Source organism: Pteropus medius, unplaced genomic scaffold (genome assembly GCF_902729225.1).
Source record: "Pteropus medius unplaced genomic scaffold, Ma_sr-lr_union100, whole genome shotgun sequence".
In the NCBI taxonomy this organism is placed as follows: Eukaryota; Metazoa; Chordata; class Mammalia; order Chiroptera; family Pteropodidae; genus Pteropus; species Pteropus medius.
This window is the reverse complement of record NW_024348304.1, coordinates 9,322,006-9,466,184: the sequence shown is the minus strand read 5'-3', so window position 1 is coordinate 9,466,184 and position 144,179 is coordinate 9,322,006. Positions and strand designations below refer to the sequence as shown.

At 33.5% G+C, this 144,179-nt stretch overlaps 1 long non-coding RNA gene and 2 pseudogenes across 2 annotated transcripts; 2 read left to right on the top strand and 1 right to left on the bottom strand.

Moving 5' to 3' along the window:
- Positions 1-9,532: 9,532 nt before the first annotated feature.
- LOC120616298 (uncharacterized) lies at positions 9,533-9,651 on the bottom strand (annotated as a pseudogene).
- Positions 9,652-73,289: 63,638 nt separating this feature from the next.
- Positions 73,290-133,777, top strand: LOC120616266 (uncharacterized). Of its 2 annotated transcripts, none has more exons than XR_005656561.1 (3): positions 73,290-73,904; positions 129,313-129,411; positions 130,718-133,777. It is a non-coding gene; the product is annotated as an uncharacterized LOC120616266 (long non-coding RNA). The 2 variants fall into 2 exon arrangements; XR_005656560.1 differs by having other exon boundaries at positions 130,715-133,777.
- LOC120616294 (uncharacterized) lies at positions 94,642-94,760 on the top strand (annotated as a pseudogene).
- Positions 133,778-144,179: the final 10,402 nt, after the last annotated feature.

Genomic DNA, 144,179 nt, shown 5'->3' with positions numbered 1-144,179 from the left:
CCACGACTATCCTTCTTGAAGTCTGAATATTGAGCTAAGCTTAATACTTGTAGGATGAAATCTACATAAAATTGAAATAGAATTCCAGGTATGATAAATGTTTGGAAATTAGTTTATAAGTAAAACTATCAAATATGTGCAAATTAGATTTCCTTTTTAAATAATATATACATACATAAATATAGTAATAGCCATTTAATTTTAAGCATATAATACATTTATATGAAAATGATCTAATACATTTAAACATGATAAACCTTTGTTCTTTGTTCTTCCTCGGAAGAGCACCATGTCTGAAATAATATCCATTTGTTTCAAAGTGTCTATTTCCTTATAAAGTGCTATTAATAAGACTTATGTTTTGTATGTGAGTGTGTCTGAAAAACATGCTATAATTCATATAATGTGCACATATGATTAATGCCCTTTATTTTCACCCTTCATTGTATTTATTAATGATAACAACTCTATTATAAACACTTAGTACACACAGTTTTTCTTTAGTTAAGGCATTTCATACATGTGTTGAGGATACAGAGATGAGCAAACATCCTCCATCAAAACACCTCAGAGGCAAGTGTGCCAATGAGGGAAACATGTATGAAATAACACAAACACACAGAGAGGGGCGCTGGTTAGAAATGAACGTGCCTGCGCTGCGCTCACGACAAAGGGGCAGCAGCCCTACGGTCTGTTATTGCTTCTGTCTGGTTCTTAGATCCAGGGAAAAGTTGGACTGGTCCATTCACTCCTCATCACACTTCAGCTGGTCCACTTGTTTCTGTTGACTCACAGCAGTTCCTATTCATACCCTATGCTGATGAATATGGCAGTGACCTTGAACCAGTTTCGTTCACTGCAGAAAATATTTACAAAGCTCTTCAGTTGTCCACAGAACTAGAAACTGCAATTCTAGATATCGATCCAAACATCCAAAGAGCCTTAAAATTTAGAAAAGATTTTTTAAAATGTTGCAGTGAATATAAGAATTTATGAAAACTTAACAAAAGATGGAGTTGGAAAAAGGTCATCTAAAAACGTAAACATAAATAATGAAACTGAAATAATACTTCCAAATATTTCAAGTGATGATGATAATGACTTTGTGCCAATTAAAAAGAGAAAGTGATTGCTTTAGATTATAGTACAACTGCTGACAGCAAAAAAAATTAATTTTGTTTTTTTTTATTGAATTTTCATTAGCATTTTTGGTGAAAATATGTGAAACAAATATTTTTATGACTTATATTGGCCTATTTCTTTAGTGTTTTTTGTTTTGTTTTGTTTTGTTTTGTTTTGTTTTTCCGTGCTGATAGATTCTGTGTGGTTTTTTTCCATGTATGCGTGGAATGGATAATCTGCTTAAATCAAGGGACAGGTGTTTTATAAATATGATGGAGAAAGTGGATTTGTAGGAGATTAATAACAAGGCTTTTAATAATGGACATTTTCCTCTAATTTTTATTGCATAAAGTGACAAGGATGACACCTTAGTCTTCGGCTTATATTAGCTGGATGAGAAGTGCTGCCTTTTACTTAGATGCATAATAACAAAAGAGGAACAAGTATGGTCGCGCAGAGCGTGAAGTGCTTTGCGACTTTCAAGAAAGATGTTAAGCAGGGGGTCGAGGGCAGGTTTCCGAATCTAAAAGGAAACATTTACTGACTCTCCTCGTGATGATGGACCTGGCCTCACCTTGGCACCCGTATACACTTCCCTAAACCGTGCCTAATCCCCAGATAAAGACAATAATAAAGTCATACTTCCACCCAACACAATACCAGTTATCCTGAGTACAACCTAAAATGCACTAACCCTCTCTCTGAAGAAGATGCAAAGTGCTTGGGTAATGTTTAATCTTTTTGATATCCTATAACTTAAAATTTATGATTTGATGTTAACAGTACTATAAAATAAAGTCAATGTATCTTTTGTACCACATGTTACCCAGAATTACGACCTTGTTATTGTCTTTATTTAGGGACCAAGTATAATTTAAGGAGGTGTCTATCAATGCCAAGTTGACAGGTGAACTTAAGATGGTTAATTTTATGTCTCAACTTGGCTAGGCCATGGCACCCAGATATTTGGACAAACATTATTTTAGATGTCCTATGCAGTTATTTTTAGATGAGAGTAACATTTAAATCAGTAGATTTTGAGTAAATTACCTTCTATAATGCGAGTGGGTTTCATCTAATCAGTTAAAGGCCTTAGAAGAAAAAACTGACTTCCTCCAAGGAAGAGGGAATTCTGACAGTAGATTGACTTTGAACTTGAGCTGCATCATAAACTCTTTCCTGGGTCTCCTGCTGACATATCCTGAAAACTATGAACTTGCTAGCTTGTTCAATCATGTGAGCCAATTCCTTAAAATGAGTACCTCCTCTCTGCTCTCTCTTTATATATTAATATGTAATGTTTATATATGTAGTATCTTAATATATGCATATCTCTATATGTACGCATGCACATTTTACATCCTATTGGTTCTTTTTTCTGGAGAACCCTAGTACAGTTCTTTCCCATTGATGTGCATTGCCACTCCCATTATCTGTCGTGTGCCATGTGCTTAGTGGAGTATGAACTTCGAGTTCAAGTTCCATTCCATCTAGCCAGTTTTAACTACTATGGCTTGGTAATAAACCTCTTCTTTTTCAAAAGTGCCCTGGCTATTTTTGACTTTTACGATTCCATTAGGGTTATAGTATCAGCCTGTTAAGTTATGCTAAAATTCTTGCTGAGATTTTCGTTAGAATGCCAAAGACTTTTTACTTGGAGGGAGAACTGTCCTATTTCTTCCATCTGTTAACTTCTCCTCATTGCAGATCTTCTTATATGGTGTGTCAACACTGTGCGCACATCCTCTGGGTGATTTTCATGAGCACCCCATGTGTCTTCAGCTTGGGAAACATCTGTAAAGGAAGGTTTTGTGTTTTTCCTAGGACAGGACCCACGATACTCTCATTTTCCAAAATCATAGGTTTTCATACTAATTCCTTAACTTATTCACAAAATATTAGAGTGGTGTGAATTTCATACCCACATGTGCCAATGTTCCTGAATTCTCAAGGGTGTTTCTTAGCTTAGCCCATGAAGTAGTGAAGGTTCCTTTGTGGTTCCTTTGTAGTTCCCTGAACTGATGACCAGAATTATTTCAGATTCCTTTTTACACATACTCTGACTTCCAATTTTTTTGTAGATAGGTTCTTCAGGTTCTATTTTCCTTGGTTCCTGTTTCCTGGAATCCTTGTTCTATGTGGATATTAAAAACACAGCTTCTTGCCTTTACCTGGATCAAATAGCCCCCAAATATATTTATATGTCAGCTTTTGCAATCTAGACTTCTTAATTTTGGTTTGATTTCATTTATAATTGCTAAAGACATACTTACCTTTTTTTAGTTTTTATTTTCTAAAACAAAATTTTTACATTAATTATTAATACACATGCTTTTTTAAGAAAATTAAGTTTATTAGGGTGACGTTGGTTAATAAAATTGTTTAGGTTTCAAGGGTACAATTCAATAATACATCATCTGTATATTGCATTGTGTGTCCACCACCCAAAGTCAAATCTTTCATCACCATGTATTTGACTCCCTTTACCTTTATCTACCTCCACTCCACCCCACCCCACCCCACCCCCCTTTCCTTTTGGTAACCACTAAACTGTTGTCTGTGTCTTATGAGTTTTTGTTTATTTATTTATCCTGTTTGTTGCTTTTAGTTTTATACCCCACAGATGAATGAAATCATATGGTTCTTAACTTTTTCTGTCTGACATATTCCACTTAGGATGATTATCTCAGAATCTATGTTGTCGCAAATGGAAGTGTTTCATCTTTTCTTATGGCTGAGTAATATTCCATTGTACATATATGTACCACATCTTTATTCAGTTGTCTGTAGAAGGATACTTCAGTTGTTTGCATGTTTCGGCCAGTGTGAATAATCCCAAGTCTTTCGGAAGAGTAACTTGGGATAGAGAATGAGAAGATGGCTGTGAAATAACCATGTAGACTACATAAATAGGTGTGCATTCTAGTAAAAAAAGTCTACATTATCACTTTAACCTCCATTTTTTCTCATTTATAAAATAGAAATAATGAAATAAAAGTTATTAGGGTTGTTTTAGAAACCATTGGTGGCACCTTACAGCTATTTTAGAACATGTTACATACTTAAAAAACAGGAAGTATTAAAGTATTTTACTTAATTCAATGATCTGTTCATGAAAGAGTGGAGAGAGCAAATAAGAGTTTTTTTTAAATACAATATATTACTATTTTTATTTGTGAATTTTTTTCATTGGCTATATCTATTTTTTTCAACAGTATGTCATATATTTATTGCATTGTGATTTCACCACCCATAGTTAGATTTTTTTAGTCACCACAATATTTGACCCCTTTTATCTCTATCTACTTAGGAGTTTTGAAAATATTTAAGAGTTTTAAAAATATAATTTTGCCGATGTTTTAATCATGATGCTCGTTACCAAGAATATGCTTGAGATACATTAGTTTCTTCTGAAAAATTAAATATTGAGAGTCCTCATTACAAATAATTACTGAGATGATTAGATATGTCCAAAATTTGAAATATTTTGGACTATTTATTTTCTTGTTTCTGTTATTAAAATAAATTTTTCTAATCTTTATAAATTACTAAGATGAGGATTCTGTGATTACAAGAATTTCTTCCCTCCCTTCTTCCTTTTTCCTCTCTGTTCCTCTCTCTCTCTTTCTGTATATAAAGTAGTGTCATGTGAATGTATATCCATATATTTACTTACATATTTATCACATTTTATAGGGTTTTTTTACTTTGATTTTCTAACTAGCTAAGATTAAGTCTTATATCTTTTCCTTTAACAAGATAAGCATGTAAAACTGCTGAATACAATTCTGCTGTCTCATATAGCTTGAGAATTTCAACCAGGGGAATCTGTTACTTTTTACAACTTCACCTCGAGTAATAACTGTGTTTTGTGTCTGTGTACCATCTTTTTAAAAGCCAGTTTTTGAAGTGTTCCATGAACTCATAAAATAATAAGATATATTCTCTTTTTGCAGTGTTCAAGTTTCAATACATATTAATGAAATCAATCTATGATATTGTATTATCAACTTTTCTATGTTCCTAAAAATATGTAGATGTAATGTGGTTGTTATAAATTGATGTTACTGGTACTTCTTCTGTTTCCACTAAATCAGAATTCATAGATGTGAGTATCATAAGTCAACATCATTATCCACATTTCTAAGGAATTTTCATAAAAAAACTGAAGTTCGAGAATTGTGGTTTTTCTGTATACCTTTTATATTTGAGAGTCAACCTGTTATATAAACCTAACACTTAGATGAGACCAAGGCAGCAGCAGTAGGCGCAGTAGGTGTAATTTATTTAATTTCCACAATAATTTGATTGTGGTATTGTCATTAACAATTAGAGTGTTTAAGCAATTTACACATGGTCATATCTTTAATAAATTGAAGGTTCGAGTGAATCTTAGGTCATCTGGCTCCAGTGCCCTTGATCTTAACCACTGTACGTATAGCTCCCATTGGAACAGGGTCATCACACCATGCCTCTAGTGAAATCACACAGTGAACTATGTCTCTGTCAAGATTTTCCTGATTTTAAAACAGATAAAGAGGTTCGTGACTACACAATATTTAAGTGTGTACTTAATTAAAATAGTATAATTGTTTTGCTTCATTTTATGCATTTCTCACTTTAGCAGGTATTTATATCACAGTGTCTATTATTTTGCCATTTGCTTTTAACTGAGGTATATTTGCTCAAACTTTATTTGCTCATTTTCATTTCACTCTCTCTCTTGTAAAGGATATATGCCAGATTGTCTTCTCTACCTTCGGTTTGCCAAAAAAAGCATAATGGGGGTATTGAATTGGTGGAGAAAATGAAAGTATGTTAGTTTGTTTTCTATAGAATTTTCCACAGTTTTGCCTGAGAGATTTAGGTATGATTTGAATGCATCCTCTTACGTCCAAGAGATGTTTCATTAACAGTACTCTTGAAATTTTGCCTTTTTTTTTTTTTTTTTTTGGCGGCAGGAGAGGCTTTCATGGGTTATTTTAAGAGGAAAATGAGAGAATAAATCAGAAATCACAAACAGCACCATTTTAAACTATCAGTAAACTATTAATAGAGTTAATTTTATTATCTTTGAGAATAGAAAGCACATCAGAGATTTAGTATTTGGGGAGGGGGAGCATTTTAATAAATACCAAATTTCTATCTCAGAAGACACTTATATTTGAATGTAAGAGAGGAAAGAGTAGCTACTTCCAATTCTTGGATAATATAGAGACAAAATATGAGTGGAAGAGTGAAGCAATCACACACGTAATCTTTGCAGGATTGGGGGAAACACATTTGCAACATTATTTTCACCATCCTGAGAGGTTAACCAGTTGGACTGCTGAGACGCCTACTCCATGTTCATATGCAGAACCTCTTAACTGGTCAAGAAAGATCTAGTGTCTTGTTAAAGCCATTTGAAGTGCAGATGTTTGCATATTGGAGACTTGTTCCTTTTCCGTGAAGACTTAGATAATGAAAATAAGAAAACATATGTCACGGGTTAATTTTTATCTACTCGGCAGAAGCTTATGTATACATTTTCTGTTTCTTAGTGGACATAAATGGCCTAGCTTCATTGTGGATGTGCAGTTTTCAAATTATATAATGCATCAACACACAGCAGGATGTGAAATCTAATACTGGTTTTAAACAGTTGATTCAAATCACTTGCAAACCAAGAAAGAGCCAATTGTTCCACCTGTGTCTGGCTCTTATTAGAATTCTTCCTTTTCAGCATATAAAGTCATATCCTTCAGCCTCATCCACCTGATATCAGGAAGATCAGCTCTATAACTTGGCTTTTAGACAAGTTACAAAAATAATACACCTACTATTTCAGTAGAAATACATTTCTATCATGTTACTTCATTTTATTCAAAAGGTAAGAATACAGTTCCGTCATTCAACGGACACACAAAACATATCATTCCGTAACAACATCTCACTGTTTCTTCAGTTTTATCTTCATTTCTGTGAATTCTCAGATCACTAACTAAGATGAAAAAAAATTGTCCCAACTTTACAGTTGGTGTTATTTATACATAAAAGAACATGTTTTCTTTAGTATAGCCCAAAACAGATATTAACCTGCTGTTTGGAAGCATGGTGAGCTGAATAACAATAAATCTAACAAGTTAGATTGGGTCCTAACCTTTTCATTCTGATGAAGTGAAGATCTATTAAAATAATGATACTATGATAGCACTAATTTGGCTGGTACTGCTGTCCCAAATCAGAGCTGTAGCTGGAGGCAGCTGGAGGTATTTTATTGAAAGCCAAAGTAAATTGGGGCAGTTCCCCTAGCAGTATAAATTAGTCAGAACCTTGGAGACACAGGTATATTTTAGGAGTGAAGTACTGAACTCCTTTTCTAAGAATTATGTCACCTTAATTCAGTAATTTGGTATGCCTCGGGGTTTGCATGTATTTTAGAGATACTGTAATGAAGCGTGTGAGTATTCATTTAAACACAGAAGTCCCCTAAGAATAAAAGGCATGCCTAATTCACTGGAAATGCTATCATTCTCAGAATGTTTCCAGGAGTAATGCACACTCCTACTAGCTAGGTTAGAGAAGTTATTAGGAACATATGGGGATGAAATGGGTAAAATGTGCTACAGAGATCATTGAAAATTAGGTCAGCCTCAAATGAATTCATAAAAACGCATGGAGTTTACAAACTCAAGGAGTACAGTGTTTGCCTCCCTATTCTTTTTCCTTCTGGCCTCTGGCTCGGATGGCCCTACACTTACCATTTCAGTGTCTTCAAACCCTACGTGTTTCTAGTGTTGAAATTAAATGTTATGAATTTAAAATAAGATTTTACACATTGGGATAATTTTCTCTGTCTTATATAGTGGTGTGAGAATTCACAGAAATGTTGTATGTTGTTTAAAGTAAAAATGAAGAAACAGGGATATTGGTATGGAATAAAATCATTTTTTGTGGGTGTGTGACTCCAGTATTGCAGAAAACAAAGCTAAGTAGGTTTCAAAACTCTATAAACTGCTTAAGCTAACTTGGTTCATTATCCGCTTCAATCTAGGAAACGCTTCCTTTTATGCTGCACATAATGTCACACTGCATCAGGTTTTACTGTAATTGCATATAATTTTGCATTTTCTCCTTTCTTGTAACTTTAACAAAAAGAAGTGTGGTAGCATGCTAGAATCAAAGAGTGTAGGTTTCGGAGATCAATGGCTCTCTATTGAAACCTTTGTCTTTTTTTTTTTTTTTTTTCGTATAAACCTGGGTATTTTTCTCACATTTTGTAACCTTATTTAATCCTTTCAGATGTGGACATTATATATCTGCCCTGAGAGACTTATATTTTAATGCTTTTATTATTATTATACAATTTTTTAAATTAAACCTAGAAAGTAAAAATTTCTCTTCTAATTGTGGGTAATAGAGCATATTTAATGAGAAGAAAACATATTTTTGACCTGTTCTCATTATTTATATTTGTATTAAATGCATGTATGTTCTTTACAAACAATGCGTATGTTTCTCTCAATACTCTACCAAATTTGCTTTGATTAGAATTTCAAACTGAATATTATCATATAATTTGTGGTTTTGAATTTGTTCAAGATGAATCACTTTCTATAGTTTTAGAAAATAAAGATGAAAAACATTATTTTTGGAACAAAATCAATGGGCAGTTATGTTACATTTACACAAGATTGTCAATATCAAGAACCTGTATCAATACTACAGTGATCACTGAAAATCTGATATTTATACTCCAATGGAATGTATTATTCCATTGGTAAAAAAACTAGATTATGTCTATATGATATTAACATTTAAGTAGTTGAAATTCTGCAATCCAAGCCTGGTATTCTGATTTCTACTTCAGTAATGAGAGTTGATTAATATATTTTCACTAATGTCATTGCAGTTTATGTAGACACAGATCAGGAAAGAAACCATCGAAGGGTTAAACTGGAAGTTTTTCTGTTCATTTTAATGTTAGTCGTAGAATAATTTTGTTTTCTATGAGAACATATTATCAAACACTACTAGAGATGAATTGGGAAGATGTTTATTTACATTTCTGAGGATTTTCTCCAAAGAATACGGTGGCCATGAATAAATTAATTAAATTAGAAAGATGTTATTATGTTGACCTTAGTTGACAAAATCAAGGTCATGGTTTTATTGTGGAAGGCAAATAATTAATCTGTGTTCTTTGGGATACAATAATCCATCACAATCTTAATAGATAATGCTGAGGTAGAATGTCTCAAATGTTTGAGTACAAGTCTGTTCATCTAAGTTGTTTAATACATATTTCTATAACCTAAAATTGTATTTTATTTATTTATTTGTTTATTTTAGGCAAGACAACCCTTGGCTGACCTCACAGATTACAAGGACCTTGTCAGTTTACAATCCCTTATATTTTTATTTTTTATACCTACAGCACTTGGTCTTCCTAGATGGTCTCCCATCCAAGTACTAACCAGGCCTGACTCTGCTTAGCTTCCAAGATCAGATGGGATCGGGCTTGTTCAGGGTAGCATGGCCATAGTCTAAAATTGTATTTTAGAAGCTAAAGTTTAGCTAGTCATTATTCTTAGAAAATAAATATTATACAATGACACTTATTAGACTATAGACACGTGTATGTCAATATGATAAAATTTTTATTCAGCATCTTTCATTTTATATCACAATTATTATAATTTTTGAATCTACCAGGTTTTTCTCTTGCTTGTGTTAGATAACATTTGTAAATGTTGATGTTACATTCTTCATTTATGAGAACAAAACAATGAAAATCTACCTTCCAAAAGAAAATTGCTTTTGAACTAAATGGTGCAAGATATTCATAAATAATCTTAAAAATCATTCATATTATATAAATCATGTATATATGTATTTAAAGGCAAATAAGTATTAGGCTTATAAATATAACAAGATGTCCCCAAATAGTAAAATAATATTTTGCAATTTTTTTTCTTTTACTTTATGTTTGTATGCATATGAGAGTGAAATCTAACCAATTTATTTAGAGCATGATTTTTGAGCAAATAAATAATAATTTAGTTACTTTTAACTACATATTTAATTACATGAAAACTACATTTCTTTAGAAAAAATTTGGAATATTTTTTGTTATTGTAACTGAATTATTGAGAAATAAATATTACTTAGTGCATATTTCAAAAGTATCACATTAAAATAAATTCACTCTATTTTGACATACTTTTAAATACGAATTTAATTCTGATTGCTTCAAAGGTTTTGAATCATATTCTGCCAGTGTGTGTCAAGAGTAAGTTTGTACAAAAAGTAAAGGAAAATAAAACTTCAGAGATGGTAAAAAGATCGGTGGTCTCCGTGGATTGGTTATGGGGAGAGTTGAATAGATGAAACTCAGAGAATTCGTTTAGGCTGTGAAACATACACAAACGTATTGTGTTCAATACTGCAAAGGTCGGTACATGACACTGAGCATTTGTCAGAACTCAGAGAAAATATAAATCTTAATATTTACAAGTTTAGAAAATATCATTTAGGAGATTGATAGATCTCAGGGTGGCATACTGAATGTGACAACACAATCTAGCCTCATAAAACAACCTCACTGAATGGGGTGGAGGATGAGGAGCTGACCTACCTGACTTTGGAAATGGAGTCTCTATGACCAAAGGCAAAGTATCTGCATATAAGCACTGCACTCTAGCTGATAGAGTTGTTTCCTGTAAGGATATGGATTCACAATTCTGATCTTATTTCACAAGGATAATAGAATGGAACATAAATAAATAGAAGGTGGACTGGATGAGCCAGGATTTTTATTTTTATTTTTCAAGAGTTGACATTCGCTATTATTTTATATTAGTTTCAGGTGTACAGCATAGTGGTTAGACATTTTATAATTTATAAAATGATCCCTGTGACTATTTTGTAACTCCCAATTGGTACTTCTTTATCCCTTCACTTTTTTCACCCAGCTCCCTCTAGCCCCATTGCATCTGACAATCACCAGTTTGTTCTCTCTACCTATGAGTCTGTTTTCACTTTGTTTATCTTGTTCTTTTGATCCCCCATATAAATGGAATCATACGGTGTTTGCCTTTCTCTGTCTGACTTAATTCACTTAGCATACCCTCTAGGTCCATCCACGTTGTTGCAAATGGTGAGATTTTATTTATTTTTTTATGGCTTTGTAATATTCCCTTGTATATGTGTACCACAACCTCTTTATCCACTAGTGTATTAATGGGCACTTAGGTTGCTTCCATATCTTGGCTATTGTAAATAGCACTGCAGTGAACATAGGGGTGCATATACCTTTTCTAATTAGTGTTTTGATTTTCTTCGGGTAAATACTCAGAAGTGCAATTGCTGGATCATAAAGTAGTTTTAGTTTTAATTTTTTGAGGAACCTCCAAACTGTTTTCCACAGTGGCCATACCAATTTGCAATCCTACCAACAATGCACGAAGGTTCCTTTTTCTCCACATCCTCACCAACATTTGTTTTTTGATTTGTTGGTGCTAGCCGTTCTGACAGGTGTGACATGATATCTCATTGTGATTTTAATCTGCATTTGTGTGATGATTAGTGACTTTGAACATCTTTTCATATATCTATTGACCATTCATATATCCTCTTTGATGAACTCCCTATTCAAGTCCTCTGCCCATTTTTTAATTGGATTGTTTGTGTTTTTGGTGTTTGGTGTTGGGATATATGAGTTATTTATACATTTTTTGGGTATTAACTGATTCTCAGATGTATCATAGGCAAATATCTTATTCCATTCAGTAGATCGTCTTTTTGTTTTGCTGATGGTTTCTTTTACTGTGCAAAAACTTATTAGTTTGATATAGTCTCATTTGGTTATTTTTTGTTTCCCTTGCCTGAGAAGATATATCAGGAAAAAAGATTACTAAGCAATGTTAGAGTTTACTGCCCATAACTTCTTCTAGGAGTTTTATGGTTTTAGGTTACATTTAAATCTTTAATGCATTTTGAGTTTATTCTTATACATGATGGAAGAAGTTTGTCCAGTTTCATTTTTTTGTATGTATCTGTCCAGTTTTCCCAGCACCATTTATTGAATAAACTATCTTTATCCCCAGTTTATATTCTTGCCTCCTTTGTTATAGATTAAATGACCATCTAGGCATGGATTAATTTCTGGGCTCTCTATTCTGTTCCATTGATCTGTGTCTGTTTTTATGCCAGTATCATGCTGTTTTGATTACTATAGCGTTATAGCATAGTTTGATATCAGATAGTATGATACCTCCAACTTTGTTTTTCTTTCTCAAGATTTCCATTGCTATCCAGAGTCTTTTATAGTTCCGTATACATGTTTTGGATTATTTGTTCTAGTTCTATGAAAAATGCAATTGGTACTTTGATAGGGATTGCATTCACTCTATAGATTGCTTTAGGTAGTATGGACCTTTAAATGATGTTAATTCTTCCTATCCATGAGCACAGTATATGCTTCCATTTATTTATATCTTCTTCACTTTCTTTCTTCAGTGACATATTTTTCTGAGTATGGGTCTTTTATGTCCTCAGTTAATGTATTCTTAGATATTTTATTGTTTTTGATGTAATCGTAGATAGGATGTTTTTAAATTTCTCTTTCCGATAGTTCATTATTGGTTTATAAGAATGCAACTGATTTCTGAATATTCGTTTTGTATCCTGTTACTTTATTGAGTTCATTTATCCATTCAAACATTTTTTTTTTTTGGTGGAATCTTTAGGGTTCTCTATATATAGTATCATGTCATCTGCAAATAATGACAGTTTTACTTCTTCCTTTCCAATTTGAATGCCTTTTATTTCTTGTCTGATAGCTGTGGATAGGACTTCCAATACTGTGTTGAATTATACTGGTGAAAGTGAGCATCTTTGTCTTGGTCCTAATTGTAATGAAAACGGTTTTAGCTTAGCCCCGTTGAGTATGTTGTTACCTGTGGGTTTGTCATATATAACCTTTATTATATTGAAGTACATTCCCTCTATTCCCACTTTACTGAAAGTTTTTATTATAAACAAATGCTAGATTTTGTCAAACACTTTTCTGCATCTATTGATATGATCATATGATTTTTATCTTTCAGTTTGTTAATGTGATGTATCACATAAATTGGTTTGCAGATATTGCATCTGAGGGATAAATTCCACTTACTCATGGTGTATGAGAGAGCCAGGTTTCTTACCATTGGAGACAATGTTTACAAATAATAAAGGAGAAGATGCTAAAATGATCTATGTGCTAATGGACTAAGATCGAAGATATTGATAAGAACTCTTGATTAGCTTAATATAGATTCAGATTGTTAGATGTATAAATACTTATGTCTATGAGTTAGTGTGTACACATATATTTCCTTATTTGTCAGCTGAGAACTAGAAACAATGATATTCTAGTAGTGACAAACACACATCTTGGTTTCTAGCCATTCTCTAGTATCAGGAAACAATGCTCCTTAGAGAAATAATTGATTCTAGGACTGGGACAGGAAGGAAGAATGATGGCAAGAGGAGACATCTTACAGTACTAAAAAAAAAAGGCATGGGGGAGAAAAGGAAAAGAAAAAGAAAAACACACAAACACAGTAATAGTCAAAGTAACATGAGAGTCAACTGAGAGAGCTCCCTGTAACCAAAGCTGGAAAAAAAATCGAGTAACAAATTAAATAAGGTAGTATTGGATTTTAACCCAAAGTATAAAATAAATATTTATGAGTTATTACTGACAGAATAATTACATGAATAAATAAATGAGGGGGAATAGACAAATCTCTAACAGAATAATTCTAAATCATTTATGTAGATACTTTGACATAAAGAAGATAGAACAGCAAAAGGACATAGATAAAATCTAAAAAAAATCTGAATAACAATGGAATTTAGTTAGCGGTAATGTATTAGTATGTGTTAATATTGGTTCATTAGTTGTAACAAATGTGTCATATAATATAAGATATTAATGGGAAAAACTTCGTTTAGGGTATATGGGGACTCTGTAATACCTTTGAATTTTTTCTGCAAATCCAAAACTGTTCTAAAATTTAAAAAAATATATTTAAAAAATCTAGTCTCTCCTTTTTGCTCAATACATATTAACAAATAAAATAGTCTGAGCAGGTAAATATGTGGATACTTTCCTAAATAATATGATTTAGTTAAAATTGTATGCAACCTTTTCTTCAGTTTCTTTACTTTTTTTATACAGACCTAAAATCTTGCCAATTGACCTAATTACTATTAGAAGTTGAGCCAGCACTTCCTCAGTACTGAGTTCATTTCCCTTCAAGGAATGAAGCTTTTAAGAGACACTCATTAATTAGCATCTTCATATCACCAAGTTTGTAGCCCATATTTCAGTTTCTCTTTCTTGCATATGCAAAGCGATTAGAGAGGTAAAAAAATAAAATATTGAGATGCGGGCTGTGATGTGACAACAGCTCATCTAGCAGAGGAGAGTCAGTAGTTAAAGGACAAACAGATGGTTCTGGAACAATGGAATTGGGTTATTAATCTATTAAGCACGTAAATGACCTCTTCTAGATATTTTGCTTTTTGGAAGAGTAACCCAACTACAAATATGTTTCAAGTATTCCCCATAAGAGAAATATGTATATTATCAATTCATTCAATGCATTAATTGAATGCCTAATGTGTGCTATGCAATTCTAGCATTAAGGATGCATCAATGAGCAGAACAGATGCAAATTACTGCTTCTGTGGCTCATGTTACTGTGTATTCTTCATTATGGGCTATTTTATATATGGCTTTCAGAATTGAGAAATTAGGGAGAACAAAAGCATTTTAACATTTTACATACTTTCACTTCTATGTTTCTTCATGTCCTACCAGTAAGGGAAATAAGTAATCGATACTTCTACAATATAATGTGTTACAAATCTACAAACCAATAAGAGGTTAAAAACAAGAAAAGTAGCAATAGGTTTGTTTTATGGTCTGCAAAGAATCAAAAAATTTGTTTTATAAAAGTGAAGAATATTTTTTGCCTCCCCCCAGCCCTCTCTCTTTTTCTCTCTCTATCTAAATTTTGCAACATTATTTTTTAAGTGCTTTCAACAGTATTTATTGAATATCAGTGTCAAGTCAGTTTTTGGACTGGACACGGAATAAAAAACTAATATAAAGCTGTTCCTTCATCAGAACTTTTATGAACTAAATCATAATACTTTTATTTTATTGTAGATTACAAATGCAATAAACGTTATTAGCTGCAAAGTCTAACCTAAATATTTTGGGGGCCAAGAAAAAGAGGAAAAATGAAGTCTTACATACCACATGTCTAAAACTTGGATGTCACATTTAATTACGTTAACAAATTTGTAAAGTTTTACTGCTTTATCTCAAAAAGTGTAACTTCAAAAGAAGAAACTGCAAAATGTCGTTATGCATTGAATTGTGTTTCTTCCCCCAGTACCTATGAAACTTATTCGGAAATAGAGTCTTTGAAGATTTAGTCAACATACATTGATGTCATAACCCCCTAACCCCTAGTACCTATGAAACTTATTTGGAAAGAGAGTCTTTGAAGATTTAGTCAACATACATTGATGTCATTAGGGCGGTACTTAATCCAAATGACTAGTGTCCTTGTAAGAAGGAGATTTGGATCTCAGTGCACAAGGAGAACAGCATGGGAAGATGTGGAGATACATAGACGTGGGAGGAAGAAACCCTTGTGAAAATGGAGGCCGCGTGAAGATTGGAGTTATGGTGTCCATAAGGCAAAGGGCTCCTGGGGCTCCTTTCAACAAGTATTTATTGAATGCCGATATCAAGTAAGGTTTTGCAGTGGACACTGGGAATAAAACCAGAAGTAAGAAGCCAGAAAGGATCCTTCCCTGAAGGCTTTAAAGGGAGAATGGCACTGTTAACACCTTGATTTTGAACTTTTAGTCTCCAGAACTGCGAGAATAAATTTCTGTTTTAAGTCATCAGGTTTATGGTACTTTGTAAACATCAGCCCTATGAAATTCATGAATATGTATATAATGTCATTTTTGTTAAATGAAAAAAAATTAGCAACATAGCAGAGACAACTGAATATAATTATATAATTGCACAAGGTCAGCTGTTCTGTTGATCGATAGGCAATGTTTGGATGAGAGGAAGAATTAAATATTTTATAATTCAAAAATTAATTTATATTTTTCAAGTTATAGATTATTACAGATTATGTTTTTATCATGCAATTTATTTTTCTTTTATTTTGACAAAAATAATTAATTTTATAATCAATATTTTATTTAATTTATATTCTGTTGGTAATAATTATTGACATATACTTCTAAAATGAAAAGATCTTTAAAATATTTTGAGGTAAAGAATTATAAATAATAAGTAAATATATTTCCAGATAACAAAATTTGAATAATTTCATAAAGCGTATAAATTAAATATAAATACTAAATATATAATTACTAATATTTTTTAAAAACTTAGTTCTTTCAAATATTCAAAAATTGTATATTATAATTTCAAGAAAAAATGATATAATAAATTAATGACTTTCAAAATTTAGATCAAAATTACATACATAAACCTGAAATTTATGTTAAATTTTTGGAAGAAACATTTAAATTTAATGAAATATGTTTATAAAACTTAACAAATTTTTAATTCTAGCTTTTAAGGTGAATCTAGTGTGGGAACTAACATTAAGAATCATTTTCAAGATGGTAGGATTGTTCTGCACGAATCCAAAAACAGGAGGTTCAGAATATCTGAATAGAAATATTTGTCTAGTTTTGGACAGGCAGTTGACTTTTTGTGACACATTTAGATGGCGCCATCCTCAACACATGACTGTGCATCCAGGGAATGGTTGGACTGTGTGTCAGGTGACCTGGCAAGTGGATTTACAGAGGAACTCGAGGACTGCACACTCATTCCTTATCCATCTTATACAATCTTCTAAAGTTGTACAATGCAACATTGTTCTAAATGTCGGTCATACAATAAAAACAAAACAAAACACAATGTATCATTTGGAGAAAAAGGGAATGACTGAGAATAAAACAAAAATGTCGTCTATTCAACTTTAGTCTCTTTTAGAGCAACAAATAATGAGAAATGATCCTAAAACCTTTAACTCAACCATCGTCTCAGTTTACACATTTCAAGATATATACCAAGCTCCTATAATACAGAAGGAATTTCCATTGTTATCCCTCGTGCATTTATGACGAGTTTCCTGAAACTACTTTTTTAATTTCAATTGTCTTTATTTTGCTTTCAGACTCATTCTGTGAGCATCAGGTACAAGAAAACAGCGATGATAACAATAGTCTGAAATATCTTTACCTAACTCTAGATAGATAAATAGATAGACAAATAGGCAGATGACGGATGGATAGATAGATAGATAAAATGTAGATATATCTTTATAGAATAAATATATTTTGGTTTTGGAGTGGTTGTGAATATTTTTCTCAAATATTTTGGCATGTTGTTGATTTTATTTACTAAAACGATTGACACTATTCGTTTTAACTGACACTTTAGAGATTGCCCTGTATAGATAATAGCAATGCATTCTTATCTTAGGAAACTGTACATTTAGACAATGGTAGAAGATAATGGATAAGCCAACCTTTCATGGTATACATTTAAAATTGTGAATAGGCACCTTGAGAATTAATATTGTTTATAATGAGATGAATGCAAGTGTTTCCATTATATTTACTTCAGCTACATATAACACCTACCACACAGTTCTTTAATTCTTATTCTTAAAGATATAATGATTCCAAGAATTGATTTTGTTGAACAGTTTGTTTATGGAAGTGGTAGTGTCTGCCAAATTAAACTATTTCTAAGAAGAGTGCTCATTCATCTTCCTTGGATTTCAACCAAACGCATTTCAGAGATAATGGTATAATGTATCTACAAAAGTTTAACTTGACTGCATAAAGTATAAGTGGAAATATTCAATCTATATCTATATTCATATCCATATCCATATCTGTTAGGCATGCTGCCCAGTTTTAAAGACCCTCATGCCTTAGGGTAGTGGCTCTCAACTTTGTCTGCATATTAGAATCACTTGGGGAGCTAAAAAGATTCTGATATCAGGGGCCATCATCAGAAATTCAGACTTAGTTGGTTGTGGGCATTGGTTCACGGGCATTGAAATTTTTAAAAGCTCTCCAAGTGATTCAATGTCCAGGGAAATAGTAGAACCACTGTCTTGAGATTTGAAGAAGGCTTGAGTGAGAAAAGTAGTATCTTAGCATTTATAAATGTTCATTTGAAATGACTGTGTCTAAACACACAATGCTGCCTTCTTTGGACATGCTTTAAAATAGCAGATTTGATGATACAAATATATTCTAACTTAGTTACTATAAGTCCACAATTAAATAAAATATGATATAAAGCTATTCTTAATATTATTTTGTTTCCTAATCCATAAAGCTGCTCTTTCAAATGTTTTACTTTGTCATAATGTACTCTGTGTAGTATTGATATTAAAGAGATATATTTATTAATGTGGATTGAGATTCAGTGATGCGATGACAAATCTTTAACAACCAGATCTTTGATGACGAAATAGACCAGATTTGTAGAAATTTCTGATTTCCATGATATATTTACTTATACTATGACCACTTTCAAGCTACAATGTGATATCAGGCAGCTGACAAACTTTCTGAAAATTTAATAGCTGTTGCAAGCTTGAAGCTGGCTCCAGCATACCCCTGCAACACACCACATGCATATATACCTGGCATTTTGTAGAACGCTCAGCACTCTTACCTAAATATGTCAATTAATCCTCAAATCCACACCATGATAGAGAAACAGTGCAGTTGGTTGCAAATTCAAAGGAACGAAATAAGAGGCTTCAAGGAGATTTAATTTCTCAAGTCAGACAAGAGTTACCCACATGTAATTTTGAACACCTACTATGAATCAGCTGTTCTTCCAGCTGTAGATTCATGGCAATAGCTCTACCCTCAAAGAGCCTGTATTCTACTGTGAGAAGACAGAAAAAAGCAATAAATTTATATGTTGAGTTTACTGGTTGATGCAAACTATGACGAAGATAAGAGTGATGGCATGCTAGAGTTTGGACCAAGAAGCTATTTTAAGTTGGACTGTAGAAGAGTTTTCCAAGGAAATGTCACTTGAATAAAGTTGTACATGACGTGTAGAAGGTAGTAGAGCTCTTGGGTGCGGGGGTGGGGGGGGAGTCCTAAGGAAAAGGAACAACAGAAAATATGCCAAAATAAGCAAAAATGAGGGATTTCCGAGGTACATATGTGACAGGTGCCTAGTAAATGAGGTAGAGATGAGAAGTTGGGAAGGGCTGTCAGATGACAGGCCATGCGATGATGGGTCTTGTAGCTTGGATTTTATTTTACCTGTAATGGACTTGAAAGTTTTAGGCCTGGAAAAAAGATAAGCATGATTCAAATGATAACCACAGCTGTTTTGCTCAAAGGGATGAATGGAGCTGAGAGAGCAGATAAAACCCCTCTCTGTAATTCAGGCATTGAAAATGGTAGCTTAGACTAGAGCAGAATTTCCCAAGTTATGCACAGGATCAGTCCTCTTGTCCTTAGCCCTCAAGGGTAGATTGGTGAATCTAGGGGTCTCTTGTCCCCGGTGGCTTACCACTTTATTTAAAAGGCCTTGTCCTTTTACCTCAGTGTTGTGAAAAGTAGTATCAGTCCCCTGTGGCATGGCATGAAAGGAGAAGCATTGAAAAGTGGTTAGCAGTAAATACTGCAAGGTACATGTGGATTACAGACATAAATTGAAAGAGATGTCTGCATTTTCTGATCATTTCACTGTGGGACTTAAAGAAAAAGAGAAATCAAGGACTCTGAATGAGTCATACGGGAACCAGATGGAGCACTCAAAACTGTGGATAAAGAAGGAGTTTAATAAATGGACTATTTACGAAGATATGAAAAAATCAAAATGATAGCAAATGTAATGACAGATGATCCCAGGGCTGTCGATAGCAGAAAGCTTTGACCAACTTTAACTCTAAAAAAGTGGCATGGAGTGGCAATTTTCGCTTTCAAATATTGTTTAGGATAGTTAGAGACTGTTCCAAGATATGTAAATATGTAAAACCAAAAATGCTTTGGATTTGACAGAAAGGAAAAAAAAAGTAATATTATCAGTAATATTTTTTTTTTTTCTGTTTTCCTCATTCCCTTTCTAGTGTGGGTGGGATGCATTGGCACAATAATACATTGATGTCTTTGTAAGAAATGTAATCCGTTAGCAAGAAAAAAATTTTTTGTGGATGCTCCATCCTAAGTGTCTTAGACCCAAGTACACTTCTATAGAGTACCATAAGTGCCCTACCCTACCCCTCCCTGATAGAGAATCTTGAGGTTTCATCATCCTGAAAACCCTCAAATTCTTCTTAATGCAGTCTTTGGACTTTGCTTGCTAATAAACCCATGTCAAGGCCTGCCAAATCACGATCCTTTAATCTACATCTTTAGTGTTCTGTTCCTCTCCCTGCTCTTATTAATGTGACTGCTTCCTTCCTAATAGTTCTTTCTCTCTTAAAAAGAGGATGAAGAGGCTGAGCTAATCTGAAATTACAGCCTGGATGGAGATCATCAAATTCCTCTCTATAATGAAAAATGACTTGATGTTTTTCAGTCTGGAGGTTGACAGTACAAAGACTTTTTCAGATTCTCTCATTCTTATGGGTTTGCATGTGTTTCCTATTTTTCAGTTTTTAATTGAACTAACTTGCATTGAACTCAGTTTATCTGTGAGCGTATCAATATAGCATCTCCAGTATCACAAACATAAGGTATTTGAGATCCCCTTGTGGGTTTTTTTGTTTGTTTGTTTCATTGTTGCTTGAGAAGATAGATGGATCAATGTAGACATCAGTATAATAATCCCCCACACACACATTTACAGAACTGCAGTCTGTTCCTGCACAGAGAGGCATGGTTTTTTTCCTACTAAATCCTATTTCCCCCCCGTGCTTGGATGATAATCTGATACATTTTCTTAATGTCAGGCATTAAGAAAAAATCAAATATTGGAATTGTAGATTTATAAACATAAGCATCAAATGAGTCAGATGGGTGGAAGAAAGAGATAGACAGAAATAATGGCTAAGGAGAGGGAGAGAGAGGAAAGAGGGAGGGGCAGAGAGAGAGCAAGGGGAAAAGTCTTCGAATCAGTATTATTATCTTCAGAATGGAAATGGCAATAATAATGTGAATTTGAATGGGTATGCCATATGTAAAGCTTCTGGGTTCATGATATGACTAAAATGCCTAAAACTTTACTTTTTCTGGAGTACTAAGTGTTGTTGACTGTGGAGTCGGGGTTTATGGTAGTTTGATTGTCATGCGTTGTATAGATGGTTCTGAGTTTAGGATATTAACTTTGTCATACCTGAGATTGACATATGTATTTGATAGCCTTAGGCCATTGCTATAAACATATACTCAAAATGAATAGTTGACAGGCTAATTTGAAAATATTCATAGTATTCCCTTTTTCTTTTAAAATGGTAATTTTATAATTGCAGGCTTAATCAATTTAATTCCTTCTTCTTAGGCCCTTTTGTGTTAACTCCGATTATATTCATCTGTTATATCTGCCTTTTTTCATTGTCTGACAAAAATATGACTACAACAGACATAAAAGTTGGACAGTTAGATTGCTTAGAAATTAAAATATTGCTTTTAACATTGATTATTAATTATTTGTAAAGAGAAACCTATTGCAAAAAGCCTCAGGGTACATGCCAATTAAAGAGTTTTAAACCATAAAAATAAAAATAGTTGCAGCATGAGCATTTTAATTATCAACTGATGTTTCTTGGCCTGAAAAGTTAAGTTTTATAATATGCCCTCAAGTTCATAAAACTCGAGCCTCTGGAGAATAGGTAGACAAGTAGTCAACAGTGCTAACTGATTTCTTCTGGGTAGAAGCTAAAGTCATGAACCCGATGAGCTTTTGATTCCTGAAAATGATTTTTAGTTTTAAACCTTATGTGGAATGAATGTTTGAGAATCATAGCTGAGCAATGCCACATGTCGCTGAGAACTGCGGTCTGTTTCTGCAGAGAGGCACAGTTTTTTTCCTACTGAATCCTATTTTCCTCCCTGCTTGGAATGATATATGGTACCACGAAAATCATACATCCCCACAATTCTACCGAATTATTCAGTGAATAGTTGCAAAAAAAAAAAAAAAGACTAGTTGCAAAAATTGCATACCTTTTAACTACAAATGTGGGTCTAATGTTTTCTGTTTTCCATGGATAGACAAGCTAGGTGGGTTTCAGATGGTGTTTGACTCAGATGGAAACGAAAGATCCTGAATCTAAATAATTTAAGTACAAATCAGTTTAAAAAGTGAAATATGTAATTGAAGAGATACCGTTCATGAAATCAAAGGAAAAACCTGAAAACTAGGCTTGAGGTAGGAAAAGACTAAGTGAGTTTATCAGTCTCTTATTCAGGCCATTGACATGGTGATTAGTTAGCCAGGATTACTTGTTCACAACTGTCTTTCCTTGTATTATTCTGGGGAGGAGTTTAATGCTCAGGGATATAGTTTGATAGCGTGGCCGGTGCACAAGCCAAATGTTTAATTGGGGCACCGCATTGGAGCGGGTCTGCTGTTGCTATTCCCACAAGAACTCTGTGCGCCGGCCAGTTTGCAATGCAAACTCCACCAAGTAAGGTCGAAGAGAACCACTGCTACTACAGAATAATAAAATTAAAAAATTAGATACCTCCAAAACATATCATTTTTACCTCAATAGTTTTTTTTTCCACCAAAAGCTAGAGCGACCTATAACATCACTCTCGAGAGAGAAAATGGGCCATATACCATGAGCAGGCTGCCCGTGTGGAGCATTTTGAAGGCAAAATTTATAGGAGTGAAAAAAATGCAAACATCAAACCAATTTCATCATTGCTTCTATACAAGTATGGGTCATCCTTGATGCTAAAACATATTTATATTATTTTAAACTGAAATGTGTCTATTTAATAATTAATTTAACCTCACAAAACAGAGACTTATTTTTTTCCTTATGCTGGGGCTAGATTACATTTCCCAGCCTCCCTGACAGGTAGATGGGCAGTGCGATTGCGTTTCAGTCAATAGAATTTGAGTAGAAGTGATCAGACCTCTTACAGACTGCCTTGTTTAAATCCCCCCACATCTGTTCATCTATGCTCTTCCCTCTTCTGCCTAACAAGAATGAGAACAGCCTGTAGAGCAGTTTTGGAAATCCCATATTGAAGATGACAGAGCTGCCATCTACCAGGATCTCTTATTGACTGTGTTAATTAACAAATAAGCCTCCCATCACCCCTCCTTAGGTTAATAGGTGAACAAGAAACTTCTAATGTTTTTCTGCCTTTATTTGTTTAAAGCTATATTTATTTCAGCAGCAATAGTTAACCTACTTAATATTCTTCATAGGATTTATTTTACACTGTGAATTTAGCTTTTTTTCTAAAGTCTTACTTTACTGTCATTATACACTTCTGAGATTAGAACCTTGATAGTTACGGGCTAAGTCCAATGAAACTAACTAGTGCCCACGCAGTAGTGCCCAGCCAGAGCTTCTTGCAGAAAGCTTCCTGATTGATGCCCATACTGGTAAGGATGATGTGTTACACACGAGTAAAGGGGTCAGTTTTTATGAGCCTCTTTCATCCGACGAGGTCCAGAACCCACCCTATAGTCAGCAGCATCTCTACTAATGCGAGATTTAACTGTGTTTCTTAAGTAGGATTCATTCATAAGACAGAATAAGAGAGGGAGGGGGGAAATTCACACCATACCTTGCAAACGAATAATTGGTTCCCTTACCTTTCTGCCCCTTCCCGCCCTGCATCACTTCCTCTACAGACATAAGAAAATATCCCCTGTGAAGTACTGTGCAGCTACATTGCAATGCGGTATTATAAAGGCTAAATACACTGCTGCTTATATTCCTACTTCCTTCCTGTCCCCACCCCCACCCCAACCGGTATGCATAACAGAATGAACAGGCAACATGTAAAACCTAGAAGGATAATGCCAGAGTTTGCACATGGATTTTTTTTAATAGACTAAAATATTCTTTATTTTAATATCTAAGGATATATAGTATTTATAAATAAACATTTTATTATTTTATGAATAGTAAATTTTACTAGTTGTGAGATTCCAGGCAGAAGAAAACCTGAGCCCTTAAAACTCTGTTCCCTTTCTTTCTTCTATCTATTGTCTCCTTCTCTGGGATGAGACAATAGTATTCTTTTTTTTTCTTAAATTTTATTTTATTAGTTTCAAGTGTACATTGGTTAGACATTTATATAGTTTATAAAACGATCCCTCTAACTGCTCTTTCCTCTGGCTCTCCACTGAGCCATTACGTTAGTGCTAACTGCATTCCCTATGCTGTGCTCCCCATCCCCGTGACCATCTATTAACTACTAATTTGTACTTCTTTAACCATTCACTGCATTCTCCCAGTCCCCCAACCTCCTCCCCTCTGGCTGTCACCAGATTGTCCTCTATGTTTGTAAGTCCGTTTTTGATTAGTTTGTTCTTTTCGTTCCTTGGATTTCACATGTAAGTGAAATTATATGGTATTTATCGTTCTCTATCTGCCTCATTTCACTTAGCATAATCACCTCTAGGTCCATCCATGTCATCGCAAATGGTAGGAATTCATTTTTTTTAATGGCTGAGTAATATTCCATTGTATATGTGTACTATAACTTATTTATCCAGGCATCTGTTGATGGGCATTTATGTTGTTTCCATATCTTGGTTACTGTAAATAGACAATAGTATTCTGATTATAAAAACTAGAGAAGGCATTTGAGGTAGAGGACTTTACTTGGATCCCATGAAGCACAGGACTTCTTACTGCCAGGTTGAGGATGAGCACAGGGTTCCTTGATAAACACCGATGGCTCAGCACCAAGATGCTCAAGGAAGAGCCATTCCTGCCAGCTCACATAGACACTTGAGCGCTACTGCGTGGTCTTTTGGGATCTGTAAAGGAGCTGCCAAGTGAGCCAGTTGGCTTTCAGGCTCTCAGGGTGAGAGAGGTCTGAATAATGCAGCTGCTAAGACATGGGACATGTGGGAGCAAAGAGCGTTTTAATTTTATCTCTGACTTCAGGAGACAGTTGGCTGTTAAGAGATGTCTTCTGCCTGGTCAGAGTTATAGAAAGAACTGTGCTTTTTGGTGACTATTCCTTTGTGCAACCTGGCCTCGTAACTAAATGTGATCACTGAGGGCGTGAAAGGAAAGAAATCATCCCACGCTTAAGAGCACAAGGAACCGCAGGAAGGGAATAACCAGCAGAACCCAGAAATTAAGTTGCTCATATTGAAATGGAGTTGCAGAAGGCAACAGACAACAACCTCAACAACACAGTAATATGAATCCTTGAGGGGCACCAATTAAGTTGTTAAAATCAGGATATAAACATTGCAAGAACTCAGTTAAACATTTGGAAGACAGGGTCATCAGTATTCAGCACCAAGTTAGTGTCTTGGCAAATCATGTGAACTTAATGGCTTAGAACCCACAGAAAAAAAATAGAGATGGCACGTAATGGAAACAATAGAAGTTTTTAGGATAGTTGCCAGAGATACAATATAAAAGTAATATGTGTTTTAGAAAAAGAAATAGACATACAGAAGAAATAATTAAATAAATCAAAGGGGATAATTTATCTGATCCAAAGAAAGATTTAAAAATCTGATCCAGGCAGGATTAATTTTAGAAATGCTTTCACTGTCATAGCTAATGCCTTGAGTTCCAAGGACAAAGACAATAATCCACAGCCTCCATTATTACAACAAATTCCTTACCGAAGAAAAAGAAACATTAGCATTGGCGTCTCAATGTTAGTGCTACTTTATAAAAGTTAATGTGACAGAAAGAAAAATACTCAGTCCAAGAATAATATACTCATACAAGATGTCATTTTTCTTCTAGGGCAAAGAAAAATATTTAAGGAAAGGAAATTATTTTAGAGAGTATGTTAATGGATTCAGCCATCAGAAGAAAATAGTCAAAAAATAATAATTTGACCAACTGGAAACTGAACAAAACCAGACATATCAAGGTAGGGAAAAGAGGAAGAGAAAATATTTATCACTGATACATTTTGACACACATGCTTATCTTAACAGATATTAATGAAATCATGATTAGGCATTTAAATACACAATTGTTAGGAGTGTTTAAGGGAAAACCTGTAGTGGGATTGATAAGCACGATAACATTTAGGAGCTCGGTGGAGGCTGGAGTGGGGAAAGAAAGTCTCACAAAGACCCAAAGGGGGCTGAAGAGTGGGTCAAAGACAACAGGCAAATAACATGTTTAGTGGAGATAATAAATAGAAATAACGGTTGCCGCTTTTTACCATCAAGAGTAGTCAATATTAAGTGGAGAATAACATTTACTGTTAAGGAGCCTAGAAAAAGTGACTCTCATTACTGTTGGAAATATGAATTGTCTCATATTATTGACAAGCGGTCTAGCAATAACGATTACACTTTATTTCAAATGCCTGTATTTGTCGACTCAGGCCTTTAGCGTTTTGGCTATCTCTTCTGTAAAAGTAAAAGCCCAAGAACAGTACAAACGTGAAGGTGCTTTTTTCAGCTGGTTCACAGGAACAAATAAAACCTGGAAATAATCTATATGCCCACGAAGAGGGGAATGGCTAAAATCATTGTGAAATCATCATATTTTGGAATTATATGAAGCTCCTTAAAGGACTTCCTTAAATGATATACATTTTTTATTTACTCGTAAATATTTACCAGATGTACATTTTTGTATAGGTAGATCAAGTGTTAGAGAAAGGCATGCATATGATTTCCTGTTTTTATTATTAAATAGGACTCCAAATGTGTGAAATAAGTTGGCATATACCATTTTGTTGTTTTATTATTTTATGTTTTGTTATAAAGACATCTGAGTTCTGCAAGAAAAGTGATTCTGGAATGGTTTTTCTGTCTTGCATATTTCTGGAGCTTTCTAAAACATCATTCTGGAGCATTCCTACACAAATTTAGCACTGACGATGTGAAATAAGAAAGGATTATCAGATGGTTTTATATTATCAGATTTTCAACTGAATTCTTACAGGTTTGTTATTGGTTTGTTACATGTGTAATTTTTAAAATCACAACTACATCTTACAACTGATTTAAAGTGAGCTAAATTTATCAATAGTCAGCAGAACTGAAGGATATATGTACACAGGTCTACACATACGTATGCATTTATAAAATAACAAAATCAAGTAAATTACCATTGAACTAGTAGTACTACAAGATTGGATTAAACTCGAAATCTCAGATAACCAGTTAAAATGGTCAAAAATTTATGAAATTAGTGGGTAGTTAACTGTTGTGATTTTTCTCCACCCAACACTTTTCACATTTTCCAGCTGCTGAAAATTTCAGATAGGTTCGATTACAATAATATTATTTGAGATTCACCACGTTATCTGGAGCTTTTCATAAGTTTCCAGGTAAATGATTAATTAAAACCTATGTTTCAATTAATGAACTATAATCTATATAATTCTATTTTCTATGTATCAGAGTAGCCCGAGATAACCTTTTCTAACTTTTAGTAACAATGAAACATGGCTCAATATACTCAATCAAATTGGGCATGCAATTCAATTATATGATATAATATGACTCGAATTCAATAGAATCAGGTGTTATAAAGTTTTCCAACAAAAAGTATCAGCTTTCTTAAACTCTTTATTGTCTCAAAAATTAATCAGATTTCCCCACAAATCTTTTACAGCCTCTCTGTCTTTCTTCCTTTCATTCCAGAAGCGTTTCATTAGATTTCACAAATGAGTGAGCCTCTGAACAAGTGAACTGAAATAAATGTGGTTTGATTCAGTACTTCTCTTTCATTAGGCTAACATGCATTAGATTACTTCTGTTAATCCAAGTGTATAGAATTAAAGAAAGAAAAGCCTTCTCTTTAAAAAGCTTGTAAAACTAAATGTAGATTTGAGCCAAATATCCACTATTTAAAACATTGAGGCAAGTGTGAAAGTGATCTTTTCCAAAAATGTTTAGTAACATACATTATGAGATTCATTATTTAAACTCCATTTTTTAATGTGTGCATGCATGTTAATAAAATATATCTAAATCAAATCTCTCTTATTAGTAGAAACAATTTTTGCATGTTAATTGCTGCAGTAAGTGGTTATTTTAAGACAAATGTGAACATACTTAGATATAATTAGGAACAAATAATCCTTTGGAAGGGCAAAAAATGTAATACATTTTACGATTTTTTATAATTAATTTGATAATTATTTATATTCAGAGAAAGAAAAAACTAGTGGTTTTGAAATTAATTGCAGAAATTCGATTCCAATAAATTTATTAATTTTTTTACTTATATGGGATTTCCCTTTAGAGTTCAAGAATCACATCAGAAAGGTAGAAGGTAGGGTTCTAGAACTCTCTAGTTTGAGATGAATTGAGATATTCATTAGATGGTTATTTTACTTTGAAAATCTTTTATTAACATCAATCCATAATTTTGTATAAATGTATAATGACATACATATTTTTAAGTTCTGTATCTTTCTCTTTTACATTATTATATGTCTAGTATTGGCAATCAAATATTTAGAATAATGTGATTTTATTTAAGCTCATATAATTATCTAAAAACATTTATACTGTAATTGGCATTCTATTTTACTATGTTCACTTATTCATCTAAATATAGTGCATAATTTTTTTTTTTTTTTTGCTTTACAAAATGATACCTTACCACATACATCTCAGCTCTTTGTTACTATCTGAGAATTTATCTAAGTAAACCAGTATATCTATTGGTCATTCCTTACAATGCCTACATGGTGTTCCATGGCATGGATATACTTTGACTTGTTCTACCATTTTCCCATGGTTATACATTTCTTTCTTATCTGCTATGAACAATGCTGTTATAAACATCCTTATATATATGTCTTTGTACACTACATTTTTTTTTTCTGAGTGAAAGGCTTTTAATTTCTTAATTATAGGTATTAATTCTTAGTAGTCTTAATTTCATAATGCAGATTGCATTTGAAATGGCTGTTACACATTGCATTTTCTACAGTAATAAGTGAGACTATTCTATTCCTCCTCAATTCCTAACAGCAATAGATGTTATACTTCATTTTAACTTTCGTCTTTCTGATGAATCTTAGTTAAGTGATATGTCATTATCAAGTAGTCATTCTCTTACTACTTGTGAGTTTGACTATTTTATGCATTTATTCACTTTTGGCACTTGCTCTTCTAAATTTTTGTTGATAGACATATTTCTTGTTTTCGAATTGAGTTATTTACCCATTTATTAGTTTGTGATATACATATTCATCCTTTTTTTCTACCATGTACATGGTGGTTACTTGAGTCATTTTTTGATTGTTTGCTTTATTAAGGGAAAAAATTTCCATACAAAAGTCTTTTTAAGATATGTTTTATATAGCCAAATATGTATTTTCTTATATGCATTCTACTCTTTGCTAAAAAAAAAAAAATCTTTAGATTTTGAGTGATATAGTCTCTATAATTCTGATTTAAAACTCTTTTGAATAAAGTACATAATATATTTGTAATACATTTTTTCAGACCATATAAGGAAGTTATCCAATTTAATTTTTTCCAGTTGGATAGGCTTTAATATTTCCAGGCTTGCAAATATGAAAAACACTGGATGTATGTCAATTATTTCTCCATAAAAGCAGGGAAAAAGAAATCCTAACCATACCAAGTGGTGAGATGTGAAGGAACTGCCCCTCTTGTTCTCCAGTGGTAGAAATGTCAATGGTCCGGCCTTTCCCTGTGAATCATTATATTTTGGTAATGAAATTCCATATAAACTGTATTTTTTATTCTGTTGTATATAAATTTGAGTGGATATCTTTTAATGTTCTCTGATATCTTATATTGAAAATTTTCCATCACTTTTCACTTTTAAAATAATTTCTTAGCTCTTCTTGAGTATGTATCATTCCATATGTTAATATTAAGACTATAACATTTTTCCCTCATGTCAAAATCTTTTTTAAGGATTCTAGTAAGAACTATAATACATTAAAAATAATGGGGGATAAACTTTTTTATTTTCTGCTACCCACACAAAATAGTTTCTTTTTCCTTTTCTTATACTTCATTTGATTTTTCTCGTATTTATTTTTAATAAATAGTACATTTGTGTGATTCAAAAACCAAGAACAGTGAAAAAGTGCAGTTTTAAATTCAACTTTCTGCCTAGTTCTCTTTGTTCTTTTATAAAAAGATAAACAATTTTGTCAATTTCTTATATATGCTTATAAAGATTTTTCTGCACATTTTTGAAGTGCAAATGTAATTTAATTTTTTATTCTTTTCCCCCGAGTGACAATATACTCTCAAAATTGTTCAGTACCAAGTTCACTGACCTGGTGATGAAATTCAGGCAAGCTTCCATTTTATATCTGTGACACCCGGAGTACACGTCCTGGTCCCATATATCATTGACCTTCACTGTCATACGGACAAGAGTAAAGGAGGCTGTTTAGCAACTCCTGGACCTCAGGGGGTCCAGGACTATCGGAGAGCATTAACACAATGTCATTGTCAATCACTTTTTTCAGGATACTTGCATCTTCGAGGACCAATCGTTTCCCAGGTTATACAGACGGCAAATAAACCCATGAAAAAAAAAATGCTCATCATAATTGTTCATTAAAAAATGAAAAATAAACCCACAATGACATACCATTGTCTGCCTGTTATAACAGCTAATATTGAAAAAGATTAACCATAACAAATGTTGGTAAGCATGTGAAAGTACTGCAGCTCTTACGCACTTCTGTTAGAAATGTAAAATGGTACAACTATTTTGGAAAACATTTTGGCAGTTTCTTAAAAATTAACCATAAACCTACCAGATGATTCAGCTATTCCTTTCCTAAGTTTTTTCCCAAAAGAAATTAAAACATATGTTCATTCAAAGACTTGCACATGAATGTTTATAGTAGCTTTGTATTTAATGATCCAAAACCTGAAACAATTCCAAAGTCCCCTAACAGGCGGATAGATAAGTGTGACCATATGATAAAATGGTACTCGGAAGTACCAGGAATGAACTATTGACTCACACACTTATTCAATATGGATGAATCCCCAAATCACTATATTGAATGAAAGAAGCCAGACGATAAAAGAGTACATACTAAATGATTCCATTCACATAAAACTCTGGGAAATACAAACAAATTTATAAGAAGTCAAATAAATTCATTATTATTTGAGCTATTCTGGCCTTATAGTTATATTCTCAGGATTAGAATCTCAGGTGCACCCCTTACTAGTAGTAAGAGCTTGATGGAGCCATTTAACTTTTTCTGTGGCTCATTTATAAAATGAGAATAACAATAATATCTCATATAATTGTTGTAAGGATGAAATGAATACATGTATATAAAGATTGTTAGAGTCATTGTAATAAAGAGTAAATAAATGCATAATAATTTTATTATTTTATTGGAACCTTCAGTCAGAGTCTATCTTATTTTTAATTGTTTTGTTCTTTATCTTAGTTGCTTTTACATGATCCTCTAAGTTGGACGGTTAGCTTTTGTCACCTTAGATTTCTTCCTTTTATATACATTGAGAAAAAAATAAAATGAAGATACATGTAATTTAAGGATGCTTTTCTATTTATTGTCTCTTTTGTTATCCCAGCACAGTATGATGCAATATATAGCAAAAGAAGAAAATATAGTTTTAATGTACATAGATGTTCTTAAATACCTTCAAGTCTACTGAAGAACTAAGAAAAGCATAAAATTGAGTACTTAATTAAACTGCATAGCCTATTAAGTGTTACAGTAACAGGTTATTTTTTTCTTACCAAAAAAGCAACTGTGATTCATGAAATGTAATTTTTCTAAATCACAAATGACAGGGAGGCAGAAATAAAGTCAAGGTATAGAATATTTGTAAGATAAAAAGCACTTATATATAGCTAATAGAAAGGATGATGGAGATCATCAAAAGAGAATGAATATATTTTCTTATTCCATACACTGTGTCTGGTGTCACCATGACTTTCTGTTGAAAACATCAGCAAAACCTTCAAAAGAGACAACGTGCACTTATCAAAACATTCTTGAATTTACCAACTTATATTTATAAAAACATTAAATATAATGACATTACTTTTGCCATTTTCAATTTTTCTGTAATATTCAAACCATGCCAAGATTATAAAATTAGTTCTTGGTGAAGTTTGGTAACTTAATTTCATTTGTACTTTGAAGAGCATCGAGGCTACTTTTATTTATGGAAATATTATATTATAATGATACTCTTAACTATAGTCTTACTTGAACAACTACGAAAGTGTCAAGAAAACAATTCCATCAATTAAATTAATTATGAAAAATTTCTTAAAATATTTTAGCTTTTTTCGAGGTTCAAGAACACTTACATAATTTTTTTAATGTATAATATTATTTAAAATTTTTATATTAAATTTTATGGGCTTAGGAAAGTAAATGCATTATAGGATAAATAGCCTGATAAATTTAATATTGTTGGGAGATGAAGAAGCAATGTGTCCAATTTTAAATATCATGGTAATTAAACTTTCCATTTATAGCTTTGGAATTTAAAAATGTTGAGCTTATTATAATTATAATGAAATATTGAACACAATTATATGAACTTTAATAATTGATATCAGTGTATCCACTATGTAACTTTATGGAATGTTGAAAAGAAGTAATTAGAAGAAAGAAAGAGTTCAGATTGGGAGGTTAATGCTTTTAAAACCTATATAGATGACATAAAATTTCAGGACAGTTGTTATTTGACCTTGAACGGTAACAACGAGAACCTTATTTTATGCTGATTTTAGTTACTTTGGGGAAAAAATGCAACTTTTTGGAAGTTTATATAGTTCATTTTAGTAGTCTTTAGTGACAGGGTTAGACTTTGAATCTTCCAAGATATCAACCTCAAATTTTAAGTGTTACTTCACTGATCCAACCTTCAGAATAAGAGCATTTGGTAACAAGAGGTATTTCAAAGGAATTTTGACTGTTTATTCATATTTATATATAATATATAGATACAGTATTTTCTGTGACACAAAAGAAGACATCAACAGCATGATGACATAGAGTCCAGGTGAAGAGAATCAGGAAGTAATAGCCATTGTGGCAAACTTTCTGAAGATATATTACTGTTCTTTTTTTCCCCCGATTCTGGTCAAACAAAACATTCTTTTTGCTTGGGTAAGATTGAAGAAATTATAATCATTTATGTGTATGAGAAATGTCCCAATGGCCAGTGTAGGATATTTTAAATTTTATAATGAAGATATGACATCACTCTATAGATGGCATCACTGTATAGATGAATACAATAAATAGTAAATAGGTATGATTAGAATTATTTTATTATATGTGTGTCTAGTAAGATTATGTGAATGGACCAATGTCCTTCCTTTACATATCTTAAATATATTGTTTAGCAATATGATATTTTTAACACCTTTTCTATATCCATATTTTTCCCTTTAGGTATACTTCATTCTTTTTAATATATATGTAATATTTTATTCCATTGATATAGTGTAATGATTTGACTGTTTCTTTTTTTTGTTTGTTTTGGTTTTGCTATTGCAAACAAGGTTGTGACAAATTGCTTTATATGCAAATCTGTGAACATCTACACCAATATTTGAGTAGGACAAAATAATAGTTTAAATATTGATGGCAGTGTATTGCATTTACTAGCACTGAGTAACAAGTATCCTTTTCTTTATAAACAAATCATTCTATAAGGGCAGAATAAAAATTGGAATTAAAAATATTCTTTAGTTAAAGATGAAACAAAAATAACTCCTAAGTTAAAAAAGCTGGTTTTAATCAGTTTTGGATGAGATATCATGAACTAATGACAAGAGGTTACTAGTGACTGGTAAGAACGTAAAGGGAAGGTATAACCTACAAATTGGGAAAAATGGATAGAGAGTATATTTAGATAATATTTTAAGTGCTATAGAATTTTACATTTAAACAGGCATATGATCAAAAGTTGTATTGACAAGGAAAATTGGATGGTTCTCAAGAAAATTATAAAAGTTGATATTATTATGATATACTTACCAAGATTCAAGGGAACTTTATATGCCTGAAAACTTTGTTTTGTGTGCACATAGGAGAGTGAGTTCTTTCTTGGGGCAGGGGCATTTTAACTATATCCTTTAATTAATCTGATCATCATTCCAATTCACTATCATACCTTGATAAATAAAATTGTAAATGGACCAGAACACTAATAGTCACATGACTGATGTGTTCTCTCTCTCTCTTTCTCTTTCTCTCTCTCTCTTTCTCTCTCTCTCTCTCTCTTTCTGTCAGCAGATCTACATGAGAATTATTTTAAAATTGGGAGATTACTTTCTGATCATTGAATCAGATAAGAGGAGCTAGATGGGTCACTATTTGAAAGAAGAATTGAGATACTCATATTCTGTTCATTTATGCTGCACTTATCCTGGACAATATTTGTGTGGATAGTAACAACTTTTATTTCAGTAATTCTCTCTACATTTATGTCTGCAAAGTTGACCAATATTTTTGCTTGCGTAAAATGTCTGGGTATCCAACGAAAATGAGAAATAACAGAGAAACCACATATTAATGATTTTTATTCATGGTTTGTATTATTTTAGAATTTAAACAATGGCTTGGCCATGACTTTGGGAGTAATGTGATTAGTATATCCGGTTATTAAAATGTGGACACTTACTCTGTTGATTGTTTTGATTATTAAGATATATGATATGCATGTTAATGGAAGTTTACTACTGTGGGAGGTATGAAGCACTGCAGATTGACTCCTTCACTGGGAGTCTCAGGCATTGTGGAAACAAATAAGTGTGCTCAGCATAACCTTTGGATTTTAGTGGATCACAATGTAAATAGAATTTGCTCAAAATACAGATGTTACGATGTGGTTAAATGATATACTTGACAGCAGAATCACGGGTTACACAGAAAAGGTCTGCATTTTCTGTTAGACTAGTGGTGACCACCAATGCCCACTTGGACCTCTGCTCCCACTGCCATTTCATCTGTAAGCTTTAGCTATACTGAACAGTTTTCTGTTTCTCGACATCATATGATTATATTTCAGACATTTTCCCTAAGTCTTCATTCTTACAGTGTTTCTCGAAACCTCCTCTACTATTCTTTCTTCAAGCTCAAGTTTTCTTTTCTCTGGACTCTACCCTGACTTCATGGTGGAAATGCTTGCCCATGCCAGATGCTGCCCCATCCCACCCTGTGCCTGCTCTGCCAGTCAGTCTGACTGTCTCTGTCTGTCATCTGTCATATCTCTACCTATGTATCATGTATTTTTTTACTCATCCATAGATGAGTAATTTTTCTTCTCTAGTCTTTAGATTTCTCACATGTAAATATGAGAGATTGAATTTATAATTTGAGATTCCATATCAGTTTTAAATGTTCTACTATTTAGACAGTTTTCCACAGCTTGTGTTTGCAATATGTAAAGCAAATAATTTTTAGAAATCATAGCATTTTTTTAAAAATTGGCCTTAAATACTTTGACACTACCATCGTTGAAAGGTGGCGTCTCTGTCTCCTGCCCTTGTGTGTGAATGGACTGAAAACTCTCTCAAGGAATAAGGTATGACAGAAGCTAACACTGTGACTTCCAAGGCTAAGTCAAAGGACATGCAACTCTCACCTTATTTGTAGTAATGCTCATTCTGTGGCTCTGTGGCCCTCAGCTGCCATGTAAGGCGTTCGACTCCCCTGAGGCTGACACGCTGTGAGGCACCCAAGCCACATGGCAAAGCCTTATGTTCTTTGAAAAGATGCTCTTTAAAATTTTTGGCTGAGTTAAATCTTTGAATTATTCTAGGCTGAGCACTAAACATGTGAATGAAGCGGTCTCCAGGTGATTTCAGATTTCAGATGAGGTTCCAGATGTAGGAGAGAGGAAATAGGAATTTTTAGTTCCCTGTTAAAATTTGTGAAAATAAAATGTTTTATGCCAGAAATTTTGGAATATTTTGTTATTTAGTGATAGTAATCAGAACAGCTATAAAAACATTCATATTAACACTTTACTAAATTGATACAACATTTATAGAGTTAAATTTTAAAGTTTAACATTTCTCCTTTCCACTGAAACTTACACATTTTATATTCAATTAAGATAACCTCACTGATAGTCCTTAATTGCTAATTTAAATGTTTATTTATAAAGTTATGCTAAAAACTACAACAGCATAATGAAAGAGAAACAGCTTACATCCTGTGCAAACATTTTTTATGTTATAAATTTGCAAGACATGATATGACTATTAAATATAATATGATGAGCAAGAAAGCACACAATATAGTGCAGCTGTCATGAAAGTTTGAATGGGTTTCAGCTGGAAACTCATTAGAAAAAATAGAGCGAAATAATATATTATTACATATGTTATTAGGACCTGATAAACAACTGGAGCTTCATTGGAAAAAAAAACAAAAAACAAAAAAAAAAAAACATGTTGTGTAAAGTAATGACTACATCCAGGCAATGAGAAAAATGGTGCATAGTTAGTATAGAAGAGCCAATGGAAGAGAGATTGATTACATGTCAGAATTTTTTTATTCAACTCTTAGGATGTGTGTGTGTGTGCATGTGTGTGTGTATATACATGTGTATACCTGTGTGTGTATTTGAAATTTGAAAAATATTTCTCTAGTGACTTCACATGGAAATTTAAATTGAGTTGAATCAATGAGTTTATTTTGTGTATATGACTCACAAAACTTTTAAGTAAATTTAGAGTCACCTGGAAACTCAATGTAACAATATATAAGAGCTGAAAAATAAATGTCAATCTTTTACAAAATTGTGCTTATTGCTAAATGCCATCGACTTTTGCCAAATTATGTATGTCAGGTTTTCAAATTATCAATGCCAGGGAACATTTTTTTTTGAAGCCCTGAGGAGACAGCTTATTTGTACACTTTTTCTCCTTGGCAAACTTTTTTTTTTTTTTTAATTTATTGGATTTATTTCTTACAGGATCTGAGATGTTAACTAGCTAATTTTGTTTCTAGTACTTCACCTCGCTACAATATGTTAAGTAGTAGTGATACAGTTTCTATCTATACTACATATACTTAAATAATATACTTAAATCTAAAGGACTTCATTAAAGGCACAGCTTGTCTCATGCATCTTTTAAATTCCAGAGTGGTGGGGGCAGGGAGAATCTTCTGCACTGAGGCACTGAAAAGTATGTATTTGAATGGAGAAGGAATACGTAAATTTAAAATGTATTGTTTTTGTTTTGTTTATTCTCACCGTCTGCTTTGGTATTTGACTATTTCTTTGACACATGTAAATGTTTCCTAAGATAATACTAAATGTGAATCTGTGAAACCTAGCTCTATAATATCTGGATTAGAAATTGGAGAAATGAGGTATATCTGGAAGGAAATATGCTGATCAAGAGTAAACACAAATCAAACATAAAATCTGAGAAGCCAGGAGAATTTTTTTTTTTTTTTGCATGCATGAGAATACATGCTGCTCAGCATTCTTCTCAAAAGAGAGGTTAAACTTATGTTAAATTACATGCACCCATTCTTTTGACTTAATTTAAAATAGAGAAGAAAGTTATCTAACTATGAACCTGGGAAAACATGATTTATGAATATTAACATTTCTCTGTTTTCCTATTGCCAGGGAATGATTTATTTTATGACTATTTAGTAAATTTTTCCTTCGGATACTATATTTTCATTTCTATAGTTTCAACATTTTTATTTCCTGTTTCTCTGAGATAGAGCATATTTTTCACTCATTTATCTTTTTAAATATTCTTTAACATATTTATTATAACTGTTTATAAATCCTTGTCTCTGAATCAAAAAACTTTGATCTTCTTGGGCTTGATTTGTATTGAATAGCCCCCTCTGCTTCATTTCTGCTTCTTCACATGTCTAGTAATTTTTATTTTATGTTGGACATTCTGATCGATATCTTGTATGGAACCATGATTATATCACCTTCTTTGAATGATGTTGAATGTTGTTCCAGCAGACTGTTAAATTACTGGTTAGGCTTGGTTTTATTCTTTCATGAAAGAGATCTGTTTTCACTTTGTGTCAATCTTTCGGTAAGGTCTTTAATATTAATATATGGCTTTTCTTCTGGTGTCTAAATTAAATTTTTGAAGAGTATTACAGTGCCTCTCTATTCTAGCTGGGCTTCAAATTCAATGTCTACCTACCTATCTTGTGTGATCTCTGTTACATTTGTGCAGCATTCCACCCCAAAGTGTATATGCTCTCCTAGGACTTACAGAATCTCACCCTGCACACGACCAGCCCAGACTTTACCCAAGAACCTAGTGTAAATCCCCATTCAGACTCTGATGGGTTTTCTCTGTACACGTTCCTGTTTGAGGACCTGGCTTTACAAATTCTAGCCTCTTCAAAAGCTCTGATCACTTTCATTTCTGCCACAGTTAGATATTCTCCCCTAATCAGAGAGTTGGATAAATCATGGGGCTTTTCTTATGGATTTTTCATTTTCCAAGAGCCACAGTCATGTTCTGCCTGTTTTTTTTTTTTAATGTCCTAAAATGTTATCTCATATTTTTTTCCATTTTCATAATTGTTTATGGTAAGGAAGCCAGTCTGGTAACATACTCTGTCTTGATCAAAAGTGGAAGTGTAAAAGCTTTATGAAAACTTAATGTCCTAAAATGTTATCTCATATTTTTTTCCATTTTCATAATTGTTTATGGTAAGGAAGCCAGTCTGGTAACATACTCTGTCTTGATCAAAAGTGGAAGTGTAAAAGCTTTATGAAAACTTGATTTACCTAAATAAATTTCTCTAGCCATGATCCTCTTTTAGGGCATATTTTTTTTTTTCCTTACTTATCGTTTATATCATAGTCTGTTAATTATCTAGATGAAAGCTAAAATTATCTTTCTCTTTATATCTTAAACTTCTATTTCCAACTAATTTTAGAAAAGTTGCAAAAATAGTACACAAAAGTTTCTTATTTTCTTCATTCTGTTTCCTCTAATGTTGACACCTTATGTAACCACAGTATAATTATCAAGAATAGGAAATCAATATTGGTACGGTAGGGTAGCAGAATATATCACTCTAAAATATGCCTTTTGAGCATAAGGATTATTCTGAGCTGATTATTTTTAAGGAGCAAACACAGGAGAATTTTTGGAAATAGTAGAAGTTGTCCTTTTGTGAGGGGAATTGATATTTATAATGGAAGTCTCCATTTTTAAGGGTGTCTCCCTTTCTGAACCAGAAAGAGAAGGATGACTAAATCTCCAGAAACTCATCAGTGAATAAGGACCAACTGAAATAATGCGTACCACGAATGCCCTTGTTAACCATGCTCTTCCTGGTGACCTCCCATGACTGGCCTCCCCGCACCCCAACCTAATTTTTTTGTCTTTAGCTAAAATTGTGTTTAAGATGGTGGCTTTTGCCATTGATAGGATATCACCAATGTATACTTGAGGTATACATATTATTAGACTTCTGTTTGTTTCTCTCTTGTTAATCTGTCTTTTTTAATAGAAGGGAGCCTTGGCCATAGAACCTACAGAGGAGGTGAAAAATTATTTTTCCTCTCCTAAAGTACAATATTTTTAATTACAGACTTTGTAAATTATTTATATAGTAAACTATTCCAACTCTATATGTGAAAATACTACAGTCTTAGATATTGTGACTTAAGTTGGTATTTTCTGTTAAAAGCCTCTGTAGGTGGTCAGAACAGCAGAGGAAATTCACTTGGAAATGAAGAATTCAAATCAAGTTTTGCTATTGTTAGGCTTTGGTCTGCTGCGGAGGCAATTTGGCAACAAAAATGGTAACAGAGATGTTTTACAAATATCTTAGTTAACACACTTAAATATACCTTATACATAAAGCAAATTGTCTTAATACTTTAAAAGACATACCATTTTTATAAAAGATGATAGTCTAGTTTTCAGGAGGAAAAGCCAGTTTTGGAAAATGCCATTTCGTGGAAGCATACTGTTTGAACTGGTCTGTTTGGTTGGAGCAAGAGAAAGTCTCCAACTGATCCCTTTCATTTCCCTAGCTGGTTTGTTTGATTACCCTCATATGGATCATGTAAAAACCATATGGGGGAAATTTACTTCTTTCATATTTGCAACTAAAACCTGCTGGGATACTTAGATCTTACAGCTTATAAGCAAACAAGGAGAAAGGACACATCATTTTTATTTCAGGGCAAAAAAAAATCAACTTCGGAAATCTCAAAATGAAAAGAACAGCTTTTAGGACACACGTAATGTAATTTTACTCAAAGATATTTGGCTCCCCTAGTTTGATTTTTGTGTTAGTTTTGATTCTTTGTTAGTTGGTTTGCAAAATATCTCATTTCTCATTTTTCATTTGTTAATATTTAACTAGACTAATGCAACTTTGCAAAACATATTCTTGTTTTTTGATATATCCATTATATCCCATGTGACCAATGATAAAAGAAATATATTCATTCCCCCAAAACAGTCATGCATTCATTCATTAATATGCAAATTTTATTGCATGTCTAATATATACAAAGTAGTGTTTCAGTTTCAGGGATTCTGTGATGACCAAGACAAAAATATCAGTGGTCATTGTGGGTCCGTGGGAGACAAAGTACTTTTACCTAAAATTTGACACCAGGACCCGCCAACCTCAAGATGATGATCTCCAGCTCAGTGCACAACTTCTGTAGGTATTAGCTTGGCTCCGAGACACGCGAAGGCTTAGCTAAAAAAGAATGGGATCTTTAAGTTCCCAAGAAACAGTCATGTCATCTTCTGGAATAGCTGCTTATTTTCAGTCCCAGAAGCCATAGGTATGTACCAAAATGAAAAATCTTACTAAAAGCCACCTAAATTTACAATGGCCATTATAGGGAATATTTCAATTAGGCAAGATTGCTTTTTTAAGAACTGGAAGTAAAAGTTCCCCAGTCAAACAAACAGAGTGGGACACTTATTTTCATTGGTATACACCCACTTCCAAGACTTTAAGATTCCAAAATGGCTTCATGGAAATATTTGTTAAAAAGGCTAATGAAAAATTAAAGACACAAGAAACGCCTAATATAAAGACAATAGGACCGGTGTGACTCCTACTGCTCCCCTCTCTTCTTCTTTACCTGAGTATTTATGCCTTATTCTTTGTCTGAACCACCTTTTCACGCTGAAGAGACAAGCATTATTTGGGCCTGTGCCCCCAGTCTGCTAGATCTTTATCAGCTTGTGGCACATGTTAGTAGGACCTAGTGATGCTCAAAAACAAACACAGGCAGCGAAATGGCAAACCCCTAGGGTGCTTTTGAGATTCTCAGTTTTCAACATGGACTAGAGAACACTCTCAATATAACAACTGATCTTTTAAAAGCCATTTTTAGCGTCTTCCCTGCCCATGTTGATTGTTCTGTTATTCAAATATGCAAACGAAAGAAAGATAAATCTGTGGCAGACATTAGAGCCGGTTTGGAAGCTCTCTTCTTATGGCATTTCAAGTTCCACACCATAAATAAGGTCACCTAACCTGCTCTAGCTGTTCAATTTGTAAAAGATTTATCTCCTGCGATTAATAGATTGATAAAAATGCATAAAATAAGGTGGGAAGCTACTAGTTGGACTGCACTTGTGACTACAGCTGAATAGTTTGAAAGGATTTTGGAGCAAGACCATAAACAGAGTCCACAGGGCTCTTGGCCTTAAAGCTCCAACAGCTTCAGAGCCAGAAACAAAATAATATCTAGGCCTCCTGCATTACGCCCTCCTAGGGGTCAAAAGGCTGGCCCAGAAATCAGTCTCTCAATTGTAATCACTTAGGACCCTGGAAAAGAGATTGTCCTCCAAGGCCCTATACGAATTCTTCAACATCAGCTAGGATGCCATCACACCTGCCCACGAAGGATGCCTCCAGGCCCACAGTTAACAAGACTCCAAGGGCCCCGCCAGGAACCTGCTGACAGCAGTTCCCCTAAACGGCCAACAAGACAGTAAAATAAAACTTAATGGGAAATCTTGCCAAATTCTGATAGATACCAGAGCTACACTTTCTACCTTAAGTCCCACTGTCCTGGAACCTTGCCTGATACACTTCTTTCTTTTGTTTATGACTTCCTTGTCCCACCACTTTTCTGCCCTTAAAAGCCTTTCCATTTCTTCAGCTCTTTGGAGCTCATTTCTGTTTGCTAGAAGGGATGCTGCCCGATCCCAGATTGGTTGAACAAAGCCAAATTTGATCTTTAAATTTATTCAATTGAATTTTTTAACACTCTAAATCAGGAATTTTTATTACCTCCTCCTTAAATTCAATCATTTGCTAGAACAACTCACAGAAGTCAGGAAAACACTTCCCTTAAGTTTGCTTATCTTAAAGGATAGAACTCTGAGCAGCCAAATGGAATAGATGTCTAGGGTGAGCTAAGTGTGGCGAGTGGGTTGCCCAGAGCGTCTGTGCTCCTTCCAGGTGTACCCCCTCCCAGCACGTTCAATGGGTTCACCGATACAGAAACCCTGTGAACCCTGATATTTTGGAGTTTTTATGGAGGTGCCATTATGTAGGCGTGCTTGATTCAGTCACTGGCCATTGGTGATTGACCACAATCTCTACTCCCTCTCTCGTCCCGGGGAGTTGGGGTTAAAGGTGAAAGTTCCAACCCTGGAATCATGGCTTAGCCTTTCTGGACCAGCCCCTCCCTGGCTTGAAGGAAACCATTCAACTCTCAGGAGTTTCCATGGGCTTTAGGAGTTCTGCGCCAGAAGCTGGGGATGAAGATCAATTTTTTTTTTTTTTTTTTTTTTTTTTTTTTTATCATAGCACAGTGAGCTCAGAGATGCACTTTCCCACAGGGGGGTTAGGAAAGGCCTTTCGTTCCCATGATCACGTTTCGTAGATACGGGAATAAAGTGAAGAATGAAGGTATTTGAAAATCTTAACGAAGTGCTGTTGAATACATGACATACAAGGGCAGCGGAGACATGTCTGGAGTAAACACTAAGTTTACTGAGGAGTGATCTGAGTTGAGTTCACAGAGCCATTAAGAACACAACACACGTCCAGCTTGATGGATCGTGATAGCCCGTGCCTACAGACTGGAAGCCAAAGAATGGCTTTGTTTTGAATGATGTTTTGAGAAGATCACTGGCCGCTCTGTGGAAATGGATCATGGGGGCACGAGGAGAGGCGGTGAAACCTTTCTATCTATTTATTTATTTATTTATTATTTATTTATTTATTTATTTAGGTCAAACTTATGGACGTATAGATTGGGCTTTGGGGAAGATCTGAATAATGGAAAGAAAAATCGTAGCTGAAATGATCGTCCCTCTGAGAAGTCTTCTTTGAATTATTATGCAGAGTTAAGTGCTTTCTTCTCGGGGCCCAGAGAACATTATTTTCAAATGTCTTCTAAAAATAGAACCTGCTGCCTTTTTTATGGTTATTTGATTATATGTCTACAACACCATTAGTAGATTATAAGCCCCCGGAGAATGGAATCTGCGTCTGTACATCTTTTTGCCTGGTGGTTACGGTACTGTAGGTAATCAATACATTTCACTGAATGTGTGAATGGACTTGAGCTCTTAAAATATGTTTCTTTTGAGACTTAAATACCCAGTTTGCCATACTGCTTGTTTTATTATGATTTTTTTTTCTTTTGCATAAGGAAGGCGTCTTTTTAAATCTATTTCATTTAGTGCACATATTGAAATGTATATCATTATATTCATGAGATGACTTAGTAACAACTTCCTTTCACTGTGGTACATTCCAACAATTTTATGACCTTTATAGCTAAGTTTCCTTTCCTTCTGGTTTTAATACAACATATTGTAGCATGCTGAAATGAAACCTTTATTGTACACCATATGGTAGTCTTCCAGTAGCAGTCAACAAGGAGTAAAAATTTGAGGAGGAAAGAAAGTAACATATTCCATTCAACATAGTATTATCCTGTTAGCACTTGCTGAGAAATAAACAAACAAATGAGAGGTTGCATAGTCAATAGAGAACGCAGAAAACAAGCATTTTATAATTTTTATAATTATTATAATATGTTATAATTCTATAAAACTACAGGTTTTTTTTAACACTAAAACATTCACTCCTATTTAGCCTTCTAGAAAAGTAGTTAAAAAACAACAAAAATGTGTTGCTATGTGATAACATGAAATAAGTGATAATTTGCAACAGTCATGTTCCAATTGCCTGTCAATATTTCTTTATTTACATATCCAATTGTAATTCATTTCAGTCTCTCCATTTATACTTCTTATTTATCTCTAAATAATTAAAATAAGATGAAAAAGCCACCTACACATTACTTTTTCATTATTCATTTAAATGTTTTCCTAAAGTACATACATATAATACTTAAGAATATGATTTTATACCTTAAGTATTAATTAGAAGTAATTTTTATTTTAAGACACTATTACTTTGTAAAATGTAAAATAAAAAAAAGATTCTTACAAAATTAAATTTTACTTTTAAAGACAAAACTGATACAACAATCTCAGTGTCTCTAACATTTGTAATTCTATTTTTATTTTATTTTTTCAAAATTAACTATAGTGTATAATTAGCATTACTGGTGAATTTTTAATAAACTGAATTTAAAAAATGTAATATATTTTTAGGACCATTTAAAATATTATTGAATCAAGGTGATTATACAAAAGAACATTCTTGAATTAGATCAGTTTTGACTCATTATAGTTAAATATCAGGTATAGTTTCTGCTAGTTTATGTAATTTCTGAAACATCTTGAGTTTAGAACAAAGCAACATTTAAGTAACTATATTAAGTAATAAAGATCTAGGTCAGAATGGAAACTATCACTAATAGAGGGAATGTCGACCAACAAAGCTATTTACATCAGGGCTTCTTAGTTTTAATTCATTGCTTGGCAGTAAGTTAAGTGTAGGAATACAATCGAGAAACAAATTTTACATTTTCCTATAGCTTCGGGAAATAAATACCGTGTGCTTTCAAAACACGTAATCACTACTGGTCAGTTATCACATTCATTTGATGTTATTTTAAATTAAAAAGAAAACATTAGATCTATTCTAGTTGATTATTTTTAGCAGAGAAACCTTTAGGCAGTGTTATAAATTAAACTATTGCTCTCTTTAGAAGGACATCTATTTCTTGAGGCTCATTGACGTTGGTCTAATTTAGTTTTAATGCAGTGAGGTCACTCAAGTTGAAATCACATGACTTGTTTTTGCATCCTGTTCTGCAGGGGTTTGCCTCAAGAGATCAAGAGATCAATGCTTATACTTACTATTCAGCTTATTCTCTCCCCTGAGTCCCTGAGACTTTATTCATTTCTACTTAGTGAAGCCAGCTGAGAGGGCCAGCGTAGTCACTTTTACTTCACAGTAATTCTAAGTACCCATCAAAGCAGTTTTTTCCCTGGGGCACAATTAGGATGACTCTGACCCTCTTCGCAGAACTGCTTTTAATCACTTTGAAGTGGCTGTAATTCTTTCTGACCACCGTTAGGCTTGGGTGCACGAAGGTTACCAGGAGTACCTCAGTATTCTCTGTTCAAACCTAAGTTAAAAGTCAAGTGAGAGGCCCACAGCATCATGCTCTCTGTTCCTATGGGGGCAACAGGAAGCGAGGAAGATAAACATGGCCTCCTGGGCAACAAGAGTTCAAGGCTGAACACTCAGAATTTATCTTTCCCTTTCTTAATCTCATGTGAGGATCAGCAAACATCACTAAAAAACATCTGCCTAAGTAATCTGCCGTTTGTTCTCACTTTCAAAAAAATTAGAGCCTATTAGTAAACACCAATGAGTCTAGAAAACTATTTTTAATACAAAGAAGTTTTATCTTTAATGTAAATAATCGGTCAAAATAAGTAAAGAATGTTTTATGCCCTTAAAAATACTCTGTTAAAAAATTCCTTTCACATTTTTCTTTGGAATCTATTTACATTCTGGTGTACAATCACACATGAAACTGTCATTTGGTTTTGTGAGAAAGGAGTGTGTACAGTGTTAGTCACATATATAATGGTTAACACAGCAAAATAAGGCTTGGATTTTATCGTTTTCCTTTTTGTGTATATAAAGAGTAGAAATCTATCTCTATCAGTAATTTAAAGGTTTAATTAATGGTTCTGTTTATTCTAATATCTTCTAATAAGGTTATACAATTGCTTATTCCAAAACACATTCATATTCAGCTGAAAGGAGACTATCTAGAATTTTGAAATTTTACAATTTATAATTCATGTGTAGTCTTCAGTGTCTTTCATAAAATTCTCCTTGTTCTCATTCTGTCAACATGGTTAAGGAAGCGTCTTTGAAATGAGGCTGTCGGCATCCTCTGCGTTACTAAACCCAACGCCCAGCTCGCAGCCCTCATCCGACTTGTTCTGGCGGCATAGTACTGGACCGAGCCAATAACTCTCTTTCTTTTGAAATACTTTTTCCAGGTTAAGAATACCATGAAAACCTTTTTTTTTCCCCAGTTCTACTGGCTGCTCTCTCTTATTTTTGTTTGTTTGTTTTCTTTTCATCTCCCTTGACAAGGGGAGTTCCCTCAGGAGACCTTCATTCATTTTTATAATGATCTGGAATGATAAGCGACCCCAAAATTCAGTGGCTTAAAAGAGTAAGTATTTATTATTGCTCAGGAACCCATATGTCCTCTGAGTGGTTCTCCGGATCTGGAACTGTCTCTGTCAAAGTTACTCTTTGCTCACATGTACATGTTCAGCTGGAGTGTCGTCCGTTGGGTGGTTGGTGAGAACAGCCCCACTCACATTTCTGGAGGATGGAAAGCTAGTTAAGCTAGATGATAGAGGTGACTGCATCTCACGATTCTTGGCATCTAGCAGACTAGCCTGGTTTCTTGTTTGTGTGACAGTGGCAAGCTTGCAAAAGAGAAATCAGAAACCCAGAACGTGTCTAGAGGTCTGACTTGACAGTTCTATTGCAATCTCTTGGCCAAAAGCACATCACAAGGTTAGCCTACAGTCAGAGGAGTTTGAGGAGATGCCACCTCTTGATAGAAGGAACTGTGGAGTCACATTAGAAAAGGCATAGGTTGAAGGAGAGGAAAGAATTGGGGACACATTTGCAAATAATATTCGCAGCCTTTTTGTTTCCTTAGTGATCTTATCCAGTTGCAGAAATGGTTTTAAATACCATCCACACGCTGATAACTTCCAAATGTAGGTCCGTAACTGGTATGTCTCCCTGAAACCTCAGAGTTGTATAACTAATTTCTTGTTTTTAATTGGATGCCAGATAATCTTGTCACCCACCTACCAAGCTTCTGCAACATTTCCCTACAATCCCAGGTGTTGATATCTGTGCCTTTCAGTTTATGAGGCCAACAAACTTAAAGTAATGCTAAAACCCTCTTTTTCTTCCATACTCCATATCCAATCTAACACTAAATTGCCTCTCTATGTGGGGGGAAACTAATGGTGGATTATGCCTAGTTAGCAAAGTCTGTTATGATTCCTCTGGTGCCATGTGCCATCTCTGGGCTAAAAAGGGTCTAAAGTTGTCTTTGGTGATTAGCTTTGTCCTTCCTGGTAGGAAAGGGAGGAGGGTTACTTTTATAAATTTATGTTTTGCTGTTAGGCAGATAAGGGGAGGGCAGAAAGCTATTCTTCTGCTTCTCAGTTGCCTTCAGCTAAAATCTCCTTATATGAAAGGGGCATATTTGGGGTGACAAATCTTCTATGCTTCAAAAGCATATTCTGCATCTGACCACTCCTCACCAGCTCCAGTACCTCTACGTCCAAACCACTATTATTTCACAACTGTATTATTGAAACATCTTTTGTTTTCCTCCTTACCAGCTCACCTAAAATCTGTTCTTCCTCAGCAGTCGGAATAATTCTAGTAAAACTTAAATCAAATTTGTATCAGTATTTTACTCAGAACTTTTCTATAGTTCTCTGACTATCTTAGTCTAAAAGCCAGTATCCTTCCAACGAGCCCTTCACCACGTTTTGTTCACTCCTTCACATTACTTGGGCACAGCGATGACCTCGCTCTGTGTCAGAGGAGCCTGGCAAACTGGTGCCTCGGGACCTTTGCACGGGTTGTAATTCTGCCCATAATTCTCTTCCACTCCCATCAGATACAGATACAGGACTCCTTTCGTCACCTCTTTTGGGCTTTGCTCAGATTTCACATTTTCTAAATGATACCTGCCCTGTTCATCATACTCAAAATTAATACTATTTCTGCTGCCGTCCTCCTTCCAGCACTCTCTATCCCTCTTCCTGCTTTACTGGCTTTATTTTTCATTTAGCAATTGAAGCCAATTGACTTCCTCCTCTCTCTCTCTCTCTCTCTTCTCTCTCTCTCTCTCTCTCTCTCACACACACACACACACACACACACACACACACACACAATTTTTAGTCTGTCTCACTCTCCAACTTATAAAAACTATTTGAAGGGAAGGATCTTGATCTTTTACTGACTAATGTTTCCTGCATAACTATAAGATATCCTGGGTTATAACAGGCACTCCGTATATTTGTTGATGAAAAAGCAAGGGTGAAGAAAGCAAAATATTCCCGGTGGTTTTTATGATTAAGCAAGTTGAAAGCACAGGGATCGAAAAGAGGTATAATAAAAATGGGTAAATAACTGGACAATATGTATAGAAGGCTATTTATTGAGAAATAAAGGTTTTTTTGACACATAATTATATTAGTGATGGGGATAATTTCTAGAAACGTATATACCAAATTGTTAGAAACTATAATTCTCTCCCCGTCTGGGATGGGTGAGAGTATGATAAGATTATCAGGATTTGGAAGGGGTGGGTGAAAAGAGGAAATCTCTTGTTTGACTCAAATTATTTAGATATTTTAAAGTTTCTCAAGATATATAAAGTTATCAATTTTTATTAAGATCTGTAAACATTTAAAGTTTTAATGTAATTATTAATAATTATATACTATAGAATGCACTAATCTCATTGCTATGAATGTAAGAATATAACACTGACCCCTATAGCCAGTTAATTCAGGTCCCTCACTGATAGGTGCCCATGCTGAGAACTGGAATTACAGTCCCCGGCATTTGCTTGAGTGTACTAGATGCTTACGATGTTGCTGACAAATTTCTGGCTGTCATATACTAAGAAATATGCTAGTTTTAATTTATAATATTATTGTGGTTACTTTCAATAATTAATTTATCAAGTTCCCACTAAGTAGCCTTTAGTCTAAAAATAAGATTGTGAAATGGCCTGTCATTTATTTATAAAACCTAAAGAAATGACTGGCGTTTTCCATCACGTTTATTTGTGTCCTGTCAATAGAAAAGAAGGATATGAGCGAAGCTTAGAGAATTGCTGGTCTCGAGAGAGGATTCTGCTTCTTTGTAACTATAGTCTCTTTTCTTTTTGAAAGCACCCAATCAGCTTTAATTAAGATAAATTTAGAAGTGTCTTGCTTCTGTGGATTAAAATGGTAAAAGCAAACATACATTAATTAGAGCTAAATATAATAATTTCAATAACCATTGTTAATTCAAATGGTGTTAGTTATTTTTTTTTCTTAAGTTTCACACAGGGTTGGTTTTGAGTGTTGGTATTTTTATATATTTGTTCACACTTTGATATTTATCACTTATTGAAGTGCTCTTTGAATGAATACTACAGTTCACATCCTCTTTTAATGAATACTATAACAATACCATTTTTTTCTATTAATAGTCAATTTTAATTCAGAGAATGAATCAGAGCCTGAATGTTGAATTATAGCTGATTCTAGTAATCAAACCTAACCTGGTAAGTTCATACTTGATCCACAGTCTATCTGAATTTCAAGGAAACACTATATTTTTTAACAGATTTATTATTGTTAGTTTACAGTTTGGGGAAGTAAATTCATATCATTCAGATCCTCAAATGAACTTCATTATTGTTTGTACACAATTTCCAGAGTTTAGTCAAACTAATCAGACATAGAAAACAAAACTTGCCAAAAGTAAAAGACAAAACAATAAAAAAGAAACAAACTCACAGGGGGATCCAGATAAGAGAGTTATCAGCAGTGTATATTAAAATAACAATGCTTAACAATCAATCAAATTAAACATAATATTGGGAAATTTTCCAGACTACTCAAAACTATAAAAAGAACTACATGGAAAGTCTAGTATTGAAAAATATAGTAGATAAAATATAGAGCTCAGTAGCTATTGTTGACAATAAAAAATGTGAAAATATTTAGTAGACTGAGAGGTATGTCAGAAGAAAATACACAGATTGATGTAGTGAGAGACTGAAAGGTGTAATACAATAAAATATATTAGAAGACATATGGGTTATAGTTAAAAAGTTATATATGAATTGCCAGAGCAAAGGAGAAAAGTGATATCTAAAGAGATGATAGTTGATATTTTGTCTAAAACTAATGAAAGGCATCAAGTCACAGATTCAAGAAATTGATAAATACCAAACAAGAAAAAGGAAAGAAAACTACATCTAGGCACATGACAGTATCAGCTGTTGAAAATCAATAACAAAATGTTATAAGCCATCTGGAAAAAAAATATTACCTTTAAATGAGCAACAAGTCCCACTGAGAGTTGATACCAGCAGCAACAATGAGCGATGAAGAACAGAAGAGAAGGAAATGATATTTTCAAAGTTCTGAAAATTGCCCAATAAGGATAACTTTCAAAAATAACAGTGAAATAAAAGCTGTATTGTTAACCACATACCAGTACTAAGGGAAATGTAAAGTGTTCTTTAAGCAAAAGGAACAATAAGAGGGTGGTTATAAACTTTAATCTACTAGGAACATTTTTTAAACTGCTACAAGAAAAAAAATCTAAACAGTTATACAGTCATATGTAAATACATATATACATGTGTTTGCAAACACACATGGTATTAAAAGAAATGAAGCCTACAGAACAATGTGACTCATGATTGAAAAACAGATGCAGAAATTCTACTTAAAACATTTGCAAACACATTGAAGCAAAATATAATATTACAAACTATTTGGGTTTATTTCAGGAATATGAGATTAGTGTTACAATGTGATTCACCACTTTAAAAAATGAAGGAATAAAAAAGCATTTGTTCATCTCTCTATATAAAGAAGTGAATACAATTCAATGTCAATTCATGTTGGAAGAACCTCATACTTCTTATGAAATTGGAAATCAAGTAGAAATTTCCTTTATTTTTTCTATAAAGTAATTATAGACCATATTAAGATGCCATATTTGATAGTAAAATATTGAAATAGTTTCTTCTGAAAGAGTATCTGCCATCACCACTTCTATGCTGCTTTTTATAGAGACCTAGCCCATTGCAATACAGTAAAATAATATTAACAATGATAACTTTAAAATATATCATACCACATCATGGTATACTTAAAAAACAAAACCTCTACAGATAAACTACTAAAATGAATAAGCAAATGTTTTAACAATTTCACAACACACAAGAACACTATATAAATATATAATTTATACATTGGTATAATGTATAATTATATTTTAAATGTTATTTAATGTATATATTTATTAATATAAAATATATGCAAATATAACATATATATTTTATATACCATATATAATTTACAATATGTAATTTACATAGCTTCAGAATATTAGGTCATGTTATCTTGCTATATCATTGAGAAGGGTTTTTTTTTGTTTGTTTTCTGAGTATGTCAACACTAAAATCATATACAGTTCTAGAAAGTACTGACTATGTCGGCTCTTTCTTTTTACCGACTGCTATGCTGCATCGATCCAGGGATTATGCAGATGCTTTTTCCAATAATGCATTTTTCTTTTTCTTTATGAGTGATACCGGTGGTGTACGTTGTACTGCTGATAAAGAAAATAGGTGAGAAAAACAAATAGTCTGGTAAGAGGTACTGTATATCAAGTAAAGACATGTGATTTGCCTTTGTTTTTTCTGTTTCAAGAGCAAATTCACTGAACTCTTCAGGTTATTGTCGCTTTTTCTGTCAAGTCTCGTGTTCCTTCCAGCCACACACTTAGCCTGGCTTCTTCATGTCCCAACTCTATAGTTGACAAAAATTACACTAGTTGAAAAAACTAACTTATATATTACTATGTTTTAGGAGGTTCACATACAAATTATAGAATTGATAAGAGTATTTTCGATGGACATTCAATAATAAAGACCTATAGAGTTTGTTGTAAATATTACATTATTTTATTTCTTTGAAGAGTTATTTCTTGAGTGACTATGCTATCTCTAACAGATACATATAGTAACTGAACTATGCTAAAGGAATGCACACACAATAAATACAATGAAATGTGTTTTATAATCAAGTGCCAAGAATGCCTTGGCACTTGATTATAAAGTGCCAAGGAAGATAAAATTGTTTTTTTTGTAATTTCAAAGGAAGGTATGAGATCTTATCTATAGATGTTAGTTTTGGGTGACGCATCTATACTATGTATTAATAATTAAGATAAGATTATTTTATGCAGCCTTCTTATTTTATGTATTTCTTCTTCAGGCAGAGTTGTGATAACCTTTACCAATAGAGTATTATTTCACACTACTTAGAGTCATAAAACATTTATGAGAAGATAAATTATTTCACACAACTATTTACATAATCATGCCTATTTTACCACTAATTGTCATAAGGATAATTTTAAAAATTGAGGAGACAAAGGACATCAAGAAATTTTCTGTTTATTTCCTAGTTTCTTATTAGTATTATATCTAAATCATTGATGGAGAAAGGATTTCAGTCTTTACTTCCATAACCTCAAGTAGCCATCTATTTTAACACTTACTACCATTACTGCCAAATGACTTCATTTCAGTTTTAGTTATTCTCAATTCCTTTTCCTGCAGTTTAATGGTGTGACTTTTATTTTATAAACTCTGGACAGGGAAAGGCGAGTGGGAGACTCACACTCAGTGCCATGGCTGAGAGAGAAAGACTGTGTGTATGTGGTGGGGGCCACAGTGTGGGGGCAGGAAAGCTTTTTCTTCTGTCCTTTTTTTGTTTTTACTGTATTTCTTCATTGTTTATTTATCAAGATAAACTATTCCTTAGTCCAAATATTCATATTTCAATGACAAAATTCCATGAAAGTCAACTCGATAAAACTCTTTGCATTCCAAAATCACTTTGCATTCCGAAAGATAAAGCATCGTCACTTACCTTCTTTTCGGCTCTTCTTTTAATCTACTGAGATTTCATTTAGTTAGTTAAACATTCTCTTCTACCCTTACCTACCTGATTCCAGTACACATGGAACAAAGATTTTTTTTTTTCTTTACAATAGAAACAAACTCATTACTACTGAAAATTGGATGCAGATTTGTTATTACAAACTGGTAGGTTGTATCTTCATTTTCAGTTTTTAAGTGTGTGCATAAAGATATTACCTTTATGTACTGAATATGAAAGCAAACTTTGTTATCCTCACTTTTCCCAGAGTTGCCAGCATGAGGAATATAGAAGCTATTTACCTTTATATTTCTGAATGTAGTGTTGTCAATATATGGGTGATTTTCTGTTACTAGATAGCGCAGCCGACTCTGTACTGGGTGGGTGTTATCTATTAGACACATAAACAACTTTCTGGAGCATTTTAGAACTGGACCATATTAACACATGTATCTTGTCGAACTGTTCGGGCCCTATCGCTTTAACTGTCCTCTGTACTTGAAACACAGTGTCCTATCTCTTTGATTCCCCCATATGTTACATTTAACTAGGAGACTTTCATAACAAGCTCTGTCTTCAACTGTCGCAGCACGGTTCGGCAGATTGGGACTCAGTAGGACATTTCTCTAAAACATTTTTTTTTTATGGAATGCAAAGTTTTATGGTCAAATACTCCAATTCTTAAATGTTGTTGGATGGATAGAATCTACATTAAGTACATGTCTTCATTCATACTCAGGGTTATAGAAGTTATCCCTCCTAAACAGAGACAAAATTGATTTCAATTTAATATTTACATGTTTGCTCATTTAATAACTTCAGAAGTGTTAAGGCAACACCAGTGAAAGCTATGGGAATTCTATATATTTTTACAATTTAACAGACCTACTGAAGACAACTTCTTTATAAAATGAAGCTAGTTTTAATCTACTCTAGGATGTAGTTGTGCATTGTCATATGCTTCTCTGCTTTACGTGTAGTATTTTGGTCTCCGTGGTTACATAGTAATGGCAATGACAATGAGAGCATTTTATAAGCTTAAGTTGTCTTCAGTTTCCAAAACTGTACTTGTTCATATTTCACATTAAAAATTTAAGAAATACTGATTCACTTATTGCATTATATGCTTTACCTGTCTTGGAAAATGGTGGAGGAGTTCTGTTTTTCTTGCTTTTTGTTTTGTTTTAAACACAAGTTTACTATTGCCAACAAGTCACATGATTAAGTCATCCTCTATCCCACATATGCACTGAGCTACCCTTATCTAAGATAGTATTAGGTATATTGTAATCTTAACATATGTTTTTCAGTTAAATTTGAATTGGATATAAATTAAGCAAATTTGAAATGTATGAATCAACACCTGCAAATGCTTATTCACTGCAGAAAATGTCATTCATAGTAAGACAGATGGAAAATATTTGAGTATGACCTTGGATAACTAACAAACTTCACATTCAAAATATCAGAAACTTATAACAGTCATACTTGCACACACGTGCATTTTTTTCCGTTTGGAAAAAAATGAAGTTAACAAATTTTATGTTAAACAATTCTGAGTAGAAAACTTTAAATTTACCATTATTCAGCTCACTAAAATCATATTTTCTTAAATGCCTCATAATGTCATAAGATATCAGATAGTTTTTAAAAAATAGTGATTATGGACAAAAGTGATTGAGTTTCCATTAAGACTGTCCTATCTGTCAAGATACTAAGATATCTCAATCTATGAGACAGATGGTATTTTAGTTTGAATGTAAGCCAACTTTGAATAGTGGATCAAAGGGAAAAGAACAATTACAAAGTTTTTAACTTTTTAAAAACTGAATTTTTTAAGGCATATAATGGCTTGCTGAATAGCTATTAAAATAAAAGAACTATTTCTTAACTAGTCACAATACTTCTGACTCTAAATGTGTGGATTTCCCTTTCATTTTAGGTAATTCTGACACTACTACTCAGTTAGTGGAGGTTAAGGGCTCAATCCCATAAGACTGCCCCTACTTCAGATTCCAGTCACAATTAGCATGTGGCCAGTTTATTCACACTTTCGTGTAACTTGGCTGCAAATTGAGAGTTCCCAAGACCCCCTCCTCAAGTTATAAATTTGTTATAATGTCTCACAGAACTCTAGTAAACACTTTTACTATAACCAGTTTATATGTGTGTGTGTGCATTTGTGTGTATACATATATGCGCGCGCGCGCGCACACACACACACACACACACACACACACACCCCTCAGGAACAGCCACATGGAAGAGATAAATAGACACCTGGGTGGGGTGCAGAGCTTCCACGCCCTCTCTGGGTGCATCACCTTCCCAGGGCCTTGCTGTGTTGACCAACTTAGAAGCTCTCTAAACCCTGTCATTTAAGAGTTTCATGGAGGTTTCCTTAGATAGGCAAGATTGACTAAATCTCTGGCCATTAGTGGTGAAGTCAACCTTCAGTTCTTTCTCTTCTATACATGGTTGGGGGTGGGCCTAAAAGGTCCATTCCTCTAATCATACCTTGGTCTTTCTGATACCCAGCCCCCATCCTCCAAGGGTCACCATATCAGCATAAACTCAGATAAGGCTGAAAGGGACTTATGAATAACAAAAGACTTTCCATTCCCTCTGTCACTGAGGAAAGTCCAAAAGTTTTAGGAGCTCTGTGCCAGGAACCAGAGAAAATGTATTAAAAAAAAAATACTCAAGTATATTTCTTATTATTATGTCATGGTATTACTTACATAAAAGAATTTTTATTCTTGATTTTTATAATATATATTTTAATGTAATAAAATGTTTCATAATATATAAATATTTTATATCTAATAATTATAGTAATTACATGCACAAATTAAATAATAGCTTGTAATTAGATATTCAAATAATCATATAGATAAAATTTTGGTTTTATGTTCAGACTTTCCATCATACTGGGCATTTTTACCATGAAATATTCTTTGCAATCACGTCCAATAGCTGACGTGCTAATAAGCTTTTGAGAACTCTCCAAAGTTAACCAGTAAGAGTTGGAAATTACACAAGTGATATTTATATTTTTAAACAAAGAATTTAATCTCTTGATTGGCCTAGAATGGAAGCTCAATGTTCCAGCATTTTCTGTACCTTGATAATCGAATGAAATGGCTTTTATTTGTTTTGCACAAATGATAATACTCACTTATTTTTGAGACTTCAGATAAGTCTTTTTAAAATTGAACTTCATTGTAGCACATTATTTTGTAAAATAATTTGGTGATGTGGAAGGCAAACACATTTACATTGTTATAATCATTACAATAATAAACCACTGCCTTGTTCCTTTATTAAATATTTTTCTTATGAAAATGATGTGAATTCCTTCCAATTCAATAATGTACTAAAGTGTACCATTTATGTGTTTATATAGCTTTAATAATGGTGAGACAAAACTCATAGATCATGTATCTTAAATGACATATTAAAAATGTTAACTGAGATCTAGGTCATCCAGGACACTGATTTAATTCCAATGTCATTGATTATTTTACTAACAATATCTGGAGATTGCTATTGAAATTATATGCTTTCAAATTAGTGATAGGATATGATTTTCTATATGTATAAATTATACTCATGGATCAAATTTATGAACTGATGATTCATAACATGAGTTTATGTTACTTTTAATCTTAATAGATTGAGCAATATTTGTATACAATTGTTTATATGATTGCTAAGACTGGTTATCTATGTCCATTGATGTTCTTAAAGAGGCTTCTGTCTGTAAGATTTGATTGACATGCCCACCTGGACAGCTCTAGGCAATTAGTAGCTTGTGATTCTTTATCAAATAACTGCTATAGACACTTGGCTGCTTATCAAACCACCCATAAACGTTGCTGTTAGTTGTGCTGCTGTGCATGAAAAATATTCATCTTCAGTACCCTTGCGTTTTAATATAGCAATTAATGGTTTCTCAAGTTTGTAAATACTATCGTTGGTTTTTCAGGTGGGGGTTGAGATAGCATGACAGAAAAATGGCTAACAAATTTCAAAAGAACAAACTTAGTTTCTAGAATTTTATTGGTAAGTCAAGGTTTGTTCTTAACAATTCTGGGTATTAGGTTGGACAAAACATCAGCTGGGACTTAGAGGTTGCCACGGATTGAATTGTGTCCTTGAACATTATATGTTGAAGTCCTAACCACCGGTACCTGCGAATGTGACTATATTGAGAAATATTGTCTTTGCAGATATATCGAGTTAAGATGAGGTCATTAGGATGGGCAAAACCCATATGAGTGGTTTTCTTATGAGAAGAGAAGACAGGCATATCAGGAGAACACAGTGTGGTGAGAAGCAAATATTGGAGAGATGCAGCTGGAAGCCAAGGATTGCCAAGGATTTTGGCTAAGGCCAGAAGCTAGGGAGAGGAAAGGAAGGATTCTACTCAGAGTCTTAGGAAGCAGAGCTCTGCCGACATCTTGATTTTAGACTTCTAGCCTCCAGAACTGTGAGACAATTCATTTTGATATTTTAAGCCACCCAGTTGTTGTCGCCTTGTACAAGCAGACCTCAGAAATTAATACAGGAGGGAAATACAGTGACATCATTATTCATGGCATGAATAATTCATGGCATGATGAACTTAAACTACCTGGAGATGGTAAAGTCCGAGGCATGTTTCTCAAATTATGTACCAAATTAAGTTTCAGTAATAAACTGAGGTTAACACACATTTACCATATATTTACTGTGTGTATAGGTTTATTCTTATGGCTGAGAGACAGAAGGAGAGGCAAAGATGAGAGCAAGAGGAGTATAAAGAAAATGATTTAGTAATTTTCATAATGAACTATGAGCTTAGAAAGGATATTAGACATCTAAATTGATAAATATTATACAGTTCAGTATTATGTAATTGCTAAATAACTCAATTCAATTGAATTTAAAATAAGTGTTGGAGTGTAAGAAATTTCAAAGGGTAAAAAATGGGGATAAAGTTGTACAAATTGGTGGAAGACATGAACACAAGTGAAAGGGACATTTATATGGCATTTTTAGGAAATGGTGAAAGTACTAGTGTATTTCATATATACAAATGTGCATATATGTGTGTGCGTGATTTATTTCTAAAGAATTAGACCTCTAATGACATATATGTCATAAATTACACACATGTCTACCAAATCCGTTAATACAGACGCATAAGAAAGGGGACTGAGAGACACAAACGCCATTGGTACGTGTCTGTATGCATTGGTCTGGGTGAGGACATCTTAGTCAGTGTAGTCCAAGCGTATTGGTCAGGCTGCTGAAGTATTGAGACAGGTGCAAGGGCATGTGCTCAGAAACCTGCCTGCTGTAGATGGAGTCTTTAGCATAGCTTTAATCTGATTCTGTTTAATATTGTATCGATTAACTCATGCCTCAATCGTACGACTCAGTGGCATACAGCAATAAGAGTTTATGGCTCTTGTGTCTGAAGTCAGTTAGATATTGACTAGGCTCTGATGATCTTGGCAGGATGTGCTCACAGTCTTGAGATAACTGATCTGTTGGCTAATCTAGGCTGGCCTCAGATTCTGCTCTACATGTCACTCATCTTCTAGCTGGCTAGCTCCACCCTATCATAATGGTGAAGCTGGAGGTACAGGGCACTGATGGAAACCACACAATGCTTCTCGAAGCCTGGGTTTGGAACTGACATGCCGTCATTTTTGCCTCAACTGTCTATCTAAACAAATTGAAAGGACCTCACAAACACAAGGCTTAGGGAAAGAAACTATTTCTTTATTGTGAGAAACTGCAAAGTAACATGACAACGGGCATGGCTAAAGGTTAGGGTAAAGAAATGAGATCATCACTGTAATCTACCACAAATATTAAATTAACTTCTACCATTGCTCCCTGGAGTTCCTATAGCAACCTTATTTTGTTTCCATATAATTTATATATGATTTTAGTAGTCTAAAGTCAGTAATTCCTAGATATAAGTAAGTAAATTGTCAGTGAAGTTGTATAAATCAGTTTTATGAGCTTAGTTGATATAAATCTTCTCCAGAGAGACACATTCCACATTTGAATGTTGAAAAAAATTAGTCCTCTATACCTGAAAGGCTGAGAGAAGAAACTATTTTATTGTAAACTCAGGATGATCAATGTGGTTCTCGGGACAGGCTAGCTGGTCTCGCAGGCAAGCAAAGCTCACTCTACTCGGGCTTTTGAATGAATGGAAAAGAAATTTACCTTGATATTTAAATTTTTGCAGCATATTGAAATTATAAGATTATTTTGACTGCAAGATATTTTTTTATGAAAAACTCAGCTCTATTATATGTTAGTCTTGGCAATAAAATGACAAAGCTGAAAAATAAAGAGAATCAACTGTGGCCATCTGACATTTTTAGTGATTCTACTTTTACTCTTGATCTGATTTAATTTATTACTTTTCTCTGATACCATTATCAATGTGCCTTTTCTTTAACGCATGCTTATATTTCGAGTGGATCATTAGACAGATATTTCTAAATGTACAGTGACATTTTGCTAAATAACATCTGTTTAATACAAATTCTATCAATTGAACTTTAATTACTGGAGGTATTCTTGAGTCCATTTCTTTAGAAAAAGAAATTTCATATTACATACCACTCTACATCAAATTTGACAATTTGGGATTTGTATTTCTGATTGTAATGTATTCTGATAGTTATAGACCCAGTAATTGAGAATCAAAAATGGACATTCAGAAGTAAATATCACTTTCTCCCAAATCAAGAAAATGCAAAATGAAGATTAAAAAATATTTTTTAACAAAAATCTCTTCCACTTTCAGCTCCTTTAAAATAATTCTTTATAGCACCATTCACTTGCTTATTAAATAACATTTTCAAGGTTTTACTATTTGCCATGTGTTTCATAGATGGTCAGTGATTGTAGGCAAAAGCAGCTATTTTTTTGCTCTGCCTACAGGTGGTTTTCGAAATGACTGACCCAGTTTCGAACTTGCTGCTTATGATCTTTGAATTACTGGTTTCCCATTTTCAAAGCTTTCTGCCCTTTTTGTGTAAAATGCATCAAAATATGTCATTGTTCTTTCTCATTATCTCATCAGTTCATAGTGCGGTGCTTAGAACACAGTTGATCTCCCAAAAAAAGGAAATAAATGAGCACTCGAACAATGTTTATAAGTAATTGTTCATATGTCGGTCTTTGCTATTACTAGAGCTGAAATCAGGAGCTTTGCCTTTTTCATTTTTGTGCAAAGTTGTCAGCTCTTAGCTCAATATCTCACAGTCATTTAATAAATGCTTGTTTAATTAATCAATCAATCAATTAATTAATTTCACGGGAGCAGAAAAAAACAAAGTCTATTAATTTAGTTCTGTGAAGTTTCTGACTTCAAAGGAGAAAAATAAAAATGGAAAAAGAAAATAACTTCGCTCTGTCGAAATCCACAACACATTGTGGTTAAGATCACAGATTTTGGAATCAAACTGCATACATTTTTAGGCGTGTTTTCTCACTTCATTCATTTGCCTCATTAAAAAACTTACTGAGTTCTGTACATGCTTTTAGGTTCTAGGATACACCAATGGAAAAAAAAATATGAGAAGAAAATACGTGTTCGTTCACTCAAAGATTCTCTTAAGGTAAAAAACAATAATATCTATCTCATGGGTTTTTCTCTAGTAGTAATTTTAATAATGTGTATAAAACATATATGTGTGTAAGATACATATAAGATTTTTATACATAAAGGATTTAGTCATTATTACATGGAAATTGTTTAGTATTTTTCTAACATATTGGTAAATTTCACAACACTCCTGAAAGTTAAGTATAATTTTAACATTTTATTAATTAGGCATTAAGTTTAAAGAAATGAAAACTTTCTTCTGAGGTAACAGGATATACGACAGATCTGGAATTTAAAGCCCGACTTTGTCATCCCAAAACTTCCGTATGTAATGTTCCTCGTCGGTCGCTCCACACTTTACCTCTTGCTGTGTTCTCTTCCGTTCTCAAATTCATTTATATGAAGCTCTGAGAAGTTCTGAATTTAAAAAAAAGGCTTGCTTTTAAAGAATTCAGAGATTCATAAATCTGCCTAAACCTTTATCCATTGATAACTCCTCAGGTAATTCGGAACAGTTATTTCAGGGTATCTGTCTACACAAAGGTTCTCATGACGGGGTACTGATAGATTCCATCCAAGAATTCAAAATGCTGTCTCCTGCATTCTCTTGAGCATTACCTTATTGGTACTGTTCATGCTAAGAAATGGAAACAATCTTTAAAAAACAATTTGTTGCATTTTCCCTAAATGATATTTTATTTGTCTAGATAAATATATGTAAGAAAAGAGAAAACAGAACATCCTATCACCAAAAGAACATGGAGATGTAATAATGAAACTGAATCCATGTTTTGATGTTCACTGTTTCTTTTTCTCTCCTTTTCTTTCCCTCCCTCCCCCCCAACCCCTTCCCCGCCCCTGGTTTTGCTTGTTTTTTTTTTTTTTTTTTTTTTTTTTTTTTTTTTTTTTTTTTTTTTTTTTTTTTTTTTTCTGTGGATACCAACTGTAACTGGTTTGTAACAATGAAGTTAAGAGCTATTACATGAGTAGATGGCATAGTAACAGCTTCCTTACTAACAGATGTACACTAAGTGATTCCCTGGAAGGGTGTAAAATAATATATAATATTTAGAAATAAGTTTTAGATATACCTCCCTCTCGACATTCTTTTGTGTTTGCCTGGCATTCTCTTTCATCTCTATGAGCCATTTTTATTTTATGTCAGAAAGTCAGGATTAGGAAAGTACAAAAGCCTTACATATTCCCACTGATTCTAACATATAAATATCAAAAATTGATTTCTGATTATAAGCAAAAGAATGAAGAGAATTAGACTTCTATGTGAAAATATCAAATATGGAAATTTTATCTTAGATTATAGTTTAATAGAATTACTAGATGACAACAAATAAAATAATTACACATATGGATTGACATGTTCTATAATCTCCTTTTATATCTGTAAGTCAATTAAGTAACAGAAACCTGTCACATATTGTCCCATTATTAAGATAAATTTACACGATAAGAGGATGCCAGCCATTATCAATCAAGTCATTTTGTACTAAGAAAACTGTGAACAGTTACTGTCGCAGCAAGGACTGTAGGCAATGCATATTATTGCCTATGAAAGTTTGTTGTTTCTGATAGCAAGTTAGGAGAGTTGGAGATCCACAAGCAGTTACACCGTTAGGCAAAAATCAGAACCAGAACCTATTGTAGAAATTAGCTGAGATTATTGATAGATTAACTGGAATAGTTGGAATATAAATTCAGTCCTCAACTTTGGTGGTCATCTCAAATGGTCAAGTGGAGTAAAAACATATTACTTTAGCACTTGATGACAATCTCCATTGGGTTGTACAGAGTCCAAAATACAGGGAGTGGCTCCAAGGCGTGGCGAGATAGTTTGCCATGGATATACCCAGTTGTACATTTCTCTCTAATTTTTGAAGGATAGTTATTTAGGTCACTCAATGCTGTGTTACTTGTGTTTAGCCCTATAATTTGCACCATTAATTTAGGTTGTTATCAATATCTTGAAGGTTTTCCTTTCATAGGATCTGTTCTTATGTTTGCTTGCTTTGCAATGAAAGGTCAATAGTGCATTATGTTAACTAATTTATCTCAACAAAATTCCATTTGAATTAATATACAAATTCTTTTATTATATTTATTCTAAGTGGAAATACGGTAGAAGCTTATAATTTTACACAATCTACAAAACTATTATGCAATTAAAGATGATATGGATCAATTATGTGGTCACAGGAGGAATAGACGAGAGCATTATAATTTTCTTTTATATAAACATATGCTTCTCTTGTGATTGAACCTTATGTGAAGTTAAATGAAAAGTATTCACAGTAGATATCTGGAACAATTTTAAATTAAAATTAAATATCAGATGGTGGTTATCTGTTAGAGAGCTACTCTGTAAGGAACTATATTGTAATAGTTAGAAATATTCTCTTTAACTAATTCACATATTAAATGATAAAAGGATGATCAGTACAAGCGAAATTCTGCATCCTTACTAATTTTGTGGAACCAGGGATGTGGTGACTTTCCCTGACATAGTTAAAATATCTGAAGATAATAAATTTCTACTCTCAGCTTTAGTCCTTTAGTTCCTTCAATGCACTTCTTAAGGCCTCTTCTGAGGAAAATTGACTGTGCCTATGGCTTTATATACTATAAAGTTTGTTATGATTTATTCACTTTTAATGTTCTGACAGTTTAATAACTAGGTGGCATTTCTTTTTGGTTATATAATATTGAACAATAACTATCAGGGAATGTTTGCATTTGAGGTATCGTATTAAAAGGAAAGATATGTATGCCTCAGGGCAATTTGTAATAATGCCAGAGTCAAACACGGAAATCAGAGAGGAAGAATCGATCTGACACCTTTTCATTTCAGGTGAAAAACTAAATATATTCACGTTCCTTCTGTGATAAGGTAGATTGAATTTGGGATCAAACTATAGAGCGCGTATAATGTGGATTTTTAGTAATTGGAGTGCTTGTGGTGAAAACGGGGAGAAATACTTTGTGGAAGCATAAGAAAGGCCCCTAGAGATGGTGTTATTTTTAGAAAGAAAAACACCTCCAATTGCTGTGGAGATTTATTGCACATGTTGTGTCTGTTAGATTTCATGAAACTGACTAAAGTCTAAAAGTGAACTGGCTAGAAGTGATATTTTACCAAATTGGTATTTGTTTGTTTGTTTTGCAGAAAATAATAAAATGCTCGTTTCTTCCCCTTTCTTCCTTTCCGTATTGTGTTGATATATGAAAATATCGGCATAGAGCCCTGGTGGTTATAAGTAAAAGTTACAAAAGAGCGTGCTAGAATGAAAGACAGGGTAAAATGCATGAAAAAATTGCTACCTTTTGGTGGGTTTAGTGTTTCCATTCCTCCTGTATTACTTTTAGGGCTTGACTTTTCCCCCAGAATAGGCAAATCCACATAGCGATTTAGCATGAATTATGTAGTCTAAGGGAAGCACCACAGAACAAGAGTTTCCTTATCAACATATCCAATGGGTATATTAAATCCTTTTTATCCCCTGTTCTACATTTAAGATAATTTATATGTAAATGTTAGATGTGTGTTTTCAACTAGCATTTTCCTTACATGCTGCCTATAAGACGTCTTCTCTGTCCTGGAAAAGGTATAATATTGTGATTCCCCATGATTAATTTAATCATATAGTTCTCTAACATGCCAACTAATAAGAATAAAAACTAGAGCCTTAAAAATTCCTAACTTTCATTCTTTAATGTAAAATTCTAGAATTCAAAAATTACCTGTAGCTTTAAAACTGCCAGACTCTCTCTGCATTCAACTGTCTCTTTTTTAGGTGATTTGGTTAGAAAAAGCGTATCTGTATAGTAAGCTGCATTTCATGTGACGAAAGAAGAGATATAAGAAAATATTGATTATTCTATGTTATAATATAATAGTTATACTATAAGGGAATATATTAAAAGGAATAGATATAAGGAAATATTGAATAATATAATATTGAATATACTATATTCAATATTACAATATTCAATACTAATATTGAATATACTAAAAGAAAAAATAATTGTCTGATAGTTTTGTACTCTAGTAAATTTGTTTTTCAGAGTTTTAGGATAGCAATTCTGACATAGTTCTATTAGCATTTTAGGACTGGGCAAATCAGTAAATATATAGTAGATAATGAAATCCAGTTTCTCATTGTCAGAGAAACTGTCAGAAAAGGAAGTTACAAATAAAGACTGGAGGATGGCTTGAGCGAGCTCTGTGGTGTTAGAGATATCAGTATGAATTCACGGGTTTTGATGAATATACAGATTGATATTAATACAGATATGGGGGCACATGTGTTTGTGCCTACATACACTTCATATGTTTCCTGGCTTTATACACTGAGAAGCACTAGGTGCAAGGACACCAGTAGCAATAACCAGATCATACCTTTGCTTGGTTTCTATACCTATCGCGTAGTACAAGTATCCAAGGCTCTTGAGGGAAGTAACTGACTGCATGGTTATTATTGCACTTGGCCAACTGATTCTAATATGTATATGGAAGCTAAAAGAACCACAGAGAGCCACAGAATTTCTGCAAAATGAGAAAAATTTAGATATCAAGACATTATAAGTTGTAGCAATTAATAGAGTCTGTGTTTATATTAAAGACAAACAGACGAATGGAATAAAAGGTAGAGTCAAGAAAGAGACCATATACATACACGTGTAGATATATGCAGGCATGTACATTTGCATGTATATACACACGTGCGTGCATGTGTGCATGTTTCTGTATGATGGATGTATACATACATAGATCTGCTATAGATCTGGTATTGCATACTACTAGGGAAGAGCTATTCTAATCTAATCCACATAATCTTTATGTATGAGCACATACCAGGTTACTCATTTCAAAATTAAATGGATTTATATCACCAAATATTTATTGAAAAAAATGTATACACACACACATACTATAGGTACTGTAATTAAAATATAGAAAATTAAAGCTTGTTTTTATTGAGGGCCAACTGTGGGATAAATACCCATCAAGGACTTTTTACAGTATGACATACTATCAGAAGGTGCATGTGTGGTTTGAGGGCAGATTTAATGAAGTGTATGAAAGAAAAATATATTATTGGGTTCATAATGTCAAGTCAAAATAATTGTTCACCTAATTTAGTGAACAATCTAAATTTGTGGGAAATGAAACAAAAAGCAATTGCATTTTTTAAAGTACCTTCTTTCAACGCTCCTGCCCTGGTGATATATTAAACAAATTTCATAGCATTCGTACTTTCTTTCACATCTCATTAGATAGTCTAAATTTTCCAGGCTTAAAAATAAACAAAAACAAAGGAGAATGTTGTCAAATATAAACAAACTTTTGTTGTCTGATGTAAACTAGAACTTCTGCCTTATTTCCTTAATCTCAAAAGTCTGCAATGAGCAAGATAGGGGAGTGATAAATGTGGTCAAGAGTGTTTTGTTGGTTCATTGACTTTGGTGTTGGTTTCACTCTTCCTCCTTGAACTTGCCTTCTTTCCTTCTGTCCCCCTCCCCATTTTATATACTTGTTGGTCCTTCATGGTTTTGAAAATGGGAGAAGAGATGGGTGACATAACAAAGTTAGACAGATCTTGCATAGTTGGTGATGTCAAGGTACTTCATTTACGGTTAGTTCGTTTCTGAGTGGTCCATAAGGACATCGTCCATCTTCTCCCTTCAGCTTCCAGGACATGCCTCCACTAACTGGCGTTACAGTGCCTCTTGGCAGCCCCTAACTTTCAGTAGTCTCCCCTATGCTGAATCTTTCTCTCTGAGTAACTTAACCCTCCAACCTGGCCTCTTGACCACAGTTCTTTCTGAAAGGACTAGGTCCTAGTTTCTTTCTTCTAGGCTCACATGAGGCCAACAGGACCAAACACCTCCCCCACCCCACCCCCGACCCTTCCATCTGTATGAATGTAGCCTGTTCATCTGTGGCTGTCTCTTCATTCAGTTGTCAGAGGCAGCTAAAATCATGGTCATGCTTTTGGATTTTTCACAGAGACTCTTTCATGAGTTTTTAAGGTTAAACAGAATGGTGACATAACCAGAGGTGTACTTTTAAAAACAACATTAAGCATCTGTATCGTTTCTAGTTAAACTTTTCTAAACCAATAAATTCAACCTGTTTTTGGTTGAAGAGTATCAGTTTGCTGTTTTCAGTTGGTTGTTGGGCTATGTGGAACATGTTTGTGTGTAGAATAACAGAAGCAGTGCAACATAGTGAAGAATTCTGAGACTGATCATCACGTTTTCCAAAGACCAAAATATTTTATATTCTCATGAATACTTTAATTTCTGGTTCAATACATCTACACTTATATAATAACGTGACTTGCTCCATAATCTCCTTTTATAGGTCCACTGGCTTTTGCAAATGTTGATTTATTAGAGGTTAGCTTTTTAACATTTTAATTATATTGGCTAAAATATTCCAATTTATATGAACCTTATCAAATTGTCTAGTTTTCTGAGATAATTAGCTTTGTCTGCAGTCCTGCCGTAAAGACTTTCGATTTTAATCTCCAGAAGGTTTGAAAAAATAGTAAAAGCAAGAACCCTTATGGCTTGGGTTTAAAAACTTTTTATTATAATTGAATTAGTTCTCCTCTCTTGCTCCAGACAGGTCTTTGTAATTTTCTGCTAAGCTTTCAAAAGTGGCTAGTATTATATAATCGGAAAGAGAAGAAATAAAATAGACCTTTACTTAACAATATTATTTTCATAAAGCGGTGCTGACTTAGTCTATAATATACTGTTGACAAAATAAATTAATAACAATGAAAAATTCTTATTTGCAAGCCGAGCTTTCACTTAAATTTAAATTTAGACCAAAATAGCTAAAGTATTCTTATTGCTTAAAATTACTTTGTTCAGATCTTTCCCATTAGAAAGAACGATATTTGCAAATCAAACATGAGTTTGTAGCTCACATAGCTGAGTACTCTTCCTCAAGAATTTCTCATTATTATAACAAGATGATACTCTATTTCAACATAGCAGTGGAATTCCACTTATCATTCTGTGCTGTACTTGATGAAAGAGATTTCACTGCTGTATGCATCTCCAGACTTCAAAAACTGGTAGGAAAATTTAATCAGCCTGAGGAAAATCACTTTAAAAGTGTCATTTTGGGGTTTTATCTGTGCCCACCAGCAAACTCTATGTTAAGTTGGACTTCCACCGGACATTGTCATTCACACTGAGTTTCTTCTAACTCCGTGTCCCAGTGAGCCACGTAGTTAGAACACTGAGCCGCGCCTCGGAGGAATTTCAACTTGCAAGATTCAGAAAGGTGCACAAATGTTAATATTGTTTGACCCGGTTGAACAGTTAATATTTGGAGGATACGATGGAGGATACATACAGCGATCATTAGTTTTCATAGATCTCTTACTGGAAAAAAAATATATCACCACTTTTCATACACATTTGATAAGAAAAAAAAATGCTTTGGCAAAGTTCCTTTATTTAAGTTAATGCCATTTGCCTGCAGTCTTGTCTGGGACATACCCATATGTTTATTTTAAAACTCCAAAGATGATTAAGTATTATTACATGTTCTCTAAGTATCAAAATGGGTTGACATAGCCGGATAGACTTATTACAATAAAATAGAATTGAGCCAGGTTTTGAAGAAGAGAAAGAGGGAAGAGAGGAATCGAGGGAGCCTGGAAAGAGTGCAGCTTGCTCCTCTGTGGCTCACTCTCCTCATTCAGCATCACCGGCAGCTAACACCTCTAGGGGTTTGTGCAAGTGCACGTACGTGGAAATTGGAGGGAGTGTTAAGAGAGCAATGAAGAAATTACCTTCTAGGGAAAAGCATCCGCACTAGAGAAGTGTAGAGAAGGTGGTTAAATAGGTCAAGTGGAGGGAGACCTCAGAGGGCTCGAGAATTAAGCATCATACAGTGATAAGGATCCTGGTACCAGTCTCAAGTATCGCCACCTGTTGAGCATCTACAGTGGGTGAAACACTATACTAAGAACCAAATGTGGTAAAATTTAAATATCTTATTTAAAAATTTAAATATCTTACGTTTAAATTTGGTAAAATTTAAATATCTTATTTAAATTTTATACCTACCTAACGTAATAAGTATTATTATTATCTCATTTTATTAGTGAAGACATTCTTAGGTATCATTAAATATTTTCCAAAGATATGATGTTACGAGGTCAACTATGAGCTCAAACTGCTGTCTAACCCACCACTTAAGTTTCTTTGGACAGTCTTTAGCCTATAGTAGACATTTAATATACAGGTTTATTGTTATAATTGATGTTATTATTACTATGACCCCATTGCTAATTAATGATACTTAGTAGCAAAACCAGAAATAGAATTTTCTGTCTGATGTACTCTTCAATGAATGAACTTCTGTCTAACAATGAAGACAGCTTGTTACAATAAAGGCATCTTCTATAATACAAACTATATTAATTTTCATGTCTTGTTCACCTACTATAGGTAATATAAATTACATAGAGGCTATTATATAAAATTTAATTATAGCAATTATGTTACGGTATTACCTGCATTAGAAAAAAAACAACAAGGAAAACGTTAAGCTTTACTGAGTACTTATCAAGTATAAGACACTATGATAAGCACTTCATATGCATTGTTTTATCCTCCAAATAACATCCTATTCTTATCATGACAATGACTAAGAAGGTTTTAAATCCTGCCTAAGGTTAAACGCTAATAAAAGTAAATTGAGGCTTAACAAAATTAAATACATGGCATAAAGTAACATAGCTACGAAGTGAATTAGGATACTGATGTACAGAGATAGAATAACTTCCTAAGATGGATAGAACAAGCAGAAAATAGAGCTAAGATTTAAATCTCCAATTACATAAGGCTAGAGCTGGGAAATTTAATTGTGAGAATAATACCAAAAATGATCAAATGAATGGCCTGTATTCATAAAACTTACAGGTGAGTTACAGGGACAGCTCTGAATCCAGTAATCATCCTTGTAGCTATAAAGTCGTCATCTCAGTCATCGAAAGCAGAGACCCCCGGTCCTGTGACATATTACCGTGGAAGTGCATACCTAACCATGGAGATCAGGGAGGGGACACGTCCCTGGTGAAGGGCTGATTGGGTTTTGAGGGAAACACTAAAGCAGGCAGGGGATGAGGGAAGTATTTGATGTTTAAAGTTCGGTGTGTAAGGAGAAAGAATTTGAAGAGCTGGGAGAATGCATCACTGTTTGTTTTTTCTTCGCTGTAACACTCTGCTATTATTTGAGTTAAAAAGAAAAAGAACTCCTGTTGTTCTAGAAATGGGAACACTGGGTGGAAGTCAAAACCAGGGGAGCATTTTTTCTTTCATGATGATCTAACATGTTTTTTTTTTGTCCCAGGCGAGTTCTCGCACGATAGAAAACACATACCAGATTCTGAGTCTGTACAAGTTTTTCCGAAATGTATATTTAAAAATGCCATGTCCAGAAAGGCTTTCTCTCCCTTCAGGGTTGGATGTGGAGGCTTCTTCAAACTGGATTTTTAGGGGACGTTTAACAAAGGATCAGTCAGGAATTGATCCCACTCTTGACATTTCATGCACAGACACTTTATACAATGGGTTGGGTGACAAAGTTGTCAGAAAAAGATAGAGGGGTTTAAAAAGGGACCTGGGGTGGCCTTATCCAAAGACCAGAAAATACAGGAAAGAGGCCGCATACTGCTATTCCAGGCTCCATGGCCCTCTGCATCTAAGATGCTCTTGCCTGCTGCAGAAGGTCATGGTTTCTCTTGCTGTCACTGTAGGGGTGAGCCCAGCAGTGCTCAGTGCAGGATTTAGAAGCAGAACGTGGTCGACCTTGCTCCAGCCGTCAGGCACTGCTTTGGTGGCTCCCAATGGCAGTGCCATCAAGGAGGCTCTTGCCAAAAGATTGTGCTCTTTCCCATACCCCTGGTATTTAAGTTAGCAATAGTACCGATCACCAAAAATTTCCACTAAAAACACCAGTAGTCTAAAAGCAGAACTGTTCTTTAGGAACAGAACTTGCCATTCCTAATAAAAACTAAAGTTTCATACAATCCAAAATTCTTTTTATGGTTAGCAACAAGGAAGATTTTATGTGACATGATAATGTTTAAAACAAGATTTCTATGCATTTAGCTGCTCATGATACTCCAGGTTCATCTGGCTCACAGCTGCAGTCATCTGATGAATTGATCTTGTTGCATGATCTAAGGTAGCCCATTCACATGTCCGTCAGTTAATTGGGTCAGTTGGCTGGGACATTTAAGTTCCCCGTGTCATTTACACAGCAGGCTAGACCTGGACCGTACTACACGGCAGGTGGGAGTATAAAATGATGTAGCCACTTTGGAAAAGAGGTTCTTCAAAAGATATACATACATTTACCATCCAGCCAAGCAATTCCATCTTTAGGATCCATCTAAAAGAAATGAAAACATATGTTCACACAGATGTTTTGGGGAATGCTTTTAGCAGCATTATTTATAAAAACCAAAAAGACCTAGAAATAACTCAGATTTCTAGCTACTGAATGGGTAAACAAATGTAGTATATCCAGAAAATGAAACACTATTCAAAGCAATATCGAAAAACAAAGTACATTCTACAATGTGGACAAAATTTAAAAACATGTTTATGAAAGAAACCTGACAAAAAACATTAGGTATTGTATAATTTCATTTCTATGAAACAGCAAATCTCTCCATTTGTAAAATAGGTTATCCTGTAGCTGAGGTGGGGACAAAAACAAAAGTGTAAACAGAAGCAAAGGGTCTTTCTCGGTGATGAAAATATTTAAAATTGGATTGTTATACTGGTCACAAAACAGTAAATTTACTAACAGTCATTGACTTATACACATACGACAAGCGAATTTTATTGTATGTACATTGCACATTAATAAAACTGATTAAATATAACTTTTTAAAAATTAAAAAATGGTTTGAAAAATCAAAATTTATGATTAGTTAATTTAACTAAATTAATTAATTAAGCATTTCCTAGGATTCAGTTATTTTCTTCCATCTGTCTTACCTAAGGCTAATCTCTTTTGAAATTAACAATAAAATACTTATAATCCAGAAGCTACATTTTTTTTATTTGAGATAACTTGGGTTATAATTTCTAATATTTATTATATAATAAGCAGATAAAATTAGAGATGTAATACTGTTTTATTGAGATTTGAACTATGTATTTAATCAGTGAGCCACTACTTTTATATTGTGATTAAAATAATTTTGAAATTCATTTTTTTAATTCATCTTGGTGCCATTGGTTAATGAAATCTGATAAGTTTCAACTGTACAATTCAGCATTAAGTCACATATATGTTGTATTGTGCATTCGCCACCTGAAATTCATTTTTATCTCAATTATTTTATCTGCATAAAAGTATAGTACGTTCAATAGTAGGTTAAATAATATTTTATCAAAACCTTTAATTCGAAATAAAATTATATCATTTTAAAATTGAGGATTAATAATATTTTTTTCTCCTATTTTTATACATGTAAGTGAAATAACTGTTATTGTATTTTCATTTTTAAATGGAATACTATTGCTATCAATTAAGGACCTTTTAGACACTGTAAAAACTAAAAATGATTAGCTTTAATTTTCCTACTACTGTACACATAAGGGGATATGTAAAGCTTTGTGATGATAATGTACATTTTGGCCCAATCTTGTATCATGAGGCAGCACTACTGCAGGGGTCCACTTATTGACATTTCATAGGAAATGTCAAGGTTCCTGTGGTATCTAAATAGTTGGAAAGCCCCTTCTCTACTCGGATTTAAAGTGGTTCTTTCCACCACAGTATAATCAATCTTGGCATTGTGGGAGAAAGCCATCCAGGGATTAATTTGTCTATTTTTTTTAGTCAAAAATAGAGCAGCTATTATGATCGAAGCCCAAGAATGATGTGTGGGATAAAAGTACGATGGGCTTCAGAAAGGAAGATTCAGGCTGGCCTGGAACAATTCTCTTAAGATATATGGAGTAAGGGCTGGAATAAACAAACGCACACACACTCACGCACGCACACACGCACGCACACACGCACACACGCACACACGAATACACATACACACTCATGAAAACAATTCATATCAGTTTGGAAGAAAATTCTTTAAACATTTTTATAAAGCATGAATTTAAAGAAATCCTCTAAAAATATTCTTGCATACTTTTCTGGACCAGGTAAACTGATTGTAGTTTCAAGGCTTCTCTGCCTAAGGCAAGAAAATCGAAGAAAGCAGTACCATTATCTCGTTCTGTCTTGTAGAGTCACATTTATCAGAAGACGTGTTAAGTTACTGTAATAGAGAGCTAAGTATACAGAGGATACAATAAGTGTCATGCTTTAAGTTGGTGCCTATGCCATGCAAAATATCAGGGGGATAGAGACAGTATACCCAATGCTTTTCTTCTTTTATTACCTAGATATTTATGGCAGAACATGTCTATTTCTTTACAGGCAGCCCTCGTTTTATTGCTCTGCACTTCCTTGTGCTTCTCAGGCTCTGTGTTTTTTGCAAATTGAAGGTTAAGACTCTCTATCAGCAAAAAGATTATGACCTGCTGAAGGCTTAGATCGTGCTTTTTTTTTTTAAATAATAAAGTATTTTTAATTAAGGTATGTACAGTTTTTAGATATAATTTTATTACACACTTAATAGACAACAGTGTAGTGTAAAAATAACTTTTATATGCACTGGAAAACCAAAAATTCTATGTGGCTTGCTTTATCGTGATGCCTCATTACAGTGATCTGGACCCCAGCCTGCAGTATCTCTGAGGTACGCCTGTATTTTTCATCTGAACTAAATAATTGTATAGATTAACTATATTTTTCTGTAGTTTCCAAATGATTTGTTTTGAAGTTGTTTAGTTGGTACCTTTTTGGTAAATTATAGAGAGAAATCAGACGACTTTGAAAATTCAGGATAAATTCATTTAACATTTCAATTTAAAGTCAATTCTAATAATGTGTGCTTTGTGCAAGTAATGTTATATCAGAGAGTCCGGTCTTCAAATACAAATGCAGATTTTCTAGAATAGTTAAATGTATGAGAGAGTGGAAGGAGCATAATAATTTTTTGTCACTCAATTCATTTGAGGTTGAAATTTGGAAGTTTAAGTTTAGAAAAAATTGAACTGGTGATGATTCAATAATGACAGTGAAAAAGGTAAGTAGAGATAAATAGTTATGAAATATTTATATTAAGACACTTAAAAGTAGTGGAATAAAAGGAAATTGGCAATGTGAGAGACACTGATTTAGAAGTTGTGAGAGGAAAAGAAAATTAGTTGCTCGTTTGGATGTGTTTTCTGTTTGGATGATTCTAGCTTCTATTCTGGTGCAAATGATGAAGGCAGAAGAAAATCCACCCTGAAATTTGAAGGAGATCTGATTTAAATGTGTAAGTTATTCTTAAAGACAAACAAGAAAGTCAGCAGTGTACAGAGCACAGAAATAGACGCCGAGGATGATGTACCTCTCATAATTAGGAATCGGGAGGAATAAGAGAAGTCTTTGAATAAAATGGACAAACAGTCTTAGAGGTAATGGAAAACCAGGATAGTGTGTTGCTAGGAAAATCAGGGAAGAAAGGCTTTGAGGAATGGCATGGCAAGGAGTTTCAGATGCACCAAGTGCAAAAGGAGAGACTGTCAGAAAAATGTCAGTTTCTGAGAATATTAATTTCCAAAGTAACTATTATTTATATGTGTTGCTATCTTTCTCTCATTTTTAAGAAAAGCAAAATCGATTTTGAATAAATTCAGCCTGACTTGTTACTTTTAATATTTTATTCCAAATAAATATAAAATTGTAAATAGGATAGTCCATTACTCATTTACAGCATGATCTATGATAGACTATGATTACTTCTTTATAAACACGTTTCTAAGAAGTTACAAGCTTAATTAACAAAACATTTTCAAGAAAGAAAAACATCCAGGTAAGGTAAAAAGGGAGAGAACAAGTAACTTTACAACTTTTATGCTTTTATTTTCTCTTTTCTGGAATACTGGTAACTATATTAACTATATTTTTGCAAATTAAATATATTATCAAGATTTGTGCAATCTCTGCTATTACATATGAGTAGCTAATAGTTTTTACATTGTATAGAAAATGATTAAATTTGAATAAATAAAAAAATCGAGTCAATTTTGCACAGAGTTTTTAATCTAATTAGAGAAGTTGCTATTCGAATTTAGAAAAACTCCCTGCGTTTAACAGCTGGGAAAATCAAACCTCAGCAGAGGCGTGAACTTTAATTGCCAAGGATGAAATATCCATTTTAATTTTATCTATTAATTATTACTAAAAGCACAATATAATACTAAACGGATTCCCACCCTCCCCTTGGTTTAGATATAGATATGAATGTGAATTCCCCATAAACTAGAGTGAAGTCAAAGGCAAAATTTCTATTTTAGTAGTTGTACGTTTCTTCCTAAATAATATCCCCATCTATTACAGAATTACCAGTTAATATGCACACAGCTGTATAATTATGTTCACGACTTCAATCTAATTGCCATAGTGACAGCCATAACTAGCAAAAAAATTCACTGAATAGTTTATTTCCAAAAGAAGTCCGGTTATGTTAATTCTCTGTCATTCTTTCAATGACAGTGTCAAATGTAAAAGTCAAGGAACGATTACTTTTGAAAGTTAAAAATATTTTATGGAAATGTCGTCTGAAGAAATCATTCATTCAGTAAATATGTATTAAGAGTCTGCTATGCTTCATAAACTGTTGTAATTTTTAAAGATAAGCAGTGTGTGGCGGAAACATTCAGAATCTCTATTTTTCAAGGAGCCTGATATTTAGTGTATCCTCTCCTTGCAGCTTATCCTCAAACACTGAAAAGGCCACTTGAGTTTGTAGTGGAGGCAAAATTTTACCTTCACCCTCTTAGAGTTTGTTTTTGTTTTTGTTTTGTTTTGTTTCATTTTCCAACTGGGCCTACACATGAAATTGACATTAAGACAGGTCAACAGGAAAAAAAAATAATAATTTCTATAGTGGAAGTTTTGCGTGATGCACGAGTGAAAACCAAAAGAAATGGCAAAACTTGTTTGCTTCTGTATGAGGTCGAACAAAGACAGGCGATTGTGGAAAAGTAAAATATGTGGGGAGACTAAAAGAAGATAAGAATTATTTTAACAAGGTCTGTTTGCATAGAGTTCTCTTGGTCTCAACATCTTGTCCTTGATAGAATGTCCCCTCTGGTCTAGGGAAGCCATCTTCCATAGTGGGTGTTATTTCTTGCTTTCAGGAAACAGAAGTGGAGAATCAGAGTGTTCTTCTTGCACCTGTTTTTGTTTTGTTTTGTTTTTGTTTTGTTTTTAAGCGTCTTTAGCTCACAGAAATTTTTATGTCAAAGAGACATATTTTGAGGTGATCTATTCTGATTTGCTTCTAGTTCTAGCCATCATATCTTTGTTTCATCTAGCACAAAGTAGAACGGAAAAATAAAGAATCGTGTCCTCTTTTTAAAGGAATCTTTAAAAACTTATAGTGACATATCGCCTTATAATCATTTGGACAATACTTAGTTACAAAGCTTGAAACATTACATGGACTTAGGAAATTGAGCTATTATTCTGGGCAACCCACGCCACTGTAAAGTCCTGGGTTACTGTGCTAAAGAAGAAAGATACAGCAGGTACCTTGTTATTTAAAATAAAATGCTTTTGAGGACTGTGTGGCCCTAGATAAAATAGCTTAGCAGAGGAAAAGAATAAGGAAGAGAAGAACCACTGTTTTATAAGCAACTCTCAGTCTCTTCGATATTTGACTTGATGTCCAGGCTGATGTTTAGTGTCATTAGGAGACATAGACGTTACTTTTTTTTTTTTTTTTTCCTGAGAATTCATTCAACTGAGTACCAGGCTGACAGTACCCAGATGAGTCTCTCTATAAGTTTGCAAATCTCTGGAGGTATAAGAATCATTTGAGGCACCTGATAAAAAATTCACATGCCTGTCCTCACCTGTGCAACTACTGAATCAGAATCTTTCCAGGCAGGGGAAGCCCTCAGAGTGACCCTTACCTATAATTACTTAAAGGACAAGAGAACTAAGGAATCTCTGGGCAAGCTGGCATGAAAAATCTGGATTCCAGAATTTTGCTAATTATATTCCAAACATGAATCGCTAAATTTTCTTCACTCTTTTATAATCTAGGTTTATACATCAGTTACATCCAGAAAATAAGGATGCCAGGACTCGTTGGTACATGTCTGTATCAATCAATCTATCTGCCTTGTTCTACGGTAAACCCATTGAATAATTTCAGTTTTATGAAATACTAAAAGATATTTACCTTTTAAAATAAAGGTATGTTGAGAATAACTCGCTTAGGTGGCATGGACACGGCTCAGTGTGCTATACAGAACTTAGATTCCCATTTTCTCTATTCTTTCACTAAAATCTAAGTTCTGAGCAATTCTGAACCTGTATCTCACTCTCACTGCGAGTTTATAATAGAAATTGAGCAATGTAAAGGTTATATCTAATGGGTTCCTACTATACTAGATAATTGGATTGTTAGTTATTAAGCCCTTCACTTCCATGTTTGTGCAGTTTAGAAAGGTGCCATTTCACAGAAACGTAGGTGAGACCATGTCTTGAAATGCTGCTCTGCTGGAGCTTGACTGCCTCTAAAGACCAAACTGGACGCCTCAGAGCCCCTGGTGCTAGCAACGCGGACATTCTAATTGAGTGTCTATTCCTTTGTTCCATTGATATGGGAGAGATTTTATTTATTTACACGTGCACACAAAGCCATTTAGGCTCATGTATGGCCATTGCTAGAGGCGAGTCTTTATGAAATACTGTCGATAAAATTTAAATGTGATTTGTCTCTTGCCACAGATGACCACCATCCTGCTGAAATCCTTTTATTCTTTACATCATGATTTAGCTTTTTATTCATTTTTATTCCTCTAGATTTTTTGACAGTCATTTCAAATTCCATTTAGGGGCTAGCACAAAGGGACATAACCAAGATGAATAAGACTTTCCATCTGTACTCTGACGTGACTTTAAGAGAAAGAACATATTTCCAGAATGTTAATAAGTCATGGGGTTCATCTATAATGGAACTACACTATAAAGTTCTTGAAAAAAGTAGAACAAAGTATTTTAAAATTTTAAAACAATTATTATATTGAACATGATTTTTTTTTTTCCTTCAAAGGAATATGGCCCCCTTTGCATAGGGAATGAAAACCTTGCCTTTTCTCCCCATAGATTTATTCCCTTGCCTTGTATCTTGATGATGACAATAAGTGAGAATTCTATAGAAAATATATTTCTAACAGCACGAGCATACTAGCTAAGTCTTATTTTTTGTGCTAGGGCAGAGTCGGAAACCAACAGTATCATCAGGTGAAACACTGAATAAACAACTTTAGCTTCACTATGTGTGTTTCCATTGGTGTGTTATCCACAAGCTTTAATGTCTAAAAGGGAGTCTCCTCCCCGAACCGAGTGTGTTCTCAGAATACTGGTTAGTTCTCATTTTCTTTTTCAATTACAGATATGCTCATAAAGAAATATGTGAGGATATTCAGAAGATACTCAGAAAAAGAGGAAATATGGACTACATTTTGTAGAAAAAATTAATATCTAATAACACTTTTAATAGAAATGTGCTTAATTTACATTCCTTGATACATTTTCTGAATTCAACTTCCTATATATCACATTGAAAGTATTTTTATTTTTAATGCAGATATGATATATACTGATGTTTAAACAAGGTCAGAAATAAATTAAATTTTCAGTAGGTAAACTATAGCATTTCCCAAAGTACTAATAATTTTAAACGAGAATACTCAATATAGTTCAGATAGTCAATCATTTTTGGCCAACAAGAGTGATATTTAGTATGGTCTAATATGAGTCATATATCTTTATAAAAATAGAATTTTGTATGAGGACAAAACACATTTGTAGACACAATGATTTAATATTTTATAAAAGAAGAACCTTTTAATATGGAACCATACATAAAGGATTTTCTCTCTACTTGTAATTAGTGAATAGTTCTCTAAATATATTCAACATAGATTGTATCATTAGAAGATATTCAAAAATTTAAATTTTTCAAAAGAGGAAAGTCAGGATATAATGGAATGGCATTTGCAATGTGCTGGAAGAAAAGAATTTTATGCATGATGAGAAAACATTCCAAAATCAAATTGAAATATGGACTTTTCAGATAAATAAAACCAGAAGAATTTGTTAGCAGGCAGCAGAAAAGCCAATATGAGTTTGCCAGGCAAAAGTAAAATAGATAAGATCTGTAACACAGAAATAAAGGAAGGAGTAGCAAATATTAGAAGTGATAAACATTTATGTAAATATGAAAAAATTGACTATAAAAATAATATTTACAAACTTTAAAACATGTAGATGTAAAAAAATAAAACATAGAAGAGGGAAATAATTAGTTTATATGTTCTAATATTTTAGCAATATCAGAGAATTGATGAGTAATCATTTATTCTAGACTATAATAAATCAAGGATTCTCCAAGGTATCCACTATAAAAAAAAACGTACAAGTTAATAGGAAAAAAAAAGTATACTAATTAAAAAAATGATTAGACCAGAACAAAGCATGAAAGGAGTAAAAGTGAAATTTAAAACATAGTCAAGTAGAAAAGATGGTCAAATAGAAAAAAAGATAGTCAAATTGAAAATTGATAGTAAAAGTGAAATTAACTAGCAAAATGCATGAAAATTAAGCTATATTACTTAAGAGAAATATAACACAAAAAGATGTTTATAGTTGATTAAAATATGTATTACTCAAACACGGACTAAAATATGTTCCAATAAATTTGACAGTTTAAATAATTGCAAATGACTGCAATTTGCAATAAGTTTTTAGAAGAAAAATTGCCCATGTGCATGCTAGAAAAGAACACAAAAGAAAAAGGAAACATTTAAATATCTTTTGAAGAAATTTAAGATGCAGAGAAATTGCCAGGTTCAGTGACATCAGTGATTTTTTTCCCCAAAATATTAAAGGAAGAAATCACACAAAACTTCATTGAACTCTTCTACAGAATAAGGAAGGAAAAAAAGTTTTGGGGGGACCAATAATAACCTGAATTCTAAATATGACATGGACATTACAAGAAAGAAAAAATTATAAATTAATTTCTCTCATAGATTTATGTACAACAATCCTAATATAAATATGAGCACATAATATCCATCAGTATATCTAAAGATATTGAATTTCAAAGATGAATATCTTGAAAAACAAAGAGTATTACAGATGAGTAGTGGAGTAATTGAATTGAAAGTATTTTTGATTGTTTGGGTATGTCAGGTTCAGAGTTGAGATAGTGAATAAAAATAGTGATTCAAATGTGTATAATAAATATATATGGTAAACATAAATTAATTCCAATAAAGTAAAACATTTACAAATGGGCACATGGGGAAAAATTTAAAAACTAATATAAAATGGCAGGATATGAGAGAATATATTTGCAAAGCATAAACCACTGTAGTGAAACAATTTCAAACATATCAGCAATTTAGCTGTATGCAAATAACACATATAGCAGTAAAACCATATTTGGTGTAGTTATGACAAGTATTAGTATTGATGAACCTCAAAAACAAAGTTGAGTGAAAAGGTAATATCCAGCAAGACATATATGATTTTACACAATTTCTACAAGTTTAAATGCATGATAACAAGAGGTCATATTTTAGAAATATCAAAATAAAAAATGCTAATGGAATTCAAAATTCAGTACCTTTGTTGAAAGGAAAAGAAGTATACAAGAAGCTTCAGGTATGTTAAAAATGTTATATTTTATATGATAGATTTGGGAAACCTGGGTATTTATTAAACAAGTTTTAAATTTCAAGTATTGCAATCTTAAATACTGTATAACATAAATACTGCAAAGCTAATTTTTAAAATTACTATATTGGAAGAAGATATTTACAAAAATATACATCCCCAAAATGTGAATATGTATAATATAAAAATAACTCCTCCTAATCAATACAAGTAACAGACAACTCACTAGAGTGTTGGTAGCTCATAGAAACAGGTGATTCACAGATACAGGTAGGAGTATAGTAAACAGGAAAATTTTCCCAAATTCACTAGTAGTTTTGGAAAGCCATTAAAAAAAAAAAAGATATAGTTTCTTAATTAGCTCAGAAACTCTAAAGTGAAATATCAAGTGTTAACAAATGTGTAATTTAAAAAAGTTTCCTAAACATTTAGAAAGTGAAATACTAGTTAATTTGGAAAATGAGTTATTTTTGCTTAGGGGGAAAAAGTTCCACTTTTAACATATGAAGGAAAAAAACTTACAATTTAATAAAAACCAGTAATTCCAGTTTATTATTTGTTAGAAATTTCTCATATACAAATACCAAAAATATTATACAATTTCTATTAAAATCTATTGAAAACCATGTATACATATTCTAGTATTAAATTGATATGATGAAATACTATACTGTAGTTAAAAGAAAGGAATTAGCCCTATATATCAAAGGGGATGAGTTTCCAGCAATGTTATGTTCTGTGTTAAACAAAAAGACAAAGATATACATATATGTATGAAATATAATTTATACAATTTTTAAATGCAGACAAATCCCATATATTATACAATAATCATTAAGTACTATTAGCTAATACCTACTGAATGCTGAGTGCTGTTATAAGTATTTTACATATATTATCTCACTGAGTCCTCATAACAGCACTGTGTTTAAGATAATTTTATTTTCTCTTTTATGGATAAAGATACTAAGACACAGAAATAAAATAACTGAGCCTAAGTCACACAATAAGTATTAGAATTGATATATGAACCCAAGAAACTGTTTCTGGACTGTGTTCTTAATCATTGTGCTATACTGTGTGTGTGTGTGGGGCGGGGGGAGGGGAGAGAGGGAGATTCTACATATTTAATCAGAGGAAAGCATACCATGACACCTGTCAGTAATTGTCTTACATTGGAGGGGAGGCTGATGGGACTAGAGATGTCAGTAAAACAGTTCACCAGCTTTATAATTCTGATACCAATTCCAGCGTGTAGAGTTTTTCTCCACACCACCAAGCAGTTTTCAGAAACCAGCTGAGTGTCCTGTAATTCAATTCAATTCTGACACTCTCGACTTGGAGACAGCATCAGATCCCACAGGTTAGGGGCTCAGTCCTGTAAGACTGCTCCCCCACGTCCAATCACAGGTCCAGGTTGTCATTTGTGCCCCTAGTGAAACTGTTACAAGATGTTCTCACGATCTCCTCCAGAGATTCAATTAATTTGCTGGAGCAGCTCATAGAACTCAGAGAAACATCTTACTTACTGGATTTCCAGTTTATTATAAAAGGATATAAAAGCCAAGTGGAAGAGATGCATAGGGCAAGGTATGTGGAAAAGGGTTCAGAGCTTCTCAGACCTCTCTGGACTCACCACTTACCTAGGTGCTTTCTGAATCACCCCACTAACAACAAAAGACACCTTGATAGCTGTCATAACTTAGGAAATGGCAATGGTTTTAAGAAGCTCCATACCAGGAACAGGGACCAAATATATACTCTTATTATAAATCACAATCTTCATGTGCCATTTTCATGTAAAATACTGTGAGTTTCTGACAATCTCTTTATTTCCCTCATAAATCAAACTTCTAATTGCTAGGAGTGAGGTAGGGCAAGGAGGAGGGGGTTTCAACTGGAAGACAACTTAGAAACCAATCGCATACAATCAATCCTTAGAGCCCTCAGATGTATCTCATTTGGCCCTCGCACCCACCCAGGCGGGCAAACAGAAAGTCTTTTCTTCCAATAGGTAAAATAGCCCCTTAATATTCAGATGTGTTGGAGTGGGTTGCCCACACTCATAAATACTAGGAAAAGTCAGAGCCAGAATCATGAAAAAATGAAACCCACAACAGTGGTTCCAAAGTGATGGGGTAAGGTGCTTTTTTAAGGAGGAAGAGATGGGCAGGACATTTATTTCTTATATGTGCTTCTCACTCTTTTCTCTCTCCTCCATTTTTACAATGTGAGCTGGTACATGGAATTTCCTGTGCAGAATTCTCCTTGACCTTCGGTGGCACAGAAACACTGAGTAGAGTCCAATTAAAGGCTCATGGAATCAACCGATTGGAACTCTTTCCTAGTTATTAAAGAGAGGTCAACCATTCCTTAGAACAGTAACAACCAGCAAGCTAAGAAGCACAGGGCCAGGATCTGTGGAAGTAGACTGGGGAGGAGTCCCTGTACTCAAAAAGCAAGGCGGTTCATACATACAGATGTTTGCCAATCCAATGATCAAATAGAGGATGTATTCTTACCTCATAACAAAAGGATGCCTGCACAAGGAGCAATAATAGGTAAACAGGTGATTTGGAGAAGAGGGATCCAACCATCTCTTGAAAACTACCAATGACTAATATAAAATGTCAGGTGATCGTTGTAGAGATAGGGTTCAGCTCTCTCAATATCTAAACAACCCATGCATGCTACTGGGACGAGAGGAAATCCACAAAATTCTACAGTGAACATTCTTAAATGGTACGTTGTTCATACAGCATACATAAAAAACTGTATCTCATATACTCTGTACAGAAGTATTTCTTCAAAGTGCCAATATTTGTGGCATTTTTCATGATTATTATTGTTGCGTATGTGTCTATCCCTTCTAAATAGACTAAAATTTTCTTGAGACTAAAGATGCAATTTGATTAACCTTTCCAATCCTCAACTATTCTGATTACATACTGAATATAGTAAAAGCTTAAAACATTTTTTGAATGAAATTCATTAGGATAATCCAGACCCTGAAGTAATGGAAATATTGTTCAGAAGCTTAGCTTTTTATATGTAAATAACTTTCAAACTTCTTGACACACTATTCATTCATAGACTTAATTATTTATGTTTTGAGTAATTGGGATTAACCTTTTATGACACGTATAATCAGCAAAAGTAAGTTATAGAACACTATATAATTATTTCATGAACTTTTTCAAATTAATTACAAACTAAATCTGTTCACGGTATACAAATGTGTCTAGATGCATGTTTTTAAACCCAAATCCCAGATTTTTAAAGGGGATGTAATAAAGAAAATAATGTAAATTTTCTACAGGGATGATATATTTTTGGTTGAGTGTGTATCTATAATAATAATAATTTTACCATTAAAATAAATCAGCTGCTATGTGTCAGACACGCTTCTAAGCCCTTTATAGATATAATTAACATTAGGTCATAGGCATCTCTCTGACCTACCCTCTTCAGACTATCTTTCAAACTAGAAAGGAATAGATGTGAGTTTACAAATTTTAGAACAGAATTATCTACTCTGTCACCTGAACATCTGATATCTAAACCATATGAATTATTTTAAATAAACAAAAACATTTATATTTTTGACATCCATCAATGGATTTAACTATGATTTATAATTAAAACTTTCATAAGCCTCGCTTAAGTATAGAAAGAATCTGCAATTATTTACTTGGCTACTTATTCTTAATATTTTCCAATCTATATACTTAGAACAAGTTAACATCCCTTACAGGCTCAGCTATACCCCAGATCCTGAAACAAATCCCTTTGCTAATCTTTTGAGATTTAATTTGTTCTACTTCAGATGACTGACATTTTAGCATTTGGAACCGGTGTTCTAATTTCTGTTACTATATTAAGTTTTATAAGAACAACAACAAAAATCATTTTAGTTCTCTGTAGAAATACTTTCACTCAGGTGAATTCATCTTACATTCTCAATATCTACAAACTTCCATTAAAGAAATATCTAATCGTTTTGTAAAACATAATGAAAACTTTGCCTATTATACCCCCTGCGCCCTTTATGTAAATATGCCCTGTGTGTCCCTTATATAAGAATCACATAGTACATTTTGCTAGTATTCCGAGCTGAATTGTGTGCTACTCAATATTATTGAATGATACAAGCTGCGTATAATAAGGTATTAGGTATCAGCATAACAAAGCATTTATCTTTATTCATTCATTGACTCTACAAATAGTAGTTACTACATAGTAGTTCCCACTGTGTACCAGGAACTGTGCTAGTCAGTGGGGGTAAAACAGTCAGAAAATAACAGAAATTGACCATTCTCTTATAAATATGCTATAGTGTAGTACCTAAAAATAAACTGCAAGTTATGTGAATAAAAACTCATAAGCTCATAGATCCTAGAAATTCATCGTAATCTTGCTAGTTAGGAAAGGGCTAGTTAGGTATGGGCTCTTGATTCATTAATATAGAGCAGATATCTAAAGAAGGAAAGTTAAGTAGGGAAATGATTGAGTGGGTAGGGAATACAATAGAAGGGGATATCTTTTAAGCCAAAGAAACAGTATATTAAAAAGGAACATAGAGCTTCTGGAAGAATTTATGAGATATTATTGTCCTTTGTGCTGTGGTATGTAGGTTAGTTAGAAGCTAAGTCGATGGTAAGACTAGGAATAGGGTGTGATGGTGACTTGAACCAGTGGAATGATAGTGGAAAGGGAAAAAAAAGTGATTTTAATGCCATGTGGCTATGACTTAGTGATAAATAAGATATAATATGTGAGGGCAGGTAACCGTGACTTCTCATTAGCTGTCATATTAATAAAGGTGAAAAGTATCAATCACAGATAGCAAACACTGGAGGACACAGTCAGTTTTCTGTGGTGGGGAGGATATGCAGAAGAGATTCTGGATTTATTTGGAATTTGTTAAGTCTGAGGTAACTCTGACCATTTTGTATTTAACATAAATTTAATATTCTACCTAGAGCCAAGAAACATTTTAGAGTCTTTAGCTATTAAGTGGACAGTTGCAGATATGAGTCTAGAGCTCAATGAAGAAACTTAAATATAAATTTGGAAATCATTAGAATATAGGTGATGTATAGTTTACCATGGAATTATTAACATAGATGAGATGAGATTGAGAAGTGAAAATATATAGCACTGAGTCTTGAGGAGCTTCAGTGCTGAGAGAGATAGAGGTGATGATGTAGAAGAGGAGACCAAGGAGCTGAATCCAGATAACAACAGAATGAGATAAATAGAAGTCGGTGTCAAAACCTGAGGAAAATGTGTTTAAAAAAATAATCCACAGGACAATTAAGAAACCTAAAAATATGCTTTCAAATTAACCTCCAGAAGATCCTGAGTAATTAGAGTAAGTACTATTTTGATAGACTAATTGAGGCACAAAACACGTGGAATTGGGCTGAGGAATGAAAAATGAAGCAAGGAAGTAGAGAAAGTGGATGCCGACCACTCTAAAGAAATTAAATCATGAGGAAGGAAAGAATGCCATGATAGTTCGTGGAGATTGTGTGTGGTACAGTAGATTGTTTAAAGATGATGTGACTTGAACGTGCTTCATTGCCAGTTGAAAGGTTTTATTATAACATATGTAGTTGAAGAAATAGATGACGTAGGATTCCTGCTAAGGAGGGTAGAGATGACCATTGTCGAGCTTACTCGACAGTATGCATAGTGCTAATGATCAATTTTTTGAGTGCTTTTTCTCAAGTAGTAGAGAAGACCTCGTTTGGAAATGGAGAAAGCAGATGGACAAGCTTTAGATTTGTCTCATGGGTGCAATGAGAGTAAAAAAAGCAAATGAAGTTTAGGGTATTGGTATGAGAATTATTAAAATAATGAACCATGGAACATAAGATGTATATGAAGGGGAAAAAGATGAGGACAATGAATGAAAATATGGAAAAGCAGACAAGTGAAGGTTCACATGAGATCAAAGAAGGGTCAAATGGAAGTAATTCACAAGTGAGCTGAGAAGGTTGGTACAGAAAGCATTATTATTAGAAGCAAAAGTGGGTGGTGGGCACACTGTTGGGTGGAACAGGATCTAGCTTGTAATGTCAGTGTATGTGGCTGAGGAAGGAGAGGAAAGAATCATTGGCTATGGGGAGATTAAAGAACAAAGAAGCTGAACATTGGAATGGCCATCTAAATGGAAACGGGGCTCACCTAGAATGTTGGCAATAATTGGGTTGGAGAGGACACTGAAGTTAGATGTGGACATGTTACAGAAAGGAGTGCGCAGAGGAATGTTGGCTAGACATAAGGACAGATGTCTCAAATGCAGAGTTTCTACAAGATCAGTGAGTATAGATCTGGATATTATAGCAAGGAGCAAACAGAACACCAAGCACAGCAAACGAAGTTGAGTGTGTGGCACAGGGGCGAGAGAATAGTCACTACTGGATAAGGCGGCTGGTAAAGTAATTCTCGGCGGGGGGGTGGAGTTGGGGGTAGGGGGAGTGCTTAAGTTAAAGCGTGAAACACGAATAAAATATCGATACCGCTTAGGACGTGCAGTTTCAGAGGTCAGAGCGGAAAGTATTCTAAAGTTTAGATGAAAAGCAAATTAAACTTATCGAAATGAAGTGTTAGTAGATGATAGAGTGTAGAGGTAGGATATGGGATAAGTAAGGGATTTTGAGTGAGGAAAAGGCACTAAATGATTTTTAGTGCAGACTTTTTTTTTGTACTTTGCATAGTGCATAGGTTTTAAGTAGAGGTTGCCATCCATTTTCCATTCCATTATATTCTGTGGCTCAAAATCTTGAGCATACAGTAAGCTCACATCTCCTACTTTGACAAAATATCAGCTATGGTGATCAGGTTTTGGTTTCTGTTTGTTCTTATTTGTTTTTCTTCCTTAAGCTAACAGAAGTTAAGATAATTGATCAAAATTGTACCTATCCTTACCCACTGCTTACAAATACACTTCCCCCTCGACTATTTCAAATATTCTTGATTATTTTATGAACACATCAGAGACGATGATAAGGGTACCCTTAAGATGAGCAAGTTAAAACGCAGATGGATTCGTTTGTGCATATTCATGATCATTTCTCATTACTGGAGGCTGCCCATCACTATATTTTCAAACACATCAACTCAAAACATTTGATATTTGCATAGAGTGTTAATCATGAAAGCATTAACATTGTGTTAGAAGGTAAAATAAGTACAGTAAGTTCATTGTTTTAACATTATCATCCGTCAACTTATGTTAATTTTAAAAGACTTAAACCAGCATCTTATGTATCTGAAAAATCTGTATAAAGTTGTAATTTTAATTTATCAGTGAGTGTTTCTACATTAATTAAATATGCACAGGTTTTTAAAATAGATTAAAATATGAAAGAGATCAAGCTATTTACAATCTAATTAGCTCAAAAATTGGATGGGTAATATAAATGCATAATTAATCTGGTTTGACTATGACAAACTTGAAAGGGAGATTATGAAATTAGTAACAGAAAAAAAATCATTAAAAAAAAGAAACACTTTATAATCAAAGCCAAAGTGAGAGAAATTCCATCAGACATCTTTAATTTTTTCACCCTATCTTGTGGAAAATTTCATGCCATATAGATTCATAAATAAATAAAAGGCAAAGCATGAAAATATTTTATTTCCAATAGAATTCCAAAAAAATTATTGTTGTCAAATACTTATAAAGTAGATAAATTATAAAACATTTACTTTTTTTATTTGTAAATAATTTCAAATATAAAAATTGTAAGTATATTATAAAGAATACTCATCAACCATTTATCTATGTTGAACTGTTGTTAACATTTTTACTTCATTTGACTTATCTTTTGCTCTTTTTCTTTCTCTTTTTCTCTTTTTCTTTCTCCAAACAATCTATAAGTTGTGTATATCGTTAACCTTTATCCCTTTTACTTCAAAATGAATTTTGTAAGAATAAGAATATTCTTTTATATAACTACAGTGCATTATGAGCATCAGTATATTTAATATTGATATAATAATTTAATTCAAATTGCTCTCTGTAGTCTAGCTTGCTGATTGATTTAATGATGTCCTGTGTAGCGAATTTTTTGTTCACTAAATGCTCCAGTCTAAGATCAAGTATTATATTGAGTTATCATTTCTCTTTATTCTACTTCAATGAAAAAACATTGTCAGCTTTTCTTTAAACTTTATGAATTGATATTATTGGAAATTAACTCCCTATGTTTTTGTTGTTTTGTTTTAACTTTGATTTTAAAGCATGTCTTTCGAGTTTCTCTGATGTTTTTCCTCATTTTTAGGTTCAGGTTTTATATTCCTAGCCACAATACTTTATAAGTAATATAGTGTCCATCCAATGACACACCATGTCCATCTGCCCCTCATTAATAATGTGAATTTATATCACACTGCCAAGGTGTTGTCTGACATATTCATTATAAACATGGTTCTCAAACTATGTGGTAATGCACTCTGGGGTCCCAAAATGAACACATGGGGTGCCTTAAGATACTTTTAATTTTCTAGAGAAATACAATGGTACTTGACATCTACCAGAAACCGTACTCACTGTTAGCTTGAAGAGACCTCACAGTTACATTAGATCATACTATGTTCTTTCAAAGATGCTATAGCTTTACAGAACTAGGTGGTTAATGTTCATTGTGATGAAAACAAGTTTACACAAAAGCAATGTAGAGAGTCACGGCATCCATTGTGATTCAAACCCAGTGAGAATTTGTTTCGGTGCTCCAAAAGTGTGCATCAAGTATTAAGTTATTTAATAATGAAAAAGAATAATTCTTTGTTTCTTTAAAAATATGTATATTTTTACAGCTGGTTACTAAGTCTTTGGCTTATAATTATTAAGTTGTTTGAATCTGATCTTCTAATAGAACTGGTTTCCATATCTTTTGGCCCATTAGAATTACTAAAAATTATACAGATATGGTACTGAACTTAGGAAACTTTTCACTATATGGTGACTACTTTTTGCCATTGTAATTAATATACAGTTTATGCTGAGACGTTTTAAGACACTCAATTTAATCTTTGATCTTTAATATTTAATCTATGCTAAGACACTTTTAGATCCTCACCAACACCCATCACTCCCAAATTAATCATTTAGTGAAGAGTATTGTCTGGTTCAGTCTTTAATAAGATGATTTTGAAATGATTATTTCAATTTCCATCATTTCCTTCAAATTCAGCAGTCCACATATGGCCATTTTACTGAAAGCAAGAGCCCACTGTTTTTTTTTCCTATCCGTCTATCTATCCACCTATCCATCCAACCATCTGTACAACATTTATTATAGGTATAGGCTCATGAATTTAAATTTTATTTCAATATTTATAATTCATTACACTTCTTGATTATTTTGTCGATCAAATGGCCCCAGATTTGGCCACTCGAAGCCTATATTCAAGATGGTACCTGTGTCCTTGTGACATACACCCATTTTTTTTTGCTCTTGCTTACTTTCTGTCCTGGCAAGCTTACTTTCTGTTCTGGTCTCACCTTGTACTTCTCTGATCCAGCCCTAGAATTAATTATTTCTCCAAGGAATCTAATGCTTGTATTTGCATATTTACACATTTATATATTTTAGAAAGCACTGGTCCATATAAATGCCTCCAGTTTCAACCAGGCCAACAATTTTCTTCCTTTGTCTCTTTCAATATTTGAAATTCTTTCTTCTATTGTGAGGTCCCTGGCTCCTACTGTATCAAAATATTTACTCATTTTCTAAACAAACAAAAATGCTACATTCATAAGATGTTTCAATTAATTATTTATTTCCAGTTGAGTATCTTATTTATTTGAAATACAGTTGGGTTCATTTGCAACAGATGATGAGTCTTATTAGACTAGCACATAAGCAAACACTTGATACATAATAGTCTGAAAGGGGATCAAGTATAAACATTTGTAAAAAAAGTATCTCATCACAAAAATAATACTTATTTAAATTAACATTATATAAATCAAATAGATTTTTTTAGCCATACAGTTGCTCTCATTAACAAAATGATTCATCTATATGTATCTTTGTTGTTATCATCCTAATAAATACATTAGATCAATGTTTTATCTTTTGGTATCTATACTACAGCTACATGAGCTCATGAGTGGTTTCCATATAGGAATTTTTATTATAAGTAAAATATATTTCTTCAATATATTTCTCATACTTTATTTAAAAAAACATATAGTTAAGATCAAAATAATTATCTTTGGTAGTTTAACTTCCCTGAGGAGCTTAATGAGGTAAACCTGTATAATTCACTCATGCCAAAACATATGGGACTTGATGGTGAAGTTTATTATGAGCAAACAGGTCAAGTATTGCGGTTCATAACATTTCTTTTAATCACTCAAAACTGAGCAAGCAATCCAAGACAGTTGGCAGGAATAGCACTTAATTTTCTTTGCAAGGGTTATTTTTCCCTTCTCTGTTCTTTGTACTATGACAAAAACAAAACAAAACAAAAGATTTGAATTAACTTTCTCTTTTGTGTCTTCATACCTCTTACAAAGAAACACACACACACACACACACACACACACACACACACACTCACACTTCTCCCCCTCCGCTTCTTCTCCCTCCCCCTCAGTAAGTGGTCATCTGTTTCTACATAACGTCTGTGTCTTCTTTTTCTTCTCCTTCTCTAATTCCTATTTGGAATGATATATTCTAGGCTTCGAATTCATTACAAGTACATCCTCTCTTTCTCTCTCGCTCTCTCTCTCTCCCTCTTTTTCTTTCTTGGCCCTATCCAAGTAGGAAAAGCTGCAATAACTAGCGACAGTTAGTCTTCTACATTGGCAACTCCATCATTATAGAGCAGTGACTATGGTTCTTCTGGTCTGTGAGCTGATCCAAATGGTGCCCTTCAACTCCATCGTGTATGCAAAAGCTCTGCAGTCTACAGTAGCCAGTTCTCAATGGGCAGAAATATTCTTTCCTGGAATAATTATGTCGCTTTCCCCTGATTTAAGTGTTTCTGTGTATGACAATCTAAAACTATTTTTTTTGCTATTTTTAGAACAGGGTAATTCAAGATTTAAAGGAAGAAATGGTATTCGTTATTATTTGAAACTTTTTAAATATTCGATATGTGGGGCCATTATAATCTCTGCATCACAACCTCTCCTCACCCTCGGCAATGCCAGAAACACTACTGCTTTTCCTCATCTGTATGGCTATAAAGTATTAATTAATGTATTTACTGAAAGCTACTCTGTGCCACTTTCTATTCTATTCTGGGATTTCAGCATTAAACAAAATAAAGCTCTGTTTTAAAGGAACTTATGTCCTGATGGAGTTGAAAAAGATTAACCATGTTAAATAAATAATGAGTGAGATTTTAGTAACAAGCCCTATAAAGAGAATAAATAGAACTTATTTAAAGAAATTGAATACAAGAATGAGGATTATTCTATAGGATCTTCAGGAAAACTTTCTGTGAAGATGATGTGTCATACAGCCAAAGAAAGAGCTTAATATTTTCAATTTGAAGAAAAAACATTTTAAAAAAGATGTGAATCCCTTAACATACAGAGGTGCTCAGCTGGTTTAAAGGAAAAGACTAGTCTGGTTAAGGCACAAGACTGAACAAGTAATAGATAATAGGATAAATAATAGATAATATATAAATAATACATATTAATATAAATAAGTATAAATAGTATAGATAGTATAAATAAGCTTAGGACAGTCAAGGGTCAGATGCCATAGGCCTTGCAGGTGACTGCAAATGGTGCCCTTTGGTATATCAGTGATTGTTGTGGTAGCTACAGAGTTTGTGAAGCAGCGTTAGCAATAGTAACCAAATGTTGTTAGCTACAATGAAACAAAAATAGAAAAAATGTTCTCTACCAAATAAAATCTAGAAGACATCTATGCATATTCAAATATACCATCAGCTGGCCATATTATTATCCGCTGGAATAGTTGGGAACCTTAACATCGTGAAAACCTCACTGTATCGGGTAGGCACTCAGGAAAATTAATTATATATCTATACACACCAAAAGTACATACGTGAAATGAAAATATCGGTAACCTCAGTTTTCTAATTTCTAAGAAATTATATGCATATTAATATATAAATATATAACCTTAGTGTATAATACTTAGTATTATGTAATATACATTAATTAGGTCAAATAGTTTTATGTCCAGAGGCAGCTTTAGAACCCATTTGATTTGTGCTTATGTTAAACCTTTAGGATTTCTAAAGACAGAATTTCAGAGAGCAGTTTGTATAGATTTATCACACTTATGCAATAAACAAGATCAAGTTTAAAATTAGGTGGAAATATCTTTTAAGCAGTGATGAAGGTATTGATAAAAACAGGCTTTATTTTAATAATATAGGTATGTCTTACTATAAAGCTATTTCAATAAGTAACAAGCTTTAGTTGTAGCTCTGTAAATACTTCAAAGGAAAACTTATGAAGTTCCGACGATTCATTAAAACTCTGAAGAAAAGGCAAGCAGGGTTCAGAAATAATAAACTCAGAAGCAAACAATCCAATCCAAGAAAAAGAACATCGATATCTCCATAATGAAAAATGGGGAATTATATTTATTTAGAGGCAAAGTAAAACACGAAAATATTTACTGCACTTGGAGGACAGGTTACATGTTACTAACATTTTCAGATGAAGTATGATCGGATATTCCATCGAGAGTTCCTCTGGGATGCTGATTAATCAGAAAGGCTCTGTGAAATGTGTGGTCATTGAGCCACTCTTCAAAATTAGGTAAGATTTAGACGCACAAAGATTTGGAAAAGGACACATCTGTAGAAGGTATATAGTATGAGCAAAGTCATGGAAACAAAATAGAATATACAGAGAAAAATCAAGCATTTCAGTTCATTGGTTTATGACATGCTTTACAGAAGTGCGGGCAGTACGTGCATTAGAAGAAAGTATGTGAGAATCACATACTGAAGACCTGAAAAATAAAATTAACCCTCATTTCCTCATTCACTCCTTATCTCCTGTCTCTATTCATTTTCCTTCTCTCCGTTCTCTATTATTTTCCCACGTATCTGATTATTTAAGACTATCATATTATTCAATTATAAATGTAATGTTTATCAACATTATTTCCCTATAATTAGAGTTCTTTCTTAATTGAGTTACAAGCATTTCCTTGTAGTTCCTTATAAATCCATTTGCCAAGGTAAACAAATAAGTTCATTGGTTTATTTTATTCTCCTAGGGACTGAGCATGGGCTTAAGTCAAATTAAGGATGATCTGTATTGCTAGGCACCCATGCCCCAAATTGAAATTAATCAGAGGTTCATTGTATCAGGGGAATCTAAGGCACAGGGGTTATATTTATGCTAATTTTTGTTAATATGACTGGAAGGCATCAGAGTACAGTGGAACACAGAGCAGCCTTGGAGTTTAAGAATAGAATTCATTTCTCAGCTTCACCAAAGGAACCATTCATATTATATAATACTAAATTTTTTCTTTTGTCACTTAACAATAGATTGTGAACATCTCTGCAGGTTGGCAATTATATTTAATTTGTTCATTTCAACCGATGCTTTGGATTTCATTGTGTATTGGCATGGGGCATACAAAACATATTATCTGTTGTCTACCTGTGTATACCTAAGTTGATTTTAATGTTTTATACTATTAAAAATTATCACGTGATTCTATGGCCATGCTACCCTGAACAAACTCGATCCCATCTGATCTTGGAAGCTAAGCAGGGTCGGGCCTGGTTAGTACTTGGATTGGAGACCACCTAGGAAGACCAGGTGCTGTAGGCATAAAAAATAAAAAAAATAAGGGATTGTATACTGACAAGGTCCTTGTAATCTGTGAGGTCAACCAAGGGTTGCCTCATCTAAAAAATTAAAAAAAAAAAAATTGAAAAAAAATCATCACGTGATAAGCATCTGTTGATGTGCTTCCTTAAACACGTATCTAATTATATATGTGTGCAAATATAAATTTGTTGACAAATTATACTGAAATAAGTTGTGTCAATTTACTACCCTAACATTTGAAGTTAAGGTATGGAAATTTGTACAATATTAATTTTACTTATATTTCTATTGCTTTTCCATGGTCCACTGTCAAATATCTACCTTAGATCATATTATTGGAGAGAGGTGGCTAGAGCGATGCCACCTGTAATATAATAAACACGTACACTAATATCTACAAAACAAATGTGTACCTTTTTTTTGATGTAGGTGCATATATATTACAATTCCAGCAGTAAGTGTTTGTGTATAGTCATATGAATTTGCCATAATTTGTTAAAATATCCTACTATATTTGGGCATTGGATTTACATTCAATTTAAGGTATATTGAAATTATTAGTAGAGCATTTTATTCCAAATACATTTTTCTTATGTGTCTATTCCCTGGTGTATATACTTTCAGAATATCATCAATACAAAATTTAAGAATATTATTTAGCCATAAAAGAAAAGAATGAAATGCCATTTATGACAACATGGACCTTGAGGGCAATATCTAAGTGAAATAAGTCAGAAAAAGAAAGACAAATATTGTCTTTGATCTCCCTTATATTGATCTTACTTGTAGTTGAAATCTAAAAAAAAAAAACAACAGCAACAACAACATCAAAACAAACCAGATACAGACAACACATTGGTGGTTGCCAGAGGCAGGAGGTGGGGGTTGCAAAATGGTTGCAGGAAGTCAAAAGGTACAAACTTCTGGTCATAAAATAAATGTCATGGCGTTATCATGTCCAGCATGGCGACTATAGTTAGCAATACTGTATTGCATATTTGAAAATAGCTAAGAGAATAAATCTTAAAAGTTTTTATCATGGGCAAAAAAAATGTTCTGAAACTAGATATGGTGATGGAGGTTAACTAGATTTATCGTGGTCATTTCACAATATATACAAATGTGGAATCGTTATTTTCTACACCTGAAACTGATATAATGTTCCACGTCTGTCATACCTCAATAAGATGAAAAAACTCAAAAGAGCATTATTATTTTAAATATGCATTTTTCACACAAAATCAAAACTATTTAAATAATACTAATCTACATTTTTAGGCAATGGACAACAAAGATGTATTTTATTTGATCCTCATAATAAGCTTATAAGAAGTTAACACAGAAAACTGCTTTGCGAAGGAAATAAGCACGTGTTATAATTCACTACAAAAGTACATCCCAGTCACAAAGACCAGCATTATCATTACCCACTCACTTAAATCACAAACGTAGATTACACGCTTTCTGCCTCTCCTGTTTACCCAGAGCAGATAACGAGCCAGGACACAACTAGCTTAAAGCTGCTACTGTCTGTTCTGATTAATCTGACATTCAATGTGATTGATTGGTACTTATGCTGTTTTGGGTTTTTAATAGTATGAATATTATACCTGATTACACTTCACTCCATATCTAATCACTCTCCAAGAACTCTAATTTCTATTTCATAAGCCTCCCTGAAATATGTCTCTTTATCTTTATCTTTACATAAATATTCACATAAATATTCTAAAGTAGGACAATATTCTTTCTCTTTTTGAATTCTAAAATAAACGCCACACTCCTAAATCAAAGCTGTTGCAAATATTTGAAGGCTTCAACAGTTCTTAAGGCAAAGTCCAAGTTGATTTACATTTCACAGTGTTTTTTTTCTTTTTTACTTTATTACTTTTCAACGTACCTAGGTTGAAATCTTGGCCCTAAGATTTTTAAATTTGGGGTTTAGAGAAAACAGTTTAATGGCTCTTTACGTTTTCATCCATGAAATGGGTATTGCAGTGACACTATTTCATAGATTGGAACAATTCTGGCACATATTTTAGTAAATGTTAGTAAATGTTAGCCTTTCTCCATAATCTTTGTCACCATCAATCATCATCATCATCATCATCAGTAAACAAACATGTCCTCAGTTTACAGAAAGGTCCCTGCCCAATGGTACTCTCATCTGGTGCTAATCTACAAATCGAAACAGATATCAATATTAACTTATAAGCACCCAGGTAATCTCATTCTGGTTTTAAGTGTTCAACTGTCATAACTTTTACTTTACCATAAGAGCGCACTTGAGGTGGAAAATTCAGCTTAACTTGCAACTCTGCCACTCTCCTGACAAATTTTCCTGCCTGATTTTCAATGTAGTCCGCTGTAAAGTTGTAGGAGAGGAGCGTGTCTTTACCTTGCAGCTGCCATACAAGCCCTTCAGCTTTCAAAACGTGCTGTACAGAATAGTTGGCCAACTTGAGCATGTAATTCTATGTTCGAGACTTCTAATTTAGTCAGATCCCTCAGATCTACACAATCCTTAAACATTGCCCTCATATGATTCAAGTTCTAGAGCTTCTGCCTAAGCTACAGCTTCCCCTTCAACCTGCGACTGTTTCCAGTCCAGTCCAGGTGATGCTACAACACTCCAGGAGTTTTCACTATTTCACTGATGATCATTCTGATTTATAAATGTTTCAGTTCGAGAGAAACATTCTTTGATTCTTTTTTCTGTGGTCATTTATTTTTTAATAAAAATTTTATTTTTATTTTATGGATGAAGAACACCGAGCACTGAAATGGCACCGTCTGGTTAGTTTATAGAGTGGCAGAGCCTGGAATAAGACACAGTAGCCCTGGCACTCGTCCTGGTTTTTAGTGACCACATCTTGGAAACTGGAGTTTGTAACCCCAGAGAACAGGAATAGCAAATTGACATCCAGACGCAGGTGTGAGACGTGCTTACATGCTCTTCATTATATATACCTTCATTTGGAGGATTTACAAGAGAGGAAATAAAGAATGTTGAGATGGGATCATATTTGGAACATAATGTGGGGAGAAAATTAAAAAGTGGCAGCTTCAATAAGATTTGGATTAACATGAGTACCTCAGGAGTTTGGGAAGGATAGAACTGATTTAAAAAAATACAGTGAAAATACTGTTAAGAGGGCAGAGGTCCATATTTTTGGGTGAATGACATCTGTGAGCATCACACTGGCTGTGTATTGTGTCTGAAAGTGAAACAGAAGGTGAAATTTGACTTTGTACTTACAAAATTCTTATTATACACGTTCTGTGTATCTTTCCTGTAAGGTTACAGAGAACACAAATATTAGTGATGAGTCCCTAAAGTTATAAGAAGAAATAAGGGGAAAAGTAAAAGAATATAGCCACTTATTATTCAGACAACATACTGTCTTTATACAGATTTATGTTTTTTCCCTCCAAGATTGTTTTTAGAGCAGTTTTAAGTTTCCAAAAAAATTAAGAGGAAGGTACAGAAATTTTCCATATATGTGCTGCCCTTACATATGGATACTGGTTTGTTGATAGTTTTGGCAGTGGGAGGACAGATGATAGATGATTATTGAATGTTTGTTTATATTTTCTCAATTACGAGGCAAAAGCATCTGGTAAGCGTAAGAGGAGTTTAAGATGTGTTGGAGTATTGAAGGTAGAGAAGAAATGTGAAACAGTCCTTTGTAACAGTGGTGATGTGAAGGTACCAGGAAGTAAAGTAGTCTTGCCGGGAATATTAAGATTATGGAATATGAGACACCTATTCACTGATTTACAATGAGATCTGTTATGTCGTTACCTCCAGAAATAAGCCAGAGTTTCTGCACGTGCATCAAAAATATTTTTAAGTAATTCATGAAATCATAAAAAATTATAAAAATATGGGGGTGGAGAAAGAGGGAGGGGGAGAGAGAGATAGAGAAAGAGAGATGAGAATCATGACCATATATTTTGAAATATAAGTTATCTCTGAGTGCTAGAATAAGGGATGAGCATTATTTTCTCCTTTATCTACTTTTTGGATTCCTTCAATATTTGAAAAAGAAAAATACTGTCTAATAAATTGGGATAGAGGGAGGGAGAGAGAGCAATTGAGAGAGAAAGAGATTTCTCAGTTTTTCTGTGTGTTCTTTTGTAGCAGGTTAATATTGTACCCATCTCTTTTCTTGATATACTAATTGTGCTGTCAAACTATTTATTTGAAGATTTCAACTGTCATGGTATGAAGTTAAATCTACTACAGTAAAAAAATCCCAGTCACTTGTTAATCTGGGCTGAAATATTTTGTTTTGTTATATTTTGTAACTGGTTTTAGTTTAAGATGTTTTTGGTGACTATCTCAAAGCCACATAGTGTATACATATTTTTTTAAAAAATTTATTTGAATTTTGCAAGACCTGTGGAAGTTTCTTTAAAGATAGTTTTCTAATATTCCATACTTCCACACATAGAGGATTTGGGGTACTTTGTTTGTTTGTTTTAAATTTGTTTTATCACCATCGTATTTATATGAAAATTATTTCATGTTCTTTTATATTAATGAAAGTTTTATAGTTTGTATAAAGTTGTTACTTTGATGAATAGGATCTTTGAAATAGCCAGTAGAGTTTTTTTTTTTAGTAAGTGAACCTTGAGTTATATGAAAGAGCCTGGAATATTTCAAATCTCAGATAAATGCTAAAATTTAAACTATTTTATAAAATACTGTCAGTAACTAATATATATAAATTCTTTTCCACACTCCTTACTATTCTATCTCCATAAAGAATAAGCTCACCAAATTGATTTTTAAAAATATTTGTTTTCTATATTAAAAATGGTTCCTAACTTTTTAAAATACAAATATCTCTTTTAAGAGATTTATTTGAATAAAGCTAATTGAGTAAGAATGTGAACAGGGGAATATAAGAAAATGTGGTATGTTTTAGTAGCCAGAAGTGTAATTTCCCATTGTCTTCAATTCCCGCCCCTCGCCCCAGCTTTATGAGCCACTCCAGTTAAAAGATATCCTGAACTAACTTAGGGAGCATAATCTTATGGTCTCGATGTTAAATATACAACAAGCATATTTGCATTGCCGTAATTATAACGATCTAGAAAAAATTTAATATCTTCACTTAATTGCGTTAGTAGGTAACCAGTTCAAACCAGCAAAGAATTAATGAGGAAGATTCTTTGAAGGGAGATATTTAAATAAGGTGATAAAGGACATAAAACATTGTTAGTTGATGCTCTCAGGTCATTAAAATATACTAAAGTTGAAAGTTGTTTTTAAAAACAATATTTTAACAAGCCAAAACTCTTTCTCTTTATAAACTTGCACAGTGATCTTTGTCTGTATGTCAGTATAAATGACAAAATCAAGTGACTAATATAAGAAAAAGTCTATCGATTGGTATCCAGGGCAGTGAGACTATTATTGGAATCTGTATAAATTATCTCCTCCTAAACTAATGTATGTCTGAACAATAGTTAACTTGATAAAAGCTAATTTGGAGAAAAAGCATTTTCTGTGTGTCCTTGATGGTATAACTCTTTGTCTATTTATCACAAAATGATAATGACAATGTTTTGAAGATGTAAAAATCCATGAATAATGAATTTTGGTCTTACCTTTTGATAGTATCTTAAAAATAGGAACATGTATTTTTTCCAATCTAATTTGAAGACTCTTCCTTACGGAGTTCATGGTCTGTCTAATTCATATATTACATATTTTGAAACATATTTTGTACCTTTTTCATAATTTAATGATGAGAGTTAATTGTTGAGCAAAATTATTCTTTCATAAAGATTTCCATTCTTCAATACGCACTATAAAATTAACCACTACACAGGTATAAACTTTACACTCAATGAAAAGTTTAAAATACATACTCATTGTTTGGTAAAGTGGTCATATACATATAGCATAGTTATTGTCAACGAGTCTCAAGAAGTAGTCTCATGAGACAAAAGGTAGTTTCTAGTGCATATTTAGTTTCTTGGTAACAGAGACAGATGCATAAAAATATTCCAGATTCCAAGTCTTTTCACCTATTCTTCCTGCTAATTTTCTGAAGCTGTGTTGCTTATCCTTGAGTTGGGAAAACCAAAAAGTAAAATAAAAGCAACATATACAGTAGAGTGAAATAATTAAGAAGACTAGGTTCTTAATAACATTGTGGCATTTTGTCAAATATGACATTTCCTACTGCTGATCTGTAATATTTTCAAATGACTAAATACCTTTAATAATTGCAATGGGAAGTAGTCTGTTAATATGTAAATCAAATCAATCCTAATTGCTATATTTCAATCTCAACACAATAGATAAGAATTTTCTCCATAATCTAAACCGGCCATTCTGCAGGATTGGCAAAGAAGGAGACTTGGAGGATGCAGAATGCTTGCGTAAGAGAACAAATTATGATTTTTGAGCAAATTATCACGTTACCGTGAGCTCCATACTTTTTCATAAGTGAGGGTATATGAATTTCTTCTACTAATTAGCTGTGTGCTTCATGACTAAGAGATAGCCTCTAGTTACCTCACATCAGGTTCAAGGTCACCTGACAGGATGAGGAGAACTCCGGGCATAAAAGATGGAAGGGCAGTACTGCATACCTAAAGAAACATTTTGACCTAAGCAGATGAAAAGCATTCACTCATATGAATGGAACAGTGAGCGAGCTCTTCTGGGATGGAGGGATTATTTTCTCATGAATCCATGAAATAAAACCCAACAGCATTCCAATGCCAAGTCAGCTTGACAGTAGTCATCAAACAGGATCTTTTCTTGAACTTTATTTTTGCTTTCTTGTCCACTTTAGCTTTAGATGATCAGAAGTAGTCTATTAAATGAAGGGGTATGGTAGTTTTATAATGGTGCTGTAGCAAATTACTGCAACCTTAGCAGCTTAAAATGACACAATTTATTATCTTAAAATGTCACAATTTATTATTTTTATTGTCTATATTGTTTACAGATCAGGTGTCTAACTTGCATCTCAGTGAGCTAAAATAAAAGTGTTGTTAAGACTGTGTTTCTTTCTGGAAGCTATAGGAGTGAATTTGTTTCTTTGCATTTTCCAGCCTCTAGAGTTGTGCATTTCTTGGCTCATGACCCTCTTCTTCCATCTTCAAAGTCAGCTCCATTGGGTCTTTTTGCCTCTTTGACTGTTCCTCCATACCTCTCTTCTTCCCTGCCCTCCTCCCCCACTCCAATCAGGAAAGCTTCTTCACTTTTAAGATTATTTTAATACAATCGCAATTGAACTTTATAAAATATATGCTAGGACAGAAACTTTAAACTTAATAAAATGCTAAGGCAAAGATGCCTCCCAAACACATAATTGCCTATATGATTAGATCATTTTTGGATAAATATATTTAACTCAATCATTAGTAAATGTTTATTAAGTTTATGATTATTTAGTTATTTGTCACAGTCTCAATTTTGTATATGTTAGTACAAATATTATATTTATATAACGACAAAAAATAGCTTACATGTTCTGTCACAGGAACCTATATTAGAATCTAGTTTTGTGGTATAATATATGTCATTTTTTCTAAAGCTTTATACATACATAAGGTGTTAAAATAAGACAAACTGGGTTTGAGATACATCAGGTATTTTCAAAACGTTTCTAAAGTCTAAAACTATACTAAAACCAAAAGCTTATTAAAATTAAAAAAAAAAGAAAAAGCAAGTTAAATTAATGATGTAAGTATTTAAGTATATAGAAACAGGTTTAATAAAATATTAAGGAAAATTTACAAGAAATAACTTCTGATTTGGTATTCAAGCACATATCAAAATGTTTCTTAAATGTTATTTCTGTAATCAATTAAAAAATTGACAACTCATCTTTTGAAATAAATTAAATTTGCTTAGGTTATTTTAATGCCTTGTTAAAATAGTCCATTGGCCTCTAGAGCATTTGGTATTTGAACTTTAGTCTAATGCACAAAGTTCAATGAGCTGAAAAATGGAAATATCTAGAGACCGAATAGTTATGACTTTTTTCCTATTTGCAACTGATGGTTCTATCAGTCACTAAATCAGTGATTGAAAATAAACATGTAATGATTCAGAAAATGATATGATTTTTATAAGTACACTATTCCAAATTTGTTTTTTGTTTTGTTTTTTTTTTTTACTAAATGTCTTTGATCTTTACAGTGACTGAGTTTATTATGTATACTGGCTCAGACTTTTTTCATGGAAAATTAATTAAAATATTATGTAATTTCACTATATAATTAACCAATGATTGTCAGTTAACTATTGGCTAATAAGTGGTGCTAAGTACTGCACCAGTTATTTTAAGGAATTACATTGTATAATGAAAAGGTACCCATTATTCGCTCTCCGGGAGCCTCTTGCTCTGCATGTGGAGACCAGGTTAACACCTCAGGAGTGGAGAACAAGATACCAAATTAGAGCACTCATTAGAAACTATGTACTACGGAACAATAATGCGTCACTCTAGCTAAGGGAACAGAGAAGAATATGGAATGAAATGATTGGAGGAAAATTCACGAAATAGTTAATAGCTTAGATAAATCGTGAAAGAAGATATTAGGAAAAATAAAGAGGAAAAGAATAATAAGTGAGGGAGAGAACAGATAACTTGTGATAAAGGCACAAAATAGCAGTGATAAGGATGTATTTAGATTTCAGTGAAAAAAATGTTCTGTGTAAAATTGTGAATATGCAGAGAGGAATTGTGAGGAATAATTGTGAGGAATAATTAGGTAATGTGGAGCCGTGTCATAGTCTCGAATTGATACGATGAATAAATAGTTAAGAGCGATAGGCTTAATCAAAATGTTGCATCAAAAATGTTGTAGATTCTTTATATCAAATGTATAAAATATTAGTCTCTATCGTAAAGACTTGGTCATTTGATAACACATAATAAGAGAAATCCAATATTTCAACTAAGCTATGCCGTTTTAAAGGCAAAGTCACATAAAAATATTATGAAGTAAAAATGACAGTGTCAGCAGTTAAGATTTTCTCTTTTCTTTCCTCAAGTTAATAGAACTTGGTATTTGTGATTCTTCTGATTTGTGTTATCTTCCCTTGCAAAACAACATGTATAGAAAAGTTAGTAATATCATATAATTCTTTTTTGTATATATAAAAAAATCCTTATTGTATGTAAAGCCAGTGTTCAAATTGTTTTAAAATTGGTATGGGGCTATTTAGTACTTCATTGACTTACAGACACAGAGTGACTTTAATAGGAATTTCAGAGGAAATCCTAACTTAATTCAAAGGGCTTTCAAGCTGGGCAAAGGATGGAGGTGGAGGAAGAAAATCAAGTGATCAAAATACGTAGACAATTTTTGTCTAAGATGTAGAAAATTGGAAAGAAGATCATTCCCCACTTTAAAAGAAAAAAGATCAGAACAACATCTAAAGTTAGTACTTTCCTTGAGACTATCAAAAAACTGAGATCCCAAGAAAGCCAGTTGCCTAAATTCCAGGAAGAAACAAAAGTTTTCAAGCAGAGACTCATCTACCTATACAAAGCATGGTAGAAAATGATGTAAGCCACCATGTAGGTAGGGAAGAAGAAATTAGCCGAAGTTTAAACAAAATGCTAAAAGCCAAATGTGGGACAGTGCAATATTATGAGACCCCTGAGAGCACCACACAAAAGGACTATTTGTAGATTCTTTTTCATGAACACCCATCTGGTGTTCATGAGAAAGTCAAGGCAAAGTAGGATATCACAGAGTCTGTGTCAGCTGCGTAGCTGTGCAGGTACGATTGGCTATATTTGCGGGAAAGGCACATGGCCTCAGCCCAGCCTGGATACATCTCTCATAGAACATGAGGAGAAACAAACAAAACAAACCACTCCGCCTTTGGAGCAGGGGCAAGAAAGTCCTTAGCATTGGATCCTACCACGATAACATTGCAAGTACACTGTAGGTGACCAAAGTGACAACAAAACACAAACCCAGCTCGTCGCCTGCCCAAAGTGACTCAGCGCCCTCCTTATCCCAGTTAATGATCCGACAGAAGTCAAAATCAAGGTGCTGCGTATAGGCTCTGTTTAGTGAGGAAGAACTGAAAATTGATAATTAAAAATACTGTACATAATCAGAAATTCATTGTAATTATTTATATTTCAATTTTAAAAGTAATTTAGACAGCCAGATATCTGTTGGTGTCTAATTATGGTATCTTCATAGTTATGATAGAGCCTGGACTTGATATGCTCACCAAAATCTTTTATCATCTTCATTTTTAGAATGTTTTTAAAGACTCACTTCAGGGATTGCTATATATAGATTTCTGCTCTAAATCATATTGACCCAGTCTGGCTAGTAGATTCTAGATAGACTGAGAATCTGGTAATTTACTATTTAGACATTTTTTCTAAATGTAGTCCTATCTTCCTATATAGACCTCAGATTTAATTTTTCTGCCAAATGTGTTTGGGGAGGAGATGGGGGTGGATTGAAAGGGGTTAGAAAGACTGCTGTCAAGATATTTCAAAAAATCTAAATTTACTAATTTGCTCCGAAAGTAAATACAGCCATTCTTATCTTGGTTTTTAAAAGTATAAAAGTACACTACAGTCATGCACCGCATAACAATGTTTCAGTTGGTGATGGACCGCATATGCAGCGGTGGTCCTGTAAGATTATTATGGAGCAGGAAAATTCCTGTCACCTAGCACCTGCCCTAATGTCATATGCACAGTGCATTACTCGTGTGTTTGCAGTGATACTGGTGGCAGCAAACTTGATGTGCTACTGGTTATGTAAAAGTATAGCACTTATGTATAGTACATAAAATTTGATAATAATAAATTATTATGTTACAGGTTTATGTATTTACTATACTTTACATTATTATCTTAGAGTTTACTCTTCCTACATATAAAAAAAGTTTTTGTGAAACAGTATGCTGTGTAACACTGGCAGCAGCGCTATACATCGTGACCATTGATTGCATCATTTCCTCTTGTGCTTCATTTAATCTTGTGTTGTTTTATAAATTTAGTGTCACCTAAGTGTAGAGTGTTTATAAAGTCTTCAGTAGTGCACACTATGTCCTAAGCCTTCGCGTTCACTCACTACTCACTCACTGACTCACCCAGAGCAACTTCCAGTCCTGTGAGCTCCATTCATTGTGAGTGCCCTGTACAGGTGTACCATTTTTTAAAATCTTTTATACCATATTTTTACTACCTTTTCTGTGTTTAGGTATGTTTGGATACACGAACACTATTACAATTGCCTACGATATTTAGTACAGTAACATGCTGTACAGGCTTGTAGCCTACGAGTGATGGGCTGCAGCATACGGCACAGTGTGTAGTGGGCTACTCCATCTAGGTTTGCGTGTGTGTTCACAAAACACTGAAATCACCTAAAGATGCATTTTTTCAGAACATACCCCCATTATTAAGAGGCACATGATTTTATTAACAAATAAAAGTTGTGTTTTTATGAGTTTAAAGCAGCCACATGAATAAAACTATGCCTCATGCATTTGCAAAACCAATTCTGTAGCAAACTTTCACTTATATTCTATTGCGTATCTATCTTCTTACATATGGTGGGACTCCATTCAACATACACAACAACTAAGATTTTTGGCACATTACTCCCTCAGATGTTTACTAAAAGAAGTGTGACATTTACAGACGAAGTTGCTATATTAAAGATATACAAATTCCTTATATTTTCTAAGATGAGGATAAGCACCGTAGAGGCCTTAGGCAAGTGTGATAGGTATCCGCTCTAATTACAATCAGTAGTTATTGGTTCTCATTTCAGAACAGGTACAATGTCTAATTTATTGGCAAGAGTGTAGGTGCTAATTTTGCTTGTAAATGAAAAGAACAAGTGTTTGCCAATTAAATCAAGCAGCTGCTTCACAGTCAGTAGTACTAATAGCTACCAACAGATCTCCAAGCCATTAATCTAAATTGTTTAATGAAGTGCTTTTAATATGTAGTAAACTATAACCCTTATTCCTTAAAAATGGTGGGCCAAGGCTTAGTTATTCGAGCTTTAATTGACCTCACAGTGGCTCTTCCACATTATTGTAGTAGGGTGGAGCCAAACTTTGAAACTGAGATGAAGAGAGAGAGCTATATAACATATATATATATATATATATATATATATATATATATTTATATTTATATTTATATTTATATTTATTTTATATATATTTATATATATATATTTAAATACATTCATATTAGCTTATCTGTGATTGACATTCACATTTCTGATCTTTTATGTGTTCAGGCAGTTTCCGCTATTCTGTTTAAGGTGTGTTTTAGTTGTATAAAGGACCTTTTATTCATAAAGGACACTAGTACCCTACTCGTTTTTTCTGCTTGTTGTTATTCAAACAATATCTTTAGTTAATAAAAATGATAGTCAAAGACAGAAGACTGTAAATGTCACAATTTTCATAGATAACTGTACACTTCACTCCTTGGAAACTGCACAAAACTTTTTTTTTTTTTTTTCCCAATTGTAATTTGCCTGGGACTGTGCTGGTTTAGAACTGCAAGTTCCATGTACTGGAAAACACCTCAGTCTCAGGCAAGCCAGGAACGTCAGTCATCCGATTGTATATTTACCCATGTTCTGTGTGTCTTTGGAGTTCATTCTCTTTACTTCTGAGTAGTATTTTATTGCATCTATTTTCCTGATAATTGGCATCTGCCCTCATTTTTTCCTTTTGGCAACTGTGAATTAAGCTGATATAGACATTCTTGTATGAGTGTTTTTGTGGACATATATATTTTCATTTGGAAAAACACAATGAAGTGAAATTTCTGGGTCAAGGGTAGTCTTTAATTTTACTAAAGAAATTACCAATTTTTTTTTCAAAATGTTCGTACCATTTGACAGTCTACCAACAATATATGAATGTCCCAGGTGTGCCACATCATTGCCAACATTTGGTATTGTCAGACTTAAAGAAATTAGTAACTCTAGTGGTGCGTAGTGGTATCTCAGTGCGATTTCAGTTTGCATTTCCCTGATGACCCACTGTGTAGAACATCTTTTCATATCGCTATTGGCCATTCACGGATCCTCTTTGAGAAGTATCTGTCTTTTCCCACTTTTCAAAATAATTGAAATGTTTTTCTTTTATTATTGAGTTACAGAATTTTTAAAATGTATTCTGAATTTTTAAAATGCTTTTCTTTTATTATCGAGTTACAGAATTTTTAAAATGTAATATGTCACCAAATATATGTTTTTCAGGTATTTTCCCTTGACTGTGATTTGCCTAGTAACTTTCTTAACAGTATGTTTTGAGGAACAAAAGTTATTTTTTATTTTGATTTTGACGAAGTGTATTTTTTTATGCTTTAATTGTATGGTTATTTTTTTCTGTGCCCAGTCTAAGAAATCTTTGCCTATAATATCTGCATCCTCTATCATCTTTCCAATATTAGATAATGCCCTTCTCCTATTTATTTTTTAATGCTATGCCCATCTCTCCTGTGGTGCTCTGACCCCTGATACGATTTCTATCAAGAACATTCAGCTTTCCAAAGTTCCTACCAAACGATTATCTTTAGGCAGCCTTGATCTTAGATATGCCAAAATAACTGAGGAATAGTGTTATTATAAGTCATGCTAAAACTTCTTGGAAAAAGGAAGAGGGAAGAGAATCTCCAGGAGAAAAGTAACACATTAGTATCAGCAAATTTCCTGAGCTGTTATTTCCCTTAAGCATATTTACATGCAGGAAGAAGAATGTCTCTCCCTCATTCCATCCTGGTGGTCATCTTCTCCCAGTGTGCCACCATTGATGTGAAGATGTTTTGCCTATGTGTCTCGGACCTCTGATGTTGGTCAGGCTCTCTATAATTAGGTGACCACATGTTCTGCTTTGCCTAGAACGATCCTCGTTTATACCTTTTATTTTATCAAGCTGTGTGGATTCGCTTTTGTTATTTGTCAAAATATTTAATTATTAGTCTTAGTCATGACGAAGTTTGGTAGAATTGCCTTTGTACATTCAAGTTCTCCCATGGTTTCAGCTGGTGGCATGTGAAATGGCTGTGGACTGTGCCAGTTCTCATTTTAATAGATAGTCAAATATGAATAACTACCCATAATCTGTCGTGTCTTTTCTCAACTTGTTGCAAAATTATTCAGCACTTCTCTTTTAAGGACGGCATGGAAAGCACTAGCTGATAAAATTATTTGCACAGATTAATGAATAGTGTGAACTCACTCTTTCCGGTTATGGCAGGAGTATTATTAGATACTACTGTTACATCTAGCAATTTGATAAAATATGAGGTCTGTAACATGCAAGACACAGATTGGCTACTAATCAGCAGTGTCTTTGGGAACCATAGCAAAATAATGACATCATTTGTAGATTACATGTAGGAAATCGAGGCTGAACAGAGTATCAAGCATTTAGAGAACAGTTTGAGTGCTCTTGCTACAGAGTTTTAAATTTTGGGTATAAGATCTCAACTTTTTGTACTTTTTTTTGCCTTGTAACACTTTTAAATATTTTTTCAATGTACTACTCCTTTTTAAAATACTAGTCTTAAAAGAAATAAACATTTAATGAATATTTACTTAATATTCCTGAGTTTCCATTTCTCAGTATTATTAATGGTTAATGATGTATGCGTAATGGGAGCCTCATTGTTGAAGAAATCAATGTTTCTGTAGTTGCAGAGTCATGAGAAGACTCAACATCTTGCTTTTCAAAAGTCTGCAAGTGGCCATCTGGGGTGTTCAGTTTACTAGAACACAGCTTTTCATTCTTGCCACCATGGCCTGCCCTGCTGTGTGAAATATACTTTTTTTTTTTGTCCAATTGTCCTCATTGTATGGAGGAAGCAACCACTTTCTTCCACGCCTCTCTTACTTTTATGTTAAAATTTTACAGATTTAGCAATTAGGATAATTCCAGAAAGAAAATACAGGCAGTCATTTTGAACATACATATTGGAATATATCAATTCCAACATATTTTAGTGTGGAAAAATTATAATTTATGCATTGGAAATTCCTCAGTCTAATGTTACAGTATCAAAATGCATTAATAATTCAAATGCCCAAACTGTCTAACCAGTCTTACTCTATACTAATTCTGGTTGTTGCATCACTTAGAATACTTCTAGATACAAGTAAGAGTAAGTCCAAATAAAAATTTTCTGAAATCTTAAAGACTTTATTTTATTACATAAAAAAGGTAGTTCAAGTATTGGACAGTGTAGCAGACAAACTCCAGAGTGGCCTCCATGATCCCCACCACCGATGATTATATGCTGTATGAACCCCTACCTTGAGTAGGGACAGAAAGAGTGACTTACATTTAATTAGAAAGAGGTGATGGATAAAGGTGATTGTGTGTACACGATTATATAAGACTGTAAATCATCTAGAAGCTAAAAGATTATTTCTTCGCTAGCTTCAAGGAAGCAAGCGGTCATGGTGGCTGATCTGGAAAGAAAATGAGGGTGGCTTCCAGCTAATAGACAGCAGGAAACTGAGGCCCGTAGTCTGGCAACCAAAAGCCTTGTCTACTAATTGTGTGATATGCTCGGACCTATAACAAGCACTAATAACATTTGGCTTAGATAAACTAATATGCACATATCATATGTGAATATCATTTAATTTTTATAAAAACCGAGTTAGTTACTGTTATCTTACTAATGTTATAATTTTGCTCCTTTTAAGTATGCAAGTCTGATAACTGCTGTGTTAGCCAACTTCTGACCTTACAGGTAGTCACTGACTTAAGTGATGAGAATGCAATAATGAAACATATATTACTCTCATATAACTACATCCTTGTGACAGGATACAAACTATCAACATATAAGTAAATAAATTATTAAATGTTAGATACTGTGGAGAAAAACAGGGACTGTATGTTATTGATGCTTGCCAGAGCCAAAGGCAAAACAGTTACAAATAAATTAATTCTAAAGTATCAAATTATTTTCAGGATACTTCATTAGTAGTAGATATAGCATAATAAGTAGTATAGTCTCCTAAAAAATGATATACATTTTAAAAAGTGAATATTTCACATTATTGAATTATGATTCAGAAATGTTTAACAAAACAACCATTATGACAGGGACAAGAAATATGATTTGAAGATAAACTATACACCAGTCTATTTCTAAGTAAAGCAGTAAATGATTATGTGCTGGTGATCACATTTTTCAAAATCGTATGCAAAAATTATGTATTTTGCAATACACAAAATAAGTATCAGGGAAAGAACGCTATTTTCAGTATGAAATGCTAAAATAGTAGAACTAATATTTATTTTTTACTGTTAAATATGGAAACCAGGGTGCTTTTTATGGAAGAATCTCAGCATTTTAAATTGGAGTGATGCAAGACCTTTATTATTATCAATCTTCTCCAGGCGTAAGAACTTCAGTTTCATAATGACATGTCCCACAATCTGCCTCTGAGCAGCGCACTGTATTCATGACATGGCATTTGACGAGGGTTGATGTAAGGACATAAGACAGGCGTGAAAAGCAATTGTTCATGCTGCTCCCCCATCAGATTCATGGAAAACAATAGACTACGTCAAACAAATATCTTCGTTTTCACTTTTGCCATGATATGTAGGGTTCTCTTCCCCCTCCCCCAGCCACCTCTTTTGATTATTGCTTTCTGGATTTTCATAATGGGAAAACCAGCATATGTAAGTATTAAGATAAAATGTATCTCACTTTTATTTCCCTCTCAAATACATGTCTTTCCTCTTTGCAGATATACCTACGTTAGTCAATGTAACTTAAAATGTTGACAGAATACTGTGCACGTGACACACAAGGTTGTCTTTTATGTAGACAAAACTAAATAGCCTTTGAAAGTGATACCACTTTCTCTTTTCTTTACCATACCTCAGATTTAGGTGAGATTCGTATTTATAATTTCTGGAGGTTTCACTCAAGAAAAGCACATATATTGAAAGAAAAAGAACCCTGAGACAAATAAAGATTATTATGACTTTGAATCTTCACAGCATCCAAATGCAAAACTGATCTTTGCAAAGAGTTTATAAATTCACTTATATTAAGGTATGAATGACTAATCAGGCCAAATTTTGCTATCACCCAAAGTAACCGCATTAAATGAGCCCAGAACTCTATCCAAAACTTTTTCGTAGAACATGAGACATTGATGAATAAGATGAATAGATTTATGGTGCTTTTTTTGTGTGTGTGGATTGTAAATAGGAGTCTTTTGGGGGGCCTTCGAAATCACATTATGTACACACTTACCTATTTGTAATACTGACAGTGTCTAGAAATGGAATAACTGCTTTCTGAGTGGAGTTGACAAAGAGAAATACATTTAATGTTAATATTTGTCTTTTATGTCAGTATATAATATTTTCCAGGTAACCACATTTGGAATTTGTGTATCTCCTTTCCTGCAAAGTGAATTTTTTTATGGTACTACTTTGAAATATGTAATAGTCAAAGGAGACATAAATCCTTAAATGTTAATCAATTTTACGCTGTCTGCAGATTTTGATATTTGTAGCATCCAGTTGCCTAACTGGTTTAACAAAGTTAAGCATAGAGAAATCACACAAAAATTATCCCAGCATTAATATTGACTTTTACCGTAAGTGATGAATTTGTGTACTTTATCGAAATTGAGAAAATATTCCTATTTCTTTTTCACTTTTTTAAAATCTTCAGTTAATAGGAATACTTACTAAAATAAAAACTTAATTTATGTTACAACTTTCTAGTTTTTAACTTATATACAATGTGAAGTAGAAATTTGAAGTTATTTCAGTCCAATTACTTGATTCCTCTATTATTTTGGGAAATTTGATTATTTCTCTCTCCCTTGGGAATTTAAATGTAATATTTCATTCAAAGATATAAAGCCTTTAAAAAATGTAATTGTAGAGCAATCTGTCATGCCCTTTTTCTCTAACATATTATGAATTCTCACATCTCAGATGTGCCTATAAATCTGAAGTTTCCAACTGTCAAACCCAAATCTCAAAAGAGGCTGCCATGTTTTAACACAGGGAGTTCTGCTGCCTCAGAATAGGAAGACTTACCACTACGGGCTGTTGGGAGGTTTTGTCAAGAGAATGGAAGGCGGGAGCATCACACTTAATTGTGATTTTCAAATTAGAAGAAAGAGGGTTGTGTGTTTCTTAACGCAAGGTAAGAAAGACTGTGTTCTAATAGTAGGGTGATAAGATCTGAGATCCAGTGAGTGACACAGACGCTTCCTTGAGAGTTGACTGACTATAAAGTCAAACCTAGAGAGGAAGTAGAAAACAAGCTTCCTTACTTTCCTAAGGATTTGTGTGCTTTCCCTTCCTTCCTTCCTTCCTTCCTTCCTTCCTTCCTTCCCTTCCTTCCTTCCTTCCTTCCTTCCTTCCTTCCTTTTACAAATAGTGAGGGAGGGAGGGTGGAAGGAAGGAAGGAAACTGCTTTATATTTTTTCCCTGACACTGATTCCATTCTAACTCATCAACTTGTTCCAGATCTAGTCAGCAAATTTATATTTATCTTTCTTCAGTATAATTCTTATTTACTAATTATTTACTTTACGAAACATCATTACTCTGATCTGATGAACATGGCATTATTGCACAGTTTTAATAAAAGGATCATCCTATGGGACTTCTCCATAAATCATTTAATAATGTATGCTATTTTCTAGTTGCACTCCTCACTGAAGAATTAATTCATTCCTTTTAAATTCTGATGGCAAAATTCCTTTGCTTTTTGGCAGGCGAGCAGCAAAAATAATGCGAATCAACATTGTATGTGAAGTCTATGGTTCATTAGAATTTAGCATTGTGAGTAGAATGACTCTGAGTGCTCTATGTTGCTGTTTTACCACAGCTGATTAGATCTAAGGGTTTTACAAATTCGTTTTCAATGTTATATCGAGGAACAAGTGTAAAGTGTGTCAATATTGCGCATAGAGTTACAAAAACAAAACGAAACAAAACAAAAACAAGCAACAGGACTTGTGTTTTAAACTAAGGCAGTTAACTAGAGAGTTTGCTTTATAATCCAGTTAACTAGATTGTGTTTTTTAAACTAAGGCAGTTAACTAGAGGGTTTGCTTTAGATGATATAATTAAACTACTGTATGAATTTGCAAAAACAAAAATATAATGCCTTGTTTTCTAATTTAGAGAAATGTTACAATGTTCAACTCAATGTTTTCTTAGTTTTCAGTAAAACTCATACAATTAAAACAAGTTCTGTATTTTTCCATCATCGTTCAACTTAAAATATTTTAGCATTATATCCTTGTCTAATCAGTTGTAAGTAGTTATGTGGCTAATGGGTATAAAAGATACAGATACACTCATAAAATATAGGTTGAAGCTCATACGGGAAAATCAGGTATGAATAATACAATATATATTATACAGGCTAACCTGGGTTATCAGGTCATATTCTACATCGATTTCAAAGCATTTGTGTAATGTATGTTTTGCAACAGTGATTCTCACAGTGTTTTCTGAGGCACCATAAGGGCCTATTCACAAACTTCAAATAATACTGTATGACTTTAAATGCAGAATGAAACTTGACTAAATCTTATGATTATGTTACAAGTTGAAAATTTTTAATGGGAAATATTTACTACTGATTATTTATATATAGCAGAAATACTTGATACTCACACATGCACTATATATGGCATGTTACCAGGATCTTGAATTTTCTTAATTTGGGACTTATTAAAAGTAAATGAAAATCATTAAATAAGCAGATTATTCTTCTGACAGCCTCCTATGGAATTTCATTTTTTACTGGCCCTTTCAAATCAGAATAGTAAGTAATTTAAGAGTAATTGGCTGTAAGAGATATGATCTAAATACTTTTGCTTTATGCATTAATAATTTCAATTAAATAGAGTTTATAGTCTTTAAAAATGTTTAACATTAAAAAATCGTAGTAAAATGAAATGACAGCTGAGCACATGATTAAATAACAAGAACAATAAGTGTAGGGGACATCTGGAGATGGTAAGTGGTGCATGAATTCTTTTTTTGTAACATCTTCCGTTGCCAGTCTGAGAATTCAAGAACGTGTTGACTGTGATGAAGAAAAAAACTATGAAAATCACATATGGCATGACTAGTTCGAATAGCTCACAATTTGATTTTGAATCCTATAATGTAGAAATATTGCTTAAGGTAAAGAATGCTGTTTTATAAAAATGAAATATAAATTATCATGTTGTAAATATGTATTGATTAGCTAAATATTAGAGTAGTATTTTTTAAGATCAAGCATATACATGTACCTACTAACATATAGATGCATCACATTAAAAATGAATTACAGTGAAGTTATTTTTAAAGAAGTTATTTAGTTTTCCCCATTTAAGTATAATAAATGCTTAAGTGTGATAAAAATAATATAAACTTTCTTATGTGACATTTTCACATTTCTTTATAACAATCATGTCTTGTATTTGAAAAGTAAATATCTAGTAAGATTTCTTGTAATACATTTTTGTTTTTCTTATTCTAGCCACAATAGCTATTTATATATATCACATAAGTAGAGGAATAAACAGAAAGAAATTATAAAATACAGTCGTTTTTATCATCTGTCTTGTATTCTGCTTGGTAATTCTCTTTTAAGTAAATCAGATTACAGAAATTACATTTACATGTGGATCAGAAAAGAAACAAAAACTTCTGACTTTACAGATGGCTGTTTTTCTTAATTATATGGGTAATAGTTTAGAAATAACTAATTGGTCATGCTTGACAAGTAATAGCAGTTTTTCCAAAATAAACAAATGTTCACATTTTTCATACTTAATCAGAGACTTTATGTGCAAAAATGACCAAATGTATCATCTATTCTAAGCCTCCTGTGTTGTTTTATAATAAACGACCATCTGTACTTTGATTTGAATGAGTTTGTCTGTGATGACCAGAGAATCTGATTACATGGCAGATGGTTTTGGGAGAAGAACTTGTCTTTTTAGAAGTAAGCAGACTAGCACTTTTCAGCATTTTGTTCATTCTGTCCCAACTCACATCTGCTACTTTTGATGCAAAGGTAAAATGTAAGCTATCACTTCCTCAATGTCATTCTCTTCGCTTTTCTAAATCATACAAAATGTGAGAGAGAGCTTGTAAGCAACATACTCCTTGTCACAGGGCTGTTCATGTCAGAATGTGAGGCTTATTAATAAGGGAAGCGAAAGCATGTTTCCATGTTCAAGTGCTTGGTGTCGTTAATGTGGGAACTTACATTTGAATCTCTGCCTCTCAGTCTCCACACGACAGTTTGCATTCTCTTAGGTATCTACACTGCTGATGCTGCTTGCCCTCTGAGTTGTCACTCTCCGATGCAAGACTAAATCAAACTCAAATTATTCAGTCAAGCAAAATTATATTCACTTAATGAAATGATATACACGTTTGTACAATATCTTGACATATTTAAAACTGATTTTATAATTCTTTCCTTGGATCTTCCTAATTATCCTGTACAGGAAGTGTAGGCTGACTCTACATTTTACAAGAAGCTGAGGCTTTGAGAGATTGAGTTACTTATCAAAGGTCATGATTAACCAGCAGGGCTATAACTAGAAATCAGGGTAGAAGGAACTATTGTTTATTTTTATAAGCCCCCGTCCCACTAAATGGTCAGCCGCTTGATGAAAAAAAATTGATGTGTGCTTCTTTTTAATTCCTAGCAGATGCTTTACAAAAGTAAAATTAAAAAAACAGAGTATTTTTTGTTTGGTTTTTAATTTTCAAAAGCAATATGTTTATGTCTTAAAGCAGAATTTTAGACTTCTGAAAAAATTTGTGGAGAATATCCTCCTGGAAATTTTGCTTTTTTTAGGAGAATATCTCCTCCCTGTGACTTGTGTCCCAAATCTTGAGAGAACAATGTTGATTATCTAACTTAACTGATAAACATATTTCCCCAATCAGTAATCAGGTTAGAGGAATAGAACTTTGTACCAATCGGATTCAGTGCCAAGTATTAATAAATAAGACAGATTGAACAAAATCCAGGCTGCTCAGGCATTAGAGTATTAGGGAACTCACACATACTTCAGATAATGGCTAAAACATCCAGTTAGTTTAGAGTGTTAATTAAGACACAGCCTAGATAGTTTAAGAAAGTGAGATGTCTCTGAATGTACAGCTCTTTAAGGTACATTAAAATTTTATTAAAGATAAAATATTAAGACTTCCTTGTCAAGAGATGAGTTTTGAATGCATATTCTCACCCCCCCCACAATATAATCTATGATATAATTGAAGAGATGTAAATGAATCCATAGCATCACTAGAAAGAAGGAATTGTGTCAAAGATGATAACAAAATTTAAGCAAGTTTTCAAGTTTTAAAGCAGCTGAAACGAGATTGAGCAAAAATATAGAGAGGTGAGGTGTTGGAGGTGGTTGTTGATTAATTTTCCATGAAGAACATCAAAAATAAAAGAAAAATACACCCCAAACAACGTAAACTATTAGGAAGTTACAGAGGGTTTACTGGAATGATTATAGTAGAAAAAGAACTGGCCATGGCTTAAGTGATGTGCTCAGAGGCCGTGGCTATTGCTTCCACTCCCAACCATGAGGCCTAGTGCTCTCTGTGCATTGGTGCCCAGCTTGTAAGTGCCAGCCTGGGTATTTTGGTGACAGCAAAGCTGGGCAAGACCTCAGCCAATCATATCTCACCACAGTAGCCAGGGGGAAAAGATAGATTCCAGATGCCAGGTAGAGTAGAAAATTCCTAAATTCTTTTACCACGATGACATAATTTCTTACTTAATTAAAAGCTATTCTCACTCTGCCATTCTACACCTTACACAGTCAGTTTGAGAAAAAGAACACATTCAGGCAAATCACGTAGACAGAGATATGCTGGTAATCTCTCCTAGGCTCTTGTTGCTCTCCCTTAGTTCTGTTGAACAAACATATAAAAATGTAAATCATAAGATAAAATTGAGAAAAAAAACTTCATAGAAATTTTATAAAAATACAACATCGGAACAAGAGCGAAGGGGGCTATCATAGAAACAAAGCAATTTCCCTGAGCTGAACAAAATCTCAAGTATTTGTATCAAAATGCTCCACTGAGTGTCAAGCCAGAATATTAAGAAAAAAGGAACCCTAGATACATAAAGATACAGTCACTTGAATATGCTCTTTTGGTAAAGTGACCATAACAAGAATTACAAAGGAGAGAACTATATTAATGAAACTATTATGTTCTATATCTATAGCACTTACATTAACAAAAGAACTGACAGGCTGTAATATGCATGCTTATGAATGCTAATATATTAATGCCCATTAATCTGACTCAGTTTGAAGGATATTATGCTCAATTACATACTTATTAATTTTGAAATCTCGACGAAATGGAGTTTTGAAGGAATAAGTGAATTATGCAAATATGTGTAAAATTGTCTTAGGCTAAATTGACCTATACATGTGTAATAGCAAAAAAAAAAAAAAAAAAAAACTAAAGAAATGAAAAAACTAAAATGTCTAAGCCATCCCAGTCTTTTAACTCACAAAGTCATCCGCATGAAGATTTTCTGTAAAAATTGAAGTAAAATTCAGGACAAAATGCTTTCTTTGACAGTAATAATTTACAGTGCAGAGTCAAAAGTTACAAAATGTCCCAGTCCATTATATCTTAGTATTATATAGACAGATAGTTTATATATAATGGCAGATTATATATGTACCAATCTTGTTTATCAGAATGGAAACAACAATTCTAAATAAAGTAATTGTGAATCATTGCTGTGTGGTATTACAATAATTAACATAATATGATCTTAGATTTAGTTAACTTATTCTACAACGTGTTTTCTCTTTTCTAACCACTTGGATCAATTCTTCACTATTCTATTCTTTCTCCCTCTTTCTAAGTGTGGTATACATCAATATTCATTTATTAAAGTTTTCTTTTTTTTTTCGATTGATCTATACTTGCTCCAGGGTGTTAAAATCTAATGTCTTGACTTCCTATATTTATCTCAAGAGTTGCTATTCCTGTTAAAATTCATTCTCCAGTATCTAATTGGTTCCCAGCCTCTTACCCCATGCAAAATCTATTTTACATATTGCAAGCAGGGCCTAGTTCATAGTTGGTTCCCTCTGCAATCTTTCCAAGTTACCAACTTCTTTATGATGTTCTTATTTCTTTCACGATTAATATGCAAATGTTGATAACTTCTGGATAATAAAATATGCCTAATAAGTAGTTGTTGAATGCCTGCATGCAAGATTTTGATGTTATAAAATTAACATCCATTCATAAAATGAAATAAAAGGAGAGGAAAGTCAAAATCAAAGAAAGTGTATAGAGAGGTTTTGGTTGTCATGGAAATATATACTAAAGAAACAGTGGCCTAGGAAATACTTATTAGATCAAAGAGTGGAGGAAAAATAAATAAATAAGGTAAAATGAGCATAAAATAATTAAAAACAACAGCAGAATCTATCTGAATGAAACTTTTATAATGCATGTGACTGCCATTTAGATCTTATAAAGTAGTGTTTAATATAGCATTCTGTCAATAGTATGGTAATAATTCTCAGATATCCAAATATACATCAAGGGAGGGGGAGGTAGACAGGGGAAAAATTTAAGTCATTTCTTCAATTAAAAAATCAATCAATTAATTTAAAAAAACAAATATACATTAATCACCTTTATTTTATTCCTTTAAATAAATTGTCTCAGCAGTATTGACATTTTGGGGTGGATAACTCTTTAGGGGAAATTCTTGTGCACTGCGGAATGGTATGCTCCCTATGTGGCTTCCAGTCGCTAGATGCCCATAGTATCATTCCCCCATTGCCACCACGGTGTGACAACCAAACATGTTCCCTGGTGGGAGAGGAGGCGGGAAACAAAGCTAACCCTGTTTGAAAACCATTGTTTTAAAGGTTCTTTAGGAGTAAGATACATGAAGATTTCTTTCTAAAATTCCTTTGCTTCATTTGCCTAGTGAATAGCTGCTATAGTAATAAAATAGTACAATAAATTCTTCAGTGGTTTTTATCATTTCAAAGAAGAATAACTAAATTTCAACTATCGAAAATTAAATAGCAATTGTATATCAGAGTTTAAATCCTGTAATAGGTAACATAATTACTACAGAAATTGGTAAAAATCTTTTTCTACATTTTTTTAAGTCATACAGTTGCTTTGATATTAGATATCAATGACATATTTTTAACTTTTCCACTTCTCTGGTATATAAATTTTTGGTGTATGATTTAAACTGAAAACTAAATTTATATTTCTGAAGATCAGTTTCTATAACAAAATGAACGTAGGGAATTATATTGTGTATCATGTCATACAGGGGGGAAATTATTATGAAAGTTAGGAATAGCTTTTGCATTAGCTGGGCTGAACAGAGAATATCTCCCTTTGACACTAAACCCAGAGGAAACTCTTTATTCTTATTTTCCAAGTCTAAACAGCTATTTTAAGAGACATCAAAAAGATTTACTGTTGGCTAGTTGGGATGTTCAGGCCTTTGGGGGTAATTTGCATTAGATTAAGGTACACAGACTTCAACTGAGAATCCCATTTCTTCCTGTTTCCAAAAAAAAAAAAAATGTTAAGAAGAAATCTTTTATAGTCATACTACAGGCAATTAAAAAACTTAATTTGAAGAAAAGTCTCTGTTTTAAGACTCAGACACAGACACAGCTTACCTGAAGGTTGACAGCAATGCCCTACACTTCTATGAGATTTCAAGTTCAATTATGTGCCAAAGATCCAGTGATTATAATATAAGTCCCCATCTCTGTAAGAGACCTGTATGCTTATAAAGAAGGATACTTCAAAACCAAAATTGTGAAGAAGGTAAAACATGCCTTTTCTTTCCTTTTACAATTTTCTTTTATTTTTTACTATAATTTTTACTGGAATTTTATTTTTTTTCTCTAACTTCCATCAACCCAGTTTTCAGTATGTTTTTCTACCCCTAAACTGTCTAGATTTCTATGACATGCCTGACCCTATCTTGTAATAATACTCCTTGTTGTGTGAAAATAAGCATTTTCTAAATAATAAACTATACAGACGGTAAATTAAGATGGAAGTTAAATTTAGCCTGAAATAATGGTGATGAAAAGTTAGGATAAATTGGGCTTATAAACATTGCTTTAGTAGTATAGAAATAGTTTATAAAAATAGTTTATGATGACACTTGCTCTTTTGCTTAATATCTAACCTAATGGTGGAATATCATGTGGAAGTTCTGAAGTGATATGGATGTAGGAAAGTTGAGGGATCATATATGCATTGCCTTATTTTACAAATTAGGAAAAATCTCCAGAGATGCATAAATTATAGTGCAAAGGTTACACTGAATATCGGTTGTGTGTATTGGTTTGGATCATCTAAAGTCCCCTGTTTTTCAATGAAACACTAAATCTACGTGTTGTGTTGATGTTTTGTAAATGTCATTGAAGTTCATAATCAGCTGATTTTAAGTAAAGGAAAGTGTCCCAGGTAACCTGAGTGGTACTTATATAACCAGTTGAAAGACCATGTGAACTGAATAGTAGCTTCATCTCATGTTGAAAGTTTTATCTTTCCTTTCCTGACGGCCTGCCTGTGGATTCTGGGCTTGTTTCTGCAGTCATATAAGCCAGTTCCCTCTAATGAATTATTTGCATGTAACAGGTGGAAAATAAACCCAAGGACCTTTCATCTTAGTGAAATTTCTAGGGATTCAGTAGTATGGAACATGTTGTAATATTCTTTCTAAGGTAAGGGATCAGCTGCTTCCCCTGGCCCAACCGAAAAAGAGACACAGTACTTATTTTGCATTTTGGAGGCAACATATTTTTCTCATTTAAGTATGCTCTCTGGCCCAACACCAAGTGGCCTGAAGAGCTACTACTTTAGAGTCCAGAAGAAAAGTCTCCATGACAGTTGCAAACTTCCACGCAGGCTAATCTGCCACACCGGCTCTATGATTGAGCAGATGCACTGGTGGTTTCAGTGTCAGTGGTAGATAAAAATGCTGTCTCTAGCCTTTGATGGGTACTTACAGACGAATCACAAAGAAGATCTTTAGGATTTGGGAGCAAAGCATTGCCATGCTCCATGGATAATTCCTCTCCTTTTGAGAAACAGCTCATGACTTGCTATCGGGTCTTAGTAGACCTAAAGCTTAACCTCCAGCCACCAGGTTGCAGTGCAAGCTGAGCTGCCCATCGGGAACTGGATATTTTCTGACTCACCAAGCCATAAAGCTGGACATGCTCAGCAGCACTCTATTTTCAAATAGAAGTGGTTATGTTACTGGACTAGATAGAGCAATCCCTGAAGACACAAGGAAGCGCATGAGGAAGTGGCTCAAGTGCACATAACCCCACTCCTGCTTCATTTCCTTCTCTTTCTCAGTGTGCTCCTGTGGCTTCCTAGGTAGTTTTCTATGATCAGTTGACTGGGCAAGAGAAAACTCAGGCCTCGTTTGTAGAGGGTCCTTTATAATGTACAGGCACCATCTGATAGGGCAACCGTGGCACTCCAGGTCCTCCTCAAGACAGCTGCGAAGGACAGTGGTGAAGGGAAATCCTTTCAGTTGGCAGAACTTCAAGTGAAGCACTCGGCTGTGCCATTTCCTTGGAAGGAACAATAGCCAGAGGTATGAGTATGTATCGATTCGTAGGCTGAGGCCAATAGGACTTTGAAGGAACATCATAGGAAAATTGGTGACAGGGAGGTCTTGGGAAGAGATATGTAGATGGACTCATGAATGGGCAAAGGCTGTGAACACATTTGTGTCCCATGGAAATCAAAAGGTGGCCTTAGCAGAGCATGATCTAGTGGCTAGGATTCTGTACTAGTGGATTCGAGTCAGCCTGTTTTCTCACCCACTCCTGCCATTGCTCACCGGGTTCACGAACAAAGTGGAAGGTGATTACTGGGCTCAGCAACATGGACACAAACTCACCAAGTAGTTCTGGCTACAGGCGCTGCCGAATGCCCAACCTGCCAGCGGCAGAGACCAACAGTGTGTCCTTAATATGGCACCACTCCCCAGAGTGATCCTCAGCAACCTTTTGACAGACTGATTACATTGAACCAAGTCTGTCACGGCAGAGGCAGCACCGTGTCCATGGAGCACTTATTCTGGATATGGATTTCTCTGTCTCACACACATGCTTCTGTCAAGATCACCATTGCAGATACACAAAAATGACTGTCCATCATCTTTGCATTTCAGGTAGCATTGTTTCCAATCAAGAAAGCAATAATCATTCCTTAAACAGCAAAGGAAGTTTAGTAATGGCACCATGCTCATTGAATTTACCTGTTATACTATGCTTTCCACCATCCGATATCAGCTGATTAGACAGAACCGTTCTGTGGTCTTTTGAAGACTCAGTTACAATGTCAGCTAGGTGGCATACCTTGTGGAGCTGGGGCAGTCTCCTCCATGAGACTCATGTGGTCTACATTAGTGACCATTAGAGAGCACTGTTTTTCCCACAATCAGTATTTATGATCTAGGAATCAAGGGATGGAAATGGAGTGGCACCACTCACTGCTGTGACTAGCAATTTTTTGTTTTTGTTTTTTTACATTCTGTCCCTGTGATTTTATGCTCTCCTGGTTTGGATGTCTAAGTCCAAAGGGAGGAATGCTTCTACCAGGGGGCATGACAATGATCCTATTGAACTAAAAGTTGAGTTTGTCACTGGCTATTTTGGTCTCTTCATATCTGAATCAACAGGCAAATAGGGAAGTTCCTATATTGATTGGGGCGACCAATGCTCACCGCCAAGGGAAGATTGGTTCGCATGGTTCCCTCTCCACAATGGAGGTGAGGAGAATATGGCTGGAACACAGGAGATTCCGGAACTCATTTCCCAGTATTGCCATATCTTGTGGTCAAAATAATGGAAAAGAACCCAACTCGGGATGGCTAATGTCCTGAACCCTTCAGAAACTAAGATTTAGGTCACCTCATCAGGCAAAAACCATGACCAGCTGAGGTGCTGGAATGATAGTAAAAATATAGTTGTAAATATTAGCTCTGACCTCATGACTAGTTGCAGAAATGAAGACTCTAATGTTTCTGAGCCTTCATTGCTTATTTTGTTATGGATATGTTTGTAGATTAGATAGATAGATGATAGATAGATAGATAGATAGATAATAGATATTTTTTCAATTTTTTCCCCATTCACACATCTTTCCCATTTATTCCTTTATCATCAAACATAAGATATATTAATAATAGTTAACTTCACATCACAGTATTTAAGTAACAGGATATCAGATAGGAAAGTAAACATTATACAACAAACATGCATCCCCCTTCAGGAAAATAGTGCATTTTTGGTTGTGAACAGGATAGTCATATGTTAGATGGAAAGTATGACTTTGTTATTGTTTTTATTTGGAGAGGAAACATAGTTTAAGGAGATGTATATGGGTGCCATGTTGACATGTGTTGGACTTTACTGGTCAGTCATACGCATCAGTTTGGCTCGGCTGCAGTACCCAGTTAGTTAATCAAACCCTGATCTAGATGATGTGAAGATATTTGCAGATGTGATTAATGTTCATGATCAGTTGACTTTAAGCAAAGGAGAACCCCCCAAATAATCTGGCTGGGCCTGATTCTATCAGTTGAAAGTCCTTAAAGCAGATCCAAGGTTTCCTGGAAGCAGAAGTTCTTTGTGCTGCATCTTCAACTCACGCCTGAGAGTTCCACTCTCCCCCTGTTGAGAGCCTGCCCTACAGACATTGTACTGGCTTAGGCAGCCCTCTCAATCATGTAAGCTAATTCCTTACAATAAAACCCCTTAGTATATATCTATTATTAGTTCTGTTTCTCTGGTTGAACCCCCACTGAAAAAGTTTCTTAAATATCTGGTGGCACATCAGGACTAAACTAATAATACTGAGATATCATAAAATTAACCAAAAGAATATTTCATCTACTAAATATTAAACTGAGTTATAAAGGTAGATATTCTGTGAGTCTGCTCATTTAAGCTCATTTTATAATTATTTTTTACCAGGAAAAAAAAAACAACAATGCTAATTTATAGATCAAAACAAAATGAAATAAATCTGACATAGTTAATTTGCCTTAAAAAGACATTTCTAGAATGATATCTCATTGAACCAAATTATGGCAACTGGAGAATATTTGAAAAAGGTTCATGCAAGTTAAGTGACAATCAGTCTTAATCTTTAAGCATTATAAAAAAATAACCACTCAAATGTGGCACACACAATACTAAGAACGACAACGATATGATTCCATTTCTGAGAAAAAAAATATATAGCAGGAGAATAAAAATTGGAACTGAAAAGAAGAATAATGCAAACAGCATTGAAAATATGACACTTAAATTAACAAAAGAATTGATGGGCTAAAATATGCATGCTCATGAGCTCTGATCTATTGATGCCCATTAATCTCACTCAAGTCTGAGGGATATCAAACCAAGAACATCTCAAGAAAGAAATGCTAATCTCCTGACAGTCAGTCTCTGCATTTTCTGAAATTTATATATGAATCAACAAAGAATTTTGTAAAATGCAATTTTATTCGCTCTTCTGATCACAATTCAATTTGGAAATAAAAGAGAAAAAGAAAAGAAGATAAGGATATTGAACTGGAATAATAAATAGAAAAAAAGCAGGTATCATCACCAGAAACAATAAATACATCTTGAAAAGCAACATGCTGATTCTTTGTAGTCTATGTACCTTTTTTTCCTTAAAAACTGTGAAAGCAAAACCAAGTGATTTGCTTTGTGCACCTGGCACCAGACACAATTAGTCATTTTCGAGTATCCTTAGGAAAGCACAGCTTTTCTCATGGATGTAAATGCTTCCAGCTCATTTCAATAAAAGACACTTCTGTCCCACGGCATCCCTTTTTGAGACAGTGGATTTGGAGCACTTAGATAAAACCAAACTCTCTATGCTCAGAATGCGATGACGGCCACTGTGTGGGCAGCGAGCAGAGAGCCCAGGGGCCCCAGACATCACAATAGCCTTGTGCTATGCTTTGAATTGAAACCTAGATGATGCTTCCGGATTTCACAGGCCAGTTAGTAGAGATGGGAGATGGGAATCACTCAACAAAGTGAGGCTGCCCTCATTCTCAGAGTCACGTCCAGTGATGGCCTTAGGCTGTAGACCCAGGTACACTGAATTGGTATTTCAGTTATTAACATATGGAACTTGCAGCAACCTCAGCAGCACAGACTAATATAGGAGAAAAAATACTATGACAGCACAGGGGTGTTTTTCTTTTGCTCTCTCTAGAAATGATGAGATTAGAATTATTATTTTTTTGTTTGTCTCTGCCTGCCTCTAAATTCTGAAAATAGGGTTCTCGATCTCAGACATTCTCTCTTCAGCTACTGTGAGCAATGCAGTGGATTTTACTCAAGTTCCTCATCTTCAGCAACAACTTGAAGCGACTTGAAAATTTGGCCGTTTTGCTTTTGTTTTATTTGTGTTTACTTAAAATGTAACATTCTTCAGAGGAAAGCATTCTTTGAAATCCAAGATCATATTCAAATAGACAAGCTGTTTCTACTCCTTCCATAGTTAAGTATAATATTACAATCAATAAAACAACAGGTGGTTCGTGCTTGATTACCACAGGATAAGTGATATGTTAGCTGTGTGTATCACACAAAATAAATCTCACAACACTCACTTCATTAATCTAAGGCAAAACAGAGGATGGTGGAAGGCATTATGCAAAGCAGTCATGGAGTAGAAGTAAAATGAAAAGGAAGTGTGGTTAAAATATTCAAAGTTCAGAAGTACTAGGTTAGATACCCTCCCTAACTGAATTCTCTAAATTACACTAGAATTCATACTTTTATTTTTCTTAGCCTTCTCCAAAAAGACCTGTAGACATTCACCAGGGTGACTGTGCATTGGGGAAAAGAAAATAATCAGATTCTTGGAGATCACCACTTCCACCAAAAAAAAAAAAAAAATCTCAAACAACATTCAACAAAATCACCTCTTGGAGATTCAGAATGCCCAGTGACTTGTTAAAGGCTCTGACAAGTCCTGCATTTTAAAAAATATAAAATAAAACAAAATAAACCATCAACCAAACTCTGTTTTAGTTAAGTCAGTGGACCTCAAACTTATGTGACCGTTGATCTTTCTTCTTATGGAACACCTATTTTCATTGCATTGAACAGAAATATTTTTTGAGCATTCGTTTGGGGGAAAGCTGCACTAGACTATTTACTTCACACTCCAGATTTATTTTTTAAACAACAGTTTTTTTTTTTTAATAGGTTTTTGTTTTATTTTGTTTTCTTTTTTATCTTTATCATGTTTGTTTGGAGGCCCCATCTAGTCCAATACAATTTTCAATATCATTCCTTTGCATATTTTACTCCCTAGTTACACACATTAGTTTCTACAGAAACTCACATTTTCATGGTCACATTGATCATCATTCTTCAAAAGAATATTTTATACCTTTTTCTTTTGTCTCACAGCTCTCTTCTCAATGGTGAATTTGATTCTTGTTTTACCAAGAAAATAGAAGAAATTATAATAGACCTGACCATCTTTCCAGTAATGAATCTATCAATCTATCTTCACTCAAATATTCTGCTCTTCCACATGTCACAAACACATCTGCAGAAATATTTCCAATTTAAAAACAAACAAACAGAAATCTCTTTGATTCCCCATGCCTTCACATCACTGGTTGTTCCCATATTCATATTTGCCTGTTCTTTTTTAACACAGTCAAATACTAATTTTGACCGATCAGTTTAACTATCAAGAAATTGACAATTCTAGTGTTTCCAAAACCTTCACTGGTCAACCCCCATGATGGATTTTAACCAGTGTCATACTTTACGCTAAGAACCATTTTCTACAATACACCATTCCTTTCAGGAAAACTTTTGTGGATTTCCAAACAAAAACTTCTCCTAGGTTTGATTTTTGTTTTTTTTTTCCTTCGGTCTAATTTACTGACTCCTTCTCCAGTTCTCAATCTAAGTCCTCACTTCTGAGATCTTTTCTTCTCTCCTTTCCGTTCACTACACATGTCCCCATGGATTTTAATCCATTTTATACGTTGACAACCCTCAAATACATCTCCTGAGTTCATCTCCTGATATTTCCACTTCTCAATATCTTTGTTTAAACATGAATTTTGTGTATAAAACTTAACATATTTGAAATTAATTTTCTGGTTTAAAACTTGCTCCTCCAAAATTCTCTGCATCAGCGAGTGATAGCAAAACCCCAGGGTTTATTCTTGCTTCCTCTCATTCCCCGAAATCATACATTCAGTCTATTAGCCAACTGTCAGGTTGCTCAGCCATCTGCAAGCCGGCTGCTTACTGTTTGTAAGCTTTACCATAAGCTTTCAAATACTTCTGATTACTTCTACTGCTACTAGTCCAAACCATCATCATCTCTTTTCCAAATAACTTTAATAACTTAATTAGCAAACTGGTCACTGATTTCACCTGATTTATTAGCTATATTCTACAGACAATCCAAAGGAATCTTCTGGAAATATAGATCAAATCATATCCCCCTCTTACTCAAAACCCTACAGTGGCTTTCTATCACAGAGTAAAACCCAAACTCTCGAGTTTCCGAGGCTCTACTTAATATGACCCCTGCCTAAATCAGACCCTATCTTCTACCTTTTGTTTTCCTATTTATTCTGAGTCACTCTCTCTGAGTTTGCTGTCCTTGAACCCACTACAGTCATTTCTGTCTACAGGTCTTTATGATCATTATTGTTTTCCTATCAGAAATATCTTTCTCAAATTTCTATTTGGCTGGTTTCTATTATTCTTGTCTCCTCTACTACGTCATCGTCTTGCAAAGGTGACATCCCCCCACCGTCAGCTTCCTAATTTTATCCTTCTTCTCACTTTTCATTCCTACATCCTGCTTTCATTTTGTGCACACCATTTATCATTAACCTGAAAGCGTTACTTAGACATGGGTATGTGTTTATTTTCTATATCTTCCACTAGAAATGTGAACTATACACAGCAGGATACTAATCTGCCAGTTTCTTTCTCTCTTTCCCTACCTTTGAACAATACCTGTCAGAAAACAGGTTCTTGAGAATTTTTTTGTTGAATAAAATAATCAGATGCTCCCTGTTCACATGCCCTGTGCTATATGCTCACATTATAAGTGAATGAAATAGCTCATGACCTGGCAGCGTACCCTAGTGTGAAAACAATTAAATTCTGATCTTAAGTATTTGTCCATAGCACAATCTTTCTGCAAATGCACCGGACCCTTCCAATGATAGTAATTCATTCCAAAGCCTCATTTTTGATGCATTGCTGTCTCCATGAATAATAACTACTTCTTGCTTATTGAGACCAGAGAAGTACCTCCACTCTGTTTCTAAAGAATCTAGAATCTGCTATTAAACAGTTTTGTTTCTTTGCTATCATCTCGCTTGAAGTATTTCTAGGTTCCTGGCCAACTCTTCACCGTGTCCCCAAAGTGTTTTTTTTTGTTGTTGTTCTTCAGTTGAGACTTTACCAGATTTAATACATGAAAAAACCAAACCAACAAACAAGGAGCTTGGAAGAGGTGACTGAACTAGAGATCCCTACCCCCTCCTGCAAGGTGAGAATACAATGAGAAGTTTTTGACCGTGAGGAGGACTAAGACATATCACACTTTGTGTGCCGCCCACCACAGTTAAAATGCTCGTAACGTCACTGGGGTATTATAGATGAATGAAAACTCAAAATACGTTAATGGTTTTCTTCAATAGTAAGAAGAAATAATTATCCCAAGGGCATACTCTAGTTACGGGATATTCTTTCTGAGCTAGTTAGGTTCCTGACTCTGACACCACCACAATGTTAATGAGTCATAACACATTTGAAAACATTATTTTTGAAGATTTCAACAACATTCCAAGTTAAAATACAATTCACTTAGAATGTCCTGACCCTTGATACGAGAACTTGTTTTAGAATTGTTGCATAGAAATGAAAAATTAAGCCAATTTAAGTCATCAAAAATGGGAGTCATACTCAAGCAAAAAAAAGAAGTAAAATATCTGTATATTCTAGTCCATTGTAAATCAATTCGAGATTAGAATTCACAGGATATGGATCAGAGTTCCCATCTAATGCTAAATCATAATATATATTGGAAATGAATTGCTTATAATGTAAAATTCTCAAGAATTTTCTCTGAAATGAATTTAAATCATCAGATAATTGAAGAATCCAAATACAATTATAATTTTAAAATATAAATTGATGTTTTGCTCTGCCTCCAATTTTTTTACTGTTTTTATCAGTTTGAAATTTTTAGTAACAATTAAGTGTCTTGATAATACTATTTTGGACTAATGATAAGACTCAATATTTTCTTGTGATTTCTGTGATTTTCCATAAAAGAGTCAAAATTGGCTATTGTATTTTTAGTATAAATATTTACTCCCTCAATAACATAATTTTTTTAAATTTCTGAAATAAATGCCATGAAGTTGCTTTTTATTCAGTCATTATTCCGAACAGATTGTATTGACACTGAAAGCTCATATTTATAACACCAACCATCAATTGAGATTTAAAACCAAGAACAAAGATACTGGTTTTAATAAAATCTTAGAATAAGGTTTAAAAAAAATATGTCGCATTTATTTCTTTTATCTCCTGAAGATGTGAGCAAACAGACTGCAATACAGTTAAAGGAATTGGAAAATCTCCCAGAATATTCAAAATGAACATTTTTTTTTCCAGTTCAGGTTTGTAATTAGCTAACACACTAAAGAATTCCTTTTAAAAGCATCTTGCATAACTTAAGAGATTTTCTTTTAAAGCATATTTATGCCTGCAGGTAGAGATTTACCTATAGGTGTTTATCTGCCTGTCTTCAGTAAAAATGAAAGAAAATTAAGGCTTTTTTCCAGCAGCATGTATTAACCTTCTGTCGCCTGAAAGAAAGAAGTCTGAAAGCATATGTAGCTGCAGATGGGAATGCATTGGCAGGGTTTTTCTGCTGAAGGCCAGTATCAGTAAAATGCACTAGGCTGTTTGTGCTTAAGTTGGAATAATCAGTGGGAGAAAGACAAATAACGATACCAAGTACAAATTAATAACACTGGCACTTAACACAAAGAGAGTGGTATTTTTGCTTGCTTGTCTGAATTCCATACTTTGTAAAATCAAACAGATAGTTGGGTATTGCTGTTTTTTGGTTTACCTTAGCACAAAGCACTTTCCTGAGCTTGTCCTTGAAATGAAGCATGAGCACCCCAACACAACCATCAGTGCTACTCATCAATCCCACTGTAATCATCACCCCACAAAGGTGGGATCAATTCCCCACCCCAGCCCCCAACCCCAGGCACCAAGAGGGTTTAATTGGTTTATTACTCACATGATGATGCTTTCTAGGAGAGATCAGAGAAAACCTCCAAAGATGGTCCAAAAATTCGTCAAGCCTGGGAAAGGAAACTGGTTTGAAGTTTTTATGGTTAAAAGGTGGGTCCAGGGTGATGATTTGGCATGTACTCTGGATGGCACTTACATGGCTAAACTTTCTCATAAGATCAAGCTTCCTTATTAGCTTGGCGGATACGAGGTAGAAGGGAAAGAAGGAGGGGCATGACTTAAAAGCTGTCAATAGTCTAACATCACTAATGGGTCAGATTCTTCATTACATCTGCTATTGTTGTGTGTTACAATCTGCTTGATTTTTATTCCCCGTGATGGTCAGAACGTTTTCATTCTTTACTTTTTTTTTTTTTAATCTAAACTTGCAACTTACTAATTGAAGGAAAATTGAAGTTACAACATGAAAACATTTTAAAGTTCTTGCTCTTTCTACCTCCAGAAATGCATCTACTTGCATTCATAGCCAGTTTTCCTTTTTGGTTTCTCCATCCTTGCTCTAATTACATCTCCTTTCACATTCTCAGAGACCTAGCTTTATTGTCTCCTTCAATTAAATTTTCTTTTAATTGAAGTATAAGAAAAATAGAAAAGTCTATAATAGATTTTTGTAAACCATTGGGAATATCACAAAGATAACACTTCTAAAGCCATTAGGTGTTGGGGTAGAATACTGCTAGTATGCCAGACCCCCCAATTGCTTCTCACTCCTTCTCCAATGATAACTGCTATCCTAAATCCTATCATTCTTCTGCAATTTTACCTATTGTTCAATTTTAAATAAACGAAACATACAAAAGGTATTCTTTTATCACAATGATTTTTCTTTACATTTTATGCCGTTAGGGTCGTCTAAGATTTCTCCCCCACCCAAAGGTGAGGGAGATATTCTTCTATATTATCCTCATTTAATTCTGTTGTTCACCTGATATTCCTTTTTGATGTGTGGTGTGAGATAAGGGGCCAATTTTACATACAGAACTCTAAGTTGTTAGAAAATATATAAACACAGATTGGAAAAAGGAAATGGATATTATAAAAAGGAATAAACAGGTACAATGAGAAGTTAATTTGGATCATGAGTCTTAGGAGATAGATGGCAACAGATAATAAGGAAGGACCCAGGGACTAGCAATAGTGAGAATAATTTCCCCTACTCTATATGCTACCAGAGTGGGTGGCATTACTAGAAACTGGCAGAATCTATATTTGTGTGTGAAGGGCCTTCTGACTGGAGTGAGGCCTGTGACTAAAAGAACACAGCCAGTGTCCACTCTACAGCATGGCCGGACATTGGGGGATGAAAATCCTGACCTCTTTCATGTTAGGATTTATGATTAGCTGATTTCCTGCCGGGGCTTCTTTTTACTGGAGATCAGATTGGTCCATTTGAAGCCACTGTAGAGATTAATGGCACAGAGTACTGCAGAGTTGGTCATAGAATGAATCCAACAGGCAAAATAATCAGCATAGATTGTAAATGAAATAGTAGGCAGAAGTACAAAAACTGGGAGAGATTTGCACATAACACAATTGAATGAACGAGATTTCTTGAAGAATAGCAAATGCAGTGGATTTCATGAAATGACTCGTCTATTTTAACAAAACCAAGATACGAATGTGGAAAAAAATATATGAGGGGTGCCAGGTGATAAAAGAGAACTGCAGAAGAGCTGAACCGTATGAAATCCAAATTATATGTTTCATGTGTTACAAAATATAACGTTTAGTGATATTTATGTAAATCATATTTGAGAAATTCCAATTGGTATGGTCTATACTAGAAACAAGAACAGCAGAAACACTTCAAAACACTCTAATGTGATTGTCCAGGCATGAGAAGATTGCTGTCTGCCAACGATCATGGCTACAGCAGCGGAAACTATAAATCGAAAAGAAATTGTGGAGGACAAAAGTACTTGGCATATTTAAGATGTTAATATGGTAGGCAAGAAAAAAGAAAGAGACATATTTTGGAGTGAAAATAATGAGTTTACTTTTTGGTTAAGTCTCAGATGGAACTGCATGTAAAATTGTGACAGGAAGCTATCTGGGCTAGAGGCATGTTTTGGAATTGTCTCTTGATACGTGTGAAGTTGGAGTGCACAGACTCTCTCAGGGACTTATTATAAAGAAATGTCAATGGAGGGCCAAAGACTGAAACACCTCAGGTGTTCGCAAAGCATGGAGTCAGGAAAATCTAGTGAGACGGTAGTCACCATTATCAGATGTGTAGGAAAGATAAATACAAATAAAGTAAAAGTGGGAAATTGTATAATTTTAAAAGTGCATTAATTGATGACCTACTCATTAATACATTCATAAATTAAAATAATTTCATTAATTTCCTTTTAGTTGAAAAACATTGTACTGATTTAGCCATTGCTTTCATGGGGTACATATATAATTGTGAAAAGAATATATAAACAAATATTGTGAAATATTAGAGCACTTATGCTTAGTATTGAAATTAATACATAGGTTGCTGATCTACTTTTTTTTTTTTTTGCTTTAAAGGAATCTATATAATTTCGGTTTCTTTGTTTGCAGTTTTATTAGTTCCAGTGATCATTCTCATGTTTATTGTAGCTCTTTGTGATAAGAGGATAGATTCAGGTGTAAATTGAAAATTCCTTGCCACCTTTTGTAGGAATACTTCTCCATTTATGAGGATTCTTAACAGGATTTTTAATGTCATCTTAATACTTAGCAGATAGAAATTAAATCACAGAAATTAAATCTTATAGTTTCAAAAATTAAAAAAAAAAGGATATTGACAATTTAAACATTAAAAGAGCATATGCTTTTTTAAAAAAAAAAAGAATTGAAATTATTGTGTTGTTGGCCATTACAGTTATCTATGACATAGGCATTGCATGGCACCAATAGATAGCAATTGTTTAACCCAATGCATTTTGCAAATTATAAATCTAAATCTTTTTAAAACTACTATTTTCGTTCATTGCACGTTATTCAATTTTAAGCATAGTAAGAGACACTTTTTCTTTTGAAGGTAAAAAGCAAGTTTTTTGTATGCTTGTTTTAAAGAATCTGATAGTTTACACATATTTATGGCAGTGTGGATTTTAATTTGGAATATCTTAACAGGAAATAATGATACATATTTTCACAGAGAGATGATAAATAAAGATATCATGTTACAAATTGTGGAAGCAATAAATTAAGAAGGAAAATACATAAATATTTTCTTGCAAATTCAAACACTAGATGTGGTATATTTTTCCATAATTTTCTCTTTTTTAAATATCTCTTGCTATTAAGCCACATGCTTAGGACAATTACTTGTTAGATCATAACACTGTATATTAAAAAGATTTTTTAATTGAATTTTCTTATCTCCTTTCCAATTTACTATCTACAGACCTCAAAATTATTAGTATAGAGAACTGCATCTTAGTTATCTCCAATAATTTTGAAGAATATCTCTTAGAAATTACAAATAATGAAGCTCTTTTAAATCTTTTCAAAATACAAATATAGATACACAAATAGACAGTATACAGTTATTATTTCACTTAACACAGATTAAAATTGATGAAGTCATGCTTATTTTACTTTCAATTCTTTGTCTGTAGAGTAGTTGGTAATTGCTTATTTATTTTTGCTACATAATGTGAGAAAAATGTGAGGAGTTTAAATGAAATTAAACAATGGTATCTTAAAAATATTTCGTTAAATCGATTTGAGACAAGAATTTGATTTATTCAGCCTTTGATTTTTCTGCAGATTCTTCAACACTCAAGTATAATCTGGATCAATGTATGTACCTTTCCACTTGTATTTTCTTCAAAGTTTTATTTAAAAATTACTTTTCTTAGTGTTTTTTTCTTATGTATATGTCCTTTTGTCACACTGAGATCTGCTATCTACAGTATGCAAGATGTTATGTTGCTAAAGGAAATCAATGGTTTTGATAGTATAAAGGAGTTTCATCATTAAAAATAACATTGTTGGCTTTAAGAATAGCAGTAGGATAAGAAAAAAAGGATAAGTTATATAGTAAAGTTAATTTCTCATCTAATTATTCTTGGGGCTAGCTATAAGATGAGAAGACAAATGCATGAAGCTAGACATCCAAAATTAGTTTCACTGGGCTGAAGTCAAGGTGTCGACAGGGCTGGTTTCTTCTGGAGACTGAGGGAGAGTCCATTTCTTTGCCTTTTTCAGCTTCCAGTAGCCTCCTATACTTTTTGACTGTGTCCTTTCTCCATCTTCAGTGTTCAACTTGCTCTGTGATCATTTTAGTCTCTTCCCCTGATTGGCTGTCTCCATGTCACTGTCACTCTTACAAGGATTGCTGTGAATACATCAGTCTACCTGGATAATCCAGGAAAATCTTCCCATATCACAATCATTAACTTAATCCTAGCTGCAAAGTACTTTTCCTTTATAAGATAATATTTGTGGATTCTGGGTATTAGACTGAGGACATATTTGGGACTCTGTTTAGCCTACCAAATGTGTCTTGGGCGATTGGGTACAATAATCCATTTCTAGAGTTGTAATTAGTATAGAAACATACTTTTAAAGAAATTAAATATACATACAATTTTTCACAAGTATAAATTACTTTGGATCATCCAAAATTTCTCTTATTAACATTATATCCCAGTTCTAGTCAAATAGCCTGTGTCTGTTTAAAAGTAGCATCGTATTTGTGGACCCTAGTTCACATCTTTGTCAACTGATTTTGACAAATGCAGTCAACTGATTTTGACAAAGAAGCAATGACAATACAATAGAACAAAGACAGTCTCCTCAACAAATGGTGTTGAAACAACTGGCTATTCACATGCAAAAAAAGGTTAATCTAGACACGGACTTAACATTCTTCACCAAAATTAATGCACTATAGATCATAGATCTATATCTAAAATGCAAAGCTATAAGACTCCTAGAAGATAACATAGAAGAAAATCTAGATGACCTTGGATATGGTGATGACTTTTTAGATACAACACCAAAGATGTGATCCTTGAAAGAAAGCATCGCTAAGCCAGATTTCATTAAAATTAAAAACTTCTGCTCTGTGAAAGACAGTGTCAAGAAAATGGAAAGACAAGCTACAGAGTGGGAGAAAAGATTTGCAGAAGATCCATCTGATAAAGGACCACTATCTAAACTAAACTCTTAAACTCAGCAATAAGAAAACAATTAAACAAGGAGCAAACACCTTAACAGACACCTCACCAAAGAAGATATACAGATGGCTAATAGGCATATGAAAAGATGCTTCATCATGTCCTTAAGGAAATGCAAGTTAAAACTACAGCGACATACCAAGTCAGTTTAAATAATCAAAAATCACTTTAAAAATCTGTGTTTGTAGTATTCAGTTATTATTTTGAAATGTTATTCTTGGGAGGCCCATTTGGACTACTTGTGTTCAAATTCCAGGACCTCTGAGGAGTTGTGTGACCTCGTACTGTTTACTTAGCTTCTTTAAGGTACCACTTTTCCATCTGTATAATGAAGATAATAATGGTACTACCTCACATTGTAATTATGAAATAATCTATATAATTTGCATGGTGCCTAGTATAATCCTGATTAATTTTCAATATTTTTTACCAAGGGAATTAGAAAGTAAGCTTTTTGATTAGTTTTTAAGCCTTTAAAGCCATTTACAACTGTCTGCCACTTTCCACTAAACAACCTCACAAGCATAAACGAGTGATTAATTTAACATGCATGTACGGTGATCAGAAAACCCATTCACTTGACATTCTAAATGGACGTATGCAATGGAAATTTAATGTATACAAATATAAAAATATTATATCTTTTACATTTATTGTTCTATACCATTTAGAGAATCAGTATGACCTATATCATTGCAATATTGTAAAAAGGAAACTAAATAGAAATTAAATATGTAATTGGTTTATTAAAGTTGTATAAAATATAATGCTCTTTTTGATATAAATCATTAAATAATTATTTTATCAGAGAACTGCTAATATGCCAAATTAATTATTTTAGTTAATTAGCAAAAAGTGATGGATAAAGACATGTTCAGGAAACAAAATTAGGAATTACTTTGTCATCTTCCTCTGACTGTGATCAAGCTTAAATATGCCTTTGGCTCTACTGATCTATTTTCTTTGACTATCCTCTGACGTGCACTTAAAAATATAACTAAATTGTTATGATTGTCTTCTGCTTGTGGGGTTCCACTTCTCCACTATATAAAAAAGGACTGTAAAAGCTAAGGCATCTGCATAAAGGAAAGAACACACACACACACACACACACAAGTATACTGCTCATAGTGTCATCACATTAGGAAAACTTAACTTCAGGGGAAACTAAATCCCCTCCAAAAAAAAATCTATTCTCTCTCTCTCTCTCTCTCTCTCTCTCTCTCTCTCTCTCTCTCTCTCTCTCTCTCTCATCTATATCATCATCTATATCTATATCACCTATAGCTAGCTAGCTAGCTAATTTTGAAGCATTAATTGCTTAAGTTAAAATGTCATGAGTGAGCCAAAATAAACAGACTAGTAGAGTTTAGGAGAATACTTATTGATTTGAATTCCTCCTCCCCTTTTAAAGACATATTGCTTAGAAATTTATAACAGTGAATGGGAGGGGATTTGCCATAGGAGAGGCATCTTACCTTCTCACAATTGCAGTAGTATTAAAAACAGGTTTGAAATATCTTGTTTTATTACCATTTTATTCTTGTTAAAAGCACCTGAAAATGTTCAGCTTCTCACTGAAATCCTGCTTAAAAAAAAACACATTATGAACATTATAAAACATATGCATTTTCTTCAACCTAGAAAAGCTTTTTGTCATATAAAGAAAATGAGGATTATTATTAGGCATAACAATAAAAAGGATGAACTAGGGGGCTGCTCTTGGTTTTATTCATGTAATCCCATTTTAAGTAATGGTGCTGGAGTCAGAATAAAGAACATAAGCAGACAAGCCTGTGGTATTTACTAATGACTAAGCTTCTGTCAGCCTCTCAAATCATCCTGGTATTAAATTATGAATCTGTCTGATAGATGCTCCTAACCCAACTCTGACAAAGATCCTAAAATAAAATACAACTGTACTACATTATTTCCTCATTGTTGCCCAGTTTCCTTGAAATAACAGCCTTTATGCCAAATAAAATGCAAGGGCAGAAGACAACGTTTATAAGAAAGGAAACAGAAGAGAGACAAAGACATTTATGAAACCTGTTTCAGAGTGTATTTATATTGTCCCAAACTATACTTCTATTCTTATTTTTTCTTCTAAATAGAGATGGCTATGGGTAGAAACATAAGGAAGTATCATTTTTATCAAAATGATGTATTGTGATTGATTAGTGTCCACGTTACTAAAAGTGACCCAATGTGAGGAAGGCAATACAGCTCATTGTAGTACTTCGATAAAAAGATAGGATGTAGCACAACAAAGCAGAAGCCTAAAACTATTCATGGTATTTTCTTGGTTACCGTAGTATTAGCAGCTGGTAGGATGCAGGCACCTTCAAAAGCTGTTATGCCTTGTATATCAATATGTCTAGTAGAGTTGGCAAGGTGTCATGTAATGACATATGGAAACAGAAAAAAAATCTTCATGAACTCACGAGAGACCAGCCATGGACTGCTATGTAATGTGGTTTAGACTTGGTAAAGATTGAAGGGATTAACTCGTACAAAGATTCCACAGAAGTGATTTTAATCTTTAAAATATTATTTGCAACATTTCTTATGACATTGTCTTATATACATTAAAGTATGTCAGTTAATGAATGTTAATTTGCTGTCTAGTAACTTATTTTGGGAAAACTAAAACAAATTGGCAAAGCCACAGAAGAAGTCTCTTCAAAAGTCAATAACTTACATAATAAGTCAGCTCCTTCGTTTCTGTCTCCCTCCTTCTCTTTTTTCCTTCATTTAATAAACCTTTATTGAGTTTTGCTCAGAGGTAGGCGCTGGGTGGAAAACGGCACATAATGCATGGATGATGACATGGGGAAGATTGCAGTCTAATAAAGAAGTCGTTTGTAATGAAGTGTACCATGCTTGCAATGGAAATCACATTGCCGCGGGAGAACTTTTATTACCCGATTCAAACGCAAAGCTCCTAGAGAGAACAACCAGTCTTTACAAGATTTCCCCCAAATAATTCAGCTACATTTTTTTTTAAAGTAAAATATAACACTAATCAGCAACATTGCAAAAACTGGCCATAGAAATTATAAATGTATCGCTGGGAGATGTGGGCAAAAAATGGCTGGACAGTTGTAGCGAATAAGATAACGAAAGCATATGGAAAAGCTGGCAATGGAGAGTATTTAATAAGAATGTTGGTTACTCTGGTAAATATCTGGATTAGCAATTTTCTTTCATGGAGGAAACAGTTTTATGAGGAAATCAAGAGTCCTATGTTTTAATAAGATTTGCTTATACAAGACAAGTGAGTGAAGATTATTCATATTTTACCATTATAAAATCACTTGGTTCTTTTTCTGAGGTAAATATTATTAAGACTAATACAATTGCAAAGACTCTTTAAAATATATGAACTCTCTAGACATTTACTTTCCTCTTGATTTTGATTGTGTTGCTCAATGTTACACATTTTCTTATTATTAAGATATGAAAAACCCAACTTAAAATCTGGACATTTTATTATTTGTGGGTTAGTCTGTTGAAGGGCATGACATGTGATTATGCTGATAATAGTGATTAATACGAGACCCAGAAATTACAAGTTTTCTTTATATGTGCACTGGTTATGTACATTACTTCATATAATTATAAGATTGATGGGCATAATATCCATTAAACATTCTGTTTAAAGTATTAATTATACTGTAATCAATATTTAAGATTTTAAAATTTATTCTGTAGCTACAGTAATTTAAATCATGTCATTTTGCCATAGAGATAGATAGTCAATGGAACACAATAGAGAACCCAGAAATAAACCCATACAATTATGCTTATTTTTTAACAGACAGTTGTTTTAGAGCAGTTTTAGGGTAATAGGAAAATTGAGTGTAAAGTACAGAGAGTTTCCACATACCCCCAATCCCACACATGCACAGCCTCCCTCACTTCAATATTTCTCACAAAAGTAGTAGTTTTGTTACAATCAATGAATCTACATGGACTCATCATTATCATGTAAAGTCAGTAGTTTGCATTAGGGTTCATTCTCGATGTATATTCCATGGGCTTTCATGAATGTACAATGACACGTGTCCGCCATTTTAGTATCATACAAAATAGTTTCAGTAGCCTAAAACTGTTCTGTGTTCTGTGCAACTTATTTTTGACAATAACGCCAAAACAATTCAATTCAGGAAGTAGAGCCTTTAAAACAAATGGTACTGGAGCAATTGGATATCCACAGGCAAATACAAGAAACAACCTAAACCTCACACCAAAAAATAATAATAGTAACTCAAAACGAATCTTATAATTAAATGTAGGATGAAAACTTTAAAACTTTCAGAAGAAAATAAAGGACCTAAGGCTTGAAAAATGGTTCTTATACTTGATACAAAAAAAATCAATATGTTGGATTTTGTTAAAAATAAAAAGTTTATTCTGCAAAATACCCTGTTAAGCGAGTGAAAAATCTAGCTATACACTGGGAGAAAATATTTATCAAATATATCTGACAAAGGACTCATATGTAGAATATAAAAAGAACTCTCAAAACTCAAAAGTAAAAATCAACAAAAAAATACAAATTATAAAAATGGGCAAAGATATGAAGAGACATTTTACTGAAAAGGATATATGGATGGTAAATAAGCACATGAAAACATCGTGAACGTCACTATCCATTAGGGCAATACAAACCAAAACCATGGGGAGATATCACCACAAACCTATTAGAACAGCTAAATGAAACAGTGGCTACACCAAATGATAAGAATATGGAGAAACTGGATTTTTCACACATTGGTGATGGGAATGTAAAATGATACACTCGTAATTGTTCTGGAAAATATTTTGGTAGTTTCTTTTTTTTTTTTTTAATTAAACCTATGTGTGCCACTCAAACTGACCATTACTTTTTGGGACACTTGATCTAGTAAAGTGAAAAGTTACGTCTACATAAAAACATGTGATTCATTGTTCATTTATCTTTTAGTTATAATAGCCAAAATCAGATAAAAAATTAAAATGCCCTGCTACAGGCAAACTGTTAAATTGGTTCATTCATGCCATTGAATACTCAGCAATAATAGAGAATTAAGTATTGATACAATTGATACTTGAGTGGATCGCAATGGATTTAAGCAAAGTATAAGAAGCCACTTTCCAAGTGTTGAGAAAAGATCTTGTTTATAAAATTATTGTTCAGTTTTAAAATTAATGAAAAATTTTAATTCTAAAAACCTGTAATTTTCTCACTATATTGATGCATAATTTTTGGTAAAAATTTTTAGTCTAAGATGTATATTTTTCCAACTGTTTTTTCTAACTCTGAACATATTGTAGCATATTTCCCATCAGTTTATTTATTTGTACCATAAGATTCTGTTTCCACTGCATAATGTTAAATGATATAATTTAATGCAGCAATCTGAAAATTCAATAAACATGTCAAAATATTAGATTTCTATGCACAATAACTTTTTGATGTTTATAAAACAGTTTCCATTTTTTAAAAATACATCAAGAAACTGGTAAAATAACAACCTTTGCAAATTTCAGAAAATTTAAAATGCATTATACATTATAATAATGCTAATTTAATATTCAGAATTTTCAATTAATAGAAATTTCATTATAGAAATGCATATTAAAAAGCTATTAAAATTGAATTATCAAAAGAACGTCCATAAAAGAACTTTTAAAAAATGTCAATTAACAACTAAACTATAGCTTTCATTTGTCACTCTGTCATGCAGAACTGTCTCTTCTTAATGAAAGGAAAGTAGGTGTTGAATTCTGGGAGGTAAGACCACTTTGCAACTGAGTATCCAGTGTCCACTACAGTGCCTGCCGTATGATTGGTACACAATTAATATTTGTTTACAAATGAATGATCTAGCAGATGCATATATTTAGATTCATCTCCATGAGACTGATATTCTTTTTCTAAACATTCTCTGATTTATTGACTGCATTTTCAGTTACTCATTGACTTCAGATGAACTAACCCTTCTTACTTGTAGCTTGCCTAAATCTTTATTTGTAAGATAGTTGCATTTTCTTCTACAGGAGATATAGGTAGCTAAACAATGCTCTCTGTGTTTTCTGCTACCATTTACTGCCAATTAGATTGCTTTTAGTTGCACCTAATAGAAAACTGAAGTAAGTCATCTTAAATAATCAGGAATATTTATTGGGTTACTCAACTGTAGTTCAGAAAACAGACATGGCTTGATCTGGAATCTGGCTTCGTTTTCTTCCAGTTCCCATGTATCTGCTCCCGTACAGGTATGGGCTTCAAGTCCAGTTTGGGTCCCTCACAGGTAAAGATGTCTGAGAGAGCATCCACCCTCACTGCCGTGGGGCAAAGTTCCAAAGCTTTGCGCTCATTGAGGCAGTATTTATTTAATGCTTGTTATCTGTGATAATTGGATTGGTCCTGGTTACCTTTATAATCTGATTGGCTCAGATCCCAAATAACTGGGACCCCATATCATCTTTGAAAACTAATGTAAAGTTAATTCTGGCTAACTAGCTGCATATTGTTTTTATAAGGAATAATTGTTGTGATGGCATTTGCTGGATATTTTGCATCTGTCTCAGTCAGAGAGATAAGGTGAGCCATGTAATGGGGACAGATTATTGGTGAGATTTGGTTGCGGCGTTATAGCTAAAATCCTTGATCTGTCTGGATAATGCGGTTTTCTCTGTGAAGAGCTGGGAATAAAATAGATGGAAAGAAAAAAGGAAAAAAAATGATGTTATTGAAAATACTTTATATCTCAGTTGCTAGTGCTGTCAACATTTTTTGAAGAACATGTTATTTTTGTTTATGAATATTTGATACTTTATATGAAACACTGACAGTATACTGGGACTTGTAGAGCAGATGAAAAGCAAACCTAGCAGAAAGTGTAGAAAGAAAATGGTCAGCTCATTTGGACCTCAAAATTAAACACACAACTTTTAAATATATATATATATATATATTCCCTCAAAATTAAACACACAACTTTTAAATAAATATATATATATATATATATATATATATATATATATATATATATATATATATATATATATATTCCCTCCTGATTCCGTCTATTCCCATACTAAGATATCTATGTACAAAGAAGCAATATAAATAGTAAGGATACATATTTTGGAATAGATACTGAAAAAAATGGTTTTATAATGCCCAGTATAAAATATTTAAATGATCAATTATCTTAGAAAGTATCAGGGGGCTAGAACAGGGTTTAAGAACTAAATTGAACACTTGTTTCCTACACTCGTGGTACATTATAAAAAAGGCAGAAATGAGAATTATAATCTAAAGTAAGTCCAGAAATGGGGTATTAATTTTGGCATAAAGGTGAGATGAGAATAAATGAGTGGGACGAAAGAAGAAAGAAAGTCAAAAGGTGCCAAAGAACTCAGAGCAACCAAAAGGCTAAAGAGAATTCTGACCTAGAGAAGTTCCAGAGATACAACCTGTTTCTGACAAGTTTCAGTCAAAAGGCATAGTGAGTGGAGTGACATCCGTTTGATATATATTTTTATTTTTTAAAAAATGGACTGAGCACGTGCAGTTGAGACTCTCCAATTTTTAAGCTAGCCTGCTCTAGGAATCGATATCTTTCCTTCTAGTCAAAATCCTCACCAGGCTTTTTGTTTTTTAGAAGTTGACAAACTCATTCGAAAATATATATGAAAATGATAGCTGAAAATTTTTGGCAAATAATGCAGTTGAAGGATTTGCTACTGGATTTTAAGATTTTGTGTAAAGCAACAGTATACTAATAGTGAAAAGACAGACAAATATACTAATGGAACAGAAGGG